General features: G+C 41.6%; 10 protein-coding genes and 1 long non-coding RNA gene across 12 annotated transcripts; 6 read left to right on the top strand and 5 right to left on the bottom strand.

Moving 5' to 3' along the window:
- Nucleotides 1-425: 425 nt before the first annotated feature.
- On the top strand, nt 426-3261 carry LOC137893225 (homeobox protein orthopedia B-like). 2 transcript variants are annotated; one of them, XM_068738675.1, is made up of 3 exons: nt 426-501; nt 774-1174; nt 2758-3261. In XM_068738675.1, exons 1-3 carry the CDS (start codon nt 426-428, stop codon nt 3259-3261), a joined length of 981 nt encoding a protein of 326 aa, XP_068594776.1. The 2 variants fall into 2 exon arrangements, with proteins under 2 accessions (XP_068594776.1, XP_068594777.1); XM_068738676.1 differs by having other exon boundaries at nt 426-462.
- Nucleotides 3262-13917: 10656 nt separating this feature from the next.
- Nucleotides 13918-18694, top strand: LOC137892947 (corticotropin-releasing factor-binding protein-like). The gene is made up of 7 exons (XM_068738363.1): nt 13918-13998; nt 14120-14207; nt 14523-14680; nt 15625-15835; nt 16492-16646; nt 17944-18064; nt 18540-18694. Exons 1-7 carry the CDS (start codon nt 13918-13920, stop codon nt 18692-18694), a joined length of 969 nt encoding a protein of 322 aa, XP_068594464.1.
- Nucleotides 18695-23423: 4729 nt separating this feature from the next.
- LOC137917890 (uncharacterized) lies at nt 23424-24208 on the bottom strand. The gene is made up of 3 exons (XR_011106680.1): nt 24118-24208; nt 23922-24023; nt 23424-23623 (listed from the first exon to the last, which is right to left on the bottom strand). It is a non-coding gene; the product is annotated as an uncharacterized lncRNA (long non-coding RNA).
- A 1847-nt stretch (nt 24209-26055) lies between these two features.
- Nucleotides 26056-30324, bottom strand: LOC137892997 (creatine kinase U-type, mitochondrial-like). The gene is made up of 10 exons (XM_068738423.1): nt 30259-30324; nt 29279-29447; nt 28861-29059; nt 28690-28785; nt 28387-28608; nt 28182-28267; nt 27627-27750; nt 27284-27418; nt 27030-27155; nt 26056-26263 (listed from the first exon to the last, which is right to left on the bottom strand). Exons 2-10 carry the CDS (start codon nt 29419-29421, stop codon nt 26147-26149), a joined length of 1248 nt encoding a protein of 415 aa, XP_068594524.1. The 5' UTR covers nt 29422-29447; nt 30259-30324; the 3' UTR covers nt 26056-26146.
- A 5379-nt stretch (nt 30325-35703) lies between these two features.
- Nucleotides 35704-60794, bottom strand: rasgrf2b (Ras protein-specific guanine nucleotide-releasing factor 2b). Its single transcript, XM_068761022.1, has 29 exons — nt 60519-60794; nt 52024-52130; nt 51196-51343; nt 49744-49833; nt 49466-49602; nt 48772-48888; nt 48561-48640; nt 47889-48082; nt 47688-47797; nt 47483-47601; nt 46866-47026; nt 46705-46771; nt 46108-46244; nt 45639-45721; nt 44996-45244; nt 43957-44049; nt 42557-43032; nt 41365-41490; nt 41129-41218; nt 40874-40980; nt 40257-40369; nt 40067-40127; nt 39482-39585; nt 38897-38981; nt 38612-38809; nt 36442-36521; nt 36222-36339; nt 36077-36145; nt 35704-35796 (listed from the first exon to the last, which is right to left on the bottom strand). The coding sequence occupies exons 1-29, from the start codon at nt 60792-60794 to the stop codon at nt 35704-35706; spliced, it is 3888 nt and encodes a 1295-aa protein (XP_068617123.1).
- A 1338-nt stretch (nt 60795-62132) lies between these two features.
- On the bottom strand, nt 62133-93340 carry msh3 (mutS homolog 3 (E. coli)). The gene is made up of 24 exons (XM_068760833.1): nt 92756-93340; nt 92297-92435; nt 91956-92194; nt 91272-91499; nt 91010-91126; nt 90802-90919; nt 90576-90715; nt 89397-89563; nt 86728-86837; nt 86469-86583; nt 86091-86175; nt 85428-85537; nt 83871-84003; nt 81903-82090; nt 80803-80971; nt 80534-80598; nt 79641-79757; nt 79311-79418; nt 78204-78318; nt 76932-77089; nt 70225-70411; nt 63692-63824; nt 63396-63564; nt 62133-62432 (listed from the first exon to the last, which is right to left on the bottom strand). The coding sequence occupies exons 1-24, from the start codon at nt 93338-93340 to the stop codon at nt 62351-62353; spliced, it is 3777 nt and encodes a 1258-aa protein (XP_068616934.1). The 3' UTR covers nt 62133-62350.
- Nucleotides 93341-96078: 2738 nt separating this feature from the next.
- On the top strand, nt 96079-99083 carry LOC137918088 (uncharacterized). Its single transcript, XM_068760834.1, has 7 exons — nt 96079-96130; nt 97097-97204; nt 97299-97456; nt 97978-98039; nt 98466-98563; nt 98675-98785; nt 98935-99083. Exons 1-7 carry the CDS (start codon nt 96085-96087, stop codon nt 99081-99083), a joined length of 732 nt encoding a protein of 243 aa, XP_068616935.1. The 5' UTR covers nt 96079-96084.
- Nucleotides 99084-101591: 2508 nt separating this feature from the next.
- On the bottom strand, nt 101592-105562 carry LOC137893274 (myogenesis-regulating glycosidase-like). The gene is made up of 5 exons (XM_068738728.1): nt 105285-105562; nt 104254-104785; nt 103189-103993; nt 102289-102407; nt 101592-101939 (listed from the first exon to the last, which is right to left on the bottom strand). Exons 1-5 carry the CDS (start codon nt 105560-105562, stop codon nt 101592-101594), a joined length of 2082 nt encoding a protein of 693 aa, XP_068594829.1.
- Nucleotides 105563-108242: 2680 nt separating this feature from the next.
- LOC137893369 (izumo sperm-egg fusion protein 1) lies at nt 108243-111187 on the top strand. The gene is made up of 9 exons (XM_068738827.1): nt 108243-108450; nt 108680-108754; nt 108883-108966; nt 109080-109100; nt 109244-109333; nt 109534-109661; nt 109893-110043; nt 110477-110645; nt 111080-111187. The coding sequence occupies exons 1-9, from the start codon at nt 108243-108245 to the stop codon at nt 111156-111158; spliced, it is 1005 nt and encodes a 334-aa protein (XP_068594928.1). The 3' UTR covers nt 111159-111187.
- A 2623-nt stretch (nt 111188-113810) lies between these two features.
- dusp2 (dual specificity phosphatase 2) lies at nt 113811-115462 on the top strand. The gene is made up of 4 exons (XM_068738607.1): nt 113811-114195; nt 114419-114537; nt 114641-114860; nt 115245-115462. The coding sequence occupies exons 1-4, from the start codon at nt 113811-113813 to the stop codon at nt 115460-115462; spliced, it is 942 nt and encodes a 313-aa protein (XP_068594708.1).
- Nucleotides 115463-122673: 7211 nt separating this feature from the next.
- adra2b (adrenoceptor alpha 2B) lies at nt 122674-124257 on the top strand. Its single transcript, XM_068738388.1, has one exon. The coding sequence runs from the start codon at nt 122674-122676 to the stop codon at nt 124255-124257; it is 1584 nt and encodes a 527-aa protein (XP_068594489.1).
- The last annotated feature ends 19124 nt before the right edge of the window (nt 124258-143381 follow it).

Here is a 143381-nt window from a genome sequence, read left to right on the forward strand (position 1 = left end):
TGCAGGCTATATGAGATTAAACAAACACATCAAGGCGTTTAACGCAGAATAATTTAAGCATGAAAAGATAATAAATCAGAGGACGGATTGAATTGAATTGCAGTGTTTTGTGCACGTATGGAGTGCATGCATGCGTGCGTGTATGTGTGTGTTTAAAAAACAGAGATGAAGAAGAGAAAGGAGGGGGAGTCACGTTGCTGACATTTCCAAGCTCCCGCTCTGATTGGCTCTTGTTTGAGGAAGCTCACCGGTTCTTCCAGCTAATAAGCGCCGCCCCGTCGCTCTAAAGGAGATAATAATGCAGGGGAGCTCCTTTTTTAACCACAAACAGAATTTTCGTTCATTTAGGCGATATATACTTTTTTAAATTGACTCAAAGTTGCAGTATTTTTTTTCTTTCGCATTTCGCCCTGGAGCGGTATGCGATGCTTTCTCACGCCGACCTCCTGGATGCTCGGCTCGGTGAGTTATCGTCACTAAACTCCGGCTCTAAACTCCAGTGTAAGATTCCAACTTCTTGTTCAACCTTGTGAAGTGATAGTCAGAAATGTGTCGTTAATTATGTTAACAGCGAAGTGCTTCATTGTTTAAAATCTCACAGTATTTCGGCATGAACGAGAGATGACCTGCACGTGTTTTATTTCCCATTGAATTGATGTTATGTTCTTTAAATAAACGTACTTCTTAAGAAGCTATAGCGTGTCATGTAACTCTCATACAAGAGCTTCAAGATGATCATTTATTCAAAGCCGCTCTCCTCCTCACCCGCCCAGGGATGAAGGATGCTGCAGAGCTTCTCGGTCACCGGGAGGCTCTCAAGTGCCGTTTGGGCGGTGGTGTTCCAGACCAGGGGCATCTGGGAGACATGGCCCCTGGCTCGGATTCTGTAGAAGGAACCACTCTTCTGCCGGGAGAAGATATCACCACAGTGGGATCCCACTCTGCCAGCATGCCGGTGAACGGCAAGGAGCAGGAGAAGCAGCAGCAGCAGCAGCAGCCGCCGCAGAGCTCCAGCCAGACCTCCAACCAGCAGAAACAGAAGCGGCACAGGACGCGCTTCACGCCGGCACAGCTGAACGAGCTGGAGCGCAGCTTCGCCAAAACGCACTACCCCGACATCTTCATGAGGGAGGAGCTGGCGCTGAGGGTCGGCCTGACTGAGTCCAGAGTTCAGGTAAACGAGTGCGCGTTTTGGATGCGTTTCAGGGGACAGATATTTGCTATATATTATGATGGGTTGGTCTCGCAGGGATTTCAACGTCAAAATACAGTAACGTGTCAAATGTAAACCCGTCTAGATATTTAAATAACTTTAGTTTATTCAGGACTATTACATATGTAATAATGAAAAATGTAGTTCACTTGTCTCTGATCATTTTCATTTACCCTAACATGTTTACAGATATTTATCACTGGTTCTCTTCTCTTTTGAAATCGCCTAATTTGTTTAGATTTATCCCAATAGAGCGCTATTTTTGTTTTAAAGGAAGGCGTGCGAGACGGAGTCGGTACAAATCCGTGTATCTGTCCATGGTGCTGAAATATTTCACACCGGCAAATAGAGACAGAAACAGTTCTCATAAAGACAAACATGGTGTGATGGGTTTTCAGAACATAATGTAGAATTAAAGTTGTAGTGACATTCCCCGAAAATGTTTAAGTAATAAAAAAAATATATATATTTTCTTATATAACGCACACGCGCGCGCACAAATGCTGGTTATCAACTCATTTCAGGCTTATTTCTAACAGTTGAACGGGTTATTAACCATTGATGCGAAATTCATGCAAATGATCCCACTGAAAGCGATATTATTATCATTAGTCATCTTAATAATCAATCTTTAAGTTGCGGGGTTCCCTCCGCCAGAGAGGTCGGCCCGCGTTTCCTGTTGGTCAACATGAATGCGGGCCGTGCGGGTGCGTCCTCCGCGACGTCTTAATAGGACTCCAGAATATATTGTACGTTTTTAATGGAATGAGAAATCGCATTTTCTTTCTCTGGAGTTATGGCTTTGGGCGACGTTTCACGCACGGCCGAGCGGAATGAGGACGAGATTTCACTTTTAATACGTCGCCATCCACTCGTGGCCTCTCGCGCACGTTAATCACACCCGAATATAACGAAATGTTCACGAAGGGACACGCGTGCGTTTCTGTGTTTTCAGCTGTGCACGTGATGTTGGTGTGTTTGTGATTTCTGGGGCTGCATGTGAATATTCTAGATTTGTACACAGTAATGTGGTTCATTTGTTTTTATTACCATAAACTATTTATGGTAATTTCCATATAATCCTCTTGTAAATAAGATCTTAGAAGGATAATTCATTCAGCCTATTGCTACGAAACATTAAATAAAAACAACTGTTGACTTGCATTTTTATGCCTCGTGAACTGTCGTGTGTTATTTACCTCTGGCATTTGAAACACTGGATACTGTGTTTACGGCAGCTGAGTAGTATTTAAAAAATATACGCTGTACCAGTGCAATTAATGAATTAGACCTGCTGTTATACAGAACCGCCATCCCCTTGCCCTGGATTCTGATAGATTCTGAACGTCAGAAACAGTCTTGCTGTTGACCTCTATTTAGGTTCAAATAACCACGCAGTGTGTGGATGTCACATTTTTGATATTTTAATGTCCCATTGAAGCGAATATCCATTGTTAGAGCCCTAAAGTGTGTGAATGTGGCCCCATTTTGGTCGTGATGGTATTGTGATGACTCTAGCGGCTCACTATTCCGTCTCTCTGCAGGTTTGGTTCCAGAACAGACGTGCAAAGTGGAAGAAAAGGAAGAAGACTACCAACGTTTTCCGCTCCCCGGGAACTCTGCTCCCAACACACGGGCTGCCACAATTCTCTGCCGCGGCTGCAATGGAGAACAGCCTGTGCTCCTTCCACGCCAACGATTCTCGCTGGGCAACGGGGATGCCGGGGGTCTCTCAGCTGCAGCTCCCGCCGGCTCTTCATGGTCGCCAGCCGGGAATGCAGTCTCTGTCTCAATGCAGTCTTGGTCCGGGCCCACCACCAAATTCCATGGGTCTCTCCAACGGCCTTTCCCCCAACAGCTCCGGCCTGCAGTCCCACCTCTACCAGTCGCATTTCCCCGGAATGTCGGCCTCCCTCTCCGGCCCCACGAACGTATCGGGCTCCCCGCAGCTGTGTAGTTCCCCGGACAATGAAATGTGGAGAGGGACAAGCATCGCGTCACTGCGGCGCAAAGCGCTGGAGCACACAGTTTCAATGAGTTTTACTTAGTAATGCTCCACCACACCCCTGACCTCCACCTATCCCTCAACCAGTCACAATCTGTGGCTCATTTTCTCATTTTATTTTAATTATTTATTGATTTAGATCAAAACGAGAGCGCGAACAAGTTAATCAGGCATGAATTGTGAGAATAAGGAGAATCATCTGACAACTAAAAGGAAAGACATCACTGATGGACAAATGGAAGAAAAATACCTTTGCTAGGGTTGGGGTTATTTATCTTGTGAACTGAAAAGGATTTGATCAGCTATTGATGATGAATAATATTGTATTGATCTTTAGACTATTGGCCCTTATTAATGGGAGCCAAGCAATCGTTGTATTTACGTTTCCACTGAGTGTGTTTTTACGCACACATGTTGTTGTGTTCAGGTGAAGTTGTGTTATTTATAAGATTGGGTATACATTTTTGATAAGAGCCTACTGAACACGCACCGTGGGCTGCGCGTATTGAACTGGGTCTCAGGCATGCACTGTACAATGTGGCTTTAAATGCTTGGATAATTTAAGACCACTCTGACAGGAGGTGTTCTTTTGTTCAGCGACCCCAGTCTCTTCTGCATGAGACGGAAACAGAAAAGCTAAAGGAGAAAAAAAAACACTTTCAGTACCACTCTGTTCTCGGATGTTTTGGGTGGATAAAAAATTCTTGCTGTAGACGCTGGTCTTTTTTGTGACATGTTTTACCTTACTGTATGTGCTATTAAGTTGAGGCATTTCTTCAATGTTTGATCTTACATCGAAATGCACCACATTGACGGGTTTGTACCAATTTAAAATGAAGAAACAAATAAAAGTAATTTTCAAGAATGTCAAAACAAAAATGATTCATGTCTCAGTAAATTTTGTATACATTTCTATAGGGAACAGGCCTGACCAGACCAGAGGTTGCGTGCATTTGAGTTGCTTTATTTTCAGCAGCAATGGGAGATGATAGATTAAACTGGCATACATTATAATTATTGAACAAAGGGCTTTCTGCTAAACTGGTCTGGGTGACAGGGTTAAAGGGTTTATAACGGGAGACTGGGCCCATGGTGGCAGACAGTAGCGGTAAAGATGTCAGCGCTGCGATGTGACGGTCACTGCTCTTATCCATGACGGTCATCCCACTGGGCAGACTGGGTGGACTTTATCTCAACCAGAGTTGCCACTGGTCTGTGTTATACTACGGCCCAGATTTTACAGTTTTTATCGTGAGGCTGATTCGGCTGCTATCCCAATCTTATTGAAGAGAACTACATGATCGATTAGTGCTGCGAGGCTCAATTTGTTAGAACACCCAAGAGGGGCAGGGCTATCATATAAATATAGGCTACCAGGGGAGAAGAAGCTGCCAGTCCTCAGGGGGGATGTTAGAGAAACATTATCAAATTCCACCACAGTGAAGCCAATTTATAAAACTACTATTGTGTGATAGGGATCAACTCATATCAGGTTCGTGCTTTAATCTGTCGGCATTCTTATATCTGCTGGTTAAGCTTCAAGTGAAGTTAACTCACGTTATAGCACAACTCATTACAAAAGTCTTCTTAATGCACTCTCCAAAATGATCAGGTCCAGACCAGAGACCCCGTTGGCAAGCATTTTGTATCAGTAGCAAACAAAAACTGGGTGTATATATATCGTATTTGTTGGAGCGTAAATTATGGAATCATCTTTTGTTGCCTGTAAGTCTGAAGTTGTACGTCTGTGAGGTCATTATCGTGCAACAATACAGGAAATAACAGTTAGCTAGATTAATTTAAATCACAGCTTTAATCATGCCTTAACTTTCTACAAATCAAAACAGTTGATTGACAGCGTTCATTGGCTTGCTTCATCCATTTCATGCAGTATAAGCAGCTGTTTTATGAAGTCTCCCCCCTTATCAATCAGGTCAGCAATTAAATAAATAAGTAGCATGCAAAACAAATCAAGATAGCTGAAATCTTTCCAGGCAAATTATATAGAAGGGATGAAAAAAATAACGTTTTCTATTTCATTTCTAGTTTGGTGACAAACCACCAAATAATACACATATCAATTATTATTATTTTAAACTAATTGCTTAACATTCCCCTCTGAGCTATTTGGGCTGACACAATGACATGCTGAAGTTTGTAAAATGCCAAATAGTTTCAGAATTTTTGGTCATTATGCCCATTCAGCTGTTTGCTGTATTACATGTATTTCTTAGCAAAAACAGATAAGCTGTATAAATTTGGCCTTTACACCTTTCCATCATTTTGCATTTATAAATTTTTTTCTCATCAGTTGCACAGCAGTTCTGTAATAAGCAAACCTCTCGCCTGGTTTGCTTTACTTAAGGTTCATATTATCTCAATGTGAGATTTACTGTTTAGAAACTCCGTTTGGTAGGAGTAAATAATATATTTCCATTATGAAAGTGAGGCAACCGCACTGTCTGTGTCAAAGATTGTAAGTGCCATCTTAAGCCTGAAATCACAGCAGCTCAAATTAATCAGCGCGTTAACCCCATCTCGTTGTCAGCGCTGAGGCCAATTTACGGTCACGGGATGGTAATTGATGTGATATGGCATTACCATAAGCAGTCCCACTGCCTGTAAACTTATAATTGGAGTTTCAGTAACAATGCGAAGGGGGTCAAACAAAGGATTAATCATAATTAACAAAAGTATACTACTTTCTATTACTTTTTGTTATATTTAACACTACCCTTTATGAACCCACATTTGTTTGCCGTAATTTTCAGAATAATTGAAATTATCAACCAGACAGAACCCTTAAAAATAATTATTTGTGCATGTGTGTGTGTGTGTGTGTTATTCATAATTTGCCTGAAGGAAATAGACTAGTAAAGTTTTCCAACACACTTTGTCAAAGCTGTTTGCAAGTATACAGAACCACTCTACGATTGCATTTCTGCATCTACTGAATGATGCAGTGACACCATGTTTAATATTTGTCAGATTTGAAATTAGTCTTTTTACAAAAAACAACAACAGAAGGAAAGCTTTTGATGTTCTTCTTGGCCAATTTACTCAAATCGAGTGCTAGTAAATTTATATGGAGACAAATCAGAGTCTAAGCAATTATTTGTTTCCATTGGCATATCAGTCATTGTAAACCCGGCAGTCGAGGATAAACTCAAATATTTGTGGAATAAACCTGACTACACGCAAACAATTTAATTAATTTTAAAATTAATGGATATTTTTTGGAAAACAGAAAGCACAATATCATGATGGTCACTGCACTGCTTATCTGTCTTTACACCGAGCCTTCAACACTTCATCGTGTCTTTTTATAAATATTTGCAGATATCCCACCTTCCAATGCAGTCACAGATATTACATGGCAAAGATTGCTCTGACGTTACCAGCTAAACCGAGTGCTGCTCCACCCATCCAGTCTGGAGCTGTGTGGTGGTGTTAACCTGAGCGCGTGTGTTGTTCTGCTAAATCTAGCTCTACGTGTGGCTCAGCCCACCAGATCCAGCCGTGTGCTGACTGCTGTGTCCTGGGCTGCAGTAACAGATGTGAAATCACATTACCCAAACGCTGCAATTAGTCTCACTCGCTCACGGGTTAATGAGTTTGTGGAAATGTGCGACCCATTCCTCATTAGGCAATTTCTCATGCAGTGATGAGAGAGGGAGAGAGATGTGGGTAAAGCAACTCAGTGGAAATGCCACATAGTCCACTGCAATGCATACTGTAAAGCAGGATGCAACTGATGGGGGACACAACATCTGGACAGATGGGGGTGGGGGGCATTTATCCCCTCATCATTGATCAGAGAGACTTTCCTGCTGTCCGCCTTGCCTTGTATACGTGATCTGGTATTGACTATTTATAAGAGTCCAATATCAGAGGTTTAGTGGAGCACATTCTCTTGCCTGCTAGGGTCACATCAGTCTGTCTCATTATGGACAGCCTGCGAGGCCAGAAAGTCTCTGTGTGAAAAGACAGCCCGGGGCGAAGCTCTGTCGAGACACAATGGGCGACAACAAAAGAACTAATTAGCAATCAATTACCGACGTGTTTCTGTCCTGCACCTTTTATCTGGTTAGAGTGAAGAGCAGGTTACCATTCAACATGTCCCAATCACACACACACACACACACACACACCTCCTGCTGCTGTGTGTGTGCTTCTTGGTGAATTTCGTTTATTACGGGAGGGAGGTGGTAACCCAGTGATACACAGTTAAAGCTGTAGGATATGTGACCCAACGCCTGTGTGGCATCCAGCTCAGCCCTACAGAGGAGGCTGAACTTTGTGTCTGCACCCGAGAGTCTCATCAGTGGTTTGTTGCATACTATTCTGCATGGTCTTTGCTGTCACTTCTTGTAGTTGCCTTCAAACATTACATTTAACCTGCGACTTCACAAAAAAAAACAATAAAACACAGAGATAAAGTAGAATTAGCATTCACCTAAATTGCGGCTTTGGCTTGCTCATTTCAGCAGCTCCCTCTCAGTACATACACACACACACACACACACACACACACACACACACACAGTGACATCTGGGAGAAATGTGTGCCGTGAGGAGGTGGAGAGTGGCTCTCATGATAACAACTCTGCATCTCAACAACCTGCATCTATCATCATCAACGAGAACATCTGCTCTGAGCCTCAGCCTTAAATCTCTTTCTACCTCCCAAACCCTTTCATCCCCCTCTACACCCACTCCCCCTTGCTTAATTTCACGTTTTCTTTTTTGCCTCAGTTCTGTCCATCCTGTTCACACGTGAAGTCTCATTAGCTTCTTTTTTTTCCCTTCAAGCCGGTCCACTCATTTCAGTTTGACTCTCATCCAAATGCTCCCATCAGCAGAATCAGTGTGGATGTGTTTTTGTTTCAACCATCCTTAAAATCAATATTTAATGATGATGTTATCAACGCTGTTATGTGTAATTTAGCCAGAGTGTCAGTATGAATGAGGAACTGTCAGCTTTATGGCATCAAGCATTTATTTTCTGTTAATGGCTTCTCCTGGTGGTAAACCAAAACCCAGCGGACATCTGATGGATTTGTCTGTTTCTTTCTGTTCATGCATGCATTCACAGCCATGAAAACATGCATACATGCACTATGTCACGCGTACAGGCACACACTCACTATAGGACTTGTTGATTGTGTAGCAGAGTAAAATGTTGTAAGTTTCTTACTTAGGCAACAATGAATGAGGCATTGAATGTGGCTGCATAGCATCCTATTGGTCGGATTATAAAATAGAATAAATCCAAACAAATATTTCAATCAGAGCACATTGGCAAATTGTGAAAATTTCCAGATACCATGACAATTAATTCACCTCTTCAGCTCTGGGAGCCAGGATTTGAGAAACACAATAATTATCATAGTTTTCTCAGTCATATTTCTCCCAATAACAAGCCATTTTTAATCCAATTAGGAGTACTAACGTGAGCGGCATAATACCATAGCCCTTGGGACAGATGAAGGAATATGCAGGACATTTATCCCGACAGTCAATATTGGATTTCTCACTAAGCAGCTGTGCCTGCTCTCGCTGACATTCTCCACCTCTGCACAGTGATCTGTCCTGATTAAACAGGCTTTTCTACTTTATCAACATTCATTACATGACCTGGTCATGCATGCATCCAAGAATAGCAAAGCTGCATGCTTCATGTTGGAGTTTTTCCCAGCGCACTTTAATCTTTAAATTCTACTGCTAAATGAACGGTGTTTTATGACTGCTCTCTCTCTCTCTACCCCCCAGACTTTGTTGAACGTGACTGCAGGTGTTACTGCCTTGTTGAGACCTATTTTTGCATATAAAAGTTGTGCTACTTAATTTCCTCCTTTCAATCCTCTGATTGTAATTAGATTTTAAGCATGAAAAAGGAATTTATTGATATTTATTTTTTCATTCACTTCACTTGTCTCTGCAAAGATACAGAAAATGACTTGGCATGTAATGCTTCAGGATAAGAAAGCAGCACGATGCTAACAGAAGCCAAACATTGCCATCTCCTGGTGGCTGTTGAAAGAGTCACAGGTCTGTGCTAAAATGTGTTTTATTCATTCACTCAAATTACTAAATTATTTTTCTTGAATCTCGACAGCTGGTCAATGGATTTGATCTCATCTTGGTATCACTTAATGAAATATGTCTCCTAACTCTACAGAGAGTCACACAATTATTGCTCTATCAAAGCAGAGCTGTAATAAATGCAGAAAATGCATGAAAAAGGAGGCTGCTCTGTAAGGTGATTCCAGTCGATACATTTATGCAGTGCACTGAATCATTGTCATTGAAAGCATTGATTATGCAGACTAATCAATGCATATTAGGGTTGGTAAGACTGGGCAGACCACAGTGGAGGCTGAATGATAAAGGAACATAGCTGTTGTGTCCACCGCCCACCTGCCATGAGAAGACGCGTTTCAACGAGCAGGAAAGCTTCAGGGTACGGCAAGCAAGATTCAGAACTGTTCAAAGGGAAACATTTGGCATTTGGCCGGCGTTCAAAGACATATAGCACACAAGGGCAAAATGTACTCCTGTGCGGATATGCCAAGTTAGGAGTAAAATGCGCCATTACATGCATCAGCACAACTGAAAATTTGAAGAGGCAAAACAAATGTTTGCTTTTAAAAATGAGTCCCATCCTTATATTTTGTGCGATGTCTGAATGGAGACATCCAATAAACAAAAAGGCAAGTCTGAAGTCTTTTTTCTTCTTCTGTCTTTTGGTACAGGTATACACCAAATTCTTAAAGGAGGCTTCTCCTGCACCAAAGCCTGAGCCCAAAGAAGTCACGGAAACCTGACAGCTCTATAACATACTGACCAAGACGGGATTCAAGATGTGACACACAGAGTGAGACAGGAGACTGTAGCTGCACACAGGTGATTGAAGCTTTGATGGCTTATAACTGGAGCTGGTCGCCTCTTTATAAAGAAAGATTTTCAAAATATGAGCAGAATAACTGTCTGAGATATGGAAGCTCCTGAGACATGCCAGTGTGGCCTTGAGAATAAAACCGCTCAGATACACTGTCAGGAAGTCTAATTAACTCTAATTAACCAGTGCATGACAGCAGACAAACGTGTCATGGACTGATTGAACTGCCTTTCAGGACAGGATGGTCAATAATATCCGTTTATAACTTTATTTAACTTCAACTTTGTCTTGTGTTTTTCGACATCAATCAGGGTTTTGGATTAAATTTGAAAAAACAAAAAAGCGTTCTCCCGATGCACCGGTGGTTCTTCCTATAGTACAATGCAATAAGAGTGCACATTTTAAACAACATGTTTTCATTCTTAATGATTAAGCAAATCAAGACCTGCCCTAAACATTTATCAGTTATTGATATTGGACAGAGTGGAACCAAACATACCTAAACAAATCAAATGATATATTTTGAAGGCACTATTATTTGTTGCCTTCTACAGCATCTATATGGCCCATGAAAGCGCCCATATAATTTATCCTGACTCCTAATGCATTACACTACAAACTACGAACAGTAAACACAAATCCCTCAAACAAGCTGACATCAGATGGGAGTCACCAGGCCCCCCCCCCCAAAGAACGCCATTGGAAGGTAATTAAAAGAAAAGTGTGTTATCCATCGCTCCTCATTAGAACACTTTGAATTAACCACATCCAGGGGAGAGAAATGGGGAGGAGGGGACAAGGGACAAAATCCATGCCGGCTTTGAGGCAATCTCTCTCTGTCAGGTCGGTCCAAATGGGGAGGGTCAGTTCATTACAGCCCCAACAGGAGATGAATGGGCCGGTCAGCTAGTGAGGCTGGACCGCTGTTCTGTCAGACACATCCACGCAAGAAGCGAGTGTGCATAGGTGGGTTTGTGCGAAGGGAGTCAACTGTCTATGATCAACAGAACACTTAGCGACATGTGCTCTCTTTGCCAGGGAGCAGGTGTGCAGACGGAGGTTGCACACTGGGAACCAAGGCAGGGCTAAGAAGCCAATAAATAGGCTCAGCAGTCATTATGATTTAACTTTAACCACATGGAGGGGCGAAGGTCGCATCTGGTCAGCTGAGGGAACCTTCACAGATATAAAGAGCGCTCCTTCAAAAATTCTGGACTGTGTCTAAAAAATTGTGATCGGCAGAATTTACTCTGAATTATGCATGCCAACATCATACATTGCAACAAAGCTCATACGTTAAAGGTCCAATATTATGAAAAACTCACTTTTCCTATGTTTCTGCACTATTTTGGTAGGTTTGGGTCATTATCAACCCAAAAACAGCTAAATATACCATCCAGTCAATCCTTCATAGTTTGCATAGTTCTGTAATCAAGTACAAAAACGCTTCTGGAAGAAATCTCTCTGTGACGTCACAGTACAAAAACGTGCACAACATAAGTGTGCATATGCATGCACATTCATTGTGTGCACGCATGCAGCTGCGCACGTTTCTCTCGTTTTCAGAGGCTTTTCTGAGAGACCCGTTTGAGACAAGAAAAGAGGGACGCTGTCCTGCAGCATCTGTTTGCTATTTTGACCAAAGACTGTCACATATGTTTCATATAAGTGTCTGGGAACTGCGTTAACTTGTGGAAAAAGGGGTATAATATGGGATCTTTAAATAATGAAAGATTTTCATCTTTTTGCCAACAGATGGCGGTATAGTCATTTGTGGGTTTGTGGCAGAGCAGGCACTGCTACTTGGATTTCCTTCATTAATTTGCCAACCGCTTATTCCATCATCGGGTCGCGGGCCAAGCTGGAGCCAATCCCAGCAGTCAATGGGCGAGAGGCGGGGTACACCCTGGACAAGCCGCCAGTTCATCGCAGGGCAACACAGAGACAGACAATCAGCCACACACACACACACACACACCTACGGGCAATTTAGTGTCACCAATCAGCCTAAGCTGCATGTTTTTAGTGGTGAGAGGAAGCCGGAGAACCCAGAGAGAACCCACACAGACACGGGGAGAACATGCAAACTCCTCACAGAATGAAAAAAACACATCTCATTACATTAAATTGATATATCTGATTATCATTTAGAGTTGCATATTTGACTGTGGTGTGACATGTTCCCTAAAATCAATTGATTCACTTAAATATAATTTACATTTAATTTCAACAATTATTGTATGTGTGTGTGTGTGTGTGTGTGTGTCACAGCACCATCAGAGATAGCTTTTGTAAGAAACTGGCATGGGCAAATACTTGCAGTCCATGCCGGCTCATTTAACACTCACACAGCCCACCTACACGCACATAGCCATCTTGTATTTAGCTGATATTTTCTTTTCCTTTGCTGCCATTCACATTAGCAAAACTCAGTTTGCAGTGAGACCCTTGCTGACCGGTTACGACATCCCTTAAACAAACAGCTCTTTGTTTTCCCAGATCACTGCCTTATAATGAAGGTAATGCACGTTGAATAGGTCATTAACGCTGTAGGCCTGAAGGCTGAGGGGCTGTTAGATTAAATGTTATTCATTTAGTTCATCACTGTTGTGTATTTCTTTCTGTGTGACATCACAGACCTTCATCAATGTCAGTTAGATAATTAAGGCCCATAGTTTCACACGCAGCTACTGGTTCCATCAGAACAGGGCAGGGTGATCATCATCTCTTATACCCAACTACGCCTGCGGTTGACCTTTCACAATGGCAGCGTGGACACTCACGATTAGTCTCATCTAAATGAATTTGCTATGTCATTGCCAGATCACAGGGTTTCCCTCTCCCTCTGTCTCACCCCCTATATGCAGTTGTTGTTATGTTGTAAGATGATGCTGCCTTAATTTAATATTTGGATGCTTTGGTTGTTTGGTTATAGGTTTAATTTGAAGAATAAAAAAGTCGCTGAGAATCACTGATCAAACTAATAAGCACACTTCCACATAGACTTAAAACAGCAAAATCTTGGGTTTAAATATGTGTAGAAGGTTCTCCAGAGAGATAATCTTACTGCTTATCTCTCTGGTTCTGGCCATGTAGAGGCCATGAGTCACTAACACTGCAGCAGAGTGTATCAGCAGAGACAGATGACAGTCTACAAGTTATCCGGGTGATCCATGTCTCTGAGACATCACATTCACACCAAATGGGGTGAGACAAACAATAAGTGCTGTGAAGTATGATTTTAGTCCAGAATTGGAGCTGTCAGGGTCTCCATATGTTCAGTGCCCACTGATCGGTCACTGGCTTCCCATCATGAGAACCCTAAACCATTTTGTTAAGAATTCTCAGTTGAGTCTGACGCCGTTGGAAATTGAACTTATGTTACTACAGGTATGTACCACAGTTGTACATTCTTTTGTGAAATGATTTATAGGATGTAAAATAATTTGCACATCTGATAATGTTTATTTTTCCTCTTAATTTAAATGTAGTCATCGTGTCTGATTCACTGCACAATGATGCAGTATTTTTCAAGTTTTCATTATGACTTTTAATTAAATGTCTTCTTTAATGCAGTTATTCTTAGCTCCTGCGCAGCAAATCAAGCGTGAGTGCCTTAATCCCAGTGAGAGTGATTTTCACACATGAGTAAAACAACTACAAGTCAACACAGCTCAGTGTTTTCAGCGATGCAGCCCGCCCGTCTCTCTGTCCTGCTATAAAAGCTTCCACCCCTCAGTCAGCAGCATTATTTCCCCTGTTCTTCTGGAAACACTTCACTGAGAGACGCACTTCAGCATGTTAGTGTCGCTGCGCATTCAGCTGTTTCTCTTTCTGATCGCCCTCTCATCAAGGACGGGGCTCAGCCGCTACATCGAGGTGAGACTTTTGATTATTAGCCAGTAATCACAGTTAAAGGTTGATCTATAAAGTTTGGGTGAAAACAGCTGGAAGGGAAAATTTGACCAAAAAATACATACATCTTCTGGCTTTCATGCAGGACGATGAAAATTCAGATGGACTATATTCACTGCTCAGTTTGGACCAGAAAAGGGAATCAGGGGATTTCATTTTCCGTCGTCCTCTCAGTAAGTATAACTGTAACAAGCAATCTATTGTTTAATGAGTGAAAGTACATGAAGTGATTCATTTATGGCATTAAGCTGTGAGATGTTTGTTTAAATTCAGGCATCCAGCCAGAAGACTTTTTGATAATGAGTTATTTAATCACTTAATCAACCCTATGTCTTTATTGTAATATTACACCTTTTAATATTTGTGGGATATAAATTAACCACCCAGAAATGTACAAAGCACAATATAAGAAATTAACACTTAACCCATCAATTCATGCTTCTAAACAACCTAAATAATGAGTGTGTGTGTGTCTGTGTGGTTTTTAGGATGCTTGGACATGCTGGCCACTGATGGCTACTTCACCTTTGTGGCATCTCAGCCGCAGCTGGGCTGTGCTACATTCATCATCGCTGAGCCCAATGAGGTCATCAGTCTGGAGCTGTCTGATGTCAGCATTGACTGCAGCGCTGGAGACTTCATCAAGGTTGGCTAAATAAGATCCACATGTCCTCAAACCCTCCACCAGCGGAAGACAGGGCAATAAAGGCTTTGCTGTTCAAATATTACATTCTATTTCTACCAGAAGAGACCGTTTTTAAGTAAAATATGACTGTTAATGACAGTGGTGGGGCATGAGAAGGAGCTTGCCATTGGAAAAACCTCTGTCCTGAGCAGCAGCAAGATGTATCTGGATGGTGGTGATGGTCGATGAGCCTGCTGAGACTAATAAAATACTGGAGTTGATGAATCTGTAGACACTGGGCAGTGACAGGGAGAAGGGAAAAGGAGGATCAGAGAAAATTATATTTATGAAAGACATATTGTGAAATTCATTTAAAAACAATACCTACTAATCAACAGGACAACACTTTAAATTTTAGTTACAGTGAAATACTGTATTTTTACAGTATAGTAATAGCAACCACATCTGCCAGCAGATTACTGTATTTTGGTCAAGAAGATCAACAGGATGCGAAAACTGAGTGTTTGCCACATCCATAGGCCAAAGCAGAAAAAAAGACATGGAAAACAGAAAAACAGGTTAAATTTAGGATAATAAAAAGCCACAGCTAATATGACCTGCACAGATTAGTCATTTATTTTACAGATTACAGAATTAATTATTGGATGCTGAATTATACAGTAGTTGTAATCTCATCACAGCAGTGTAGCTGGTGTTGCAAACTACGCTAACACACAACGTAGAATAATGTTATCTTTAATGTTTTAATTAGCTAAATGATTGTTTGTTCAATGAAAGACTTCCATCACGTCTGATAGAAAACACGAGTTCCTGAGAGACATGCATATTGATTAACTCATTGCTATACAGTATTTACTGATCTATTTATTTTGCAGCCTGTCTCTTCACTTGAGGATAATGGAAAAGGTATGTTGAGGATTGCGTGATTTATTTTCATTTTACAGATGTTTGATGGCTGGGTTCTGAAGGGAGAGAAGTTCCCCAGCAGGCAGGACCATCAGCTGCCTCTCCATGAGCGCTACACAGACTACTGCTCCTCCACATCACCAGGAGACACCAGTCGCTCCTCCCAGAATGTCGCCATGATCTTCTTCCGTATTCACAACCCTGACAGCGGCTTCACCCTCGCTGTGAACAAGCTGCACAACCCCTTCCGTGAGTACTGCTGCATATCCTTGAAGCTATTTGAGATCTTAAATGTCCAACATTCAAAATAAATGAAGAAATAAACCTTTTTTGTATTAAATTAAAAATCTAAATAAGGACCAAGGCCACCTAAATCAGATTCACACATTTAAATATTTATGCTTATGAAAATCGGGGATCCTTGCTTCTGTGACGTCCATGTGTGTTCTTCCTGGTTCTTTGCGCTTGGTCAAGCATTAATCAAGGCCGAGAGCGACAGCGAGAGATTGAATTGAAGGAGAGAGATGCACCTGTTCTCAAGATGCTTGACAACACTGTGTCAAGCAAACTAACAATCACTGTCAGGATGTCAGACAAAGACAGACGCAGAAACAGCACCGACACGAAAAGTGTGTGGAGCGACATGTTCTGACCTCTGTTGCTGCCTGTCTACTCTAACATACTGTTATCAATTCAAATGTCATTATTCTTTTCATGTTAGTCATCATAGCATAGCTAGAATTGGATTTCCATGCACTGTCCTAATTGTGCCCCCTCCCTGCAGTCAGCCTTGATTATTGTATGTCCAATTTGTGGCATGAGGTGTCAATAATGAGTTTATCTGGTGATGGGGAACTGTTAATTTGAACCCCCCCCCTGCATGTGTGTGTGTGTGTGTGTTAAAGCCTGTAACATCATATCTCAGAGTCCAGAGGGAAGCTTCACTATGGTAATGCCACATGAGCGGAGGAACTGCAGCTTCTCCATCATCTACCCCGTGGAGATCCGTCTGACAGAACTCAGTCTGGGACAAGCCAAAAGCAATGAGCTCAGCCCACATGTAAAGACACACACACCTACACACACACACACACACACACACACACACACACACACACGGTGATGCTGAATGTCATTACATACTGTTTTCATCTAACATGTTTTTATATACTCAGAGCTAATCTAATCTTATGATCCTCTTTGTTTTTACAGCTTGACATTATTTCATTTAGTTGCGTAAAACTTTTAGCTCGCCATTGCGATTCATCAGCCTCTAATCCAAGTTAATCCAATTTATCACAGCATGAATGAACCCACGAACTACAATCAGAGAGGAATCTCTTGTTTCAGTCGCCAGTTTCTTGGCCTCTAGTCTGAACAACTATAATGGTTTGTTACTCAGAGGTCTGGAAACGGGCTGTTTCAATATAGACCAACTGCAAGGTACAAAGGCTGACTGTTATGTGTGCATATGCCACAGTTAGAACAACTCAACAATTAGATTTGACTGGGTCGGATCATAAATAGGGAGCTGCCTACCTACACTGATGATGCTGGTGATAGAACCATTTGTGTGGCTAATATATTAACCAGGATTACATGATTATCTCTTTACGTTCTGGATGAGGGTAAAAATGAAACATTTGAAGCAACTCTTCCTGGTCACATTTCCAACATTTCCTGAAAATGTTATCAAGATCCGTCCAGAACATTTTGAGTTATCTTGCTAACGGTCGGACGGAAGGATAAACGCCGGCGATCACAGCAAAGGTAATGACTCCAATTAAATGCACTAAGCGCCTATCAATGACTGTGTGAAAGCAACGTGAGACTGTGAAAGGAGTCTCGACCCCCCCATGTTGGTTCGCTCTCACTGGTGTTATTTTCAGCTGCAGCAGGCTGTCAACAACTGTTTGCAGCCTGCTCGCATCGCACAGGGCAGAGACAGTGTTGGCAACCTGTCGGTAAACATAGAGGAGAAATCACCGGGCGAAGATATTTGAAATAGAAATAGAAATCTACATTAAAAGGTGAACAAAAAGAAAGTAAATAGTTTCAAATATGAAAATGTAAACAATGCTTCATGATCAAAGCTCCTCTCCAAAACCTTTCATTAATAAATCATTAATTAAATGTTTCTAATCCATTTTTATACCTTATTAAGTATTTATTGTCCTGTGTAGTTTTGCTTTGGTACATTTCAGATAATTATATAGCTTACAGGTTGCCCCCCTTCTATAAAGGTTCACTGCCTCCACAGTGAACCTTTCAGAAAGCACTTTTTCAAATGTAGATGTGATGACCGACCCGTTTGCTTTACCTGCATCACAGTTTTTGCATCTCGTTTCTTTTTGCAGAGGCAAGTGTGGAGTGGATGTTCGGGATCAGGGGACTACGTGGAGTTGCTCGGGGGCAATGGGGTGGATACCTCTAAGATGTTCCCTGTAGCTGACCTTTGTTTCTCCGTCAATGGCCTTGGTGAGTCTCAACCCCTCAGCAAGAGCAGTATGGAACTCTGCAGAAATCTGCAAAGCATTATCGCAGGAACTAAAAGCACGTTTTCCTCACTACTTTCAAACGGTGCTTGGCAGACATGTCTGATGAGCATGACAATGAGCGATAGGTAGTCTCTGATAAGCCTGTTAAAGATTGTTAATAATTCCAAGACACATCTCAAGTGATTTGAGTGCAAGTCTTAAATGGATTAAGAGAAGGCTCGGGTGCTAAACTCAAGTGTCTCCTCAGGATCAGGATGAATGCAGATAGTATTCTACAATGGGATATTCAACAATGCAAAAAACACATTTCCATATATCCTAGAAAATTGACCATGAATATTTATGATTTTGTTAAACACACAACATGGATGTGCACACATCTTGCACTCTACTCTGGTTGAGATGCTCTGTTTTTGCTCCAGTGTTCAGCAGCTGTTTTTCTCTCTGCCCTTCAGCCCAGATAAAGATGGGCTGTGATAACTCTGTGGTGAGGTTGGTGTCCAGTGGGAACTATATCAACCGTGTTTCCTTCCAGTACCAACTACTCGAACATGGAGAGCTTCCAAAGACCCAGGGGAACAGCCTGAATAATTTCTGCAGTGTGAAATGAGATCTCACAAACACACACTCACACACACACACACACCCACACCCACAATCATTCATCTGTCTTTGTAAATAAGATGACAGCTGATGTTTAAATACATATTAATTATGATTTACTGTCCTTCATGCTTTCATTTTAGCATATTTATTTATGGTATTATTTGAAAAAAACATTTGTGGATGATGGTGGTTTGAATTCTTTCTGTTTTTAGCCCTTTAGTCTATTTGTTGGTAAAACTATTAATGTCAAGCCATTTGTTGCTCTATGTTTATTACTGTTTTGGGAAATGTTACATTTCTGTTAAATTTGTATTGCCTTGATAACTTAAAAATAAATATGCATGATAAAGCGCATTTCTAATGTTATGCTTTTGTGATTTTTTATTTTTTTTGCCTTATAAAATGCAACTGTGTGTTTACATTGTCTTTCTGTTTACTAGCATGCTTATGCAGGATCCAAGCAGTTTGCCCACAACCACATTACTACTATTTTTTTTTTTATAATCAAAAACATACGACTACCGGTAGTCCAGCACGAGCTGCACTTTATAATGTTATTTTGTGGAACTTGGTTTTGAATGACTATTTCTCAGGCAGAAGGTTTGTTTTCTTGGAAAATTATCACGTTTTTCATACCCATGAGTTGCTCTGGTTTGAATGGGAAAGTTAATGACAGAGCAGAGATCTTGAAATTGGTAGGAGACCAAATTCTTGCCTTATTGGTCATGGTACTTTCACCACTTTTGGCCCAGACTGAAAGGACTACACAACATTTGGGTGGATAACATGATAGCCTCAGATGAAAAGAAAAGAGAGAGAGGGGAGATGATATGCAGGGTCGTGAGTTGGAATAAATATGTGCCATAGTGTCGCCATTAATACATGGAATGAACCCAACGAGGCTGGCTACCAGGATGACCAGAACCTCCATGTAGGTCTACACTAATTATTACCCCCGCCAAGGAAGTTATGTTTTTGCCCTTTTTGTCGGCTCTGGATGAAATTTTCAGGAATTGTTGGGAATTTTAACAGGAACAGATTATTTTTTGATCCAGAATAGATCCTGGATTCTGGATCACTTCGAAATATTTGGTAACATTGCAGTCAATGGAGCTTCAAAATGTGTTCCTCAATATCTCGGTTGATTATTGGCTGATGTTTATGGAATTTAACACAGTCATGTAGGGTGGGGGAGGGGGGATCTCTACCACCAAATTTTATCTGGATCGGATACAGAATGATGTTAGAAAAAATATTAAATTTTAACATTTTAATAAACCCATTTATGGATTCAAAAATCAGTTAAAAATACACATCAACTCTGATTCAATTTTACTTTTCATGGTTTGTGTATAAAGATACTAAGAACAATTTATAACCTTTTGATGATGATCCAGAGGGGAATGAGCAGCTTGGCGGAGGTCAGTGATCCATATTGTGATTTGCCCCAAAGATTATTGACCTACATTGATTTTATCTATATTTTTAGATTCCTTAACCATGAAAATAAACCTTTAGCAATTGGATTCACATTGATATTGTTATTAGTTTCGAAGTTATTCACATGAAGTACACTTTCAGTAATGATGGATTCTTCTGGATCTAGATCCATAGCTTTTCAAGATACAACAAATGTTAGAAATCTCTATCTCTGTTATTAAATGCATAGTAGAAAAGAAATGCAAGTGTACCCCCCATTTTTTGAAAAATCACAATAACATCCATAATCCGGATCTGATTCAGATGAAATTTGGTGGTGAGATAGAAATCTCCTCCCTACAGGATTGAGTCAAATTCCATAAACATCAATCAATAATCAACCGAGAAATTGAGGAACAAATTATAAAGTTCCATTTACATGTTAAGGAAAATTGCAATGTGATCTAAAATCCATGATCTCTTCTGGATCATCACCAGAATTTAATCACCTGTTCCTGGAAACATTCCAAACATTCCCTGAAAACTTCATCAAGATCCGTCTATAACGCTTTGAGTCATCTTGCTAACAGACGGACAAACAGACAGGCAGAACAACGCCGGCATAAACATAAGTGTGCAGATGTAATCCAGTGTGTTAAAAATGTGTAATTTGCTGCATTTCTCAAGCACATATTTTTTCTCTTTTTTTTTGTAATCCAATCTGTTCCAGACACAATCCCTAAAATAGCTTTCATAGTGGTTGATCATTGCTCTGAATCCTAATTAAAAAGAGAATGCTCATAATAAAGAGTATGAGTTGTTTGCTTGTGACTTCTCTCCTCCCTGAATGTTTTCCTATTTTACTGTAGAGTTGTGGATTCATGGTTTGAATCAATGTGCAGCTCTTAATGGGATTATCCCACAAGCCTCAGTGCCCTTATTCTCCTTGGCGTCCCTCTAACTGGCTCATTTTTGATCTTCTCTTTACGTGGAATTAATCTCAAACCTGCTCAACCATGATGATTTAATTAACCAGCGGATGTCTTTTTTCGCTCGATGTGCTGCAATTTTCAGTTTTCATTAGAGAATGAAATGAACTTTGGATGCCTTCAAAAGGGATAAAGTCTGATTATGTGTTGCTAGCAACAGGAATGCTAGTCTTGAAAACAATAGTGTATTTATAGTGGCTGATGATGGTTTACTGGAAAAGAGTTTGTCCCTTTATGGTCAAAAAGGGGTCACAAGTTCTTGTAGGTGAGAGCAGAAAGAGACATACTCCCTTTAATTATCTCGGGTCAACAGTGCAGAGTGATGGAGAATGTGGAAAGTGAAGAATCGTGTGCAGACAGGCTGGAACGGGTGGAGGAAAGTATCAGGTGTGCTCTGTGATAGGAGTGTCAGCGAGGATGAAGGGAAAGTTTAGAAGACAGTGGTGAGGCCAGCCATGATGGACGGCTTAGAGACAGTGTCTCTGAGGAAAAGACAGGAGCCGGAGCTAGAAGTGGAGGAGATGAATATTCTCCTTGAGAGAGACCAGGTTGGATAGGATTAGAATGAGGCAATATGAGGGAGAGTGAAGATTAGACGTTTTGGAGACAATGTCAGAGAGACCAGACTTTGATGGTTTGGACATGTCCAGAGGAGAGACAGGGACTATATCGGTAGAAGGATGCTGAGGATGGAACTGCCAGGGAACAGAGCTAGAGGACGACCCAGGAGAAGATACATGGACGTAGTGAGGGAGGACATGAGAGTGGCTGGTGTTGGGGAGGACGATGCAAAGGACAGGGTGAAGTGGATACAGCTGATTTGCTGTGGTGACCTCTCAGGGGACAAGCTTCAAGCTGCTTCTGTGTTCAGCCAGCATTCAGCCAATAGTATCACAGGAAGTGATGTCATACTGCACGCATTGCCATCTATGTCTGTGGTAGAGAGGTCTCACTTTGTGCCACAGCGTAACTCCAGATCTGACAAAAAAAAAGTAACGACAATAACGATCCATATATATCCGAGTCTTGATCGGGAGCTAACGTCTGATTCCGATCCAGTCTGCAATCTCGTGATTGGGCCCGATTTCCGATTCCAAGATCGGACCGGGACGTCAATACTCACAACAGTCTTTCTCAACACTTGTTCTACTCATTTCAGCTCAGTCTGTAATGTTAGTGACTGTTTCAAGAATTGTTGACATTTATCAGTCATCGAAAGTACACGACTGATTATACGGTCAAATTCAATGTTATTTATAGTTTGATCCCATCATGAAGCAAAAATAACATGGCCTCAGGGGTTTATCTGTATGAGCAGTCAGAACAATCAGCTTGTTGATTCTTGGACCTGACAACTTGGTTCATGTTGAAAGGTTGAGAAGACAGGCAGCAAATAAACCCTTGTAGTATGTATATATTATCGTATTATTATTTATTATACATGCATGAAAGGAAGAGAAATATGTCAACCTCATTTAACAGCGAGACAAATACTTATCTTATTTATACATTGTTAATTCATTGCTTTGCATTTGTAGAGATCAATCAACCTCTAAGTTAACATCTGCAGCTTACCCCATCATTAATTACATAAGCCTTTTGCACACATTGCCTGAATGTGACTTCTTTATACACATAGTTCTGCAGTACTCCATACGCCCAGTTTGTAAAGTTTTATACGAGCAATAAGGATATGAAATATCTTCTCACATTTATCAGTTTGATACTGTTTTGTTATCTCACACATGATTCAATAAGATAAATTTACACTAACTGAAGGGGATCATAAATAATGCACAATAGTTATTTTATGTGTGAATATGAGTTATATGATTTTGGTACTCATATTTGTTGTCATTATATTTGAAAGAGTCTAGTTGATCAAACATTTGTTGATGACCAGTCCTAATCTCATTGTGTTCCTAATCTCATTGTGTAACCACTGAGCAAGGACAATAAAGGCTTTCTATTCTATTCGATTCGATTCGTACTCTTTCTTATCCTGCCCTCTACTGCCTGATGTTATTAACTGCACACATGACCTGTATTTCCCCCAAAAGCGTAAATCCATCTTTTCCTGGTTATAGAAATGAAGTTTACCTGTATAAATATAATATTTGTATATGTTTTTTTTTTTATGAAAAAAATGATTCGATTTTAGGAACAACAAATTTTTAATTTGAATAGATGCTGAACATAAATGTAGGGGGGGTAAATTCTAATAGCTCCTGTAAAGACCTCCAAATATAATGTATATCAAAACTTAACTCTGCCTCAAAAGATTGACACTAAGCTTCACCCAGTTTTTTTTTTTTTTTGGACCATCAAAGCACCGGATGAGATTATTCAAAAGCTTCAAAGGAAAATAGTAATTACAGCTACAGGGGCCAGAATGAGAGGGACAAACAGTCCAGTGTGTTTTGCTCCATTACACAGGTCTCCAGAACAGCATCGAACACCATTAGAGTAAATGTTATTACACACGTCACTTCTCATGCATTCTTTGGTGATCATGTTTTCAGCAACTGCAACAGAGAGACAAAGAGAAGAATGAAACGTTACGAGCGTGATTATGACATATTGATGTACTTTTAGCTCCGGCATCCAACACATCATAAGTTAATTAAGGAGGTTCTATAAGTTAACTCATCACCCTCGGTGACAAGCCGAGCCTAAAAACTAAGCTCTGCTGCTGTAATAAATATTTCAAAAATCACATAATAAATTCATTGAAAATTATGTTTATAATGACATATATGTAATAACGAAACATATATATTGTATTTGTATTGGCTTTGTATTGTGCTAGTGAACTGAACTTACCAATAGAGGTTGAGCAGCGGTCAAAATGGTGAGGGCAATTCCATATCTGAGTGCAGGTGCCGGGGTTCACCCCCCAGCAGGTGAAACACTTCAACCCACACACTGAAGACAAAGGAGGATGCAGAATATTCACATGGACCAAGAACAAGTCCACTTCTGTGCATTCCATCATGATGAAATGTTTTATTAATCTTACCTCCTGGCAGCAAGGTACAGATGAACAACAAAGATACACACAGCCTCATCTTAACTCTTCCCTCGGTAGCGCGCTGAGAACAGATCACTTGCCACAACGCTGATATCAAATGGGCATTTTCCCCACTTCCTTGTCTGTTTTATAGCCTCAGAACATCAGTTTACTGGCACAAAATTAATCTTTGGACTGTTCTGATTATATGGGGAGTGTCTACCCGGAATTCTAATCTTTAATGTTAATCATCTATTATACATGACTGTAGTCGCACCATTTTAATCCATCTTTCAAAGGAATTCCAGCACCAATAAGAGTTTACTTAACCTGTGTTGAAACTCCATGGAGTATTTATCCGCTCATTGTTCCACGCAAACACTTGACTGAAGCTGCCACACCTGGAGACATCATTGTGTTGCTGACGTGCATTCATGCTGCTGACACAGTGAAAACAGTTTAGCGCTATAATTGGTTATGTGTAAAATATGTCCTGCCTTTTATTCTAGCCTGAGAATCCAGTTTAGTGTTCATCTTATGAATTCGAGCTTCCTTCCCTGTAATTGTAGCGTTAATTATTCACGCTCACACAGGTTCCAAGCTCTTTACGCACATCTCTAATAGTATTAATAGATCTACGTCATTAATCCACCGCTAGAAACGGATGGGCGGCTCAGATAGACTCTACGCAACAGGATTTAAAAGGACCCATCACCCAGATAATTATAGCAGTAATTGCTTGTGCCCGGATGCCTTTATTTATGAAGTACAACCTCATCACCCAAGCATATAAAATTAGATGAATCTAGCAATGTTATAGTGCTAAGTGGCCACCTCTTTGTGACCTGTCTGGTGTCTGCCAGTAATCGGCTTGGCCTGTTACTACTGAGCTAAAGTCTTTGCTGGAAGCAGGTGAGGTCTGGACATTTGGGAGCTAATGGAAGTGGCATGCTGTCCGACAGAGCTTCATCTTATTAAGCATGGCAGTCTGCCAGGGGCTGAGAACAACCTCTCTGTCTGACTGACAGAAGCGAGGGGTGAAGCCTGAGTCAGTCTCAGGTGGTTTCTTTTCCGTGTGACCTAATTTAGCTGTTTCATTATCTTGTTCCGTATCTGTTTACTGGTCAATTTAGTGATAGGCAACTCTTTCCCGTCAAATGTTCTGGAGTTGTTGTGTTTCCTGATATTTCCAAGTGCTTTTACAGTTATTAAATAGGATTTGGTATTTTTATTCACAAGCAGAAATGGAAGTATCGTCCACTTCAGTGAAATTAGTCAAACCATAGAAGACTGTAACAGAACACAATTACGCAAGTTGAAGCCTTTATATATAGAAATTCTTCTGTGACCAGTATGTTTTACAACAATAAGGCTGTGAAGGTCTTGACAGACTTTGCTTTTGCCCACCATGAGATGTTTCTGGGGTGACACCTTGCCAACGAGGCAGATTTTTATAGGCCATCAGTTGAGACTAAATTTCCACTGACAAGATGCAGGACTGCTTTCGATTGACTGATAGATTTCAGCCGGTGTCTTGGCTTTCTATGCCTTTTTGCCCCTCCATTTCTTCATGTGCTGAATACCTTTATACATCTCTCAATATGTTGTATTACATATAACATAATTTATGGACATCTATGGGCTGTTACTGACAGGGTGAAAATATTATATCAAGAGCACCTTATGCCACATGTAATAGAAAAAAGAAAAGTTCCTGCAATATTTAGCAGACATTGAAAAGCATTCCACATATTTCTTTATGTGGTAACTGCAACTGTAAAATGGAATAGAAACTCTGAGATGCAGTGGAATATAAAAAGAAAGCTGCACTTATAGTAACTACTGCTCTAAAGTAAATGAATGTTGTTGCTCCTCTCAGCAAATACCTGCCAATAACTCAACGCAATTCATCAAGAAGCTTTATTAAAATATGGAATTTATGTACATGTCAGTTATAGCAGTTCTGTACATGACATAAATATATTGTAAGATCTAGATTTCAGCCACCAGCGTTGTTGACGCCCATCAGAGCTGATGTTCACTTCCTGAAGTGAGAGATGGGGGCGGGGATCTTGATGTCTTGTCCCTTTTCCAACCTCTTCTCACTTTCAATCAGGTAGTTTACTCCATCGATGACTAACTGTACCAGCTCCACCTGTGGATACATGGCATGTCAACGTGATCATTTTGTGCATTGTTGCATTGCTTTTGGATCATATGCTCCTATAATTAGCTGCATCGGAGGATTTCCAGTAAATGTCACAGTTTTATTGATGTTATAACTTCGGTGATTAATTACTTCTGAAGATCAAAGGTGTGCAGCAGCTTTTCTTGAAATACAGTAGTATTCTCTATTCTAGTTTATATTATGATCCAGGTAATGAGGAAACATGTCCTAACTCGTGCCTGAGTAGTTTAACAACGGCCACATTTATTAAGCTGGCATATAGGTGAGAATCAACCCCCTCTGTCTGTGTACATAAAGTTAAGATTCAGCTTGTCTCTCTGTTGCATGTTGTCTACTAATTGGTTGGGGCTGGAATTCAGACATGTTCAGACTTCTATGCATCCTTTCAGGCTGGACCTTCTCTGCTTGGGTGTAATTGGTCGACTCCATCCACAGCCATAACCCTGACCTTAATCATCCGTAACCTTTAACAGGAGGCCTTGTTGGGGGCCTTTATCTCAGCCCGAGTGTGGAACATGAATGGCTCAGCCCAGGAAAGAGAAGTCTTTTAACCTCAGAAGGCACATCCCTGCCCGGATTACAGATTAAAGAACAGCAGGGGGTTTGGTTATTCACAGCCCACACCTGTCGAGATGTCTGCCTCCTCCGTCTGACTCGGCCACTTTTCTTTTTTTTTGCCTGCTGCTCCTTTCTGCTTTTACCTCAGAGGTCACCTCCTTCTTAAAGTTTTTACCTCTGACTTGCCCAGGCGGTCGAGATTGGAGATGTCAACGATATCACCAGTGGAATCCGTGTCGACGCCTCCTGTGCCTCTCTTTTGTAGCCTCAAGTTTTCCAGGAGCTTTTTGAAGCGAGGATCCTGAATCATAATGTCACATACAATAAATATATATTTTAAAGCATGGCAACTGATGATGATGATGAATATATTTATTAGATAGAACTAAGGGGAAGGAGCTGTCACTGCTGGTGCTTTTAATGCATTACCCTGCTGAGGTTTGGCAGGCGAATGTGCACCCCGGCCCTGAGCCCAGTGCCGAGGTTCGAGGGACAGGTGAGGATGTAGCCCAGATGCTCGTTCCACATGAACTCCCAGCCTCTCTCCTGAATCAGATGCTCCACCTGAACACACAAAGACAATTGTATCAAACAACTGCTTACATTTTAGCAGTTATGGATCCTTTATTTTGGATGTAACATTTTGTTCAGTATCATCAGTTTTGATTTAATCACTTAAGATAAAATTATGGACACAATCAGTCTATTGGGAAACTACTGAACTTGTTTTAAATAACTGGTAAATGGCGGTATACTAAAATGATGTGGATACCTGATTCAGACCTCTGCAGAACCTTTCAAACACTCTCTTCATGTTTCCTCCTTTCTCCATGGATATGATCCTTGTGTGGTCCTCCTCATTGATCCAGATTAAAAAGTTCTTCTCGTTGTTGTGCCTGAGACCATCAACACCGCTTACCGGTAATTCAACTCAATACAGGGTAATGATCATGTTAATGCAGCTCTGACACAGTTAAATCATTTTGAAAGTAAATCTTGGTCAAATATGGGAAGAGGAGGAGATTGGAACAACACTATTTCGTTAGTAACTCGTTAGAGTTATGGCCAAAAAGGAAGAAGAGTGCATCAGAAAAGAGGTTTGCATTTGTTTGAACAGTGTGAAAGGGATTATTAAATGATTAATTCATCCAAACAAAGATATAGTGACCTTTAGGCTTTAGTCTGGAGGAGTTTCGTGTGTTAACACACAATAAACCTTTTGGAAGAATTTGAATTACTACAAAACGTATGAAAAACTGACTGACTTGTAATTTAAAGTGAGTCTAATTGATGGCATTATTCCACATATAATTTCTTGTGGCCTTACCAGATCCCACGAGCATCAGGCCAGTCTCTGGCCATCCCAGCAGCCGTGAGCAGAGGTGACACGGGTTTATCAAAGAGGAAGTGGTCCTGATTGGCCAGTAAATAGACAAAAGAGAGAAAAGGGGGTCAGATCCAAATATCTTTACGAAAGTACAATAATGATTACTGAATAGAGTTTGGGTTTGGGAAGGGGATTATGCACTAACATCAATCAGCACTTGTTGCTCTTTGTCAGACATCTCTCCCAGGCTGTAGTGACGACCGGCCAGGTCTCCCTTCAAGCCGGACAGAGCCATCACAACCACACGCTCTACCTCACGGCGCTCCGACCGCGTACAGGCGGGAGGAAGACTCAGACCACGGATGCTACGGCCAGTGCGGATGCGAGTCGACAACACGTACTGCTCATCGAACATTCCTGAGGTGATCTGAGGGAGAGTGTTAGTGTGTGAAAGAGTGGACGGCTGGACAAAGTGCCGCTCACAAGACTAAGGAGGTAGGAGTGAAACCTTGGAAGCATCCAGGTCTGTGGGGTGCTTCATCACCCGAGGGTCATACCCGTTGTGTCTATCCTTGATCACAGGGTTAAAGAGCTCAGCAAACACCTGTTGGGAAAGATCAAACACGTTTTAATGATTTAAGAACCACATGCACATAAAACTCAATGCAAACATTCCAACCTCATAGCTCTCCTCGTCTCCAGCCACCATCCCCACAGTCTTGATGAAGGGGTGTCCAGGGTTGTCCACCCCGGTCTGGATGCATTGGTCCAAGGTCCAGTTGTTGGGGGTTGTCTTGTCCCTCAGCTGTGCGTAAATGCTTGGCGTCAGGGCCTTCGCCATGCAGTTGCTGTGCTTCCTCAGATCAGGGAAATCTGCACTGTAAAAAAAATAAAATGTCAGCATATGTGTTGGATTAACGACTTTCAGTTTGAGTAGCACTGCTGGTTTAGTCTATTGTAAAATGTACACATTGTACATCACTCTTAATCAATATGTACTTTGGTTAGGTTCCTTGCAATTTTGCCATACATGAAAACACATTTCAAAGGTGCTTTTGCAAGGACATTCAATGTCATTTGTAGACATTGACATGTACCTGGATGGGTAGAGCCTCTTCCTCTCGACTGCAGCAGTGCTGTCACTGAGGAAATATCCCGTTGCCAGAGCCCCAGCTCCAAGGCTGGCCAACATCACTGCTGCTTTACGACCAGAGATCAAATGGGTGAAATGGATCGCCATGGTTAAGTAATCTGGATCTTTACCTGCTGAGACGTCAAAGGACAAAATAATACGTTTTATTTATCAAATGCAAGTCAGACATAAAGTGCAAACGTACAGTTACATTTTTTCTTTTTTAAACAAACAACCAAATGAACACCCACCCACCCCCCAATATAGTAGACTAGAGATAAACAAGTATGAACAATACTCGTACACGTGATAATAATAACAGTGGTAATCTCAAAAGCAAACAAACAAGGATAAAAAACAAAAACAAAAAACTGAAAAAATAAATAAAAAAAATACATTATACATACATTCACACAAGTGTCAGTATCTGATTATGTAAACAAGACGACTCCGAATAGCTGCCTATGTTAAGCCCTTAAACAAAGGGAATAGTCGTGAGAAAGAGTGAAATAAAGCGCGACACAGCTTTGTCGTTCACTGTTTCTTTTGAATCTTTACATCAACATCATAACACATACAGAACTCACTGGTAATTAATTAACATTGCATCAGCATTACCTGCTTTCATACATTATCCTACTCAAATCATTCCATTAAGCATCATATACAATATACATTTAACCCATTGCTTACGGCCACACAGACAATTAAATAATAAATTATTATTTATCTTATCTTGCAGTATTAATGACGGTAGCTAGCTTACATGGTGAATCAAATGGCGGGAACAGTGTAATATGGGCGCGGTCTAAAGCGTTTACATCGTCTCCCGTCATAAGTACATTTTCAGCAATTCTAACAAAACGAAATGTATAATTACTTTCAGTGAACATCCCCATAACACAGAGTAAACTACTGCCAACGTGCTTTGTGTACATTCGTTACCTTAAACAAAGGGAATAGTCGTGAGAAAGAGTGAAATAAAGCGCGACACAGCTTTGTCGTTCACTGTTTCTTTTGAATCAGGAAGAGAGCGCGCGCCTCCCCCTACCTAGACCCTGAGGCATTTCTAACCGATTACCGAACAATCGATCTATCTAATGTTTTGACTGCGCAGTCTCCCTCGACCTAAACCCTGAGGCATTACCAACAGATCACTGAACAATTGATCCAATGCCCCGACTCCGCGTCCGTCCCCTCAGTCAGCTGACTGCAGAACCCCGCCCAACGCTGAAAAACATAAACAACCACAACAACATAAAACACTTCCAACCATATACCTGAGAGTCAGAACAGACATCCCGCCAGGACATTATTGTTTTTGTTTCGGTGACATAATCACCGGTCACACCTACTCCTTGGTCAGTCAAGCAGATTTGTTGTGCCACAGTGTCTGAATAATTCTTGAAAGAGGGGCAGTTATCTGCCACTGGCAGACTAGCACAGGAGGGCAGGTTCAGACAAGACCACATACAAGGGCCCTACAGAGAAACCTCCCCAGCCGGCAGTTTATGACAAAAAGGAGAGGCCACACATAGTCTCCATATTTACAAAAGATTTAATGAAATTATTCAACTCTGCGTATCAGTGTGCGTGCAGCGTTGAATGTGTGTGGATGCGTGTGTTGATCAGTTAAAGTTTAACTGATGTTTAACCTGTTAAACACATGTTCTGAGATGGGATGAGGGGGTGTGTCCCCGTCCAGCTGGGGCTGCGGAGAGAGAGAGAGAGAGAGCGAGAGAGAGAGAGAGCGGAACAGAACTGCAGAGATATGCCAGCGATGGAGGAAAAGCTGGGCTTCATTTGACAGCTTATGTTCTCCAGAACGTTACAGAACACTCGTTCACATCCAATGGACTCTGTCAGGCCCAGTCCGCCGCGGTTCTGCTCGAATCGGTCCCGCAATTTGACCATGAATACGCGCGGTCGCTGCTCGTGTTTGGAGGCTTCTCGGTAAATTCTTCATGTCGCAATATCCCGTCCGAGTCCAGACATCGTCAGAAGTTGAGAAAAGAAGGCAGGAAAAGCAGAAAACACGGGTTCTTGCTTGATGTCCAGACATCCAGACAGCCAGCGCTTCCGTGTATACAAGCCCGTCTCGAACGAGCGGATCAGCTGATGAGTGCGCTGAATCACTCACTGGTCTCCTATCGGCTGGAGGCCGTATTACACATGGCCTCATTCTGCAGTATTTTAATGCCGCTGAGCACAAGAACACGTGACGCACTAATTGTATTATTAAAAATAAAAAAATCATAAAATATACAATATAATATCACTGATGTTATATTATATATTATATGATTTTTATATTATTTTTAATAATACAAATACATGATTTTTATATGATTTTATATGATGACAGGTGAGGCTGTGCCTCACCTGCCTCCACTGACTGCACGTCACTGACTGTCCTCCCCAGCCTTCTTAGCCGCTCTTGCTGCCTTGGACATTTCGCTAACGTGCTCAAGGTTCTAATGTTATCAATTCTAATCTCGCTGGATTGAAATACTGAGGGAAAAGTAGTAATTTAAAATTATTGCTGCGGGACAGAGACAACGCTGCCTTCACATGCTCACCAAACCGGAAGTCCCAGTCATTAATCTTAATTAGATTGTTGTTCAATCACTTGCAGTGAAAGAAATACTTATTTCAGGATCTCCTACCTTTATTCTTTTTAGTTTGTTTGTTTGTTTTTAAAACAAAACCAGTGGAAGCCAATCTCGATCGCTGCTGTCACAGGGAAAGTGTCTAACATATGAATGCTGGAAAACACAGACAGAAAACAGCTGCAAGACCAAGAACTGGGAGGCACGGAAGGAGAGCTCGTCACTCACCTGAGGTCTGTTTGAAGAGTGTGTTTGTACGTTCCACAGCTCAGTCCAGAGAGGCTCAAACAGGAGAGTGAGAGCAGATGGAGGAAGAGAGATGGGGGGGGGTAGGCGGGGAGCAATATAACGACAGGCTGAGGATTAGCCTCTGAATGGGCAACGGGCAGAAAATCCGCTTTCTACTGTCAGTCATCATGTCTGGTCACCTCCACACACACACACATCATATCATCATAAAAATAGTCATATAAAACATTTCAGTGTCCAAAGTCGAGTGACTCATATTTCAGCCACAGAGTACTCTGTATTACACAAATTTGTTTATGTCTAGCTACAAGTATCACACTTGAATATACAAACTTATTTTCTTTAGCACAGCATCCTGGGCATCTTAGAAACAAAAATATTGAGTTTAAATTTCTATTGAGCATTTTTTTCATAGGCCCAAATAGTCTGCTCCAATTGTGACTCAAGGTCACTTTATCTCTCTACAGTATCATCAGCCCTATTCAGTGCCAAGAGAGATAAATGTTTACAGTCTGTTACTGGCACCTTTTATCAGCACTAAAACTGAGCGCACATCCCACACCACTGAATACTTGGCATATTGTATTGACAATATTTTGCACAATGACTAAATAACCTTGCAAAGCCTTTCACACCAAGTCTGGAACTCACTTGGTTTTCAAAAGTCTTCCAGCATCCTAGAATATATGAATGAATTAGAACTCTGAGTTAAGTTAGATCAAGACCCATCCTCAGATTGTTTTTCATCAAGATCCATCCAGCATTTTTTCCGTAATCCTGCAAACAAACAAACAAATAAAACAAGAAAACACTGTCAAAACATAACCTTCTTGCCGGAGTTAATAATTGATCACAGGTAAAGTCCACAAGACTTTAGTGGTGATAAAAGAGGCAATGCATTCCTGAACACAGGGTGGCAGGAAAGCCTCTGTTACATGGTTCGTTATTGTGGAGGCTTTGGTGTCATTTACAGCAACACTGTCAAGACAGAGGGTGTCGGCAGCATTTAATCAAGTGATTAGTGAGCGAAGAATCAAGGGGATGGCTAACAAACAGTTGCATGGAGGACTCAGTTTACAAATGTCTTGTCTGTAACCCTACTTTATGACCTTATAATGTTATAACTACTCTTACTAATGTGTAATATACAGATTAAATAGACTTGTCACATATCTATTATCATGAACAAATACAAATACTCACTTAGGTCTGCATTTCATTCCTTTAGGGAATTTGGACAGAGAAAGTGAGGGGTAGACATGCAGCTAAGAACCGTGAGCTGGAATTTCACTTCCATACATTAGACTTCGACTTCAGCAGCATATCAAATGTCTGCAAAACTAAACAGTGCTGCAACTGTGAACTGACCTCAGACATATCTACCGTGTTTTACTGTGAGATTGTGCTCCAGAGCTGGAAGAGGAATCAAACCTTGAGATACACAATATTAATGAAATTACCACACTGTTCAAGGAGCACATAAGGCATGTTCAATTTATTTCCCATGCATACACATGTGAAAAATGCAACAAACACACAAAGGAAATATTACAATACAAAACCTGCATGTTAAATAGACAGCCAGGAATACAGATGCAGTGCAAAGTACAGGTTTTTCAAAAGCAAAGCCTAAAACCATTTCCTCCGTTTAATCTGGAACTCAACGGTTTTATGAGGAATGTTCTGCATAATTTTCACAACTGCTACTGCATAACAACAGTTTGTTTTTCAGATGGCCTAGCCACAAGATTATGCATGACTTTGTGAGGTACACTAAGAGATACATGTGCCAGATTAGAGTGCCAAAATACGTGTAATTGCCGATGGCTACAGAGACAATATCGACACAGGAAAGTAGAGGGAGAAGGTACAGAAAGCCTCCAGTCAGACATGCACAACATGCAGCTGCTGTGTGCATGCAAGACATCTATGTTTTATCATATCAGCAATACAGAAAACTATGTCTGGTCATTCAAATGCTACATTTCTTTTTTTAACTATCAACATACTTTAAGTGCAACATTAATTTCTTGCAGTAAAATAAAATCTGGAATGTAAAACTAGGGTTCAACATAACAACAAAATAAATAAACAACAAAATTATTAATAATAATAATAATAATAATAATAATAGAATAATTGCATGACAAATATTTGTTTATTAACCATATGAAAAGTCTGGAGTCACTATACAAAAATAATAAATAGCATATTAAATAACAATCACATTGTCACTCAAGCAAAGCTACATCTCAAAGTGCAAAAACAGTCCCAGCCTACATCCAAGTTACACACTGCGACCTGACAAAACAAGGTCTGACGTAAAAGCGAGGAATTCAAACTACACACAAAAACGCCACAAAAGCTTCGGGTCAATAGAAGATAAAACAATCTCCAAACACTAGAGGGCAATATTGGCTAATGATTAGATACTGCCAAGACACTAACGTACTACTGTTTAGTCTACATCTCGATTCTCTCACAACATTTCGAGTGATACTACAATTTTCAGAAGATATGTTCGAAATTCTAAGTAGGATTTAACGATTTGTATATAAAAGTTAATGTATTTAAATTGGCAATTGTGTGAAAAATTATCTATACTTAGTGAAAGGCACTGATGTTTTTAGTTTTCTATCGTTCATGCTTACAATTTTTCAAATCATTCTAATTTCTTTAGGCAGTCTTTAAAAAGTCGAACACTTCAATATTTGTTTCATCTATCAAAAGCAAAATAAGACATTTTGTCAAAATATATTAACATTTCTATTTGAAATGATCTTCATTTGTTCCATGTCAAGATCAAACTGTAATTTGAAGGGTTAAAGTCATTTTGGAGTTTGCAGCCCACTGAGGAGCAATAGCGGCTCAGAGAGTCGTCCTGAATAAGACTGAGGCATGCTTAGCTAGGGTCAGGGGACAGACAGAGCCATCGAAGCGTTTACATCCCAAGCAGAACTCATGCAAGGTTTCTGCAGCGACCACTGTGACAGAAACATTTTTCAGGGCTCTTGCTCCAAGACGTGGCACAGAAATGCACAGGCAACAGAAAACAGATGACGGCACAGAGACACAAGCTCAGACATCTCTCTGTCACACTATCTGTATATGCTACATCTCTGTTGAGTCCACTTCTACCACTTCATTTTCTCCCCATGCTCTAAGTCTTTCCTGCACTCTCAGGTTGGCCAAAGCAAAGAGAGCTAAAAGGCTCATGACATTCTCAGATGAGGAATGATGAGCAGACACGTGATGAGCAGTCAATCCTTCAGAGCAATTACGTAATGCAATCAAAACATTTTCCTCATGTTTGCTGTTAAGCTCAAACACCTCAAAATCTGCCTTACACTCCTTACGCCTCTTGTAAGACTCTCATGCTATGTCATTCCTCCCTTTAGTCGCAATCGCTCTTATTTTCATTTCCATCTGGCTCTGAAAACCCTTCTCTTGATTGATGAGATTACATGGGCATGTTGCCCTTTCGTGGGCAGGTAGGTTTGGGTTTGGCAGGTTTTCGCTGGCCACAAGTAACTCAGGCTGGAAGCCTGGGCTCGATCTTTAGCGAGAGATCATAGAGTGTGTCTTCGTCCATGGTCAGAGTCTTATCCAGAAGGTACTGGGTCACCTGGTCAGAAAACATAAAAGGGGCAAAAGCTGTTTCTGGCTTTCTATTGTTATTTTCAATCAAAGGGCAAGAAGTTTGACATTTTTAGCAATTAGACGACTAATAAACTAATCACACATGTCTTTTTTCTAACCGTGGTTCACTGTTGGGTATAGTTATTACCTGAGAGGGTTAAAACAATGCTAAATGATTATTTATAAACTGCGTGTCTTGTTGCAGAGCTCAAATTTTGTCAATTAGAAGACACCTGGAACAAACAACATGTTGGACAGAAAGGTACCTTGGCTTGATGCTCTATTCTGTATGGAGTCTGCTGGAACTGCCGGATCTCTCTGATGATGTGTGAAATCTGGAATCAAGATGCTATTTAAGGTACAGGAAATGGTTTGCATTGCACTTTTTGCATTTGTGTTGCATGTGCCTACCATCCTCATTTTGGAGAAATTAACAAGCCCGTCCTCGGTAAAATTAGGCGTCCCTTCTTCAATAAAGGCCAGATCTGTTAGATACATTCCCAGGTATGGTACACATGGAGGATTGCAGCTGGAGAAAGAAATGTTTAGCTTGAAATGAAAATGTGTGACAAAGAATCAAAGTCTAATATGTATAGTATATTCATTTCACTTGATAACACTGAAGACTCACTTCTTCAGGGTCTCCCTCAGATTTTTAAACCTCCCCTCAGAAGACACGGTCTTCTGCAGTTTGTCCATCAAGGCTTTAGCCTGGAAATAAATTGTACACATTCAAAGTCATTTAAAGACATTACGTGTGTAAATGAGAAGGTCCCAGGGGGGAACAATGAGGTTACAAGGAATAGACGTAAAGAAGGTCAGTGCGGAGTGATGGAGAGAATGCGGAAAGGAAGTGAAGAATCATGTGCAGACAGGCTGGAACGGGTGGAGGAAAGTATCAGATGTGCTCTGTGATAGGAGAGTATCAGCGAGGATGAAAGGAAAGGTCTAAGAGACAGTGGTGAGGCCAGCCATGATGGACGGCTTAGAGACAGTTTCTCTGAGGAAAAGACAGGAGGCGGAGCTAGAAGGGGCGGAGATGCAGATGCTGAGGTTCTCCTTGGGAGTGCCCAGGTTGGGTAGGATTGGAAATGAGACAACAAGATGGACAGTGAAGGGTAGATGTTTTGAGTCAAGGTCAGAGAGACCAGACTTTGATGGTTAGGACATGTCCAGAGGAGAGACGGGGACTATATCGGTAGAAGGATGCTGAGGATGGAACTGCCAGGGAACAGGGCTAGAGGACGACCCAGGAGAAGATACATGGACGTAGTGAGGGAGGACATGAGAGTGGCTGGTGTTGGGGAGGACGATGCAAAGAACAGGGTGAAGTGGAGAAGGCTGATTTGCTGGGGAGACTCCTCAGGGGACAAACCAAAAGAAAAAGAAGAAGAACACTAAAAACAACACAAGCAAGCAAGACAGACTAACAAACGACAGAGCCACTTAATCTTTAAATGATCACTAATGAAATGGCTAATCAAATTTGGTGTAGCCGTGAATGGGCATCTTGGCTTGGTGGAGACAGACTGCCTGGTTATTGAATGATTATGGCCATAATCTATTCAGTGTTGATCAGAATTAAGATGAGAGTAGATAAAAAAACATTGTGACATGAAAGGGGCAAAATAATTGATCCTTCTTCATTAGGTCATTTTTATACACTTACAGGGGACATATTATGACAAAAATCACTTTTCCCATGTTTCGATGCTCATATTTTGGTGATTTGGGGTCATTGCAACCCAAAAACTGCTAAATTAAACCATTCAGTCAATCCTACGTAGTTTGCGTAGTTCTGTAATCAAGTATTGAAACATGTCTGTCAGAAATCTTGTTGTTTGTGACATAACAAGAGAGGCACGTTCAAGAGATGTGTGGGCTCCGCACGTCCACACTCTACCTGCTGCTCGTGCATGACTCGCCCCATATTTGCACGGCACTAGAGAGAAGAGCATCATGTGAGGGACACACAAGCGCTGCTAAGTTGTTGGCTGCACTGAACAACACAGATATTTACACCAGCTACCAGCTTCAGAGGACAGAAGAATAGAGTGGATAAAGTTTATTTTTGGTGGTTATGTTTCGCCGATAATTGACCAAAACGTTTTAGTGTGTGCTAAACACTTCGAGCCTGACTGCTTTAAGAACATCGGCCGATATAACGCTGGACGAGCTACGAAACCTTTTCTCAAAGGAGGAGCACTACCAACTGTCAGGGACAGAAGTGGAGACGAGGCAGCAAGTATTTTCATGTTATTTGTTCTCTCTGGTCGTGAGGCTGCTTAGCTGTGTGTAACTTCATGTTGTAACTTACTTTCTAGCTGCTGCAGGACGAGTAGAAACCACAGAGGGTCTCTTAGTTCAGGCCTGTAAGATATTTGTCTCTGTGTGACAAGAATGTGGATTAGGGAGAAGTGTAAAATAAAACTTTCATGATTCAAAACATGTTTATTACGTCCTGTGATTATTTGCGGATTACTGCTCCCCCGCCCCCCTGGTATTTTTCCGTTGTCGTTCAGTGATAAAGCGTAAAGCATGGTAGCGTGCAGCTGTGGGCGTGCCCGCTATGAGTTAAATTTTGTTTCATTTTTAGAGCTGTTTGAGACAGAAAAGAGGGACGCTGTCCTGCAGCATCTGTTTGCTATTTTGACCAGACTGTCACAGATATTTCATATCAGTGTTTGGGAACTGCATTAACTTGTGGAAAAAGGGATATAATATGTCCCCTTTAAAGTAGGCCTTTACGATTTGATATACAGAGAAGAGTGATTGTTATCATTAATAATTACTGATTTCACCTGTTTGCTGACTTTGCCCCAGGTTTTCTTCAGACGGTAGATGGCACTGCGATTGAGTGCAGACGTGATCTCCAGAACCCCGTTGTAGTTGTTCAGACAACGGCAGATATCGGCCACGGTGACCCATTTCTCTATGGAGCTGGCCCTGGAGCCCACATCGGTATGGGTCATAATCTGTGACGCCACCAGGTTACTCATCTTCAAGCAACACAAAATAAAATTCTAAAATGCCACAGTTGGACCAAGAAGCAAAGATGTTAAAAGACAGCTAAAAGGCATGTTTACGTTATTGAAGTGTTGACTGGTTTTCATGATGTAGGGCGTTCTTTCGGTCTTATCGATCTTCATCCATCCCTGACCCAAGAATTCTCTTGGAGAAGACAAAAACACTTATATCACAAACACTAAAAGGGGCACTCCGCTGCAAACCGCTCCAGTGATGTGAGTTGGGGGTCAGTGTTCGACGAGACCAGTAGGACCTGGTCATCTGCAAAAAGCAGAGCTGGAATCCTAAGGCAACTGAACCCGACACCCTCTGCCACTGGGCGATTCTGTCCATTAAAGTATGAACAGAACCGGTGACAAGAGGCCGCCCTGGCGGATTCCAACCGCAACTGGAAACAAGTCTGACTTGCTGTCGGCAATGCAACCCAGACTCTAGTCTAGGTCAATGTAAATTCTGAATCAAGTAAAGCCCTAGAAGAGAGTTCAAGTGTTATCACCCGTCCCTGGGATCCATCTCAAAGAATGCCTTCCTTCAGGGCTGCTGCTGGAAACTGTGATTAACTGCTCTCATAATAACAGCACCCATAAATGTCATTCGATTTTGTTTTATCACAGTGTGAAAGCATTGTATTATTGATCACTGACTCATAAGGGATGCTCCTGAAGACGATGTGATCCAGCAGAGTGACCTGCTCAGCCAACTCCATCGCCGACAGAGACTCAAAACACTCTGCTTTTGGGCAGTCCGCCTAATGGACACACAGCAAACAAATAAATGCATCATTGTCCCAGTAAAAATAACTAGAAGATATCTAGTAAATATATATGAATATATTTTGGGTCTCATCCAGGACAAGGCGATTTTAGCTAGTATGAATGGAAGACGGAGCAGTGTCACATCTTACTTCTATTTGTGAGTCACTATTAAGCCATGACAAAACTGAATCCTGATTATTTTCATCTCAGGGAACTCATGTATTGATGTATAAGTACTTCAGTGGCATGAGCTTCATAAAACCCGTTCAATTCCACAGAGAACCACATAAACATTCAAACTAAAGTTAAATGCTGTATCACTCAGCCACTACAATAACAACAGAAGGTTTCTGCACCCTGCAGTATATTAACTCACACGGCTGAATAAAAACAAGTTCATAATAAAATCATTAGCAGATGATTGCAATGAGAGAAAAAAAGAAGCTTTCAGACAATTTTATGCCGTTTTCTCACCATCTGCAAGATGTCCTCTATTCTCAGCTGGGTGTCATCGGGCTCATCTTGAGAAAGAGCGCTGGAGCAAAATGAAACAGAACAGAGTAGAATACTAGGAAAAAAAAGATGGTAACGCAATACAAAGTGAATAAAAACATAGTTTATATTGTAACCATTGTTCTCTGAGTGGCGGAACCATCTGTATCACCTAAGTATGTTGGCAGTAGCTTTTCTCTCCTGAGGAAGAAGATCTGGATCTCTGATCACCTCCTCCAGGAGACAGACCACCGACATCTTCAGCTCACAGTTCATCTCAAAGTCCTAAACACCAACGAACTACGATTAACTTCTCTACAAAAAAGATGAGACCTCTAAGTGTGTTTAAGACAATGATAAATGTCCCATCCATCCACTCATCCATCCAGGAAATTCTGAAAATCAATTTAATTCTTCATAAAAGGTCAATTTTAACAAGCTCTTTATTCTTTGGCCTCTCAAAGGACAATGTGAGTGGGTGTATGCATGTGTTTATGATTGTGTGTTTGTGTTAATGAGCTGACTAAAGCTGGCCTGTCATCACAACTTTGTACCTTACTAAACAAAAAACAAAAATGCATAAAGCAGATCGATGATGCAGTCAAACATGGGGGGGGGGGGGGGGTGTCAGGCAATTACTGTGATGCTCAGTTTATTAAAGGCAGCAATGGTCGTTTAGCAGAAGGTGGACTGCAACAGGCTGAACTGCTCATCCATTGATGAGCATATGAGCCTACATGTGTAGCAGAGAGCCTTAATGAGGACAGACAGTGGTGGGTGGAGGCAGACCTGAGAGTGTTTGGAGACCCAGTGACGCAGCACGTTGAGAACTCTGTTAGTTGCAGCTCTGCGGATGATGAAATCTTTATCACAAGTTCTTTCAGAGTTTGTAAACACTAGAAGAGACAACAAAGCAAGAAGAGAGAAGACAGATTGATTTTTATTTTATTTTAAATAGAGGATTAGAGATTTGCTGCATTTAGCAACAAAAGAGCAACCAGTCAGTGTCTGAAATGTATGACGTGTGTGTGTGTGGGTGTGTACCTGGTGGTGAACCATGTCCTGCTGCTGCTGTTGCAATAGCAAAGGCTGAAGCAGGAGAGACGGCGCAGCGTGAATTTTCCCCAGACTGGACTGCAGACACACAAACACACATAATTGTAATCACTGAGAAGAGGGGCAACAAATGGAAGAAAGATAAAGCATTGTCCAACGCCAGGGCCTCCTGCTACGCAATGACGGCCCAATTAAGACTCATAAAAACACACACAACTTGCTACCTCCAGGCTGTCTGTAGCGGAGGTGTCGAGGCGTGGAAGGGGAGCGACACGGAGACACATCGCCTGCTTCACTGCTCTGAGGAGACTCGGGGATGATTTTGTCCTGTGACACCGACTCCAGGACAGCTAGAAAGAAGGAGAGGAGGAAGAGAAGAAAATCAATTATGAGGAGGAGGAGGAGGAAGGAGGACTTACAGGTTCACAAGCATGCAGAAATTACTCAGTAGAACTAGTGGATCACATTGTAGTATTTGATCCTGGCATATTTTGTGTTTTTATAAGTTTGTGTGCAAATAAATGTGAAGTGTCCATGAATTGTGTGAAAGCACTGGTAATGGACATCCATGAGTGCATACGTTGACTTCCTTTACTTTAGCGTTAGCGCCTATTTTAGCATTAACTCAGGGATTCTGATTTGGGTATGTCTGTTAGGGATAAAGTCTCTAACATTGTGATATTAATTTTCAAACGCACCGTCTCTACGCTGATCCTGGATATGAGGTCATCAGTGATGTAACCAATGACTACATCCGTGTTGATGGTCTCGTCCTGAATCATTCTCTATCACATTCACTGTATTATCTGCAGATATGTATGACTTTGTGTGCAAACATATTTCAAATTTGGATTTGCACGCAAGTAGTTTCTATGAAAGAGACAATAAGTGAAATTCTGAGCTATTATAAATACGACAGCTCAACCTGAAGTTATCTTCAGGAATACAATTTACAAACAGGAGAAGGAAAAGACAAAACCCTCTGAATGTTGCGCACTTACTACTGCTCGCCCTGGAACTATTAAAGTTTGAAACCATTCTTCAAATGGATATTCCTTCATTTTATGTTTATGGTTATGTGTGTGTGTGTGGGGGGGGGGGGGCTGCAATATATAAGTTTATAAATAAATATACAGAGAGAGAGAGAGAATGCTGCAGAGGAGGTGAGTTGTTTGATGCTTGAGTTTGAATGACTCTTGTCTCCTTGTGGGCAGTTAGTCGCTGCCTGTTTGACGCCACTCTAAGGATCTATGCATTTATGATGTGATGCACACGGATGGAAGAAGACAATACGGCATCAGTTCTTCTATTCTCAGAGAACACTTATTTGAAGAGTGACCTCCAGCTCTTTATAAGCAGTAAATCACCAGTAAATCTGCAAGTCACAGTTCAGTCAGAGAATTTCGAGCTTAGCACCTCTGCGGATGCTCCGTCTCAGTTTGCCACAAAAAGGGTCGTTCTTGGGCACATCTTCCCCATCTGCAGCCGAACAGGGACTCAGGTCCGGGGATGAGGGAATGGCAGGAACTTGGTCCTGCGGCGACTTGCAATTGTTAGCTGTAGGAGAGGTGGAAGAAGGAGTGGGAGGAGAAGTGGCGGTGGGAGTGGGGGTTTGGGGAGTGTGTGCAGATGTGGGGCTACTGGTTGCAGACTGGGGACTGTTACAGTTGATGCCAGAGATCAACAATGGACTGGTCAGGTCAAGGCCTACCGCCCTGGCAGTGATGGGGGAGTGGAGGGACAGCTTGCGTGTTCGGACCGGGGAGGAGGTGTGGGACGGAATGGACAAAGGAGGTGGAGACGAGAACTTGCGGCAGAGACGAGGAGATTTGTCATTCATGTGTTCACCACCTCTGTTGTTCTGATTGGTGGCAAAGAACAGCTCCAAGGACCTGGAAGAGCAAAAGTCCATTACACTATAAACAACAACAACAACAACAACAAAAAACAACCATTGAGACTGTCTGAAGGTCTGAAAGGTTGATATCAGGATATATCCTGATATCAACCTCCAGTCTGGCCTTAAACATGTTCAGTTTTATTAGTCAACACTCTTAAACATGGGAGAAAATTGTGCTGTTTTTTATCTGCGCATTTCTCTGTTGTCGTGGGTGAGCTTTATTATTATTGAACTGGTGTGTTGTCTTGCACTAAAAACATTTTTTCTAACTGACGTACATTTCAGTAAACAAGAACATAAATACTCTTTAAGCTGAAAATAACGTAATGTAAATTTCTGATTTGAGTGGCTGACTGTCTCTAAAACACGGAATCATTGTCAACAAAACTGTATTCACTTCACAGTTTAGGGAATAAAACGTCTTTAAAAAGACATTTTAACGCCTCATTTACTGGACAATGAAAGTGCAGATGCTTTAATCTGTTAGAATATTGGTTATGAATTTCATGATGGCATTAAAATGCTCAGTCAAGTATGCAGTGCAACAGAAAGAGAGGATAAATCATGCATCGATAAGCAGGGCTATCATTTAGCTACTCAAGCCTGATCTCCAGCAGGAAATGGAAGGCAAAGTGCACCCGAGATCAAAGGAAGGAAATACTCGAAAATCTTAGTGTTGAGAAACTTTACAGCAAGCAGCGGTAAACGCAGCAACAAGAAGCAGAAGATGCTTAAAAGGAGCCATTGTGATTTGCTGTTGTTTATTCACACAAATGGATGATTAGCAGGTGGATTAAAATGTCCAAGTAGGAAGCCATGCATCAATAAGGCATTAGAGCAAGACCGGAATGCAGACAGATCAGACTGGAAAGGATGGAAAGAGTAAGAAGCAGGGGAGCGAGAGAGAAAATGTTACTTGGATTGATCCCTGGCTATCTTCTTGATCTTCAGACTGTAGTCAGGACAAATGGATGACAAGGACAGACGGTCAAATGAGTAGTACTGTGTCCTGTAGTTGGAGGGGGCATGAGGAGACAGGGTGGTGGATGACACAAAACAATGATTAGAGTGATGGCTGGAATGAGATATGAAAATACAGCCCGGAGATGTGATGGAGATAGAACATGGTTGGAGGGGAGATGACGGAGAGCTGATGAATGAATCTCTCAGCAGAGGAAAGGTGCATCCTGAGGAGGAGGAGACGGGGGGGACGGGGGGGCGCAGAGAGTTGTGTTTTTAAATGGGTAAATATTAAATGGACCCGGGGGTTACGTCTTAGAGCTATCAAAACAATCGATCGCTTGTAATATAACATGACAAAAATATAGAGCCTTCACAGTTAAAAGCTAAAAAAGCAACATTAAACCAAAGAAGGAATATAAACACACAATTATGATGCAGCCAGAGAATCCAAAAAAGAAGAGAGAGAGAGAGAGAGAGATCATGAAGTTTCTAATCTAACACGGCATGTTCTTATGGCTGTGCCAAAAACCTTGTGGAAACATCCCCAACAACCTTCCCACAAGGGCCGCGACCTTGTGGACAGACATTCCACACAGATCGCTTCTTCTTCTTCTAATTTGTGGACAGACCTGAAACTGTCAGAACTCGTTGCTTTGGGGGAAATCAGATTTTTTTTTAAAGGGAACATGTTCAATGAGACTGCTTCTAAATGTATTTATTTATTTTTATTTGACCTTTATTTATCCGGGTAAAATGTTTGAGATCAAGTTCTCATTTAAACACGTGTCCTGGCCAAGGAGGCCCCGACAGAAGGACATCCAACAAACCAAAAGTAAGTAGTAGGTGAAGTAGAACCAGGTCATATTTGAAGAAGGGATTTTACACTTGACGATTATTTCATGTGGTTAAATAAAAGATATAAATCACATAGTAAAAGAATTAAACATAAAAGAGAAAAGTGTGTTTGTTTGAATGCATGCTTGCTGTGTTACCTGATTGGTATGGAGGAGAAGGGTTTCTTGTAGATGTCGGCCAGTTTGTCCATGACCACGGAAGCTGTGGTGAAAATCCTGTATGTGTGCAGGAAGGTGTTGAGGAAGTCAATGGAGAGGAAGCGCAGGTCAGTTAGCCTCTCAAGTAGCCGCTCAACGCTGGCATAGCGGATCTGGGGGACCTTGCAGGAGTTGAGCGTCTTGCTGAAGCAAATGTCAACATCATCTTTATGGAGACGCACATCGGATCTGATGGATATACACGTACACACATACACACACACACGTAAACGAGCATGGGTGACTGCTGGGCTGTTAAGCAAGGAAAAAGATTATGAAAGTAGCAAAAGATAAAGAAAAAAGCCAAGTAAAGGAGAAAAAGTGAAAAGAAAATCCATGTAATTCAAAGAGGAAGTTATAAACCAGAGTGAATACCAAATGATAATCTTGAGTGGATTTCAGCAACAGCATAAACAAAACTAAAAGGGAAAATAAAAGAATAATACAGAAGGTACGGTACAATTTACTGTACATCAACACAAGGGTACCATTGTCACCCATGTATGCTCCATCATAAATGTATGTTTCGCAGCACTGGCATGAAGACATGGGTATTCCTCTTCACAATCACAAACATACTTACTTGATCATGTGAGGGACGGTGACTTTAGAGTTCTCCTCAAACACACTGGTCATCAGGCCATTACAGCGGATGTTATCTATACACTTCAGAGACAGACAGCAAGGGGGGTGAGGCAGCTAGTGACACAACAGCGTGAAAACAAAAGCAGACTACAACTACTTAAAAAAAAAGAGAAATAATTAATTTCTAAACCTTTTTTTTTTTTTTTTACAACTGTGTCTCTATCCTCTTAAATTTAAAACAATCAGAATTTTAGAATGTGTGGTTGAGAGGCATCTTAAAACTGAAATGCATTTTTTTTTTTCTTAAAAATGGATCCAGGCTCACAGACTTCAGCTGTGGTGGGGCAGCTTGCTGACATGACCTCTGGGGAACTGCACCCTGTCTGTGTTTACTCCTCACTTGGCACTCACAGCGCCCAGCGGGAGCCTGCTCTCGCTGTTTGTCTGGGCGTGTTCTTGTGCGTTACCTGGCTAATATCGCTGGTCCATGCGGCCTTCTCCTGTCGCGATGGTGCCAGCAGCACAACAGTGAACGGAGGCGAGTCTGCTGGCTCCACCACAAGCTTGAAGTCAAGCTGGTTGAATACCTGACCACCTGATTTGGCTGTGAAACAGAAGGATCAGAGATCTTGATATAGCACAGCGGTACTTTTATGGTGATGTAAAAATAATTTACATAAAGAAACATACGCAAGACAAAGACAGCTATTTAAATGGACCTATTGTCTTCATTTTACACAGCTTAGAGGCTTATATAAAAATATGTGTGTAGAAGACGAGTCTGCACATGTGTATGATTGTCTCAACGCCTGTTAATTTAACCGTACGGGGGTTGATATATACCAAACGGCTCCTCAGAAAAATAGGGCCTGTAAGGTCAAATGCTCTAATCCCGACATTAAAAGTCGGGAGCATCTGATATTTGAAGGGAAGTAATTTCTGGACATTTATCGCCTGGCACCTAATTAACCTTTATGAGAGCCGAGATGCCTGAAAGAGCCAGTAAGAGCTGCCTGTGTGTCGGCCTGAGCGGTAACACTGCTTTATTGATGTCGTGAACTTACCCTCGTCATCACTGGCGTCCGGTTCCTCTATGAGTGTGCAGTCAATCAGTGACAAGACTCCGCCTTGCTGGGAGAGTTAAATTATAGTATCTTAATAAGACTTCACTTCCAAGAAGTCCCTTTCAGATGTACCCAAACTACTGTGGTTAAGATGCACTCACCTTGAGAAGGTGCAGTTTTCCCCCAGAGCTCCGTGTGCATACAAGAAAGTGTTTGGTGAAGAGGAAGCACTGCCTCTCACCTTCCTTCTTGAGAGAGAGAGAACCCAGGCGAACCTTACTGAGCTTCCCTCGCTCCACGGATGGGAGCTGGATCAGAGAGCCTGAGGAGCGGAAAAAGGGTTACATTACGTTTCGTTAAGCTGACACTAAAACGAGGCCTGTGTTTACTGAGCAAATATACGTGTGTATATTTGCTAAACATTTCTGAGCATTTATCTGTGCTTCGGTGTGTGCGTGTGTTCATGTGCGTGTTTGTTTGCGTGCGCCTGGCAGACATAAAGACATCTAAAAAAATGTAGAAGGAGATCGGACTCCTCTAACTTGCAGCTCGAGCATCACAGTCAGCTCCTCTGTGCAATTATTTAGCAGATACGCACACACAATTAGAAAGTAGCCTTTAACCTGGTCTGTGTGGACTGTAAATCAGTGTTTTTATTTAAATGACCCTTCTTCTTCTTCTGGTTTGTCCTGCAGGACTCGCCAAGGAAATTCAACCTTCTCCACTTCACCCTGTCCTTTGCGTCGTCCTCCTCAACGCCAGCCACTAAATGACTTACCCTGCCTGACGAAGGTCTGGCTGGTGTCCAGCAGGATGTCACAGCCCTCCACTATCATCCTCTCTATGGCCAGGTTCTTCCGGATGTTCTCCGTGTCACTCACTTCGTCATGCATGACTCTGAGACCACATACATGAACAAACTATTAGTACAGCTTACATTATCAGGATGGATCATTATGGTTCAACCAACAAACAAACTGCACCTTGACAGCTCTTCTAATTTGGACTTGGCAAATTCAAGACTCTTGCGCTCCACATGCTCGTGAGGTGTGTGTGCCAGTAACTCGTGCAAGGTGATGATGTAGCGAGGAATCTTGTTTCAGAAAAGAGTAATGAGGAACAAGACTGTACTTTCATTAGGGTATAGTTGTGGAAAAGTGCGCATGCCGGTGACCATGATCTACCTGGAACATAGGGTACGTGAGGAAGGTCTCGAGCATCCTCCCCTCACAGGCGGCGTTAAATTCATACTGTTTCAACAGCTTGTCAAAGTCTCGGTTCTGCTTGCAGTTGGCGAGAACCTGCAGGCTATACTGATGGTTCCGGACAAACTCCTGATAGATGTTCAGCATGGGCAGCAGAATGTCAAACAGGTCAGCTAGAGACAAAAGCACACACATGTGTATTGCTGTCTTGTACTTTATTCAGATCAAACGTGACTTTCTTCCTTATTAATGTGACAGCATGAACAATCAACTCTGCAGCCTGCTCTATTCATTATTAACAAACATTTGGTGTAATTCTTGATTGGGACAATATTAATGGCGAAAATAATGGAAATGTAATTTAGTTTACTGGGATGAATTCATTAAAATAAACAGAGATAAAGGTGACTTTTGGCTGTTTTCTTTTTCAACATGTCCAAAATAATTAGTCGCTCTGTCTTTCATCACTCCGTCTCCTAGGTGATGCTTATCAGTCAAGGGGGCTTCTGTTTGAAGAGATGATGTGTTTTGGATGGCTTCTGTTCTGGGTAGTCATTGTCTGCTGAGACAATGAGCCAGCTTGTTGCAGACTGTGATAGGAAAATGAGTGTGTGTGTGTGTGGGGGGGGGGGTTGTCAAGTAACAACTTACCCAGCACCAGGGTTGGCCAGTTTGCTATCCTGGCTTTCAAGCCTTGATGGAAAATCTCATGTAGGAACATGATGGTTTCACTGAAGACACAGTGAGACAACAAAAATGATACATTTTCATCCTCAATATCTGTCTCTGCTTGGACCATCAAAAACAATGGACAGAACGTGATGCTTAGCCAAATGCCAATAGTTTTAACAGACATGCACACCTGTTGAGGAAGATGCTGCTGACATCATCATGGCTGATGGGGGGCTTCTTAGAGCTGGCAGCCATCCTCAGAGGCCGGAGGAAACAGTTAACCAGGATGTAGAGTTGGTGGACATACCTGTCGTCACACACACAAAGACAAAATCACAAATTATAATGTCTGGGATTGACTTTAATCAATGTTTAGACCTGTGACGTACCGTCTGGAAGACCCTTGGCAATATTATAGAAATTCAGACTTATTGTACAAACACATACAGGACATGAGAAAATATGCTTCGTGGAGATATAAATAATGTCTGCTGTTTTTGTAATAACTAACAAACACTCACTCAGTTATTCTTGTAATATTAATGTTTAGGTTTTAGTCATATATTACTTATTTTTAATATTTTCCTTTTGAAGACAGGCTGTTTCCAAGGATTCAAGTGTGTTTGAAATAAATTTAAGTCAATCCAATTTGCTAAAAGGGAAGGCTGTTGCCAATTTCATCCAGCACTTCGCAGCGTACCTGTCCATAAATTTGGCTACACTTCCTGTTCCAATCTCATACAACTCAGAATAATGAAATGATCACACTTACCTCCTGCTACATGGCATAACAAAAATGTCTGTCTAATCTCCATTAAGAGTACCATTTCCTATGCTCTATTCTACAGTATGTGAGATTAGCACCATGCACCGTATTTACATACTCTGTCTCTGCCTCCACCATATTGAAGACTATCTGGTTTCTTTTCCTCATGCTCTCAGCATGCGGAGAGCAGATGTAGTCCTGAACGATGATCTTCCACTTCCTCCGACAGAGCCACCCCCGCATGAAGCTCTGCACCTGAAGAGACACGAGCGCAACGCCTCAGATACAACTGAGCATGCAGCACATACGGCGTATATAATATGCCCGTTCTCCACTCGATAAAGGTTCCTTGGTGGATACCAGGGAAATAGAAAACAAAGAGAACCATCTATTTACCTTTTTGATCTTTTTGATATCTGGGTCTTCATTCTCATGGTTGATATGGTAAGGACGCATTCTCTCCTTTGTTTTGTTCAGAGCTACAATCTTAAAAGAAATTCAGTCACAAAGAATTTTCACAAACTGAGTGCCTGCACAAAATACATTTTAAATTGCATTAGAATCACTTTCAACATTTCTGGTATTTTGAGTCATAATAAAAATAATAATAATCCTCTGTTTATAAGCTGCGGTAATGTCATCTCAACCTGAGGCATGTATGAGATAAACCACAATGAGAATAAACCCAAATTAAACACGCTATTAGGCCAACTAAAGCGCCTTGTTCCTCTTTTCTTCTCTTTCCCCAGATGGAGAGAATGGAGAAAGATGAAACCAAAGCCATTTCTAGCCACGCACTTTCATCTTCATTTTCTCATTCACTAACGCTGTCATGTAAATGGTAGCAGAGCGGAGCCAGTCTGCCAACTGCTGACGATTACAGTGGCTAGCTGGTTAATTATTCATAAAGACAAAGCAAAACACACAAAAACAAATAAGCAAAGAAGAGTTTTAATGAGATCGATCACCAGGATCACACTGGCACTCCCAGTTTAATCCTTTTCTCGTGAGAGGCCTGATCACACAGGCAGATGTTTCCCAATATAAAAAGTCTTCTTTAGCATTTTCATTCTCAACAGGGGTCGATGCATCCTGCCAATGAGATATAATCAGTGTTAGCAAGGAACGCGCCGCTGAAAGGAAGAAAATGTAGCAACAAGATGCTCTTTCTTCCTAAAGATAAGAAAGTATAGAAGCAGAGTGTTTATTCATTATTGATACTTATGAGTCGAGAATGTGAAATGACAAGTGGGTGGGTTTGAGACGCAATCAGCTAAACGTTTCCTCTGGGGTGAACAGCTGCACAGACCAAAATTTAATTTTCACCAAAGTCTAAAGTGCTTTGCTGTAATCTATTTGGCATTTAAGAGACATTTTATGAAGAGCTAGATGTGTCGCTTCTCGCTCTGAAATTTAGATTCTTGGATGGATTTTCTTTGCTTTGAGAGGTAAAAAATAAAAGCTGCGACTGTACTTCTACAGTAGTATCACATGAGAAGATTAGCTAAAGGCATTTCTAAATCGTTTCTGGACATTTGGAAGCAATCCTTGGACTATATCTCTGTTGAAAGGGTTAATCTCCTGTCTAAGAGATTTTCTGTTTTAGCTTGGAAATCCTCTTGATGGATTACCGTTACTAGACACTCTCACTTGGACTAAGGCTCAATCAAACCTGGGATTTCTGAGAGCTGCTACTGGAATATCTGGGAATAACAATTCAAGAAAATGCCTGAAAGCCTTGTTTTAAACAAACGAAGGAATTCATCAACAACGATACATCCTGTCACAATGCTCAGTGCTGGCGATCAGGTGTATAGACATGCTTGTGGGCACACATAAATGCTGTACCTCTGCTTTTAGCCTCTCAATTTCTGTGTCCTGATCCTCTAGCTGGGTGCGCAGCTGATTGGCAGCCACCTTCTCAGTCTCCACTATCTGTACCAGGTGGATGTATTTCTGCATCAGCACCTCGCGTTCTATGATGATGTCAGAGTAACTGAAAATAAAGAGAAGATCAGAGGTACATACGGAGGTACTGTATAAGTACGATGAGACTGGGAAGACAATGTTTCCTCAGAAATACAACCGAGCAGCTGCCTGCTGATACCCTCCTGTTTGTCAGGGCAAACCTATTGCCACTGTGACAATGGGCTCGTCAATGAATGCTTCTGTTAGATCCTTTTCAGGGCTTCAGCGGTAGGATACGTTGTTTTACAGCAGGCAGCTCAAACTTTCAAACTTGGATGTCTGAGTTTTCTGGACAAAGCCAATAAGCATGAAGCAAAAATAATATATATTACGTTTCATGGCCATTTATGCATTTCAATGTCCTTACACAAATACTTTAGATTTCCTATGAGTGTGGATTTTCCATCATAATTGTGAAAAAAATTGAAAAGACACTTCTTTGATGTGCCACTGCTTCATATTTGCTGATCAAGTGGTTAAGATGGCAGATGTTAATGCCTGTGATGCCAGTTTGCACCCTGTAGTTAATGTTTTTATTTCATGAATTGCTGCTTCAAAACTTCATGCATGCGTTTCATATGCCTTTTGGAAGTTTTCTCAAGTCAAATCTTGCATCCGCCGAGGATGAAATGCATGAAAAAATAAAATGGACCTGCTATACAGCAAACCTGCTACACTAACAGTTCTGATGCAATGCTGTGTGTGTACCTCGCCTGCTGGATGACGTCTACCCATTCATCACACTCACTCTCCTCGTCTGTCCGCAGCTCCAAAGGCTTCTGTCCGTCATGTCCAAACACGATGAGGAAGTAGTGCTGTGCAGACAAAGTCAGAGAAAAGTTCTTTTTATTCTGGAAGCTGAGAACCAAACACATCTACCGGTACAACATTCCTCGTCCATTATGACAACAGCTTCCCTTTTATAGGATGTGCTTTAGCTGCGCCTTTGAGGTGCTAGCCAAAACCAATCAAACACACGGAACTTCTGTTGCCCAGATTCCTCAAATTTAAGCTCCAAACATGTTCCCTGAAGGATGAAGGGCATGCAGACATTGAGACAGCCTGGCTGATAGCGGCTGGCTCCACACACTCAATGAAATATACCATCCTGTCTGAGCCTCCATCACCATCAATTACCCCACTCTGTAGCCTCTATGTCTCTGGTTCTTTTGAGGAATGCTTCCCCAACAAACACCAGGCATTTTGTGAAGTGATAGAGGCTTTTACTCAAATGGTCGTGTCCTGGGGCAGTGGGTTACCAGAAGAGCTGCTATTTTAGTCAGGGAAAACAGAGACGAGAGAGTTCTGCATGTGCTTTCTCCTTTCTTCATCCAATCCCTCCTTACCTCTCCTCTCTCTATTTCTCTCTCTTGCCCTGCACATCTCTGCATTTCACCTATCATCCCACTCCACCCCCTCTGTCCTGTCCAACCGGCATCTTCACCACTCTCAAAACCCACTCCTCCTCCTCCTCCTCCATCCCCACATCTCTTTACAGGTTTGTCTCTTTATGTCTCTCTCACTAAAGATGCAGTGAACCAAACTGAGGCCAGAGGAGAGATGTTTAGCCCGCAGGAGGATGGACGGGCTTCAGCCCCTGCTCTGGAGACAGCTTGGAGACAATCACCAAGATTATTGGAATACACACACACACCAACACACACACTCCTCCATCTCCATCCTTCTATCCCTGCATTTAATGTATCTGTCTTTAAGAGACACTGACTGACTGGATTTTATTACCCCAACAATAATCTGTACTCTAACAGTCTTTGACAGGGAGAACGAGAGACAGCGAAGGCTTGAGAGACGGAGCAGTTGCATAATATTTCTTAACCGATAGCTCTAAGTTATGTCACCACCTAACAAGATAGAATTTCCATGGAAACACAAAATCTGATGTTCATGCTGTGTTTGGCTCTTCACACTGCCTGCTCTGTTCATTTAATGCTTTCATCGATTCATCTCACAATTCCATACATGAGACGGGAGGAGCATGAAGTCAAACAGGAACAGACAGCGAGTTCTACATGGATAAACTGAGACTGTTATTTCTACACGTTTGAAATAACCCAGTAGGCTATATGAGGTACAAATTATAATTTTACATATGCTAGGGCTTACAATTCATCTGCCTTTATAACCTCCATAATAAGAAACAAGCAAACATTTTCGCACTGCGCTGGCACTGATTCATTTGGTTTGTATTGCTGATGCATGCAGTATTCTAACTATTATAGAACTATTTTATATTTGCTTAGTTAATTAATGCATCATACTTTATAATGTGGTCATACGTCTTATATGAGACAAAAATATAAACGTTTGTTAAAAGGAGTAAATATAATAATAATACCATTAGCATTGGAATAGATTATAATAAAATACATATACAGTATCTGATTAAAATAAAATAAAAAAAGAGTACAAGTATCACAAAATGGTACTTTAACAGGGTATATAACACCCGGTGAAGGAGATGTGTTTAAATGCATAGCACCATGGCAACAAAGTTATTGAAGTTTTATTTTTTTTCTACCCCTCCGGAGTACTACTACTACTGTTTGATGGACTGCAGCAGTGACCCAACTCTCCTGAGGCAATGATAAAAGCTTAATGGTATTCCATCCTTTATACATTTTGCATCATGCTGGACCTCGTGGTAAGGCATTCACAATAAATCACGATGGATTACACACGTAACGGTGCCGTTTCCTCATTAGTGAAAGAGGAATATTCTCAACCTGACAGTACCATTCAGGACTACCGGCTCGCTCTCCCTTCAAATCGTCTGAAACGCAGCCTCCATCCCCCCAGGGCCTTCACTGCACTGTGGGAAATCTCATTTAAACAGACAGAGAGGAAAAGCTCAAGAAAACAAGTGCTTCAGTATTTCTTTACTCTTCGGGTCATTTACAATCCAACTCTCACCTGAAACCGTTTTCCTTAATATGAAGACAAACTATGATAGAAAATCACAACAGTATAAGACTGAACTAGAAACAGGTAATGAAGGGAAGAACATTTTGCAATCAAGAAGAAATCATTCAGTCATTTGTAAAAGTCAGCAGTAAGAACAGAGTCCAGGTTTATGTTTCAGGATTGGTTGCAATAAAACAAGCTCTATATGATAGAATTCCATCCATTTATTAGTTGTCTGGCTGAATATCCATAGATTAACCTCAATGACCAGAAAACAAAGATCGTTTTAATTTCCAGTATTGTATTTTCACGTAACTTTCAATAATTTCTGGGTAAATCTTTAAATCTAATAACAGCCACCGTTAAAATTACAGATTTTTCTGGCCTCTGCTGCCTCCGTTATGTAAAACGCAGTTTATTTGGGAGCAGTATAAATACACACGTGTTTGTAATGCTGGCTGTGTGAGCACTGTGAGGAGTGGGTGTGTGATGTGTAGGCTTAATATATACTGTGTTGGTGTTGAGTGGTAGGAGGGGTGGCTGGAAGGCACCCATCACACGTACAGTAGCTTGTTTGATAATGGGATTTGTAAATAATATTTTCATTTTGCTTTAGAATTTTGTTTTGGCAAAAAGGTTGTCTTCCTCCTTGTTGTTTGTATTGGCTCCAATACACCTAATGTTTATTTGATATGAATATAAAAAAAATATATAGTTAATTAAGGTGACAGAAGGGTCACACATTCTCCCCCAGGATTTGAAGGCTCAAGGGAAAACATTTAAGTCTGTGGGAAGGATCAAAATAAAAAAGAATAGTCACACACTTTAAAGCCAGCATCTAGTTACCTTAGCTTATCTACCTTGTAATACTTTTACAGTTCACGTGTCATCTCAAGACAAATTAAAATATCAAGCAGTTATAAAAGAAACACAAACCGGCATGTTTAAATTTTAATTTGAAATTAGCTTTAACAATTAGTAATTAGTTGGTTAGTCATGGATTTTGTTAGTAGTATCCAAAATTAAGTTAGTTGATTCTATGAGCTTCTATTCTACTTTTTAAAACAGACTAACTCTACTTATCTTACAAGAAGGCAAAAAAAATACAATTCCCCTAACAATTTGAGACGTCATTTAGACAGTACAAATGTAATAGTAGCCTATTGGCCCATGGATATTATATTATATTATGGCAATAAAGCAGCTATACATGAGGTTAACATTTCCTTATTTGTCTGTAACGGTAAACATTAAACTTTGTATATTTCAGTCCCTGTAAAAATTCAATTCAATTTCAAAAACCTTCATTTCACTACAGAGCACAGGGACAGATTTCTAAATTGCTAAAGAGCTTTCACTGTGAAGAGATTCAACATTAATCGCATGTCCCTCTTGTCTTACATTTTCCCACAAATTCCTGTCTTACATGTCCCTTAAACGTAACTCTTGTCTTACATGTCCCTTAAATGTTGAAGAAAGTGTGTGGAACTGCTGGAAACCAAATTTCCCTCCGAGGGACAAAACAATAAAAGTGAAGTGAAGTGAAGTGAAGTAATCCAACTGCAGCAACAACAATGGCAGTACTTTACATAACAAATGAATTTGTCTACCGATGCACCGGCTGATGTGACACACACTGAAGCAACATCCCACCATCCTGCTGTTTTACTCATTGTCTTACATGCTGTTTACTTCCTCCAGTCTGACTGTCTCTCTTTTCTTTCAAATAAAACACAATCGTCATGGATCCACCACTTCAGAAGACTTTCCACTGACTTCCATGGATTTCCTGCGTTAAGCCTCGTCCTATAAGCCCCAAATCAAAGTGTTCAGCCAAAAATGCGTGTCAGTTACCTAATGCGTGTCATCCCCACAATACGACTCTACAAATAGAACTACTTTATCAGAAGTATACGTCCACGTAAGCTTTTCGCATGTACACACAGCTCCCTTCCTCCACCTTCTATTCAAAAACATAAAAAAAGGCTCACCAGTAAACAGCCAGACAACATGTTGCTATTATTATCAAGCTTTTTTGCTATCTTGCACATTTGTTGCTCTGTCAACCCATCTGTGATTCCTTGTGGAATAATGGTCTCAGTGCAAATGGATTTCAGCGCTTAGATCCAATCCATTATTGTTTTTGTATTGTTAACCTTGAATATTTCATTAATTAGACTTTTTTTAACAATGTGTGTGTGTCTAGTCTCTACCATGATGTGATCAGCCTTGTGTAGCGCAAAGTAAAGACTGGAAGCTGTGGGGGGGGAAAGCTGTCTCTCCACAAAGTTCGTGCATCCTCCTCCAAGACCTGCAAGGCTCAATCATTTATCCGTGTTCCTGGTACTTCTCTGCAGCTGGTCGCAGACAGTAGTGACAACACTCTGGGGAAGTCACTGCTCCCAGCTGTGATTTGTAAATTAATAGCACAGCACGTGACTTTACAGACACTGTAAAACTTTGCTGAAATAACATAATGAAGTCCGAACAGCATTCTGTTGCATGATCTGCTGAGTGACATAAGTCAGTATTGTTATATGCCCCTTCCAAAGGGAACATAAGGGGTCGCTCTCATTCATCCGTCTTCCCAGTCACCTCTTTGAGCATCCGTACATAACGACGTTGATGGGAGTCGGGGCTTTTCTTTGAGATTTTCTGCTTAGAAAGAAGAAAGAAGGAAAGTTCCCTTTATTAATCTCACGTAAATAATGATAATTAAAGATAAAAATTAAATCCTTTGGTTTGATCAGCAAACTTCGAGGGGAATCTTTCTTTTCTCAGCGTGATGTCTCATTGGCAGGTGCACCAGTGAATGAGGAAGATGTATCCATGTAAATTGTTAAATTATAGCATCAGCCATCTGTATTTTCCAGGATGATACAGCTAAATATGCTAGCCTGTCTAGCTATATGTCAGCTGTGTTATTGCTGTGAGTCCATACTTCATACATCTACTGGTGTAGGCAAATGCTCGCTGGGAGTCAGGAGGAATCAGCGATATACATGACTAAATGTTCCTTTGAAGACGCTCCAGCAGATTAGTGATGGATGATCTGTGCTGCCGAATTACATTCCCTGTCAGATGTCTCCTGCAGTGATGCTGCTGTCATCGTCTGCTTGGATGATCATTTACAGCTCCTCCCATCTCAACTCAGCACTTCTCTGCAACACTCCTTTGTAGCTGTCATTGGATTTTCCTTTTTATTTACATGCAATTACTACAAGATAGACATTGGCTTTGGCTTCGTAGCAAGTTGAATTCTCATTCACAAAGGCAGCAGAAAGATTATGTGAGTGCTGAAAAAGGGTCCTGAGCTGATGTCAGTGTTGGATATCCAGGGAGATTATTATATTAAAAAAAAAGATTATCCAAACCTATTAGAAAAGCCAGGATGGTGGATAGAACCAAGTCGCTTGCTTGAGCTTTCTGGGAGTGGCATTATAGATTTAACAAAGAATCAAAAAGAGAATATCTTAATGGTTTCATTCTTCCAGCTGAACTGATGCATGTTCTCCATTTTTTACACCAACGTGACTGAATTAGAGAAGCAGGCTTTGCATTTATCATGTAGACAAATTAGCATGTAGTTTTTAACATGGGCTGTTTAAAGTGCTTCACAATTAGCTTTTTTTCCCTTTTTAGTACGTATACAACAACACATTGATGTGGTTCCATGTCTTCTCCAAGGGCATTAGAGCAAGAGAAGCTGGGGATCAAAACCCTAACCACCAACCCTTGGATTCAACATGCTGTACCTCCCTCTGTTCTCCTGATGCCGCTTTGTAATTGTTGCTCGCAGCCATGCAGTTGGCATGCCAAATCCTCTCAGCTTCTCCCATTTATACTGTAGTCTAGGAAATCAAGGGAGAACAACGATCTGGCTCTTTTCCCTGCAAGAGGGTCCACTAAACATTCTTCCTGAATCTGTGCAGAGCACCAGAAAGAGAATAGAAATCCCTTTGATGAGCCCCCCTCTGATTCCAGCTGATTTGTGCAGACATTTCTGCAGGAAAATGTATTCTACTTTAGGCTCTGTAGCTGCTTTGAATTTTGGATCCCATCAATGACACAAATAGATCATGTTCTCGATTCATGAAGCCTTTTATGGTGCCAACTGGCTTGTTTTCACGGCGAGGCAAAAATCTTTCAAGAAAGCAACATGCAGGCCTTTGAATAGCTCAGCACAATTTGACACGTGCAGTGAAGTGAAAACAGACCGCACTGTGCGTGACAGTCATAGCGCCGTGTTCGTGGACTTAAATGAACTGTGCATCTCTCAAGGATCGATAACCAACCCATTTAAGCTGTTACAAATGGCGAAATTCTGTAGCCTGTTAGTCAAATACATGCATTCATATGAGCAATTCAGGTCTGCAGTCACTGTGGAAACCGTTCAGACTAAATGCTCTAAATAATATTTGAAGGGTCTCTGCCTCTCTGCGAGTAGAAGGCGAAAGCGAGGCAGTAGATGTGTGTTATTTGTGTGGCTGCATTGTGGCTCACTGTGGGGGTGTGATGCTGCAGGTTGCTGGCAGACTCGCTCTTCTGCACAGAAAAGCAGCGTAGAGCAAAACAGAAAGATGGAGGGCCTTCTCTCCGTTTATTACATCAATTCCTCAAAAAAAGGATAAAACTCAGTCTGTCCGAACTCTGAAATGTTGTATTGCACACACACACACGTGCACACGCACTCACACGCACACACACCTTCATGAGTCAAACAATAGACAAAATGCGCTCTGTATTTGGTTTATTCCCTGTTTTACATGACTATGTAGTTAAATAGTAGATGATGGCACAAGGTTTCAGTTGAGGGCAGATCCGAAATAGCCCTAATTAAAATCACAGCTGTAGTGCGAGAGTGAGACAGATGGAGACAGCGAGACAGGCAGTGTGAGTGCGTAAAAAAGGAGGAAAAAAAGATAATACCAGTAATCGCCGAGCAGCATCAGATGAGACAGGTTTCAATGTCAGCTCTAAAAGTCATTTTGCCTCATTTGATCATATTTAACGAAAGATAAGGAGAATCATTGTATTTAACTTGACATATGGCATCATTAAAGACAGACTACCCTGCCCTGTCTTTTCTATAACCTTTCCAAATTTGCATACATCTGGAATGAGCCGTCTTTACACATACTGTACCATTTAAATAGACAGATGTTTGTATAGACAGGAGTCAATGGAGATCAGTGACGATGTTTGGTTGCTATTTTTTTTTTATCTTCTATACAATTAATTCTGCAATTCATGACTCTTAAGAACATGCCCAAAACTGCAAAATGTCAATGCTTTCCAATGAGCCCTTCCCCTACATTTTAATGGGCACAATGCCTGTGCACACACACACACACATATACGCTTGAGGCCAGATGAAAACTGGTTGGAGACAGAAATCAGTCTGTTTTCTCGGATTACTTTCATGAAGCGGAGGGAATTTTATTTCTTTTTTTCTAATTACAAGGACCGATTGCTTGAAGAAAAAAAAACTGGGATTCATGTGACCAGTGCATCTGCGTTTGATTTTTTTCTCAATGAAACGCATGTGCAAATTGTAATTCAGATGTTTCCTAGCAACAAGATCAACCTGACTGTTGGAGCGACCGCACTGAGCAACTTCCAGGAGCTCAGTCACCGAGCTATTTCCTCAAGCCTTCCCTGCATTTAAAGTCGTGAAGCTCAAAGCTTTTGCAACCGCAGTTAATCTGTTGTTACATATAAAGTCTAACATACATGCGCATTACTTCATAGCGCAGGGGCTTCAAGTCACAAAGCATCCCCTACTGCAAGCATGAAACAGAAAACATCTAGAATAATACAACTGCTACTGTCATTCAAAAATGGCACCCTGGGGGTAATCAAATGTAAAGGATTTAGATGAAGCGGTAGCATTCGTGGGGTTAAATACAACAACCTGTTGCTTGTCTGCATGTCACACTGAAAGTACTAGATTCGCACTCAACAGGTGGATAATATATGCCTGCAGTAAATCCTGTTGAGAGAGGGAGAAAGGGAGGGGGCTTCAGGATATCTGGGCACATGAGAGGCACTGCTGTGGCCTGGTTTTGGTTTTTAATGGAAGAAACGATGCTTTGGAACTCCTTTCTGTCTGAACCTGTTGTGTCGTTATGTGTTTAAAAGATACAGTAAAAACACATCATAAATCCCAATCATCTGTAAAAGTAGTGGAATAACAGTAAATATGCGGATAGAAATATTGGTTAATGGTCACGTTACTCTTCAGCACTGTGGGTTTTGGTACACCTCTTTAAACCTCTCACCTGTTTGTCGAGCGCTTCTCTGCCAGTGTTGGACATCTTGGGCGCCGGAGCGCGCTCGCAGGTGCATCCTTCCAACAGGTAAATCCCGGCCGGTCGCGCGCTTTGCTCGTTCTCGAAGTAGAACAGCACATTCTGGTAAAGGGCGAAGAACTTCTCGTGCCAGCGGCTGTTCTCCGCCGTCTTCTTGCTCAGGTATCCGCGCTTCGTCCCTTCTTTACGCGCGACAGCCGAAAGGAAGAGCGCGTGCCCTTCGTTGTAGCGGACGCTCTTCTGCATTCTGTCGAGCGTTCTGAAAGGAAGTGGCTCAGTCGGAGCTCTCACCGCAAGCCCATGGTCGCCGGGGTCTGCGCGTAAACTTTCCCACTGGCTGACGCGCAGCTCTCCTGTGCTGTGGCGCACGGAAAAGTTGCTCCGCGGATGGGAGCGCTTCTTCAGAGAAACTCAATAGTCAATGTGTCCCACACGTACTAGAATAAATCCATGCCTCTCACTTCTAGAAACAAACAAGCACAACAAGCACCTGTCGCTCACAAAGGGTAGAACCCTCAAGTAGACAGGCAGTGTCAGAATCACATACCCGATCAACTCTAATCGGCTTTGACAGTGGACCAATCTCTCTCTCTCTCTCTCTCTCTCTCTATCTCGCTCGAGATGCGCACTGATCTCGGAGTTTGCGGATTTAAAGGCGGAGCGTGAGTTGCATGTGTCTCAGAGATAGAGATGCAGATCTATAGTAGTGTTAGTCCACTGTGTATGAAAATAAGACTAAACCCACCAAAACCTTTCTTGTTCTTTCCAACCTAGAAGAATGATGGATGAGATTGATTTCTAGAAGAATGATGGATGAGATTGATTTCTAGAAGAATGATGGATGAGATTGATTTCTGTTTGCAAGTTTTTGTGAGGTCAACTGCAGAACAAAATCTATTGAGCCTCAAAATGGAACAGTTAAATCTGAGCGGGTCAATTTAGGGCAACAGTGATTCTCAAATAGTGGGGGTGAAATGCCAGTTGGGGGGCATGTGACCCCAGGGGAACAGCTTGTTTTTCATTGCCATACTAGAATAAAGCCTAGTTGCACACCCGCTACAGCAGGTGGCATAGTGTAGTGGTCACTGTAGTGGAATCAATTTTATAAAAACACAAATGTATTCGTTTTTGCTTTGCAGGCTAAAATGTTGTGTATGTTGTGCTCCTGAGGTAATATTGCTGATCAATTTATTTATTTTATTTAAGTTTATTTTTCACTATCAAATGGCTCAATTAGTTGGTTGAAATTTCTTTGTAACTTAAAGATTCTTGGATTTAAGCCAAATTGATGCACTTTAAATCTTTTTTTGCTTTAAAACGTTAATAAAGTTATTCTTTGTTTTAAGCATATCTATGTCTTTTTTCTTAGTTTTCCTTCATGTTAATAAGGATATTTGTACAAATTCTATAGACAAATTATACTATTTATGATCGTGGCGGAGGGTGAGGGGGCTTAAGACAAACTAACACAAAACAATTTAGAAGTACTGGCTTAAAACTTGTCACCACACTGTGTGTGATGTTGGTCCCAAACATGGACAGACCAAGTGCAATAAAAAAAAGACAAAGTCTCTGGTACTGTTATATCCATGTTTACTTCTTGAATTGCTTCAGTTCAGTTTATAATGCATAAAACTGACAACTTTATTATTTTATTTATTTTATCACAAAAATACAGACACATATTTATTCTGGTAGACAAAATATTGATCAGTCTGTATTAAGTGATTTACGACAATTCTGTGCAGCAAATGATGGTGATAAAGAGATCCTGAGATGCTTTTGCATGATTTTGAGAGGATTCAGGAACGTGCTTGAAGCCACTCCATCAGAGTCGATCTGTCCGAGATGCTACAGAGATCTGACAGAAGTTTCTTACTCTTCCTGGAAAAATAGGGACAAAGACACAAATATTGCTTAAACAACGTATGGCATATACAATTAGTATAAATCTTTAGTCTGACTTGTGTGGAGTCTGAGTAAATTTTACTCCGACACACAGCTGTGTCAGAGTACAATAAAACCCCTGCTATTAATCTCTTGTGCGCAGCGCAGCTTCACTGTGACTTAATATTGTGTGTCAGCCCTGCTTCATATAGGAGGGATTACATTCTTAGAGTTAGGTGACATTTCATATGGTGACTTCACTTTAGGAGAAGCCACACAACATTCAACTCCCAGAAGGCTGTCTGTTACAGACTGTAAAAAAAAAACCTGTTGTCTTTATAATCTGCTAGAGCAAATCACACATTCACTTTTCCTACTTTTAATTGACTGCAGTCTCAAAATCATTGAAATACTGTACCTGAACGGCATCGCTCATAAAAGCTTAGGCCCACTTTGGTGATGGTGTGTGACCGGACCGCACTTAACATAATGATTCTTTTATACATAATTTATTCAGTTATTGAAAAAAAAGCATGTCCGGTTGCAAAAGTGCACCACATACAACGGCACTAAAAGGAAACTCACCACCTCAGAGTACTTTACAAAGCCTCTGATTTCAACTGACAGCCACGAGTAGGAAATGAATGCATCCATTTGAACATTGGTGCATTTTCTGGTTCGGATGTGTTTGCACAAGAATGAACTCAAGTTAATTTCGGTGTAAAGTCTTTCGCCACTTTGTGCTGAACAATGTTCACGCATCTTTTTAAAAGAATGGGAAGACGGGAGATATTCCTGCAGGGTTTAGTATTCAACTTGCAGAAAGCTGAAGGACATTAAGAAACACATTTCAATGTAAAAAATCAAAGCAGCAAAGGAATGGAGATCATAACATTTAGTCCTTAAATGACTCAAAGCCAAACACTGTGGATCCTAAACACATCGTGCAAACTAAATTACCTCCTGGCGTTGACCGTGCACTCCAGCTCTCGGGCTTTGCATGCAGCTGTGTGTAGTATAGAATCAGGTATGTCAGCCAAACGGGCGACATTTAGACCGTAGCTCCGCCCAGCAGCTCCTTCTGTTAACTGGTAGAGGAACGTGATGAACTCGGGCTGAGCCTCGCCATCTGTCAACATCAAAGTGATAATGACCCAGAAGTTACTGAAGTGATTTTACACAAAACCTGCAGGAGCAACACCCACAGTATTTTCATATGCACACACACACACACACACACAAAAAAGCGCACATACCTTCCGCGTCAGTGGCGATGTCAGGCTCATTGAGAAGGAAAGCCATGTGGTAGTTGGACACATGCTCAGGATACACCCGCTCCAAGTCACACAGAGGGGGGTAATGGGTGACAAACAGCGTGAGGGCTTTCACCTACGACAGGGGCAGAGTGAATACGGGTTACATTCTAGCACACAGGACCCCTGGAACCCCTTTAGCCTTTAATACCTCAAGTCAAATTGTTACGGATTGGGAATTATACGAACAGTGTCAGGCGTCAATGGAAACTGTGCAATCATTGAACTCACAAAACAGCATCACTGTGAGCAGGAATGCCATCCCTGCAGCCGGGTACCGCAAACGAAGAGGACTAGAATTACCGCCTCACACACCGCCTAAAATATGATCACACTCACTCTGACACACAACAGCTACTTCAGTCGATCCTGTCCACCTACACTGGCAGGTCAAATCCAACAGCGTGTGGCAGATGGAGGCCACAGGCCAGATAATGGTCGGATTAGACACTAATGGCAGCTCATTACCAGACCCCCCCCCCCAGGGGACCAACGGCCAGAACTGCCCTGCAGTGCTTGAAGATCTGATACAATTAACAGTCAATAACAATAAAATCAATAAGCGGCAATTTGACTAATCATTACCATTGTCAAAAAAAAAAGTCCAAACAATTAGCTCATTCAAAGATCCATTACAACCGGATGCCACAGTTGATGTGAATGAAAATGTAATTTAAAGACATTCTTTAAAGTTGTGGAACCTTACGCTTGTTTGTCCTAAACCTTGTAAATGTTTGGTGACTTGAATCCAACACAACATTGAGGCCTTCATTTGGAGGTTCTGTTTCATCCATAATTACTCTTCTGTTTAAATCTCCATCCACTCCTGAGATAAAGTGTCTGCACAGCTTTTAAAAGCTTCACTGTGATCATGAGGCAGCTACTGACGGTCTATCTGCCGTTTCGTGATGCATATAAAGTTTGGCAAAGGTTCTCCATTGATTAATAGACATCAAGTGCAGCATGAGAGAATAAACAGGAATCCAAATAATGAGCTAAAACAACTAGAACCTTAAACACTCAGACGAGTCTTGTGGAACAGAATTCACTAGAGGTTTAACCACATCAAACATCACCCACTTATTTGAACCATTATTCATTCAAATATATTAATGAGCATCAGCTTCAAGTTAACTGATGATTTTCAGGGAAGCAATCAATGCAAAAGTAGCGTGATCTCAGATTTTAAATCTGCCAGCCTTCCAAGATGATTTATTTTTAATGAAAAAAGAAAAGAAAAGAAAAGACAGACGTAGGAAACGCTTGACAGACATGGCAATCAGAATATACACGATGGGTTCTCCTTTTCTTTAAATTCAAGAATAACAACAACATAATGTTAAACATGTATTTAATTAATATAATTTTAACTTGGTGCAGTAGAGTAATTTGTTTTTAACTTCACAGAGGTGCAATGCAGCAACAGGAAATGCATAAAACGGCTGGAATTTGTGTTGGATAAAGCAAACATGTGGGTAAAAATGTTAGTAAAAATAAGGCAAACCTGTTTATTATATGCTTTTACTTTAACAAATACAAATGAAAAAAGTAACAATGTCACAGTATTGTATGCATTGTCTGTGTGCAGGTTACAATTTAGTGCCCGGATACGTTATCAACCAGGAACAGTCTTTCACACTGTGCGGCATCGATGCTGATCCATTCATCACCTGCCTTATTAACACAGCTGCATTGCAGCGGCCGCCATCAGTGCCTATTGTGTTTACTTTGAACAACAATATGAGCTGTGATCAATAACAGAGCAGCCTCAGCCTCTGGTGCGACATCTAACATGCTGTATGCTTCTGGCAGCGCTTTGTATAGAATGGACTAACATGGTGAAAAAGCAAGCGAAGAAAAAACAAAAACATTTGGGCTTCATTTTCTACTTAAAAAGGCTTCAGGTTTGAGCAGGACACACAAACACATCATCAAACAGTCACGCTCACCTCGAGTTCATTCCGATGTGAGGTTCAGCTGTTGCTACTGTACTTCTGCTACCATCACAGAGGAGGAAATAATCTAGGTTGGATTTGTCATCTGACCAAAGAAGATAGCATTTTTTTGAGCCTCCTCTTCAGAGGGGATGCAAGTCCAACAGCTTCATGAAATTTAGATCTGAACTCATTTGCAGTCACATAAAGTAGAGTGAATAAAGAACATTTAACATAACAGTTCACACACAATAGTGACTTTAGTCAACAATTGTTTTTCATTATTGCTCAGTGTTGCAGTGTGAACATTTGCTATTATTGCTATATTATATATGCTAAGTTATTTTGTACTTTAATGGGAGAGAAATATTCCTTTAAGTTGTTATTGCTTGTATTATATGTCATTTTCAAATTGTTCTGGGGTCCCAGCCCACATGTCATGCACTATATATTGCGTATGAGCACCATGTAGGTGCAGAGCTTTGTGCGTCAGTAACAGATCAGTGATGATGAAAACTCACTCAGTGTGCAGCCAAACGTGAGCTTTAGTGAGCTCTAGTTCAGCTGTGAGTTCAAGGGTAAAGTCGGGGCCAAAGCTACCTGCTGATTTGGTATACTTTTACAATGCCAGTGCCATCACCCGAAAGTCTGGGAGTAACGGCCAAAGACGAGGATAAGAAGGAAAAAGGAATTAAATTACGTGGACACATACTGAAGCAACTAAATGCATAAAACCCAGCAACTTCTTATTTTAGTGAGCCGCTCTCCTCCGCATTTCTGTTTGTCTCTTTCTGCTCAAGGTCGTCTCTTTAAATGAGTGGCCTTACGAAACCCATCAACATTCTTAACTGCCGCTCAGGTGAGTGCCGGAGATAGGGAAAGGTGAGTCACCATGACAACCGAGTCAAAGGAGGAGTCGACTGACTTTTGACGTGAACCGTTGAGTCGAGTGAGGATGTGGCAGAAGAGGCGGAGGATGAGGAGAAGGAAGAGGAGTGGGCTTGAAAGACTGCAGGTCTGTCTGCGCTGAGGAAGAATAACGTCTCCCTTTTCCTTTAACAGCAAGGCTTTTCAAACTAATCAATGGCGTTATACAGCAAGTACTTGGAGAGCTACCTCCTCATGCCAAAAGCAGCTCCCTGCTGCATTAGCTGCTACGTGCACATTTTCATTCTATGGTTTCCAGCAGAATTACATAACCCCGAGATTCTGTCCAAAGATTAATGCGGAACAGGCAAAACATGAAACCTGGAAACGGTTTTTCAAACATAAATGTTTATTCGTCTATATTTAAACAGGGGTAACCCGGGGCAAATTGGAGCTTCTACTTAAAATCAAGGTCTTAAAGGTAAACAAATACCAGAATACCAGCTTTCATTGATTGGATATAGCATCTAAGCTCCGATTATCCAGCGGGTGGTAGTAGAGTAAGATTGTTTAACGGTTTAACTCCACAAAGCTATTGTCGGTCTCTGTTGTTGGGCCTACTGTGCCAATTCAGGATTCGCCGTTGTGTAGTTAGTTACCGTAACCGTAACGGATGGTCATGTGCTTAGCCACGATAGCTGGTGGGGGGGGGGGGTTGCAAAGGTCAAAGATTTAATATGAGCTTCATAAGGTCAGCACGGATCATCTGATGTGATAAAGCCTTCCCACAAAAGCTGCAGCCTGAAGCGCACAAAGGACAGCATTGCATCAGGGCTACTTGTTGATATCGCTGTACAGGAATGGGCTCCATCTGTCTGCCAGGCCATCATGTTTCCTTTCTGGAGCACAACTCAAAAACTAGTTTATGTTCTTTCCCACAAAAAAAAACCTTCTGCACACACCAACAAAGTACAAAAGTGGTGGCTTTTCCTATGTGGGGATATTTGTCCTTTTGCATGGCAAAAAGTTGAACTCTGAAGGGGAAGGCTGTCTTATCCCGAGCAATGGCTATAAATAGAAACATTGAGTTTCTCCCTTCTTTATCAGATGGCGGATTTGGGAGATGGGCTGAGAGGGGGCTCATCACAGTGAATCAACTGTTTGAAGGAAATGTATTTAAAACTTTTGCCCAACTAGGAAGTAAATTTGATTTGCCATCAAGTGATTTGTACATGTACCTGCAGATAAGAAGTTATATCACAAAACATTCTGACTGGGAAGATATTGTAAGAGAACCAACAAACATAGAGAAACATTTTATAAATCTGGTGGAAAAGGGTGGAGTAATGAAAAAACAAGTGTCATTGATTTACCAACAGCTGCTGATTGATACCATGGACAATACTCAACATATTAAACAACAATGGGAATTGGAGTTAAATGTCACATTAGACGAGGTTTGGCAAAGTATTTGTTCTGGCTGTCACAGGGGGGTGGGTAGTCAGGTTTGGAAAGAATTTGATTGGAAGATGAAAATGAGATTCTTCACAACACCTTTAAAATCTTTCCTCATCAAATGTAGCACAACTGACAAATGCTGGAGAAACTGTGGACTTGTGGGAGACCAAACACACATCTTTTGGGACTGTCCTATTATTCTTAATTTCTGGGAAAAGGTTCAATTTACATTGAGAACAGTAATTAAAATCAATCTTTCGATGGACCCTTTGGTTTTCTTGCTGGACATTTTCCCAGACAGTTTATCCCAGGATCAAAAATTTACACTCCATCTCTTGCTAATGACTGCAAGGAAAATTTTAACAATCTGCTGGATGAAACCTGAACCACCTACAATAGCACAATGGTTACAAAAAATAAGACAAGTATACTCTATTGAACAATTGACTGCACAATTACGGTTACAAACACCTGTCTTTGAAAGAAAATGGGATTTAATTAAGAATTTTCTCAATGTCACAAATCAGCCTTCATTTTAAGTTATTGCAATGGTAATTCATTTATGTTGTGTAATGCCCGGTCTCAGAACGCTGTTTGTAGTAGCATTTTTTTTTTTGTTTGTTTGTTTGTTTTTTGTTATTTATTTATTTATTTATTTTTAAATTTATTATTATTATTATTATTATTATTTGTACTTGTTGTTTCGTTTTGTTTGTTTTTTCTGTGAATAAAGTTCAAAAAAAAAAAAAAAAAAAAAAGTTGAACTCAGGTTCATCCTGCAAGCGTGATTTTAGATTATAGTTTCTGGGACACAACTCAAAAAATGTACTTTTCTTTTTATGAAACTTTACATTTCCCATGTGCAGTCTTAGGCAAGAAAATGAGGTAAACTCTTTCCATTATATTTTTGGGCAATTATTCTTTGTTTTATTTTGTAGAGGCAATGTGTGTGACAAAAGTCCATTAATGTTAAGAAGGGGTGCATCTCAAGGTCGAACTGGCTGGGAGAAAATGTGGGGGTCACTGGTCAGTTGAAGGAGGCAGGCGGCTTTCAGGTAAATGGCTTTCAGGCAGCAAACAGAGGTGGAAAACATGTGAAAAGCGATCCATACCCAAACAATCAGTACCCCGCACACTGACAATGCATGACATTTTTCCTTATTTCACATGTAATTGAAAACATCTTTGACATAAAGTGTGATAAATTATGTTTGCACTTTTGTTTCTGCATGACGGTGTCCTAAAGAGAATTCAACCTTTGATGGCTCATAATAATACTAATATTATTTTTATGTATTTACAATTACCCAGAAAGATTTGAGCCACGTGTGACCGATACAGATGTGGTCAGACACTAAAGCTAATCAAACATGCTGATTGTACATCCATGGGGGTACAATGACTAACATCACCTCTCTCATTCTGTCAGGGTACCACTGATGTGGCCTGTCAAAAACAACACACAACATTGCATAACACGAGAAGGGCTCCTGACTGCCAGTTTGCATAATCCCATCTGAACCCTCGCTCTCTCTCTCTCTCTCTCTCACACACACACACACACACACACACACACACAAACACTGCGAGTCTCTCACTCTCAAAGGAACAACGACTCCTACTCAGAGCTGGGAAGCCACACACACCTCCATGTTGGTCTCTTCTATTCATCAAACCTCTGCACCAGATCCTGTATTGCGTCTGGCCTCAACTGCTGGCTAAACTTGGACCTCTGTGCTTTCCATAAAGAGGATTTAAAGACAGCTGACGAGGTTAAACAGGAAACATATCATTAATAAATGTGGACACATTATGGCTATATACAATGCAAATGTGGGAAACGGACAATCTGCCATCAACATATTAGGACTGAACAAACAGGTATCGAGGCATCTGTATTTTCCATTGCAGCTCAACAGTATTTTAACATTGTAGTATAAAACTGGTCCCTGTGGCCTGCCGAGTGCACATGCACATGCATGATCGCACATTGACATACAAATACGCTATATCTGTTAGCTAAAGGCCTTGACTCCATTGGTTTGCCTTTAAGCATTGCTGGATTCAGCAAAGAAAATATATTTACGGTTTATGATGGCATCGATTTCAGCATCAAGCAAGACTGAAAGTCTCATCAGTGCCTCCCTTCTCTTTAAATAGTCAAATCTCTTTTATTCCCATCTTATCAATAGATGATGTCGATTCACGTAGACTCACCTCTCTGATGAAGTACTCCAGGGTGGCATAAGCGATGGCAATGCCATCATGTGTGCTTGTCCCCCGCCCCAGTTCGTCAAGGATAACCAAAGAGCGTTCCGTTGCGTGGGAAATGATATCAGACGCTTCCGTCAGCTCCTCCATGAACGTGCTGCACCCTTTGTAAATGTTGTCTGAGGCTCCCATCCTGGCATCCAATCAGAAAATAGGAAAGGGGTCAGATATTGAAAACATTAAGATGAAATCAAATTGATGAATATTTTTTTGAGACAACAACATTTAGATCATTGGCATACTACAAGCAGTAGTACTACAAGCAGTAGTATGCCAATGAACATATTTAAGAACAAATTCAGATCGAGAATGAGTCTCAAAATGCGTCACTCTTAAAGGTTGAAGCCATTGAAATCATCAACTAACTGGAGTTATTCTTCAATTTTTCTGAAACCACCCACAGACAGACAAATGGAGCGTTTCAAGTCCAGTAAACCTGCTGAGTCTCTTCCCGCAGCAGAATGACTTCGCAACGAAAGACAAAGACAGCAGAAAGGAAAAAGGTTTGGTGTGAAGTACTTGATGGAACAGAAGAAAATGAAGCATGTCAGTGTGGAGGAGTTACGGCTGACCGAGTCTCATTTTATCCCGTCATTGTACGTCTGTCATCAGAGTCTAAAACTCTCGGCCTTACTATACTAGCTTGGCTCCCCTTTCTTCCTCAACACCAAACCGCTCAGCAGACATGCTGGTCGTCATAGTTTGAAGCCCCCTCTCAACATTCCATTTTAACGTTGCCTGGGGCCTTCTTATCCTTCCCCTCTGAAGAGTCAAAGGGACTGTCTGCACTATTTGGAGGCTTACATCCTTGCTCGGTGGCCCTTCTCGTCCTTGGAAGGATTTTTTTTCCATACAAGCACTCTCTACTCGTAAACGTCCATTGCTATTGATGGTTAACCTTGAATCTGTCCTGCTGGGGCGCATAACCCCCCCCCCCCCCCCCCCTCACACACACACCCGCCTTCGGGCTTCCCTGGGGGGTATATACTTACTTCCTTTGTTCCGTAGCTTGGTTTGAATTACTGATCTGGAAGTAAAGCCAAAACTTTAGGCATTTACAATTTGGTCACGCTCAATGAGAAGGGCAGGATCCAGCACAGACCAAAGCGCTGAGATACAGGATGAGTGTTTTCTTTGACTATTTGCTTTAATGATGAAAGAAGCAGCTTCATGCTTTCTTTAATATTTCCTTTCGCACCACAGTTCTGACACAGAATCAAATATTTAAAAATTAAAAGTTGTTATTATGAGCTTCACACAAGACAAAAGAAAGCTCTCCAGAGCAAAGAGAATAAAATTTGTTTCTGAAAAAAATATTAATAATAAATAACAATAAAGACCGTCTCCAATGGGCAGAAGCACCCATTTTAATGTATCTTTATTCATTTGCTGGAATTGTATTTGTATTTTTCTGACCCGACCTACCCACCCATCATTAGTGGTCACATGACCTTCAAAACCATTCCCAATTCATGAGAATGTGGAGGCTGCATGCTAATCGAGTTCTGTGTCTTAAACATATAAGCATTAAACCCATGACTGAGGGAGTCATGGGTTTAATGCACATCCAAGTCAATATAGATTTATCGATTACAAAGATATAATTTCAAAATGATGGCTATCTTTTTAAAGAGCTCCTCTGATGTTCTTAAACAGACAACGCAATGACTCATCTTATAAAAACACAACTCTGTCTGGATCACAGGTAGTCCAATCTATTCTGCTTGGCAGGAAGGAGTGGCAGAGTCGCACAAAAGAGTGTTGTTCACACACCCTTTCTGTCCACCATGAAAGGATGCACAGCAGAAGTACAGCTACGTTCAACCAGCTGGGTGTCCTGCTGCTCGCCTCTCTCTCGCCAAGCAAAACGTTTCTGAAAATATAATTTAGCGTCATCCCGCTGCTCTGCAGAAAGAGAGATTGCTCACTCATCGAATGTCATTTCGATGTACCGTACTTGCACTGTGCTGTCCATGACAAAGTGCATTCCGATTCCCTTCCATAAAGTGACTGGGTAAATGTCCTTCTGGGTTTTATACCCTTCTCTTTCGCTCAGCTTTCTCAAGAAAAGTCGAAATCGTAAGATCCGAGACACGGGTGCTATTTTCATATTTGACGATTATTTCGTTCTGTAATTCAACAGTTGTTCTCGCTGGATAAGAGCTTGAAAGTATAAATGTTAAAAAAGATGCACACGAAGCGAAATATTAGCATCATCTTTCTCCTATTGCAGGTTGACTTAAACTGAACCTACTCGGGTAGACTCCGCCTTCGCTAGCGAGTCTTCGGTTCACCTCGGCTCCACTCAAACTCCTAAAATCTGTTCAACCTCCGACGCATTTTAAACTCCATTTTTTTGGGGTCGAAAACGAGTTGTTCAACTACCGAGAACCGAGGTTCCACTGTCTAGACACATTTTAAGTTGTTTCTGTATAAATAATAGCTGTTATTTTTTAGAATTACCAAATTTGCAGGACTTATTGGCTCAATATGATGGATGCTTCATAGAAGCTCAATCTATTTTCTTGACTTTTATTGCTTAAACTACGTTTTATTTCTATGATTTTAGTAACTACCTTTGAATCATATTTACAATTATTTTTTTAAGTTCTATGCTGAATGTACAGTATTTCTTTGCCATTGCACAGTACATTCAATTTCCCTGGTGTATGAATTGTGCTATACAAATAAACTTGCCTTGCCTAATTCATTGTTTTTGTGGCATACTGGGTGCTTGGGGCTGTATCTGATTTGCAGTATCAGTTATTTTTTGATAGTGTGTTTTCCCTTTGTTGCCCCTCTAAAGATGAGTGATTTCAAATGTATGTTTATTTTTTCTCTCCTCATCTTACATGGACATCAGAGGTTCTAACCCTAACACTTTCATTTAAAGGAAATTCAAATAAATCCTGTCCAGACTGGACTTATCGATGTAGTTTTTCCGATTGCATCCAGCCATTGTAAACGGTGTACTGTCGAGATACTACTGAATACTAAAGGTCCAAAACATCTGATGTTTCACATAACACAACACCCACTAAGGTGACGATGAGAGTGTTTCACTGCTAAAAAACTAGCTCCCCTCTCCAAGCGTCTTGTCCACTTTTCTGACCCCCCTCCCATTACCTCAAAAAATAACTGCATATTCTTGGAAGGCATGGGCTTGTGTAAGACCTTTGTAAAATGGGATATAATCACTATAAATGACTGGCAGTCAAGTTCAAAACACAGTTTTAAAACCTGCTTCTATTGCTGTTTCCATAACAACGGGTGTGCTCTACAACCTTCAGGACTCAATACAAATGCTAAAATACACACAGTGGCATCTTTCATCCACCAGGAAGCATAAACACACACACACACACACACAGAGTTCTATATGTAATGAAATATGTGAAAGAACATACCGGGACTCAGAATCGTGCATGAGAAAATGATGCAACACAGTCGAATGGGCAGGAAAATAAAACCAACACTGTGAGATGATTTAACACCTGAAACTATATCCAGATTAGTCACTTTATTCACATTGATGATCAATCATCCAGATCACTGAATATCCCAACACCATTTCATTACCCTTAACCCTCAAAGTAATACATGCGAGTAAATCTCACTAGTCTCTTTCTCACCCACAAAATAAACATCACACACACAAACACACAAGATGAAGCAACGTTCAAAGCTGTGTCTGTTGTGTTTGACACAGCGTTGGGAATTGATTGAAGCCTTATTATGAACAGATTTACTTCAGGATGTAACATTCAGTAGCAAAGAAAGACTGAGACTGGCATAAACACTTAAGCAAAACAAACTGCAGTGTTTAATTGATGCTGTTTTTAAATCTAACTTTACACCCACTTAATTTACGATAACCCTTAATAATTTCTAACATGAAAAATGTATTTATATTCTAAGCATTTGTATTAAATAGCAAGGAAGCAAATACAGTATTAAGTAATGAAGTACAAAACCAAACAGCAAAGCCTTAACATTTTTACTTTATCATTAGTTTAAAGTATTGCTTTAGTCTTGTTTTCAATTTATAGGATGACAAAACATGTGATCTGCAAGTTTTATGTTTAGATTTGTACATATATCCACTTAAATCTACCGAATAGTCCTGACCCCAAATACTTAAGACCTCTACTCACAAAGGCCGGCCAGAAATCCCCTCATCACACTAAAATCTAAAAAGCTAAAACCAGAACTATCTGCAGCTGCTTGCCTCAAGGATGAAGTACACACACACTATCTGCTGACAACTCTCTGACTCCCACTGGGTTAATGCATAAGAACCTTCTTAAACCCACAAAAAAAGACAATTACAAGCATCTGCAAGTCATTAGGTCTAATCCCACAGTGCAGCAGAGGCAGAACGACTGAGAATACACTTTATATCGTCTTTTGTTCCACGCTAATATAGTCAGGCCTGGAAGCAACATGTACATCTTACTGCTACTCTCATCATAATGAGAATAATCATATCCCCAGAGAAAAAAAGATTGTCTCCAACAGAGCCTTGCTGCCTGCGGGTTCCTCAGAGAAACATGTCGTACCGAACCATCACGGAACAATACAGCCCAGCATTATGAAACAATTCCGTTCATCTCCTCCATCATCATCTTAGAAACAAACTTGAGAATGTCAAACAACTGTTAGTGGGGAAAAGGAAGTTTTTCTTTTGTCTACAGGTCGTCTCTCCTGTTAACGTAATTCATGCAAGTGTCCCTGCGAATCATTTGATTTTGTTCGTGCCGCTCTCAAGTAATTCACGCGAATCCGTGTATATTCACCCTCTCATCTGGACACAAGAGCAACAAACCACAGGAGGAGCAGCAGAATGAAGCCAACATTACTTTCTATCACACGACTGCTGCTCTGTATTAGTTGCAGCTCATCCTCCTCCTGACGTCGGAGCGGACAGGCCTCTCATGACGCAGCATGAGGTGAATATTGATGTTGTGTTCCGGGACCTTTGCGTTAGCTTATGTTGCGATATTGAGGTATGATGTGATGAAGGGGTTTAAACAAAGCACACAACAAGCGACTGTCACAAATCTATGACATTAAAACGGTTTAAATCAATGATTGATCCAGTATTCCAACTGGGATGTCAAGGCGTTCACCATGTTCTCACACTGCCGCTCCTTCTGCAGTAGAGTGTTCTTCGGACCAGCCATCTCCTGGTGGAGAGATAATTTCTCCTCCCTCCACTGGTTAGTTTCAGACTCCTGCACCTTCTTCTTTGTGGCCTGCCTCAACTCCTCCAAGCACTTCATTAGAGATAGGCTCTCCTCCTGCCAGTTCAACCAGCTGGTTTGAAACTGAAGCTCAGCCTCTTCCAGAGCAACCTTCAGAGTCTCCATCTCCTCCTTCTGCTCCTCCAGCTGAGCCTCATAGGAGGCGCGCTCTTGCTGCAGATCTCCCTGCAGACCTTTGCTGAGGGCCAGCTGGGCGTGGAGGTCAGCGCTGCAGAAAGTCTGCTGCTCCAGGCTGGTCTGAACGTTCCTCAGACCCTCTGTGAGGGTTTCCAGATGGAACTTCTGACCCTCCACCTCCTCTGTGTTCTCCTGCTTGGTCTAAGTCAGCAGGGCTTTCGGACCACAGATCTCCTGCTCTGACTCCTCTTTCTCTGTGTCCAGGGTAGAGGTGACTTCCAGGCCCTTCAGCACCTCTGAGAAGGTTGGTCCTCTTGGCCGAGCCAACTGGGCTTTCAGCTCACTGACCTCCCTCCTCCGTTCTCTCCTTCTCCTGGAGCCAGGAAGTGACACGTATCTGCTGCTCAACCGGAAAATTATTTGATGGTCATTGTGATCACATCTTTGCCTGTGTTGTTGCTAGGATACCAATTTGTACGAGAATTACTTCATTTTCATTCGACATACTAATTTGTTTCGATGCTTGATTTTAGTATCACCTCAAGAATAATAATGCTGAATGAGTAGCGGTAAGATAAAAGCTACTACTGGTCACTGCAACATCAAGGTGTTCCTATTCGCTCAGCTGTTTTTGATGTCAGCCATGCTGTTCTCCTGTCTTTCACCATTTAGCTGCCATCTATTGATTTATGTTTGTATTTATAGATTTTCTTACGCCCGGCTCAGAGCCGCAACAAAAGATGGGAGACAACAGGCCGGGTGAATTACGTTATATATTGGTTCTCTTAGACCAGCCCGGGCCTCAATAAAGAAATAAGCATGTGACGGCAGTCGCTCACATTAAATCCTACCAACAATGTGTCATCAGCAACGATGTGCTAATTCTTAAACAACAAAAGCACCACAACTGTTTGTTGATTGGACGATGTACATCATTTGGGCATGTTTCAAAAACATTTAAACGCTGAACACATGTCAAAGGTGACTTTATATTCATTTGCCTATGGTTCTTTTATTCAAAGAGAGAGAGAGAGAGCTGCAACACTTTGTTTCAGAACTGAATAAGTTACATCACCTGAATTAATCAATTAAGTGGGCGGGCCTTTTGTAGCTGCTGTCATGTTGGGATTTGCATAAAGTGCCTTCATACTGAAGTCAGTATTCGTCAGTGTAAAAACATGTGGCCATAGCTTTACAGTAAATGCATTGTAATTCCATCTTAATTAAACTTAGGGATTGCACATGTAGATCTCAGTAGGATCGTGTTCATACCTGGTGTAAACGCCGTCCAGCATGCCCAGACGGGCCTCAGAGGCCGGGACGTAAGAGCCAATCTGAGCCATGACACAGATCAGGGCCACCTGGCGAATGTACGAGCTTTTCCCCCCCATATTAGGGCCAGTGATTATCATGGTTCTCCTACCATCACCCTGAGAGAGAGAGAGAGAGAGAGAGCGAGGGCAGAGGAGAGCAGATCGCTGTTGCAATTTGTTTCAGAACTGAAGAAGTGAACATGCGAGCCATCTGTTTTGTTGAAAGCGCTCTGAATGTGCCAGTTTGGGTGTCTGTGGGCTCCAACACTCAACACAGTGTGGCATAAAGCGCAGCTCAAGTGTCAATGCCAGTTTCCAAACAATGCAGATGTCATTGTCATGAGAGCACATCAGAGTGTTGTTCTTGAAATGGGGTGTGATCAGAAGTAGTGCTTGAGGCAGCAGAAAGTGGACCAACAGAAGCCTGTTCTCAAGTCAGTGCTGCAGTATTTTTACCCTCGCCGAAGAGGAGGCGAGGGTATTGCAATTGGGTGCGTTTGTCTGTCCGAGCGCATAACTCAAAAACTAGTAACCCAATCAACTTGAAATATTTACACAAGCAAGGTTCTGTCCGTGGCTCGGTCCTCCCCGAGAATGGCGTTGATCCAGATCTGGATCCAGATTCTAGAATTATTTTTACATCTGGAATCGTGCCTCTGCTGTAAACTGCCACTTTAAGAGGGAGGGACACGAATGGCATGATGGGAAAAAGAGTCCAGAAGGAGTCTTGTAGTATGTTCCGGAGCAGCAAGCTAGAGCAGGTTTGGCCCCTCTGATCCAGAAGCCCTGTTTGCTGTCTCACAAGATCGAATAGTCTATTGGAGGCGAGGTCTGCAATCTCTGATTGTCGTTTTCTAGTTCCTGCTGTTTAGCAGATGCATCAGAAGGACAGACGTGCACACAGATATGGAATGGATCCTAAATACGCCCCCTTTGCACCTTACCCCACACACTGGGGGCAGCAGAAGCTCAGTACATAAGGGCTTGGCTTGGGAAACTTCTGAGCAAGGGCCCGAACCCCAGAATTTGTTCCCTGGGCGCTGCTACGTGGCTCGCCCTCCACTCGACCATCTCCTCATGAATTTGTGTGTAAAAAATTGTATGTCAGTACAAAAATAATTTCCCAATGCAGGATTAATAAAGGAAACATACTTTTTGATTCTGCGTCAATGCCTCTGTACCATATTGTGTGTGTGTGTGTGTGTGTGTGTGTGTGTGTGTGTGTGTGTACCTGCAGCTCAGTGATGTTTGGCACATATTGGTTGTGCTCTCCCATCAGTAGGTCGATGGCAGGATGCCTGCCGTCCCTGATAACAATCTGACACTGATTTTCACACATTTCTGGCCTGAACGCACAAAACACAAACTAAACATGTGAAGACATGAGTTATCTTTCCCAAGTACATTACTGCCGCCCCAGAAACATACGAAAAGTTTATTCTAATAGCTCAAACCCATGTAGGTAAGGCACAGATCAGAAATACCTCTGCAGGGAGAAAAACAAAGCATATACGGAAAAACAACACCCCATCTACAAAAAATTGGACATTCCAAAAGGACAACAATCCAAACCCAGGCTTGGTTTAAGAAGAAGATCGGGAATCCTCTGGAGTCGCTGTCACTGTTGGCTAACTTGGATCTCAAGGAAAATCTCAGATGGTATTTGAAAACAGTTGCCGGACACAAACCCAGGAATATTACAGAATTAGAGGCATTTTAGACTCCTGAGGAAAGCTAAGGTGTCTGTCTTTGCATCTTGTAAGTCTCAGCAGGTTAAGAAATTGAATAATTCTGAGACCGCAGCAGTCGCTGCAGGTAACATGTTTTGTTATACTTTGGAAAAGCATTTGTAATTTCTGTTGTACTGACCTACTATAACCCTGCTGTGATTTGGTTATGGCAAACAGCGGGTCATTTGTATATGTTATCAATTAAACAAATACAAGGCGGTCGAAGACTTCTACTTACAACTGTATATGCAGTACAGCGTGAAAAGTGAGCACAATGAATCAACAGACGGGATGAATTCAGTCTCAAAATATCGCAAAACAGAAGTACTGCAGCAAAAAGACGTGGATGGATGTGACGTTAACACAAAACTGCTATAAATAGATCATCATGTGTGCTAATTTGTGCGTGTGCCTGTTGTGTGACCATGTGAGTGAGATGTTAGCATTTTGGTTGAGCATTCTGGTGAGCCTGCTGCACACACCCACATACAGCCTGTCTGAGACTATAGGACATGACACTGGGCACCTACACAGACCACCCCCCCCACACACGCACACACACACACACACACACATCAATATTTCAGGTCTTTACGAGTGGTCATCACCTGCAATAGTTCCCTTGTTTAGCCACCTCAGCCAATGAAAATAGACAGTCTATGGTTGCTAGGTGACTAATAGCCCTTTTCATGGTGTGGTAGTGCTCCCCAAACTGACTTCAGAGAGAGAGAGGGAGACAGAGAAAAAGAGGAGGCATTTTCAACTGTAAATTATGGTAAGTGTATTCTGCGTTGTGAGCGGACCGAGGGTGTACTTGATTAAAACAGAACAATTCTGCCATGCATCCTCCTGCATGCATTTTTCTATTTGACTTTATAATCACATTAGATGTGCATGTGCCACCTTTGTGTGTGTGTGTGTGTGTGTGTGTACCATACTCGAGAAAACTGGTCCACTCCTTCTGACAGTCCTGCAGCAGCTGCTCTCGGAGCTGCTGCAGCTTCTTGTAGCGCTCCACCAGGAAAGGAGAGTGAAACCTGCTGACTGTCTTGGTGCTGCAGAAAAAAAAGTGCACAAGGACGTGAGGCTGAGGAAGAAAAGAACATGCAAAGCGAGCAAAGGAATGAGACAGCCATTTATTTTAGTGCACAGTCACTGTGACGAATACAACACACAGAGGATCAACAAGTGCTGAGACGCCAGACACCAATCGATTTAACTCGTAGCCCCTTAAATAAAATCAAGTATCACAGGATGTATGCAGTATGTCAAAGGTGTTTCTTTTTTTTTATTCCTCTTCAATTTTGATAACATCTAAAGTCCAGATGATCGACAGTTATCTGGTTATTTTTAAAAGAATATCAAAGACTCAATAACTGCCCGAACTAAATAGAGTTTTGTGTTCGTATTTTTTTTACCTGCCAAGCATTTATGACGATCAGGAGGTTTATATTGCATCTTCTTTGAATGGAAACTACTGGCCTCCAATATTGTGACGGTTTAAACACATTCTACAATGAAGTGTAGTGTAATGTGAAAATAATAGACCTGGTGGGGGTGAAAACACCATGAGTAGAAGTTCAGAGGCAGCTAGTCTGCAGAGCACTTTATTTTCAACAGCTCATAGTGTTCATCAAATATCCAATGACACTTCAAGAAAGCATGTCAGATGGCGTACGTGCAACAGTTTTAGGTCATGCGGCAAAATCTGAAAAGACACATTTTGTGGCGCAGAAAAGTGTTGGAGACGTGGCTGTGAGTGGTCATCATTCAGAAGTGTGTGCGTGTGTGTGTGTGCGCGTGTGTGTGTGTTTGGTCACTGTAAGCGCACCTGCTGATTTTGACCCAGTCAGGTGGAACAGTGGATGACTTGGAGTTCCTCACCTCAATCAAAAACTGAGGGCAGAGGAGTACGGTTTTAAGAAAAGACAGCGGCAGACAAAAGAACATGTCACCTTTGATTCAAACTGACACAAACACAGTGATCCGAAATCCCACACAGACATCAGATCATCACCGTGACTCAGTCATCGACCCAAACCAAGCCTTCAATCTCCTCCCACACGTCTCCCCCTCTCGAACACACAGAAGAACAAGCACCTCCAGTCCAGAGACGGATGTGTAGTCCAGAGCCGGCGCCTTCAGCGTCAGTCGGATCTCTTTGCGATGAGAAAGAATGTCGTTGACAGCGGCGTGGATTTGTTCCGACCGTTTCTGCAGTACCGGGAAGCTGGAGAGGTCCGAGAACAGTTCCGTCTTATTTCCTGACCTATAAAAACATTTAGAAAATGTCATCAAAGTGTGCCAGCTGCTGGCAATGTATGCCTGTGGACGTCCAAGCAGCATTCAAGGCTAATCTTTACCACATTCCGTGCCAGATGTTGATGTAAATTAAATGAAGTGACAGTCGACATGCAGCATTTCCCACGAAACATTTCACATCTTAGGCGTAATTCTGTGGTATTGTCATTGTGTTTGCAGTTGGATACAAGCCCCTCTGTATTTTAAAGGAAATCACTTTTCCCATGTACATTTCTGTGGTATCAAGCAAATATTGATGAAACAAAAATAAAATCACTGATCTGTGCCTCCTATAAGCAATGAAAATTACCTAAAACAACTCTGATAATTGAGTAAATATTTAAAGTTATTTATTTGGCTGAAATGCAATTAGCTCTTAAAACATGCAGGGATTTCTGTTACGTTTCACCGCACACACAAGTCTCAGGTGGTCTGGAGCACAATGAGGAACTCTGGTGGGAATTTTTCTTAATGAAAATTTGTAAAGAATCAATTAAATACCAATAATAAATTAATCCATAACAGCAGCAAACTTTAATTGCAGCTCTGGAATACAAAGCTATCACAGACGATTTAGTAATACGTACTTAATTTACTTTTGTTGTAATGAATGAGAACTCAACTTTTGAGAAGAACACGAATTATTGAAATATCTGCTCAAATCTATTGCAGGATATTTGTCTAGTTTTGTTTAGGAAACATTCTTCCCTTATTTATGGATGATAATCTAAGGATAATGTTGACCTAATAACTTGCATTAATAGTTCTGGAGATACTACACATCTAAATCAACAATCGCGTAGGGTTGTTTGCACCGCACTGCAAACCACATTCAAATACATTTCCGTCTCTCTGCTCAGGCAATACGATCAAAAGTACCACCTCTCATCAAAACTCACTTTGCCGCTTTTTCATTGAGCACCTTGAGGAAGCTGCGGGCCGGAGCCAGAAGGTCAGGCGTGTCCAACAAGAGGCTTCGGAGCAGTAATGAGCCGACATGTGACTCGATGGCAGGGAACAAGGCCTGCAGCTCCACCGCCAAGCGACAGAGACTGCTAGTGATGAGGTAAAACTCCTGCGTGGAAGACTGGAACACACATAAAGATTTATACATGACATTTAAAAATATATTCTGAAGCGTAAACTGTGGTTCTGGTGTGGTTGGTGTAATTTATCAGGGAGCCTGCTACTGATCAGAAAGCAATGCACAGACAACAGTCCAAAAAAAGTACTTTCAAAAATGGGTGTTGATACTAATGATAAGCGTAGTGGACATTTGTTTTAATACAGATACAGCAGATCTACATCTTGAAACTCAGCAAACAAAAGAAAAACATTCTGCATATAAAATAAGAGCAATTAAAATAAAAGAAATAAATACTAGAGAAATGATCTACCCATGATTTATGATGATTCATTAATAAATAAAAGTGGCTCCAATATAAAAACCATTGCAAGATGAAGAAAAATAGAAAATAACTGTTAAAACAAAACAATTGAATATTCATAGATTTTTCTTTTATGTGTATCCCTAGTCCGTTGTGTGTTCATGTGCTTCAGATGTATTGTGTTCGACTCTGTAAACCTGCAAGATTAGATCACTAGATCTCATCTCTGTTTACGACGGCTGGGCTTAAAGAGCAACAATTTATTACAGCCAACGCTCTGACAGACACCAACAATTAGCGCCAGCACAACACCGAAGTCTGCACAGCACGGCGGGCAGAAAACAGCATCCCTACAGAAAGGGAAGAAGACGCCGGATTTATTCGGAGCGTCTATCTCTGATACAGCACAGGCTCCCTTCACTCTGTGATAAGAAACACAACTGTCTATGATCTAACACTAAAGACGTCACTGATCAATTTGTGATTATTGTGACAGATTTGAAAATACAACTATGATAATTAAAGATTAAGTAAAGTTACAGATGAATCAATGTGGAAATAACCCCGAAGACCGTTTCTATTGGCTTTGCTGTGCTATTAGTGATGTCACAGTGTGGTAGCATCTCATGAAAGGTTAATGAGAGCCACAGTCACAAAGGTCTAATGTGTCAGTCCCATACAGCAGGTTTTTAATGGTCCGCCTCCCCATGTCTGCAGCCCCAGTGATGCCCCCCCCCCCTCCCATCATGTCAAAACCACGGCCACAGAGAAACAGGCCATTACACAGAGGCCCATTCATCTCCCGAGGGGCAAAGTGACAATTAAGGCCAGTGTGTGTGTGTGTGTGTGTGTGTGTGAGATCATTCTTTTAAACAATATATGACGGAGCCCAAACACCGATCATTAAACAAAACATGAAACTGGAATGAGAGTGCCTCTCATCTCATGAAACAGACTCCACACAGACACGATAAAACCTCCTGACATTTCAAAGGGCCTGATGGGAAATGAGGTTGTGTCAAGGAGTCAGGTACGGCCAATGAGGCAGGAATGCTGCATGTTATTAATCAAGAGGCACGCCAGGAAGCACAAGAGAACTTAAAAAAAACTACTGTCGCGGTTCTCATTTTTTACTCTTGAAAGCCAAAAGGAAGCGAGTTCATCCACTTTTTTTTCTTACATTTCATCCAGCGGACAAATTGGACACTTTCTTCAATTGCACATAAACTCTGTGAAATCTTCCTGAGACTTAGAGGAATGAAATGGACGCACGAGCCAAAAAAATGAAGCCATGAGATTATTGGCCAGAATGTATTTAGAAGGAACTGCCGGGCCTTGATAGAGGTGCATGTTGTATCGAGTGTCCTTCTAATTGTAGTGTGTCATTACTCCATAGAAACCAACATTAAAACCTCTACAAAGACAAACTTTGTGAAAACAGATGTGACACGAGATGTGTCTGGTTTTGTTTCTTCTTACCTTTTTGTTGTATATGCTGCAGATGCCTCTGTCCAGGTCGGGCAAACGGGCCAGCAGAGATCTGATGGAGTTTAAAGTGGGAGAGTGCGACTCCAAAATCTCCTGAACGGCATCCTGCCTCTCTAAGATAGGTCTGTGTGTTCATGGGAGAAAAGGATTAATGAACAATTATCTACATTGAGTTGATTCGCTTCCATTCATAGTACTTTTAACGTATCGCCAAGGTAACGGTAGAGTATACAAGTATACGGTACAAAGGAAATGAACTTTTCTTCTTTAAAGCTAAAGAGCACAGATGAGATAACCGAGCAGTAGGAATGATAGCATCATGTCAACATTAAAAACCGCAATGGGGATCATCCAATCAAATGACAGAAAGAAACGTGGGCATCCTCAGGTCAAGCTGAAAGGCCGACTTCCTCTAAACAGTCACAGAGTATCTCGTCTGACTTGTGGAACGTGGCCTGAGGCAAACGGCTATTCCATGAGCAACTGGGGAAAATGCTTTAGTTATGTCATAAAATGGAGATCACACTCACACAGGAGTGATGATGTCATGGACTGATACAGCGTGTATCTTGGAATTAATACGGCTGGGTGTAATCTGGGTTTTAGTCATGCTGAAATTCGGTAGAGGATAATCTGAGAGTGCCAAATCCACAGCTATAATCCCTGCACTGTGGGAGGTTAACGGCAAATCACACACACACAGAAAATACCCAATCAATGTTAGAGGCAGTAAAATTACACTCCAGAGAACTACTATAATATTAAAAGTGAAGAAGCTGAAGTGCTATGATTCAGATTCAGCATGTTTATTTATTCTTAGGTGTTTTCACACGGCAGGATTTCTAAAAACAGGAGTAACTTCTCCCATGGGTGAGAACTATGTTGACATAATGCCTGTATTTTTATAAAATAGTTGCCACTTTACTGTTTATTTACACTTTATTTATAAGTGTCAGACGTCTTTTTGTTGTTCTGTGCTTGTGCTTTACTAATACTAATAATCTAATCTAATACTATGGCTCTATCCTACACCCTCCGTCACAATGCAGTTAATTTAGATGTTATAACACAGAAGCAGAGATTACTTTCAAAACAATCAGCAATGAAGCTTTTGTGTCAGTCCCAAAAGAGAAAATGATTGACTAATTCTATTTAAAAACTGCAGTGACTAAAATCTTTAAATAGAATTGAACTGTCAGAATATTAAAAAAAAGAAGAAAAAAAATAATAATTTCTTCTGAAACTGGTTTTCAAATTTTTCACCATGTCAGGGAACACTAAATAAACAATTACACTTCAGCTCTCTGTTCCATTTGAACGCCAAACAATGACAACAAATTCTAACGCAGAGGTGAAGTCAAGACAACATTATTTATATCGCATCAAATTACAACATAAATTATATGGAGGCACTTTCCAAGAACAGCAGACCGTCTCTAAAGACACAGCTGTGCCTCGCGAACCAACACTTGGTGTTGGTATTTACAGCGGGACGATGAAACAGCAAATTAAAACCAGTCAGGATTCACCAGAGGGTTCTGGACTCACTGTGCGTCTGTGAGGGGCCGGCTCACCCACTTCCTCATGAGTCTCCTCCCAAACGGAGTCCGAGTGTGGTCCAACACCCACAGCAGACTGCCCTTCAAACCGCCATCCGTCTGTGGCCAAATGTGCATGCAGACAGCGGATGGAGACAAAACTTCATTCAAAGCAGCCAAAAGTCAGGGAAACTGAGAAGGGCACCGATGATGGCTCCTTTCAATTAAATAAAACCCTGACACAAATTAAATTCATTAACCTAAACTAGAGTAACTTCCTGTTGGTACAGACTAAAAACAGAATCCCTCTCCCTAAAGGCATGAAACATTTCACATAAAATGATAAAGTCTGTAAGCATGAGATTCTCTGAGGCTGTGCAGTACGCTGACATGCACCCAATGGAAATGTTAATCTGCAGAAGTACTTCATCTCATCCATTACTAAAGTGACAACTAAATGTTCTGCTGAGGATCTACTGCACTTTTGGCTTGTCCCGTGAGCAAATCAACCTTCTCCACTTCACCCTGTCCTTTGCATCATCCTTCAGTTAGCAAATGAACTCAGCCAGAAGATGAAAGCAGACTGGTGCAAGGTAAGCCCCGAGACAGACACAGACCCTTCATTATGTCCATCAGGCTGCCCAGCCGAGTCGTGCCGTTAGTCGAGGTTTACCTGATTGTTGAGGATTTCCAGATTCCTTAGGGTCGGAGCCCCGAGGATCATACCCGCCGATGCGCAGGAGAGACGCTGGAATGAGCTGCAAGACACAGAAAGAGCTAGCAAAAAAAAAAACTAGCATTGCATTTGGGTTGAAAATGTGAAAAAGAGAATGAAGAAAGTTAAAACAATAAGAAAGATGTTTTATTATACATTCATGTGATCTATTGTTTAGTTCAACCGAAAGTCCAAAACCCAGAGATTCAGTTGGAATCACTCGTGCAATCAATACTTTTGCCTAAACAAATCCATTATCGTCCATTTTCAGTCAATCGACTACTCGATAACTGAAGCAATTGCCCCTAGCTGTACGTTTACTTGAACATACTGCACCTGTGGCTCTTGAGAGCCCTCTCCAAGTTGAACTCTTGGAGGTACTGAATGAGCGGCCCCAGACAGCAGATCGCCGGGCTCTCCAAGGACACAACGCTCGACAGAGGGCGAGAACCTGGAGGAAACAGACACGCGAACGACGCCACGCTTTCACAGTCACGAAGCACAGATGTCTCAGACGCAGCTTGATGTCTGCCTCTTCTCAGTGAAAGTGTATGTTTATCTGCGAGGAGTGAGGCGAACAGCGGCGCAGACGCACCATCGTCCTCAGTTTGGCAGTAGAACTTGGTGACGGTGTTCATTGCAGAAGGAAACTCGAACTGAGAGCCGTCCCTCTTCTCGATTCTCACTCGGTCATCCGCCTGGGTGCTGCGGCAGAACGACATGACAGCGTTGATTCGGGGGGGTTCGTGGGAGCAGGGAGGATGCAGAAAGAAGGAAACGTGGAACGGGATGTCTTCCTGTCTGTGAGAAGACCAGACATGTGCTGCAGGCCCCAGTCAGCCCCATGAACAAAACGAGCTGTTGTGCTTTGACACCTCACTTTTCCCTCAGAATTGCTACTTTCAAGGACTCCTTTGCTTTTCTGTGCTCTGCTGTTTCCAGGGCAACCAAGGTAAACAGGTGGCTGTGGACACAGGGCTAGAGCATCTTCTTTTTTCTGTTTTCTACCGTAATGTATAGATGTGCACAAGCCCAGCAACCAACATAAGATTCATCATGTTTCATTGCAGTCACTGGTTAGACTGGGAGCAAAGCTTGTATGGAAGTGATCAATAGGCTGCGTATTGTGCCAGCACGCAAACTGCAACCATTAATCATTTAACCAGCGAATGCAGTCGCATTATGACATCATAAGAGCAGCACACTTGCTGGCATTGACCCATCTGAGCATCATTACCTGATTTTAGGAACTCTCTGTCTGGTCAAAGTTTAGTTGGCAGAGTAATATTCTTGATTTGTGCATGTATAATTTGGAGTATTAAAAATCAATCTTGTGATATAACAACCCTTGGCTGTCTTGTTTCTTGGTGTAGATCCAGATTTAGGTTATAAGGTTCAATCGAGCATGTTAGCATTTTTAACATTTGTCAGATGGCCATGAACAAAAATGAAAGTGCTGAGGTTAATGGGAAATCCTTTAGTTTTGTATGTATTTGATCATAAACAAAGTACTGAAGTCATCAATTCAATTAACCTAATGGTGCATTCACCTGCGCTGTATTAAGGTGGTAGTAAATGAGAGAATGTTTCTTTCTTAATTTTCACTTTGTCACTAAAGATGCAACACTCCCTTTTGGAATTTTCCTCCAAATGCGAGAGCACGCCGATGAAGGTGATCGATCAAAAGTAGGGATGGCTAAAGGTTCCATATGCAAAAAATGTGACAGAAATCAGTGGCTAACGTGCACACCACTGCAGGATGAACACAAAGCTCTGAGGGTAGCCATTTCTTTCCACACACACACCCATAATATATGCAAATAACGTCTTCCTGTGTGTGTGTGTGTGTGTGTATCCATCTTGACAGGGCTGATCGCTTACTTTGTACTCAATATGTAATTTTCAAGAGTTTCAGTCATCAACTTTAAAGAGTAAAGCAAGAATGTCTATATGGCAGCAGCAGCCAGTAAGACTTTCAGTAGTTCTGATCTTTACTCCTTTGATCCCGACTCACGACTCGAGGCTGTGGATGAGTAAAGAAACTAATACTGCACACAGATTCTACCAAACTCCCAGGGACTCATTACCAGCCGCTCCATGGACACACATTAATGCTGTTGCCAAGGGGGCCTCTCTCATCAGCCCACCCCTGAGACCTGTCAAACAAACGTCAGTGCCGACAAATAAAATAAAAATAAAAAAGCCTTTATACTATGAACGCTCACCTGGGAGGCTTTGCTTCAGTATTTTTAATAAGGTTAGAAAAACATGACTGTAATATCCGTAACACCTATTTCAGGATCATTTCAAAAGCCCCAGTCCAATTAATCAAGATCGACAAAATAATCCCCTCAAAATATATCTTGGGAGGTCATCAGCGGTGATCTATAAAGGGCCTGGCACAGCCAAGGATCATTTAAATGTTCTGTCTGAGCTGATTAGGAAAAGCTGCTCTGCAGAGGCTGCGAATTGAGAGTCCCATCTCTGATGAGCACAATGCGAGAGAGCAGCACTGTTCAAACACAATAACCGGAGTGGCCTTTACAGACTGTCTCTGCAATGCAACTCAACAAAGAACAGCTAAAAAAAGGAAGCGGAAGACTGAAAGAAATGAATGAATACAAATGGACCATATTTGCACAGAGAAAGGAAAGAAAAAAGGTCAGTGGAAAGAAGGAAAAAGTGGAAATGAGAAATGAGATCCCTCAAGAAGTTCAAGGCAAAATAGGCAGCAAGTAGAAGACACCCCTCTCGTTTATTTGACCATCCTCTTCTAATCAAATCACCCCCCGCCCCCCCCCTCTCTCTCTCTCTCATTTCGTTTTCACAGCATAATGGAATCACAGGCAGCCTCTTGAGCGGCACGTTCCCACTGGTGTGAACATAGTGAGCGAGACTGTCACTAAAGACGAGCCGCATGGGAGGCGACTCTTTTCTGGAACGCTCCGGTTCAACCGTTCACTGTGTCCGTAACAATGGATGAACCGTTTCACTCCGGTTCTTCTGGTGGCTCGTGCAGCAGCTTGAACGCTCAAATGGAAGTCTGCTTTTAGGTGATGGCTCCCTGTTGCTAAGCTCATTACTGGGACTCCTGACTAACACCTATAAATATGTCTACGGTGTAGCCTGGACTCGAGTATGTCTCATCCAGGCAGAACCCAGGGAGTTCTACTGTCCACCTGTTGGATTACATCTCGACCATTGGCCACACGTCACAAAGAAAATGAGGACAGACTGCCCCCTAGTGTCCAAACAGAAAACTACCTGGCACAGGCGATGCTCTGGAGGAGTCTGTGGGTTTGTTCCGAGAGGTCAGAAGAGATCAGGATCTCCACAGGGTTTATTTTCAGGACGCGTCCCTCCAGCTCAGAGCGAGACGGGCCATCAGGGAAGCAGTCCACTAATACATCTCCTGTGCTGGGCTGAACAGCCTACATACACAAACACATCAATGAATATGCATAATCATTTACTGTGGTTGGAAATGCATCTGTCAGGAATGTTTTGTTTGTCGATGGTGATGTTGTTTAAATGGAATATTCACGTCATTCAAGTCATTTCATTTAACAAAATACCTTGTCAATGGGCTAAAGCTAACACAAGACAGGAAATATCAGCCCTAACTTTGACACGGGACCAACACTAACTTTGATTTAACAGCTGTAGCATCAGTTATATTCTTCCTTAGTAGACAGGATGATGACATTTTGGGATACTATTAAGAATGAAAATCATGCTTAATTTAATATTATGAAAAAAATGCATTATTTTGGCAAAAACATTTCAGAATACTTTGTGCTCTATATGGAACCACAAGCAGTCCAGCTTTCTTCCCAGTGAGTTTTAATGGCCTCTGCCAGCCAGAGTTAGAGGAGATTATGAGACAGCATACATTTGTTTGTACTTGTGCAGATTCTGGATCAGTTGTTTGTTTGTTTTTCTTCCACATTATAAGATAAGGCTTCTTTTTTTTTTACATTTTGCCAATATCATGAAAAATAATACCGGTAATTAGCTAATCAAAATACCAGATAAGGGTATTTGATGATATGTCTGTGAAAGGTAAAACGTATCATCTAGAAAAAGATATTCATCAATTCATCTTACGTAATTTCAGACGTTAGGTTTAAGTTTCCATTGTCAAGGAATGTATTGTTTCGTATTATCTATTTGATGATGTCGTGATGACGGCTTCACCATAATGGTGCGATGATAAGCAATTGAAGATCTATTCATGGAGACACAATCTGTACCATGATGAGAATTGCTACAGGGTTTTGTTTTGGCATTGCCTTTAAGTCAACGCTACGGTGGATCGAATTGATTGTCCATAAGACAAACGCTTGATCTGGAATATGAAACAAAATAATAGTTGACTGGCCGTGAGGCTGTCTTTGATCAGTCTAAAGATCACATGAACGTTTTGGTTCTCATCCGACTCACCAACAGCCCTACAGTGAGCTGCTTCTTCAGTCTGTCCCAGTTTTCACTGATACACAGCAGGAAGCAGTCAGAAGGATCAGACACCACGTCACCACGGGCCCTCTCCTCTGCAGCCTCCGTTCTGCAGACCGGGTTCACATCTATAACAAAATAGTCAAGGGCAATGATAGAGAGATTTTTTTTTTAAAGCAACACAAGGACACAGATATTCAGTCTATCAGGATACCCTCTCCCACGAGAGTGGACTTGGTGTAAAGAGCAGTGAGCTGACGAGTGAACAGAGCATTCCTGTTGGTCCCCGAGGCCTTGATCGCAGACGTCTCTGTCTGCTTGACCACACCAACCTGGACATGAAAGACAAGAACACGGAGATAAGAAAAAAAAGTGTCGTCCTAAACGCTAAATACAAACACTGCGGAGGATACACGTCATACCTTGTGTCCATGAGACACCAGTCGTCTGACGTGAACAAACAGACGGTGCGTGGGAATGCTGCACGTCATGAAGTTATGATCCAGGTGACAGATGATATTGAGCTCTTTGGCAGCAATCTGGTCACACACAAAAATGAAACACGGTTTCACAATAATATCAGGTGTCCATTTGATCAGATTTGTAACATGGACATGACTTTCAGACAGCAGCGTAGATCTGAGACTGTCGGGACGGTTTATTTCCATCCTTTTCTGTTCGCACCTCTGCATCCTCCCCAAAGAACCTGTACTTGTAGCCGCACTCCACAGCCAGCAGTGCATCCTTATGCTGCTGCTTTAGCCCGACGACCTGCCGTTCCAAGGGAGTGTACGCACTCTTTATGCGTCTACAGGGGGCGCTAGAGTCTGGCAGGAGATTCGGCCCTTCAACCTTTTCTCCTCCTTCCCCTTGTTCTCCTCCAGTCTTGGTAACCTGGGACAAACCGAATCCCTGCGAAAGAGTAATAGCATTCAGTTTGAATAGTTCCCCCAAACAAAGGATCCATTAGTCTCGTTTGTGTTGAATATTCATCTTATTACACTATTTAAAATGTGTGTGTGTTTCACAGTTCATGGAGGCAATCTTTCTAAACTACCTCAAACATTTTAGAACACAACACCGCAATGGATTTATCTACACGTTATTATCAGGTGACACACTGACCCGGTTTAGTTAGTCTATTGTCTTTTACAATACTTACGGTAAATGTATTTAAATTTCCACATCCTCATGTCGTGCTTGATGTCAATAAGAATAGAAAGAACAAAGAAGCTCAATAGCTTCTCAGTCATACGTTGGCTGCCTTGCTCATGAACATTATGGGAAGGCAAATATTTGGAGCAACTGGTTGCTTAAATCATTCTCTGACAGCAGTGGTGCGAACCAGTCAGCATTTTTCCTGCGCACCTGTGTTTTCGGAGCGCGTCCTGAATCCTTCTTTCCTTTGACTTCCTCCTCTTCATCCTCACACCCCTCCTCCACCTGCTGGACCCTGCCTTCGTTGTTGTTAGACGTAAAGTCCCGAGGGGGCGTGGCCTCATCAGTGCCACCATGCCTGACATGCGACTTGGCCAAGGAGGCGAAGCCTTTCAGCTTCTCCAAGGTGGAGGAGCAGAGCTTGCCTGCTCCCCGGCTCAACGTGATCTCTGAAGGAGAGATACAGTTAAAGAATGATTAGATTTGAACTCAGACAAAAAAAATCCAGACGTAAACATTTTATTTTACACCGTTGATCTGGACAGACTCACCTTTATTGATCAGACAGGATACAGGGCGACAGTCCAAATCCTCGACCTGCTGGTTTTGTGGTGAAAGCTTGGCTCGTTTTTTTGGCAACACAATGTCATCATCAACATCATCATCATCATCATCAGAGGAAACATCATGCTGCAGGACAAACGCAGTTGAGTTAGTACCGTAACTTAGAGCAAGTTCGATTAACTCTAGAAGGAGACACAGAACTCCTCCAATAGTCATAGTGTTGATGGACATGCTGTGGATCTGTAGTTATTTTAATACAAATACACTTTATACTTTCAATAAAATAAACACAATGGGAATTGAAACAATTTGTATAGAACTGCATAGAAAAAAATGCAACAGAGTTATTTAAACTGCCTGTTTAAACGTACATTAATTTTACTTTTACATGGAATGTGTATGTGCGTGTGCGTGTGCGTGTGCGTGTGCGTGCGCGTTCACCCCACCTTGACTCTTGAAGGCGGGCGGACCCCACGCTGAGTGTCCGGGACCCCACGCTGAGTGTTCGGGACCCCTCGCTGAGTGTCCGGGACCCCACGCTGAGTGTCCGGGACCCCACGCTGAGTGTCCGGGACCCCACGCTGAGTGTTCGGGACCCCACGCTGAGTGTCCGGGACCCCACGCTGAGTGTTCGGGACCCCACGCTGAGTGTCCGGGACCCCACGCTGAGTGTTCGGGACCCCACGCTGAGTGTCCGGGACCCCACGCTGAGTGTCCGGGACCCCACGCTGAGTGTTCGGGACCCCACGCTGAGTGTTCGGGACCCCACGCTGAGTGTCCGGGACCCCACGCTGAGTGTCCGGGACCCCACGCTGAGTGTCCGGGGCCCCACGCTGAGTGTCCGGGGCCCCACGCTGAGTGTCCGGGACCCCACGCTGAGTGTCCGGGACCCCACGCTGAGTGTCCGGGACCCCACGCTGAGTGTTCGGGACCCCACGCTGAGTGTTCGGGGTGCTGCTGCTGCTCCGTCCTCTGAAGTAGCGACTAATGGAGGTCTGAGTTGCGCGTGTTTTTCTCACGGACTTTGGCATGGTTTAATTTCCACGACGACTCATGTAAAATGTATCATGATAAGAAATAAACGAAGCATTCATTGTCATGCGGAGCTACACAACCCTGGCAGCGGCTTCTCAAACCATATCGGCGCATGTTTCGACGTCACGCCGTCGCGTAAAAGACGTAATACGCTCTGGCCAATCGGAACGTGATGCGGTTTTCCGGCTACATCTTTCAGAAGTGAACCTTTTTTTCATTAAAACTTTTACGTTGACAATAGGATCGTAACCCCTTCCTTTTTTTTTCTTGCTTTCTCTCACGATTCCAGAATTATTATTTTCTTTTTTTTATCCTCTTGCTTCTGCCGTCATTTTTTTTAAATGTTATGAGATTTGAAATATGTATTTTCAAAGTTAAATAGAAGCGAGCCATCGTGATGTGAATATGGTAATCAATTTTTTTTGGTGCAACTGGTATTACACAAATTACAGAACCAGTGTGTGTGTGTGTGTGCGGGTGTGTGTGTGTGTGTGTCCTCCTCAACCTCTGAATGATGTCATTTTGGAACAGATAATTTGCAAACCCCACGAGTCGTTGAACACCTTTGGCATCTGTAGGATTGGGCATGTCGACTGGCCATGGAAAAGAACTTCAGACATTTTGAATTGCAGCTTTTTTAGCCCTAGCCTTAGCTTAACTTCCCTGCAAAGATTTTGCAGCGCAAGAAGTTTGGCATCATGGTCAGATTCTGCTTCCACACCCGTTTCACCGCAACCCACCACCAGAATGTCATCCGCAATGGGCTCGATGCCGCCTAGACCCGCCAGTAGCTCGTGCTGTTTTCTTTGATACACCTCAGGTGCAACAGACACGCCAAAGGGCACTTTCAGCCAGCGCTTTCTTCCCCATGGGGTCCAAAAAGTAGTCATGAAGCTGCTTTCTGTATCTAATTTGCATTGCAAAAAGGCATCTCTGGCATCAACCAATGTGAAATCCCTTGCTTTGGGCAGCTTGTATAGCACATCCTCCAGAGTCGGCATTATGTAGTGAGAACGCCGCAGGGCCTTGTTCAGAAATTTAGGATCAAGATGTATTTTTAGTTTGTTAGGTTTGCTCACGATGACCATGTTACTGATCCAGTCTGTTGGATCTGAAATGGATGCAATGTGCCCCTCTGCCTCATACTTGTCAAGCTGGGCCATAACTGCAGATTTCAGAGCACAGTCTATTGTGAAATGCCGTGGTGGCAGCACAGTGTCCATGCTAAGCGCATCATCCGGTATCATAAAATGTATGAAGCCCAGACGTTCACAGGTGTCACCGGACAAGAGAGGCAACTGTCCTTTTAAAACAACTTCAAACAAGAGCTTGTGCCTCTTTCCTCAAACCGTGCATTCTGTATCAAATATTCCAAGTGACTTAGTCATCTCTCCTGAGTACAGTCTGAGGCTGGCATTGCTTTCGCTAAGTTTTACCTTAATTGGGTGCGAGCTTCTTCTGATCTTTGAGCATCATTATGCGCCAGGTGGCTCCAGAGTCTAACTGGCACCTCTGTGATTTGTTGTTAAGCTTTAATGTGACAAACCATTTCCTTCCTTTTGTCTGCTCCACTGCACTGACTGACTCAATCATGTACACATTTGACTCATCACTGCTCTGACATCTATTGACTCGCTCTCTTCTTGTTTGCAAATCCAAACAAGTATCTTTCATAGATTGTTTCTTACCGGCTTGAAGTACCTCTCCAGGGCATTCAGAATTGCTGTGGGATCCTCTCCCTGCTCCACTGAGAGGTTGAGGTTGTGACGGTACACATGCCTGCATTCACTGCCCATAACACTACGGAGTGTTGCAGCCTGTATCTTCTTATCTTTCTCCGCTATTCATGTTAAAGGACCAAAATCCAGAGAAAATAATCCTAAAATTATTGTACAATATTCAAGGTGGCACAAACAAGAACTTTTAATAAGCTAATCAGACATCTTTTAAAAAAATCAGGGAACATGCCTCATTGATTTCAGTTTCCATGACAACACAGATGTTTGGCTTGCCTTGTATAGTCTGCTGAGAAGCATTTCACCTGAACCTGCAAACGATGTCAGATCCACGGATGGTGATCAAGACAAGGTGGGAAAAGGCAGCAATTCTCTAAACTGGACAAATTGTCTTGTTCTACTCAAATTCATTCATAGAAGAATTGTCTAAAGTACTTGGTGATGATGATGATGAATATATTTATTAGATAGAATGTTAGAGTACATAGAATGTTAAAGTACAAGTACAGTCACACAGTAGCATGTATTACAGTACAAATAAAGTCAAACATCCTGTCTAAGAGGAGCATTTCAAAAAAGCCCTTGCGGTCTTGTTTCCGTTGAAAGTCCTTCGTACATAAATCATCCACAATTAACAATACAAATTTAACAATACAAATAAAAATAAACCAATATTCGATAACTCAACCGATGCAACGCATCACTAGAAAAACAAAAACAAAATGATTTTACACCGCCAATGCAAACTAACAATTAATCTAAAATAAATTACACCACTGATGCAAAATGACAAAACTGTTTCTTCAGAAACAGGAAATGAGCAAAAGGGAAGAGGTTAAAAACAGTTTCGTGCTAACATTATTCAGGTCACTTTGAGGAAGGCGTTGAAAGAAAATGCAAGTCAATGCAAATCATTGCAAATGCAAATCAAGTCTGAGGAGAAACCTAAGGAGTTGAACTAAAAGAGGAAGAACTCTCCATTCCTGTTTTTTCCTCAATTCACGATGCAGCTTTATGGAGCTCTGATCCTCTTTATGACTCTTTGTACCGGTAAGAACAGCTTTTCAGTTCGGACTTTATGCTTTGTTTGAAAATTATATTTAAAGAAAATAAACACATCTTAAACAAAAGGAAAGTGTTGATTCGGAGGCAGAAGTTTGTTATAAAATCTGTAAAGCAGCAATGTCAAAAGGTTTAAGAGGTATTATGGGAAATGTGGTTCTGTGCTGGATAAAAATACTGACATCACTTAAAAGGGTGAATCTACAACCTGCAGCTGTTAGCTTAGCATGGACGTTGGAAACAGAATGTAGCCATGCGTGTTTATTTAACCCATGCTATAAATAAATAAATAAAGTTAAAGTGTAAAGATTACATGGCGATACTTATGGGCCAAACTGTTTCTTGCTCTGAAATCATGCCTTCCTGGAGTCTTCACATGTGAACAAATAAACATGTAAACATCAAACAGGCAGAATAAGTATAGTTCTCACAAAAAAAAAGAAGTTCTAAACAGTTCAGTTGGCTTAACAGGGCAGTATTTTGGACCAGAACTAAACTTGCCTTCTAAAAAAGGAACAAGCATGCCTCAGAAGTAATAAGAGGATTATGCATGCTATTCAGATAATCTCAAAAGTGTGAGATGTTGTCTTGATTTAAGACAAATTAAGAATAGGAGCACCTTTTACAACCGTCCAATCTGTTAAAAGTTGTTGTTGTTTTTCTTGTTCAGGGAACACTTTTAGGTATTTGTTTGGAAATTCTTTTCAGGGTAGATCTCTGAGCTCTGTCACGACGTCGATGACTGGCTGATCTTCACACACACCTTCTCCAGATGTGGCTTACTCCACACTATAGCGTCTCTCTCAATGCAGTCATTCTCACTAGAATAAGCAATAGTGCTCCTGTGCTCTGCTTGTTGCTCATTAAGCTTCAATCCAAACTGTCTTGCTCTTTATCAGAAGTTAGTTGCAGCACGGAGCACCTTGAACCACCATGTTTTATGTCGCTGCACAGCCTCTGGACTGAGATGCTACACATGCACTGCCACTGACCCTAAATCCTGCACAGACACCAAATCTTGTGCCGTTATCTTCGACCGCTGCTTCTCCTGGAGAGTAGAAGGTATTTTATATATATATATATATATAAATCATTTCAAGAGTTAATACTCATTGATTAATTTATACAAATATTTCTTGATGGGTTTATTTATCAGGATTTCCAGGTTATGAGGTGGTTACCAAGGGCTGCCAAACCAGCCTGGCGTGTGCTGGCACCATGACTTGCTGTGAAGGGGACTTGTGCAACAGTGCCTTACCCAGTGCTCCCAGTTTGATCCTCCTGCTGGTATCATCAGCCATCATCACCATTTTTCTCTGAGATTCTGTAATTCTGTTATTTCTGTTGATTCACAACTGAAGAAAAATAAACCGCATATACCTTCACATTATGACACAATAAAATGTGACCGACAAACACAGGAAGGAGCCCGATTACTAAATCTGGATCAAGTGACTGTCTGGTTGTCTAAGTGTCTTTTCATTGGTTGATATTCTAATCTGCTGCTCTTCATCCTTCCTGTATTTTACTAACAGAAATATCCTAATTGTGAAGACATTTTTGTTCAGTTTAGATTTCTCCTCCACTCTGAAGAAGATGAAAACTCAAATTCAAGCTCCACACAATCTGTCAAGCACACACAGCAATTAATTATTTTTTTTAACATTAAAAGTTATAGTAAACATGTTTTCAAAGCGCTGAACATTTTTGATGGTTAAATTCTAATAGCGTTTGACTTTATACACATTAAAGCAAATATTCATTAAAAATATCATTATCAAAATAAAGACACAAAAAAATCTAAATTCCAAAACCCTTTTGTCTTATTTTTTTAGACAGCAGTTCCACAGTGTGAAAGCAAAGGGAACAATCTCAGCACAAGTTCAGAGACTCTGACGTAAGACTGGACTGGTTATTTTTAGCAGATTCTTGTCAGTGTCAGCTTAAAACATTTCTCAACTGCTTCCTGTTTGCAAGGTTAAATTATGAACCCCATCTTTAAATCCACCGAGTAAGTTAAAAACTATATTTACTAAAAGGTTTACATGTTCCAATCATTTCCAGATTTCTTATTTTGAAGATGTCTTTATTTTAGGTTGCATTTGAACACAGCAATACTTTTATTGAGGGCAAGTTAACGACATTAAATAGACATCTCTCATAAAGGTATAACCTTCACAAAATGACATATTTTTCTCTCTAAGGGAGTGTTCATGATTATTACCAGGCCATATCCCGGTCTCCGTGACTGTTATGGATTATTGCAACTGGGAGGAGGCCTTTTATGAGGAAATAAGAGAGGCTGAGCCGTTTTACATTTAAGAGATAATTTGGCTTTGGAAAAGTTCACATCTCTCAACTCTTTATTCTTGACAATGAAGCTCTATGGTGTTCTGGTTCTGCTAGTCACGCTGTCTGCAGGTAAGAATAGCTTGTGCTTCAGTGTAACATTTTTATAAAAAAAAAAAAGATCTCATTATCAAGATGTGGAAGACATTGTTGATCAGGAAGACCCTCCGTATTTTTGCATAGCTGGCTGTTTGATGTGCTACCAATGTCTCCTGGCCACTGACCCCAGTCAATGCACACAAAATGTAACTTGCCATGTGGCAGCAGACCGTTGTGCCACAATTGAATTCAATGGTAAGTGGGTTTTCCCATTTATTTAGCAGTTCCGGCTATTGAGTACTTCAAACAGATTACCTGTTGATCCGAACTGATATATTTGTGATTTGAATGTTTGGTGGATTTTGGTGTTGTTGAAATGAAGCTTTCATCATCGTATCTTGCAGGTTTCATCATAAAGGGCTGCAACATTAGTCCTTTTTGTCATAATGACATACGCTGCTGCAAAGGTGATTTGTGCAACAGTGCCGTAACCACTGGATCCAATGTCCTGCTCCTGCTCGTCTCCTCGGTCATCACCGCAGGGTTTCTGTGAGGCGCGTCAGAAGTGTGCATTTTCATGAGAAGCTGTTCAATAAAACCATAACATGCTCAACCACTGAAGTGTTCACTTATTTAATATTATATATATATATATATATATACAAGTAGTTTTGTTATGAAGCCCTTATTGGAAAGCCGAAACACTTAAAAACAGATAATTATGAACACATTTGTTCCATGATTACTTGTTATGAATGTAACCGGATGATTGGGGTTAATTGGGCAGGCAGGTGTGGGAGGGAGCACCTGTGGCCCATTTACCACTGATTGGGGGGGGGCGTATATAGGCGCTTCCCCTCCCTCGTTCCAGCGTCCTCGTTTGTGTTTTCCCCGTCTCGGAGGCAGGTTGGCCAATTAGACTGTCACTGCATTGTCTCTTCTTTTCTTTTGTTTTTAGAGTGTAAATAAATGTTTTGAATTCCTAATGCCGTGCTGGTCGTCACTGTGAGCGGGCCTGTGCGTAAGTGCCGTCGGGAAACCCGCTGGAGCGAGCTGGGCACCAAAAGGAAAAAAGAGATCTTTAGGTTGAAAGTCCTAAAGTGGCGTTGTTGGCAAACCATCGTCTAGCCCCGTATGCCCAACGCTACCCGGCCAATCCTGCCGACAACGCCAAAATGTAGCGTCGGGCATGTGGGGCTAAACGGTCCGACCTTTGCCGACAACGCCACTTTAGGACTTGCACCTAAAGATATAGTTTTAATTTGTTCCGTTGGTCCCAAACTCGTTTTAGCGGGTTTCCCCACCCACAGGTCCCGTTACATATAGTTTAATTTTACTCATACTTTAGTTACTTAAAAACGTTTAATTCCAGTAATGTACTTTTAATACTGAAGTGCATCTAAAGTTATACTAAAGTACTAGTGATTTACTTTGACTGTTACTCAGACCTGACTTTGGGTGAATGGAGGAAATTGTGATTAACTCTTGTAAGGATTATATGGTTAATGATTCCTGCGACAACAATCTCTGGACACTTTTAGCGTAACCTTTCGTACTTCTGTCAATATTAACGGGACGAAAAACCTCTCACTTTTCAACAGTAATACAAAATAGAAATCATGTTATCAATCATTCTTACACTTAGAGACATGTACAGTAAACGATTGTATCTGTCGTGTGCTTTTCTGCTCAGAGTCCATCATCTAATCAACTGTTGAAGATTGCTATCATATCTATAAAACGCTATCATAGCCACGGGCTGGTCAGAGAGATAGCGACTCCATTTCAACAGTCAAATGTTATATTATGATCCAACAGTTGTAGTATCAGCAATGCTCGGAACAACCAACATCATCAAGTTACAGTAAGAGTTTTCCTTTTTGCAACAAAACAAATGCAACACAGCAATGGGAAATAAACTCTCCAGTCCCATGATGAGAATTAAATATATATTATATATAATCTATTTCAAGTGAGGCATTTAAACGATTTAAGCAATAGTGTGCTTTAACCTCGTGCCATCAGTCACTGTGGGAGAATAAATGTTTACTCAGAAGACAGGTGCCTCATTTTAAAATAAAACTTAGCTCCCTCTATGGGAGCGTGCAAAACATCAAGCATATCGCTGTATGCGGGGAGGATTGTTTTATCACTGCACTGATTCTCAGTTCTGTGGATGGCATAGCTGAATACAGCTGATAAGGCAAATAAAGCAATAAGGAAGTCACAAGGCATTCGACACTTAACTGTGGCTACTACTACCTTTTTTGCAGGCAAACCCAACTGTATAAATTAACTCATGTACTTCTTGCAATGCATCAAAGAAAGTAATCTTGACAAGTAAATGCTTAAATCAATCCTGAGCTGTGAATTTAACTTGCGCAGACAAATAAATATCAAGCAATAGATGGATTTTGGCACTGAACTGGCAGAACGGTGTTACATTTAACACAAAAACATGTCTGTCATGACAAATCTGCCACATTTAACACGGAATCACAGGAAATTACTTTACATACAATCACATACTTCCTTATTAAATACGAAGTACAGGAGAATCAAACGGTTACATGTTCGTTTGAACATAAGTAGTAGGGAAGGCAGTAATTTGTCACAATACAGTAGTTACCACGTTGGTATGAAGTGAACGCATGCCGTCTGTCTACCTGCAAAATCCTTTCCAGTGTCCAACTCTGTCAAGCAATAACAAAATCTCCAGTCACACCTTATCATATCACATAGTGAATTCACATTGAGGATCAAAATGGCTGTGCTAAAAATGCAATCATTTGAGCAATATGGTCAGAAACCTAAATGTGTTTGGAAGACTGATGTGATACAATCAGAGATCACTTCTACTACTACTGTGGAAGGCACCTGAGGATGAGGATGGAAAAACAGAGTACAAGCTTCATTCCATGTTTTAGGAGGTTATAATCTGCAGGCACGTGTTCATATAATGAGCTTAAACATTACCACAGTCACATTCTGCTGTGGCAGCAAATCCCTTGTTGTCGTCTGATGTCGATTGCCTTTGCACAATTGTGTCTCTTTAGGGTTTTCAGTGAACCCATGTAAAGAAAGCTATTTCATCCAGGTCTACAGGGTAGTCAGTGATGTACATAGGCCCTTTGTCAAAATACTCCCCCTTGTAGCTTCTCCATCGTCCAGCAGGGAGGTAGATGTCCCTCTCCTGCTTTCCCGGCTCCAACACCGGAGCCACCATCAGGTCATTCCCGATCAGGAACTGAGAGTCGATCTTAAAAGCTGCCTCATCGTCAGTGGCGATCCACCACAGGGGCCGTATTATTGGGTCGCCTGTACTGAGAACCTCTCCGGCTAGTTCAAGAACCCTCGGGGCCACCAGACTCTCATGGAGCTCCGTAAACTTCTGTGCTATCTGGACCACCTGCAGATGAATGCAGATAAGGTGTCAGCAACACACGATAGCAAACACAGGCTCACTGAGACATTTCCATTTCACTTGTGGAAAATAACACAAGGTAGCAAAAATAATAATAATAAAAATAAAAACAACTTTGGAATAAATAATCGATAGAATTATGCTTCCCATAGAACCCACTTGTGTTCAGATTGAATCTCCTTTTAACAGTTGATCATCTTTGCTATGATCATCACATTAAACGAGTCTCTGCAGAAACCACTGTACGACTGCACACAATACCGTAACTGCATTATTCACACTCATTTAAATTCATCTGTGCCGTCCAACTGTAAAATCTGTTTCGGTGGCTCACCTCATTGTCGTAGGCCCATGGCGGTATGGAGAACTGCATGGCAGGCATGAAGGCAGACAGCTCCAACCACCTGATGTACAGCTCTCGGTCAGGCAGACCATCCTCCCCCTCCGAAACACCTACAGTACAACACAGGCGTCACACTCACTCTGCAGCCATATGGAGTATATCGGGCTTTCAAATGGAAAAGGGATCATGATGAAATTAGCAGCAATATCTTGTACCATTTGGCCTCGACTTGTGTTAAACAAATGTGGTTTGGATTTTTTGAAAGTGACTTTTTTTTCCTGGATTTATACCAATATTTACAAAATGATTTTTCTTTTCTGGAAAACACATAATAAAATGAATGGCAAAGTTAAATCTAAAAACAAAGTGTTCAACATGGATACTAAAAAGACTAAATCTTAAATGTAAAGGTTAATCCAATGGTCTCAGCTGAACGTGCTTGGGAAGCAACATGAAGGTGATTGACAGCGACGTGCACTAAATCATCTTGAAAAACATCTTATAGGTACACTACTGCCACCTACTGGACAGGAGCATGGACAGGAAATCTACCCCTGTCAGTTTTGGTATTTTCATGTTGTTTTGTCTTATTCATAGACTTCCTTCTCAGTCTCTGACTCTCTCATGCAACTAGCAAGCAAATGCAATGCATCCTTGGCTTGAGTAAAATTACAGATTTCTTGAAGCAATCAATTAGAATATTGCATTCTATCTGAATTTACTTTACAAGTAGAGTAATGACTTTGATCATTTAGATACCAAATGCCCTTTTTCATCATTTTTCCAAAAAGGAAATCTTTTGTTTGTTTGGAATGATATGTGTCAAAGAGATATTGTTAAATGTATCATTAGACACTTTACAGTTGATGCACATGTCATGCATTATCATACCTGTGGTGCGATTGGGATATGCATTCCCTCCTATTATGTCCGGCAAGACAAACTGGTAACCCAGAATGCTAATGGTCAGCACAGTGGGGATGATGGACTTGAGGCCAAGCTCATAACCCCACACAGAGTCTCTGTCAATGATCCTGAAGAAGCAGGAGATATTCTGGCTCTGATAACCCACCCTCAGCACTCCACGCTCACTGAATGGAATGGCCATCTCAGTGTAGCGGCGGGTGAATGTGGAAGGGTCAGACAGCGGAACCAGGGTGCTAAACTGAAGAGGCAGGTAGCTTATCTCGCCTGCATCAAACTTAAAAGACGTCACGTCGTAGCGGAGTTTCATCATGCGCAGGTGTGAGGAATACCATTCACAGGCTTCTGGGTTGGTAAAGTCCAAAATCCCCCCAATGCCGTTCCACCAGCGAACCAGGGCAGGCAGTTTGCCGCTGGGCTCCCGAACAAACAGTCCTCTCTCCACAGCAACGCCGAAATTAACGGAGTCATGGTTGATGAAAGGATGGGTCCAGAGTGTCACCTGGAAACCGTCTTCCCGGAGTTGTTCAAACATATCGGTCACATTTGGGAACTTCTGCGGATCAAAGTCAAACTCTCCATAGTCTGCAGTGTAGCAGTCATCCAGCTCCAGGTGGGAGCATGCAAAGCCGTGCTCGGTGATGTCAGCGGCGTAGCGCAGCAGCTTCTCCTGAGTCACTGCTGTTCGGTGGAGAGCCCACGTTGACCACAGAGGGTGTTTGAACACCTCAGGAGACGGAACCTTGATGGGCTTTTCAAAGAACCGACGCACCTAAGCAAAACACAGACATGCAGAGAGTTACTGCAGTTTCATGCTCAGCTACATTCACCAGCTACTAAGCTACAAAGTGGTATCGATTTTATCCTAAGACCCAGAATAGTTCCCAGAGTGTTCAACTATCCCTTCAAATACTAGCCTCTAGACTAGAGACTTTAGTTATGCAGACAATTCTAATCCCAAGTGACCATTATATTTATTTAGATGAATGTCAACATTCATATCCACCAAAACCAAACAGTGTGTAAACTCACCATGTACTTGTGAATAGAGGTAACGTCCGACCCCACACACACACTGTAGCTGAGCTCAGGTAAGGCCGGCTGATCCCGCGGTGGCCTGAACGGAGAGTCCTGGTATCGGGCCTGGAACCTGAGAGTCATGTCCTTCTCGGACCAACCCAGATGAAATGGCACGGAGTCATTAATCTTGATGGCCGTTGCGTTTGAAGATAGCCAATAGCGCTCCAACATCCCACCGAAAGCGTTGCGATTCACGTAGACATCGCTGGTGATGAAGGGCTGCGGTTCCTCTTCGCCTTGAATCCTGAGAGGCCAGTACTGTGTGGCTGTCTCTGCCCCTCCGTACCAGTGGGAGTCGTTGAAGGCCACGGCGTGCTCCACCAAATGCTTGTCTTGCAGCTCCTCCCAGCGAACGCGGTAGCACATCACCGTGTCCTTTGTTCGAACTGTCTGTACGAAGAAGTTGAGCTTTCCAGAATCTGACTGAGTGCACCTCAGAACGTCTCCCTCCTTTGAGCAGGAGTTCAGGTCCAGGATGCCAGACCTGAGACGGAGCAATGGCAGGTGGAGAAGATGTAAATGAACTCGTTCAACATGGCTCTAACTGAGACATTGGTTTAAGCAGGAAAACACATTTCTTAAAATACTGAATAAAATATCTTATATTCTGGATGTTGATCACTGGATAAGTGCAGGGATTGTGCTGTGGCTAATTCTGTTGATGTATGTGCTGCCGATAAAGGACCTAAATTAGTGTGTCTCGCCTAAGGCTGTAAACTTGTGTCATCCGGCTTTCCATTCATCGACCGACAGACAGTTTGTAACACACACACGCACACACACACACACACACACACACACACACACACACCAATAGGTTAATGGAATTGCCGATCCTTTCACTGTGAATTGGATATTTTTTTCTGCCGGATAGATCAACGTGAAAAAGTAATCTGTCCGTCAATACCTGATTTATTTATCACCATTCTTTTTTTTTTTTATAGACAATAATAAATAATAATGAAAACACGCCGTGAACCCACCTGAAGGCCACACTGAAGACGGCGGCCCCTGCCTGGTTACGAATGACGAAGCCACGCTTGTTGAGAGACAACAGCTCAGCTTTCAGCAGCTGTGCCTTTTCGAGGGCTGCCATGTAGCAGCACCAAGCGCCCACAGCAGAGAGCACCAGTATGAACCCCAGCGTGCTGGCCATCGCTAACGGCCGACCCTGATGGGACGACTTCTTCTTCAGTGGTAAGCCGTCAGCACCAGCGGCCGTCTGATGCTCCCCGGGAGCTGCTGGAACACTCTGGTACATGCCGTCGACCAGGTTCAGCGGGGAATGCAGGGAGGCAGCTTTGGAGATGGGGTGGCTGCACTTGTCCGTGTTCTTAAAGCTGCCGAGAATGTACCTTCTTCACAATGGCGGGCGCTGAAGCAGAAGAAAACCTGAAGTCTCCATTTTTGAGTGAGGCTTTATTTTCCCAAACCTGCAAGATAAAAAACACACAAACAAACACTTTGAGTCTCTTCAAATATGACACACGATATAACGACAGGTAGAGAAACTTGAAACTGCTGAAAATATCTTGTGCTCTGATAAAACTGTCGTTAAATACTGTCGCTTTGGAGCCCGTCACACTGCATTAAAGATTAAAAACCTTCATCTGTCATCATCTGTTTCTACTATAACCAAAAAAAAAACATGCATGCTACGGGGATTCTGTGCCAAAGTTTATAAAACTGAACATAGAGATATACTTACAAAACAAGTCTGTGCAGCTAGCGTGTTCAGGGTGGTAGTCGTTCTAATAAATCTACACGCTCCTGTACTCTGTGTACTTGCTGACAATAGCAGCATCGTTTAGCTGCAGAGTGTCGCCAGAGAGAGAGAGAGAGAGAGAGCTTTGCTGACTGGAAGCCATGGTGGTGCAGAGATCCAAGGACCAATGCCGGCATAAAAACAGGCTACGATCGTGTGCAGACACCAAGTCAGCACGGTTTAATTACATTCATCTATCAGCAAAGAGCGCCTTGTTATTTAAGAGCAGCAAAGCTACGGAACGGTGTTTAACCTCCCAACAGGTATCATTACAACCCAGCCCAACAAACTTACGCTATTCTGATGAAGGTTTGTGGCAAAGTAGCAGGGAGACAAGGAAACCCGTAAATGTAATTTTCAATGAGATCCTTGGGACAATTAAAAAAAATAAAAATAATGATAATGAAAAGGTGGTTCGATATGAGAAATCCTTTAAATCCTTGTAATTTAGTGGCCTAAGGTGGGTTTCCTTTAGTTGCTTTTCAGGACCAAATAATACATGTCATGCCATTTACGTCATGTTTTGTCATTTAAGATTTTTTTTTTTAATTGAAAGTCAAATTTGGACTTCCAGCTGCGTTCTGTGGCGAGCTGAACAAACATTAACAGGATTAACAATTAAGAACTCTTTAATGCCATATGTATATCAAACATCGGGCGAAGGGGCCTCCATGGGGGCGGGGGAGGTGCCTTGCTCAAGGGCGCCTGTGTTAATTTACAGTGAAAGCTTTCGTCGTCACGGTAGTACCGGGACGTTACAGTAACGATGGGAACCGTCGGCTACACCAGTGTTCACAAAGCCGGTTCAGAACTGTCGTGATCGTGTGTAAAAGCTTGTTGGCTCCGCCACTGGGAGAAAATATTATATTCTCTGTCGTTTAAACAACTATAAGAAGTAGTTAGCTTAGCTTAGCTTACCTCTGCATTACTCTTCCGGTAAACGTCAGAGTGCAGCAGCCAACAGCGCAGCTGCAGAGCAAAGGTCCCGCCCAGGTAGAAGCGGATTGGCCTACGCACCTGTCAGTCATAGACAGCGCCTTCCATTGGTGCCCTGACGTCTGCAGAGGCCACGCCCACAATAATAAATCTCGACCGCAAATAGAGATTGTTTTACATTTAACAAGATCCACTGTCACACAATATATCTTCCGGATTCCGATTAGATCAAATTGAACATAAGGGCGGGAATATTTTTATTTATTTTTAGATATTTTGTTTACAAGCAAACAAAGTCGCGCACTTAAACATAGACATTCTACGGAAACGGATAGCGCTGCCGAGCAACGGTGAATAGTTTGTGTCAGGTGAGAGCTGAAATAAGGTTTTCCATTTCCTGTGACGTGCTTCACCATTACCTTCACTTCTTCTTGATTTGTTTTTACTTAAGTGTGTGATTCAACTTGATCTGAATTTTCTTGGCTAATTTGCCAACCATTTAAAGTTAGTCTGTTTGTGTCTGTTTTATGTCCGCCCGCTGCCCACTGAGTCGATTAAAATATCAGATGTAGTTCTCTTTAATCAGTTCAGTAGTTGCATTAAACTACAAAATTATTATAATCATTGAGTATTTGTCCTTGACTTTGAAGGATGAACCAAATCAACGGCAGCAGGACTTTACAACTGCCCTGAACTCCTGTTGTGACTGTCTTCTACCACTGAGGGGCAGCAGCGAGCTGTCATAAAAAGAGGCTGCATTGTAGAACGTGGTCTTTAAGAATTCTTGTCTTCTTCAGCCATCAAGATATATATATGTATTTATTTATTTTACATGTTCCTGATTAGACGTTCTATTACTAATGTCTACAAATTAACAGAAGATAGCAACACTGCTCCAGTTTGACTTCCATCTGAGCAATGTACCGGGAGATGCACCAGTGTCCCACTACCCTATGGAACACAAAGGTCCATGGTTTACAAAGTGTTATTTGCCTCACGAGTATGATAGTGAGGGGAAAAAAACAACTACATAATATATAGCCTTGCCCCTAAACGCACAAGACCAAATGGGAAATGGAATTTCTACTGTGACGGTAGGAATAAGGGTGACCTGAATAACACTAGTATTCAGAAGTCACAATGAAATACTGAAATAGCAGCTGTTTGAGTGGTGATAATGGTCATTCTGAACGCTTTTTCAGATTCTGTATCGAAGCAACTGATGTGAAGGAGGCAGGGGATGGAGAGGATTCTGGTGCTGATGTTCCTGCTCTGCATTGTCCCTGCAGCCAAGGCTTGTCTGCAATGCGACCGGAGACTCAGAGTCCTCCACGAGGACTTTATCCTGTCTGCTCCCAGTGTGGCTGATCAGATTGCACTGAAAAAAATTAGTGACCATACCTATGTAACCTACAAAGACACCAGCCGGGAACGAAAGGGAGTCATTGGTGAGATGAAGACCTGGATTAGCGCAATGTATAAATATACCATGAATATACTGATTGAAATGTTGGCAGGCCAATAAGGTTGCTTTCTATTTTAGGATCTTGTGATTAAAGCGTTTAGTATTATGGCACTATATTTGCTTCTTGATAGAGAAATATGAATGACCTGCTTAAAATATAAAATGTTCCTGTCAGTGAAATATGCATGCACTAATGCGTGTTGCCCATTCAGATCCCACGACTTTGTACAGGGCCAGGACCGAGTATCAGAGTGAATTTGACAGGTTCTCAAAAACCCAGCACACTGGTGAGAAACGATAGCAACAATTCAAATTAAATGAATAAACAGTAACAGCTTTATAATTGAAAGATCGTTTGGATTTGCTGCAGCAACACAAATGAAAGTGTAATCAAAGCCTGCTCTCTCTTCCGAAGGATCTGTGGCGTTTCAAGCCGTTCAGATCATGGGGAAGGGGAGAGATATCTTAGAGAAACACTTGGACAACTTCACCCGTGATGGTAATGGACACGAATGAGTGAGTGCTCTGCACGGTCTGAGGCAGGGCACGTTGTGTCCGTCACTGCAGTGATAACATGCGTTCATGCTTGACCATTTGTTTTCTATTTCTCAGGATTGTGCCCCAACAAGTGTGGTAAGTTTGACCTCTTGGATGCGTCTATGTATGTTAATCCCTTAATTAGCACAATGTGTGCAAACTATGCATTCAGCACAAGGCTGTGTGTGTGTGTGTGTGTGTGTGTGTGTGTGTGTGTGTGTGTTTGGTATGTCTTTCAGGGCTTTTGAAACGAAGAGTAATAGATTGTTTCTCATGCCGTTACAAGATGTACATCTGTCCTTCTCCCACTGGCCAGCAGGACTGTGGAGGTATGTTATTATTTGATCGTGTGTGTGTGTGTGTGTGTGTGTGTGTGTGTGGACAGGGACTTCAGATACAATCACAAGTGTATGAATGCGTTCCTATAAGTCCGGCAAAGATGCGGCTTGCTCCACGTGCAAGGCTGACGGAGACGTAACCCTGATTTAAATGAATGAATCTCTTTTTCTTTCCACTCCTCCTCTTCCAGTGTTTGCCGTGCAGGCTGAAGAAGGAGGCCAAGCAGTGCTGAACTGTTTCCTCCCATGGCATCGTCTTCTGTTTGGGAAAAGAGACTATCACTACTCCTGGGCCGCTGGCGTGCCCGGGACTAAGAAGGTCTCTGTAACCACTGGAGCTTAACTCAAATAGAAAATCACTACTTTTTCACATATTCATCCTTCCAGTGTTTAGCTGTGCCGTATATATCATCACGAATATTCATTCATTCATTCATTTTCCAACCGCCTTGTCCGCCACCGGGCCGCCATCATCATGAATATATTTACTGTTTTCCAGTTGCTCCACCCCCTTTACATTCATTTATCACTTCCTGATTTGTGTGCACAGCTGAACGAGAGCAGCTTTAATGTCCTGGTGGTGACAGAAGACTCGTCGGTGGTCTTAAATCAGCTGCAAGCGGACGAGCAAGGAACGTACCGCTGCTCTCTGCAAGATCCGAATGGAGTCGTCTTCTACCAAGTCGCTTTCCTACTCACTGGTAGGCTATCGTAAATATGTCATCACATGAGAGACTGAAGAAAGGTCTGGAAAAAAAGATCAAATCACAGTTAGTGTTGTTCCTTTGAGCAGTTTCTACAGAAGAGAATGATGCTCAGACAGATGATGAGTTTTCAGACTCATTACTTTTCTTTGGGAGGAGGCCCTGGAACTTCAAAGAAACATTTTTGTTGCATCTTTAGAATTCAACTGAAAATATTTCTTCTTCTTTTTTTTATGGCTATCATTTTTCTTTGTGTGTTTGTGGTTTTGGATCTGCGGGCCAAATACAGGGTGTGTCATTTTCATTTCGAGGGTGGGTTTTTTCCCTCACTTCTCATAGCTGGGTGGGCTTCCTTGTGTCTTCTTTCATTTAAGATGTTTTACATGTTCCTGGTTAGACGTTCTATTATTTTCAATCTCCTTCTTCGCAGTCGACCTGTTGCCCGACCCAACCCCCCGACCTGTCATAACGCTGCCTCCCCTGCCCAGCGACAACAAGTACTCACCTTTTCGATCCATTGAGGGCCTCATGGTGCCGGCCATGTCTGTGGTTACTGCTCTGATTCTGGCAGCAAGTGTTGGGCTCACAGTCGTGTCGGGGTAAGAGACAATCGGTGGGTGGTGGGAACAAACTTGAGGAGCCATGACATTACCAGGAAGGCGATAGGCGAGAGAGGTTGAACTGAAAACTCATCCAAGGATGACAAACCATAGCGCAATAGAGAAGGCAGTAATCTGAAGAAACTCTAGGGAACACGCTGAATGTGCAAGAGTTTATACTAAACTGCAATGCTGGTTTAAAAAATGTTTTAATTTTGATTATGTTTATGTTTGTTGCATTTGGAGTAGACATCCACAGATTCCTATTCAAAAATCTTTCAAGATAATTCTATGCATTTATTCATCTGATTATACACAGTTTGAGCTGCTGTTAATTCCGCACACACACATTTACAAGTTGATTTACTACATTAATGATTTTAATTTCATGATGTAAACAAACATAATGATTATTGGCCTTGTCATCTTCACAGTTTGATGATAAATCGCAGGATGGCTGTGAAGGAGCAGAGAAACAGGGAGGCCGAAGCAAACGCACAAAACACCGTGTGAGGAAGATACTGTATTCTGAAATAAGGAGGTTGGTCTTTGTTAGGGTTGGACATTTTTCTCAATGACTAAATAAATTATACAACATGCTACCAAGTTATGTCTAGAAATTATTTAACCATCAAGAAGAAAAATGTCAACTATGAAACAAAGGATGTCTAGTTGTTTGTGATAAATGTGACGTTGAATCAATAGTGCGATCGTATAAAACAGAATTCTGTGATGTATTGCAACCACACACACACACACACTTCACATTATGCACCGGCTCATCAGCAGACATTGATCTGATCCCATCACAGACACGTTCGTTCCCCCTGAATGATGGGATCACCTCTTCACGTGGCCGTTCATGAGACGAGTCAGGGATGAGCTCGGTCTCCTGGATTACTCTTCTTCTACAATTAATATTCCAGCCATGAGCCATCCAGTTAATCCAGGATTATCTTCTCTCGTGTCTGTGTCGGTTTCTGTGTGTCTGCGAGCGAGTGTTTATTTCATTTAGAGAGACGTTCCCAGCTTCTTGATTACTTCTATTGTTTGTTTTTCTTCATTTCCGTCCTCCAACAGTAGCATTCATTTAAACCAGATTAACCCGGAGTCATCGAAAATGACACCGATTTGATAACATTGGAAATATTATGGAACATTTGAACCAAATGAAAATGAAAGCATGTCATTTGTTATTTACGAGTCAAGTCATCCAGGAAATGATAAATAATTTAAGACAAATCTCTTTGATATTTCATCCTGTTTTTCACTGTCGTTCCCAGCAGACATTTTGAATCACAGATTGAATCAGGTCAGGTTGTGAACAAAAGTGGTGATGATACAGTACGAGGGTGTGTCTGCGGATGATGAAGCCCGTATGGATGTTGACAGGATGTATTTTGTCATGCTGTTTCCTGTTGAGTCAAACGTTTAAAAAAAAATTAAAAAATATTGTTTTTAGACACCCACCATGAAGAGACACGTCACAATCCTCCAGCTCAGCAACCCTAATCATGCCACCCTGGCCTTGTGTGTGTGTGTGTGTGTGTGTGTGCGCTGAAGCTTGCAATTTTTGCCTCAGCATGACAAAGTGGGAGGGCTGCTGTGTCGCCATGCAGCTGGCATGCGGTGAGGGGGGACGATGAAGGGAAGTGGGAACATGAAAAAGTGAAGTCAGAGGTTTGAGTGGGAGCGAGACGTAGGAAGGCAGACATTTACGGTGGGTTAAGAGGAAATGAAGAAACAAATAATAACACAACGGCACATAAACTGCATTTTTCTGTGTTTAAAATGTGTGCCTTTTATACTTTTTAGTAAATATTCACAAATATATGAGCAATTAGTCATAAAAAAACCCATCAATCATTGATTCAGGTAGGTCCAGGTTGGTATCGAAAAAGAGAATTAATTCTCAATTGACTTACCTAGTTAAACAAAAGTTAAATAAAAAATAAAAATATATGCTTAATCAGGAATAATTGGGTATGTCGTCCACATTTGACTGATAATGAGCAATATTGTCATCGTATCTACTAAATAGAATACAATCTATGTTTCTGATTGTTCCCAACCTATAAATAACTAATAATATTGATCTCATGTAATGTCCATACAGTTTTTAATCCTATAAACCAAAGACATGTCCTGTTGTCCATCTGGAGGGATTTTCCTACTTTTCCAAACATTATAAAAATCTATTTGTAATTAACGCATAAAGGACTTGCCACTGAATTTCACACTAGATCTGGATTAAAAAGGTGACTCCATAATTGCTTTTAATTTCCTTTAGCAGAAGGATTGTTTTTTTCCATGTCCATGTCTCATTGGAACTGTGATGAGGCATTCATTTAATTTAAATAAAACTGTTGAACCTTGTCTGACTCATTACTCCCCAACAGGTGCAGCCTTCCATTTATTCATGTTTGAGTAACATTTTATAGACATACTCACTACAATGATGCTGTACAGGAGACACACTGAAGACAAGAGGCATGTCTCCACGTGACTTCCTTCTGTCTGACGTCACAGCCTCTCAGGCGTCAACAGAACATGTTTAATGTTTCACAGCAGAGGAGCAGCGACGTGGCAGCTCCGTCTTGATTTGATCCAAATACGCGGAACTAACTCATCTTGCGTTCTTTCCTCTTGAGGCTTCACTTTCAGCAAAGGGGTGTGTACGTTTGGGCTTGAACGCCACGCATTACGTCACTAAAACAACCAAACATGGGATAACCCCATGCGCGCAACAGGAAAGTCAGCTTTGACGTCATCGCCTAAACTCCCGGTTAGGTCAAATATGGTTGTTCCGTCTCTGACGTACTTTCCTTTTGTGGAATTGAGGGCGGAGACGCGTTGTCCCCCCCCCCCCCCCCCCCCCCCCCCGCACATCTGTTCCCGGTGAACAAGTAAAACTCTTAATCTTAAACTGATCCTGACAGACAAGACGGAGAATCCGACAACTCCAATACACTCTATATCTATTTGTAGTAGATTTTAAAATACTCTGAAGTAACAGTGACAGTTACACTTGAAATCCACAAAGAAATAAGCTTTAATTTATTTATTTTTTAGTGTTATTTTTCTTTTCTAAGAAGAAATCTAGAATTTCCTTTTTCTTTTCTTCCTTCCTTTCTTTTTTTTTTTGCATTTCTCCACCTTCCAGCCATGACTTCAAACAGCGAGCCGGTGGACATCACCGCCGATGAGCTGCACCACGCACTCCGGACCCACCGGGACCGGCCCGCCTCCGGCTGCGTGGTGCTGGACTGCAGGCCTTTCCTTGACTTTTCTCACGCCCATATTTGTGAGTCCCGAAACATTCACTGGAACTCAATGATGCGTCGTCGATCCAAGGGCACGGTGGTGGCGCTGGAGTCGCTCATCCCGGACAGGAGCCTGTTGGGCCGGCTGCGGCGCGCGGAGCTCTGCGCGGTGGTCGTGGTGGATGAGAGCAGCCGCTCCGTGGGTGACCTGCAGGCAGAGAGCGTGGGCCACATGCTGCTCACCGCCCTGCAAAACGAAGCTCAGACGCAGATCTGCTTTCTACGAGGTAAACAGGCATTTATTTAAAACGACAAATTATTGAAGGCAGCTGATTGCGTTCATTTTGGAGGTTTTGGACATAAGCTAAGTGTATAATTTTACGATAAAAATCTAATTAGACCTCAACAATAAGCTATTCAACTTATACATGAATACATGCAGAGTCTTTTTTTTTTCCTGCATAAGTACTTTTAGATAATTTATTAATTCGGGTTTTTTTTTCCATTCAGGTGGATTTGAGGCATTTTCAGCAGCCTGTCCAGAATTATGTTACAACTCTGCCAGTATCGACCTCTCAATTGAACCCGAGCCAAGAGTGACAGAACGGAGGACACCAGGATATGATCAGGTTAGTTAAAATTCGCTTTTATAACAGACATAGAGCGGTATGAAACATTAAAGTGAGCGTTCGTCAATGTAAAGTTCGTCTCTTGATTTTGTAATCTATACAGGATGGTCCGGTTGAGCTGTTACCCTTCCTGTTCTTGGGCAGTGCCATCCACTCCTCCTGCAGAGAAACGCTGGCAGCCGCGGGCATCACAGCTTTACTCAACGTTTCCTCCACATGCCCCAACTTCTATGAGGGGGAGTTTCAGTACCTGCGGCTCACGGTGGAGGACAGCCTAGCTGCGGACATCAGAGCCTGCTTTGCCCCTGCCATAGCCTTCATTGGTGAGCTTGTCCTCTAAACACCCAGCTCCCAACCTGTGTACAGTTAGTTAGTTAGTTAGAAAACACACAACAAATCAGTTTCAGCTTGATTAGTGAACTTACTGAATTATTATGTTTTTATTCTCTAAGCAGATTGCACACCGTGATCTAGTTTGCAGCCAGGACTTCTGGGCCGACTGCATAATCATCTCATTACAAAACAAATGGATAGTACTGCACAATCTGCAGAGGAGAAAAAACTGTAGTGTTTCTTTCTTTTCTGACATTTTATTATATCATTTAAAGGAGAAAACAACATTACATTTATAGGAGTTAAATTTGTTTGAATTTCTACGGTCGTCTCGAGTCATGATTACTGTACGTTATTCTCCGCTCTGCCTGCAGACTCGGTGAAGCAGTGCGGTGGTCGGGTGCTGGTGCACTGCCAGGCAGGTATTTCCCGCTCTGCCACCATCTGTCTGGCGTACCTCATGCACACACAGCGCGTCAAGCTGGAGGAAGCCTTCGACTTCGTGAAGCAACGGCGTAAAGTCATCTCCCCCAACTTGGCATTCATGGGACAGCTGCTGCAGTTTGAGACTGATGTTCTCTGTCAGGGATGAGGACCCAGGCACATTAAAAAAGGGACATTTAAATGGCTGTACCTTTCTATTCCAGTCCCCCTGTCTGCTGATGCCATTGTGCTGGAGTGGAAGCAGCTCATTCAGCTCACGTGTTCAAATCTACTCTTTGAAAGTCGTACATTTCAGAAGTTTATACTCTGTTCTTTCAGATGAAATGCTACGTGTGCAGCCTGAATCACAGGCATAGAAGACACGTGTAGCACTGATGCAACAAGCACACATTTGCAATATGAACTCAATTCCATGCTGTCAGCAATCAGGATTCTGAGCCAGCGAGTTAGAGCAGCTATGAGGTCATTTCTCAGACGGCGTTTACGTATGAGGATAATGGTGCCCGTTTGTCCAAATATGTGTGTGTGTGTGTGTGTGTGTTTGAATTATCTCCCTGATCTTTGGTAAGGGTTATCTTATTTTCATACTCAAAGTAATTCTTTCACATTTAAAAGTGCTGTAGCACTTATCTATTTATGAGACAATACTGTGTTAACTACTTAAAGAAATAACGGATGAATATCAAATCTTATGGCCTAATTTATAAAGATTCACTATCTGCACTTGGTGTTTAATATAAACTCAAACTGAGGGTGTTTTATTTGAAGGGTTTTTCATATTATTGCTCTCTATTAGAGCACTTTATACTTTTAATGTTTTAATTATATTGTCTTGATTCCTGCTTTTTCTACAAAAAATAAAAACATGCTGGAGACCAGACTGACTTCATTTGCTCTGATGCCCATGTGTCATATCATACATTTCACTTCTGGATTATCCAGTACTGCCCCTGCAGATAGACATGATGATCTCAGACCAGTTCCTGTCTTGTGGCCTTTTTGTAAAATGCATTATAAACACATAATTTCACTTTCTGACGTTGCTGCACTTGTTTCACCTCAGCAAAACCCAGAGGGTATTAAATTGCGTATTTTGGTGGATTATCCACAGAGAATGGACTTTTCAGTCTAAATTAACCTCTGACATGCATTTCAAATCCGCTTAAATCATGAGAACAGCTTCTTTTTTTTTGACTTTTAGAGGACCAATAAAGGAAATTTGTTGTTGGACAGTTTGGAAAATCCACATCGTTGACTGAGCTAGTATGCATGAAATCTAAAATCAATTATTCACACAAAAAGGTTTACCTTGCAAAATAAATCAATAATTTTGCACTATGCATTTTGATTTAATGCTGTTTGACTAAGTAATAACCCTCTGTGTGAAATGCAATAAACCAATACCATGATCTAATAGGCAGGAATTGCAAAGAAAACTATAAATAGTGAATTTAAGACCAACTGCCACAGCTGTCTCACCCCTGATGGGTAGTGCCACCCACACACTCATATCAGCCGTCCCTAAAATAGTCCACTTCCTCCTGTTCCAGAACCCATTGCTCAATGAGTACCAAAGTGTAGCCGATATGCTTGACTGCTTCCTTCCATGAGCCACAATTTTCCAGACAGAAGTCACAAATGTGCACCATTTTGTTCACTTCAGCTGGAACTCAGTGGCCCCATTATGAAAAAAAAGAGGTCACGTATCACGTGTGTTTGAGTTGTTGGCTCTTCCATCAAAGTCTTTATTTCCAATTTCAGTCTCTCAGAGGACGTCATTTAAATAAGTGATTTAAGTCACAACTGTTTGATATTTCACACACACACACACACACACACACACACACACACACACACACACACACACACAGACACACACAAAAGTAAAAGTGAGTTTGTGGAGCCAGATTAATCATGTACTGTACCTCTGTAGAAAGAAGGAGTAAACAGCCACAGCAGTAAAAGGCTGCTTACAAATTCTAGCTTAGCAAAATGACACATTAGACACTGCCCTCTAGTGACGACTTTTATAATCACAAGAGCTTGAGGCGGTTCAAAAGTCTCCAGCAGATGACGCCAGCAGACTGTTTACCAACTGTTAGAGCTTCTCTGCTGCCAATAACGCAGCAAAGATTCGTCCAGGTTTTATCCAGCTACGCTTCCTATTATATGATTTTTAAAACGTATCTATTTATCTCTGGAAGCAGACAGCCCCCCCCATGTCATTGAAATATCTGTCTCCTGCTCGCTGTACTCAGCTGCCTCTCTGTCCATGAATGTGTCAGGAAAGCAGACTGTTAATACAATACCTCCCAAATGGTGTGTGTGTGTGTGTGTGTGTGTGTGTGTGTTGCATTTATAAAAAGCAGATGGATCACACGTCTGCTCAGTGTGCTGATATGCAGTATTTTTTATTCACAGCTGAAGACTGTCACTCAAACAAGAAATCCCGGCTGGAGGAAACTGTGAATAGACACACATCCCACAATATGTGTGATATTGTTGGCTGGAGAATTACAATCTGGTGTTATTATTCACACTCGCGCTGGCCTGCAGGCTAACAGTTGTCATTATTCAAAACGGAGATAGGATAATTACTGCATGGTCTGCTGGGAGAGCTGAAGGTTGCACAAATCCTCACATACACCCCTGGTGCTACGCTAGGCTTTTAGGGACCCACATCAATGCATTGCAGTGGGAAAATATAAACAGAGAGAGGATCCGGGGGGGGGGGAAGCTCTGCTCGGTATGTTTTCTTCTAATTTAATTTTCACATTGTATTAGGAAATAGTCCTCTCCCATATTATCCCTTTAAAAATATTCAACCCAATATTCAGCCCATCACAACAACATCATCAACAACAACAAACACAGAAAACCAGAAGCTGAATCAAGTCACAGATTAAAAAAGTGTACATTGAGAGAATCTAAAAGGCCAGTGCTTTATTGATATTGACCAGAACTATGAGATTGAGCAGACTCCCACCATACATCCCATAATGCCAGCCATGCAGAGCAAGTCAAGTGATGATATAAATGCATAAGAACAGAGAGCCTGTGTTTTATGGCCCCGCCCCACCCTCACACAATAAGCAGAGGAGGAAAGTCACAAGCATCAAAGGTGTGATAGTTGAATACGAGGACCGGATATTATTTTATTCAACCACTTTTACTTGCAGCATTTCTATGTCCGTTTTGAATCAATCTAATAACTCAAAAAAAGGTTTAAGATGAAAGTATTCAAAGGGAAGGTACGAAGCTATGGCTGTTTATTTGGACCTGAACCATTTCATGACCAGACCATCATAACACTACCATGTCCTAACCTGCAGTTATCTGGCACTATAGTTGGTCTTTTAAGACAAATTATTTTCACTTCTTGAAATTTTTCTTTTTTGGGGGGGGGGGGCGTTAATACACGGAGAGACCCAGGGACATGTTAAAATAATCAAAGCTAGTGCCCTTTCCAGGCCAAGTGTAAACTTTCCATTCTGGATGTCAAGTGGGAATGACTGGGAAAACTGTGCAAGCTCCAGGGAGGCAGCATTTCCTCCAAGTGATGTGCATTATATGTGTACATGTTTTATCGCTCTTATGCAAAGACCACTTCAGATATGATGGTCTGTGAATTGAACAATGTTTGTTCTAAGTCTCCATAACCTTAGCAACAGTGACACACCTCTCCCCCCTAGAATGCGTTACCAAGAATAGTTCAAACATTGAGACGCAGACACTTGATTGGAGTGTTCTCGCTCTTGCACTAAAAGCTTCACCCTTTCTCTTTATATTTAGAATGTTTATTGTGGAGGGAAAACATACAAACCATTATTTGGCTGATAGCTTCAGGTCACGCAATCACACTGCAGGGCTTCCACTTGAATTTCCAAGGGCAGATTTCAGATCTTCTCTGTCATTAAAAGCTGCAATGTGTGGGAGACACACAACAAAAACAAGTAAACAGAACCCCCATGCACCCACACACCATTCATAAGATTGAATGTGTGTGTGTGTTTAAACTGGTAAATGTGTGCACATTGTGTGAGTTTATATCACACAGGCCACCTACGTAATTTTAAAAGCCACAGACTAAACCCTGTTACGATATAATTTATGACTCGGTAAAGTAGCCATGGGTTTCACCCCATAATTGAACCATTGGGCGCTTAATGTCAGATATGGGGAACAAAATATGAGGGATGTTGTCCATGTCTGTGCCTCTCGGGAGACAGAATGTGGCAGGGTGCAGAGGGTCCTAAAGGGAAGTGCCCATCAAAAGTTTAAGCACAAACAATCTAAACTTCTGAGGGAAACTATAAATGCATAAGCAGAGAAATGGAACGCTGTGTCCCTGTGCTGCACCTCATCTAATGAGCAGCGATGGAAGGTAACTGCATTTATCCTGTCAGCGTTGAAGAATGAGTGGCTGAGTATGATTACAGTATATATAATGACATTTATTTAATAAGAAAGTATATAATTTAAATGTATTTCATGAGGAAGTAACTCTTTTTTTTTAGAGCTTTCATTAAACCCGTCTCTTGTGTTTTCATCGAATGTGTCAGATTTATCGTTTTCCACTATCAAACCAAAAGAAAGTAGTTAATTTTAAGTGTTTGCCGTGAAGCTGTATGAGTTTTCTCACAACGTCTGAACACACCAAATTTAATTCTGAAGCTTGTTGCTTCTTAACTTTGGCCGTCTTATTGAACTTGTGTACGCCCTTGGAGTTCCTCAGTGAGACTACAGTTAATGTTTAATTATAAGTCATGCAGCACATTTAATAATAATAATTAGTAAATAATGGACTTACGGTGCATTCCCGCACTCCAACGTCCACAAGCCTTATTTCAGGTTTCAATGCAACCTCCACGGGAACATACCCCCTTAGGACGTTTACCCCAAGGTGGCCAGACCTGCATGGTGGCAATAGTCGACAACAACGACAGCATTGTTTCAGTTGTTCATTGTTCTCTCAGCCCTAGAATTGAAGGCCTTGCTCACAGTTCACTGTGTCACAGCGTGATGGCCATCGTCAACAGTGAAGCTGAAGAGGAATATTGGAAGAGAGGTTGTTTTTGTTTATGTTGTTCTGGGATGTGGTAAACCTTTCATGTGTAAACGCGGCCTTTCGTTCCCTTTCTTTACTGAATGAATCGCACCAGTCTGTTGTGTTCAAAGGTAAAACTGCAACACAACAGATATTATTTAATCCCTCTATTCATTTTTATTTTTATTATTATTTTTATTTTCTCTAATAAAAACAAGTTTTATCAGCTCAAGCCAGTGAGCATAAAGGCCATAATTAACAAGTGGAAGCTCTGAACTTAATGTTCACAAGAACTTGAGTTAATAAAAAGATGCAACATATTAGGACATAACGTTTATTAGGGAGTTATAATCAGTGAACACGGAACAGTCATTTTTGACCAGGAACTCCATGAAGAAACACGAGGATCAAATAAAATATAAAATATAATAAATGAGTTATTGCACTGAAAGATTTGATTGTCTCACAACTGATCACGAGTCCTTGTTGAACAAGTCCTTGGAATCTATTCGTGCATCACATGCAAAGTGGAATAAAGGATGTGAAGCACGGCAACAGCATCATTTTAGGTGGTACTTGGATTGCAAATAGTTGGTTTTGTCCCAACCAAAAATTAAAGATCAAACCTGTCTCTTAGATTATGAGAGGAGATTATCATGGCCTCTGAATCGCTGGTGATTTACCAGATTACTTGGATACTGATGTAAAGTCTAAAGGTGCAGAAATCGCGCAGGGATATTAACAATTTCTGGCCCGCTTCATCCTCTTGGGTAAATTAAAATGTGAGGAAGAGGGAGGGCGGGGCTACGGGGATGGAGAAAATCAGTATCCCATTACGCACACAGCTCCAATCTGAAATCACTGAGGGGGGAGAACAGTCGGGTCTTGGGAGGTACCGCACTTATTAGACTCAGACTCAGATGCTGCTGCGCCGTGAAGCAGCTTGAGATGTTCCGGCGGAGCGACTGAATCATAGAACTTTGATCGAGACAGAAGCGCCACAGACAGAGACGCGGCTCCGCTCACGCACAGACACGCACAGACTGAAGCGGATCCTCTCACGCACAGACACGCACAGACAGAGACGCGGCTCCGCTCACGCACAGGCACGCACAGACTGAAGCGGCTCCTCTCACGCACAGACACGCACAGACTGAAGCGGCTCCGCTCACGCACAGACAAGCACAGACTGAAGCGGCTCCTCTCACGCACTGACACGCACAGACTGAAGCGGCTCCTCTCACGCACGGACACGCACAGACTGAAGCGGCTCCTCTCACGCGCAGACTGAAGCGGCTCCTCTCACGCACGGACTGAAGCGGCTCCTCTCACGCACAGAATGAAGCGGCTCCTCTCACGCACGGACTGAAGCGGCTCCTCTCACGCACAGACTGAAGCGGCTCCTCTCACGCACAGAATGAAGCGGATCCTCTTACGCACAGACTGAAGCTGCTTCTCGCCGGGCGCATTTCGCCGCTGAGGAAACAGCTCGCTTTGACTGTCCCTGTTCGTGCGTAATGGAGAGCTGAAGGTTAAGTCGACTCTTATTTTTGTTCGATTACTCTGTCAAGAGTCAGACTATCATTTGCAGGGAAGTTCGTTACAGTGTAACTTGTAAGTGACTCTAATACGCGAAGTTTATTTCACTTTGTGTCACGCTTTGGGATACGCGCATCCGGAGACGAGACCGCGGCGCGCACAGAGCGCAGATAATGTGATCCAATCCGTTTTATATCGAGCGTCGCTTATCTGCAGTCAACCTCAAATGAGATAAGACTGGACTATAATTATAATATATAATATAATATATAATATATAAAATATAATAAATAAGACTTTCACATCTACAAGATTATAATTAAAAACCCGCTCACGAAAAACGGGTCAAAATTTGTGTCTCAAACACACATTTTACTTCTTCGGCCATTTAAGAAACTTGTGCAAAGGTGGACGCACAGTTTTCCTTAAACGTCCTCTCGACATTTGAGAGAAAGAGTCCTGTAAGATTTGAATTGAAACGCACCTCTTTGTGTCTTGACGCATTTACCCAGGAAGGGTTTTGTGTGACTAAAATGGATTTGGAAGAGCTGTCGTTCAGGATGCAAGTGAGCTAAAGAACGAAGACAAAACCAAAACAAGCGGAGGTAAATATCACAACTTGTTTTACTCATCATTATTTAAGAAGTAGATCTGTTGTTGTTTATAGCACGAGTCCGCCTCATGATACTGTGAAAACGATTCCTTACGCTCACCAAGTGAACCGCATTCTTAATTTTGTTTTAGTCTCTTTAGACTCCAGGACGTCTCGTCCCATGGTCTCGGTTTTGGACAGCGGCTGCTCCATGGGGCCGAGCGGCTGGAAGAACAACGCGAGCGGCTCCGGAGCCTCTGCCCCCTGCAACCAGAGCTTCCTAATGCTCGCTCCTTACTCCCCTGAAGCCACTGCAGCTTTTGCCACAGCCATAACCTTGATGGTGACGTTCACCATTGTGGGGAACTTCATGGTCATCGTCGCTGTCTTGACAAGCCGGTCGCTTCGGGGTCCACAGAACCTGTTCTTGGTTTCTCTGGCTGCTGCGGACATTTTGGTGGCTACGCTCATCATTCCCTTTTCACTGGCCAATGAACTGCTCGGCTACTGGTATTTTAAGTCTCTGTGGTGTGAGATCTACCTGGCGCTGGATGTGTTGTTCTGCACCTCCTCCATTGTGCACCTGTGCGCCATCTCGTTGGATCGCTACCTGTCCATTTCCAGGGTTACCTATGGGCGTCAGCGGACTCCCAGACGGATCAAAACTGCTATCTTGGTGGTGTGGCTCATCGCTGCCATCATTTCCTTTCCTCCCTTGCTCTCACTGACCAAAAGCAAAGGAGAGGATGAAGGGAATGAGCATGGACCCCAGTGCCATCTGAACGATGACAGCTGGTACATCCTTTACTCCACCATTGGCTCCTTCTTTGCTCCATGCCTCATCATGATCCTGGTCTATATAAGAATCTACCAAATTGCCAAGCAGAGGACGCGCTGCCCACCCGGTGAGCCCAGGAAGGATGGGATTGGCTCTGCAACACCAAGTCAGCCTCCGAGACACATGCAAGCCAATGGGAAAGATGAACAAAGTACCCTCCCTTCATCACACAAAATGTTGCTCAGACCACCCACCCCCACCCTCACCAACACCAACTCTTCTTCCTGTGACGAGTCTCAAAATGCACAGGATCCCATCTCTAAAAATCTCCTACAACCTCCACCCGCTTCTCCAGCCATGACCCCTGTCTCCCTAAATATCTCTCCCCGTGGCCCCCCAACCCCTTCCCCTGGGGCTGAGTCTTCTCCCGCGAAGTCTAAAGAGGAGAGGAAGAAGGCCAAGAGACAGGGAGGGAAAAAAGTTGATAATAATACTAGTGACAGCTCAAGCACAGAGAGCGATATGGAACACAGCCATCAAGAAGAAGGTCGAGGCAGCATCACCAGCATACCAGGATCACCGCCAGCTGGGGGTGTCCCATCCAGGGCTTCTGTCAAGCACTACAGGGGCATGATGGTCACCTCTAAGGGGGCTCGGCTGGTTCAAGGGAGGAAGTCCAACATCCCGAAAACCCCCGGAACAGAGAGGCGCAAAGCCATGGCCAACAGAGAGAAACGATTCACCTTTGTTCTGGCGGTGGTTATCGGCGTCTTCATGGTGTGTTGGTTCCCATTCTTCTTCTCCTACTCCCTGAAGGCAGTGTGTCCACAGACATGCGCCATCCCAGATTCACTCTTTACGTTTTTCTTCTGGATAGGTTACTGCAACTCCTCACTCAACCCAGTCATATACACAATCTTCAACAAAGACTTCAGGAAGGCCTTCAAAAAGATAGTGTGCCGAAGCACTAAGGGTACTTTGTTTTAGAATACAAATGCAATGTATAGAAGTCTGTTAAAAAACAAAAACAAAAAACAATCTTAAGTTCAAAATCTTAAGTGAACATTTTAAAGTATTTTCCTGGACAATCAAAGGGCTGTTTTAAAACATGTTAAACTCTGGAGATTCCAGGTTCAAAATTTAGAGTTTTTTTTGTTTGTTTATTTCAGCCATGCTTTACATAAACAGCTAATTTGGACTGGAAAATCACATTTTACAGAAGATCCACTCTTTACAGGTTGTGGTGTGGAAACAGAATAATAGAGGCAACAGTTTCGATGTCGATATTCAATAATGGTAGTCTGTAAACAAATGATAGTGAGTTATAAAGAACCAGTTGGGAATTCTATTTAGAATGAGGAGGCCAGGTTTTTGATGTAGTTTCATTGTCATGAAGGAACTCCAGGGCAAAGAAAGCAGGAGAAACGGAGGCTATAAAGCGGCCTTAGATCACAGCAAGCCATGGCTTGTGATTTATCAATACAGACCACAAGGGCAGTGGTGAGTTGATGCTTAAATTTTTCCCCTAGCTGCAGGGCAAGCATGTGTTTCCTTGACTTTTATTGAAATGTGCAACAAGTGTTTTTGTAATCCTAAATATGATAGCACAAACAAGGGCACCCTTTGAAACTGAACTTGTAGACATTCATGTGGAAAGTCCACATGTCAGGCACTGCGCTCTGTGGTTAAGTAGGACTCACAATGCTCAGGTTGTTAGTAATGTTGATCATCGCTTTCCACTTTCATGACATACCGAGTAAGAGGTCACACGAAGTTGTATTTTATTGAGATATCAAAGAAAGACCTGGTGACCTCCCTCATCCTCTAAGTTTGTCCTTTCCTGCTTTCAATTTCATCTGGACTATCACGTCGATGGAGCGGACTAAGTAACCCGTCAAACGTGTATTTTGGACATTTAAATATCAATCCTGACAACTGGTGTTATAACTGATTATAACCTCTGAAATGTCATTCAGAGGCTACCCAGAGGATCTAACGGGAGGGATATCTGCAGAAGACTGAAAATCCTAGACTCTCTCATTTTAAAACGTGAACATTATTTTCCTGAAACCCTGCTTGCTGACCTGCAGCAGTATTTTAACAGGCAGACATTTACAATGACTGCAAAGAACACACGAACAATGCAATCATGGATGTGTAATGTTACCCCTAATTACACCCACAAACTGTCTTGGCTGAGTCACATTTTTCTAGTGCTTCTCTCACGTCATCATTTGTGTGTGGCACTGTGTTTTGTCACTAAGAGGTAGGCGGATGTTTGGGATGTTTGTCTAACAAGAAGAATGAACCTCTGTCGCTTTCCTCAACAAACTAAATGAAAATGTGTCTGGAAGTGATCAGTGTACAGACTTATTGGCTTCATGGGACAAGGGCTGTCAGCAGCAACTCTTCAATTTACTAATTGCCCTGTTCTGCTGACCTGTGTGTGTGTGTGTGTGTGAGTGTGCATGTGTGTAGGTGGACCTAACCTTTGTGTGTCAGTGCCTCTTGTGGCTGTTATGTGCCACAGATCTACTGTAATATTGATTCACACAGAGACCAGATTTCTTCATGCCAGGCAGCGTTTGATTGTCATCTGAATGTTTACACTCGATGGGAATATTGCCATCTTGAGAAAGTCTTATTGACCTGAAGGTCAAAGTTCATTGGCGGTATTGCAAACAGGGCTTTTTAGTGTTCACCCTCAAGGCACCAAAGAGCCTTACAGGAAACCAGCTTGACTCAGTGATATCTGGCTCTGTGTTTCTTTCATGAATTATTACAATTGAAAAAAAAAACCATGTGTTATTTATTTCAAACTATTATATGTTTTCTGTTACCTATTTGTTGTTGAGTTACCGTGCTTTTTTCTGAAAGTGAAGCAAGGTGGAATTGATCTTTGAGCAAGGCAGTCACACAGGCGTTTAATATCTTGCATAAAAGCCATGCGCCTACTATGTGAGCCTCAGCTCTATTTGACCTTCGGAGATGCATTTGTTTCAACGGAACATGAACTTTGAGTTTTGTGCTGATGCAAAACCTTCAGTGCAACATTTGCCATCAACGCTCCATGTAGTTATAGTACAGCATAATGTTCACATACACATGGAGATTATTAATCAATGTACAATTCAACAAGCATACTGCAATAAGACAATATCGCTTTGCTAGTGCTGAAACCTTTCCTGAAACAGTAATCAAATAATAAAAGTCGATAATGCACTTTCATTTAGATGCTTTGCTGGCTTTGTTCAGGACATTAAGGCTACAATCTACACTAAACACAGCTGCGTGGAGATTCAAATGAAGAAACTGAAATGTTGAGAGTGAGAGCTCCGGGCACTTCATCTGAAATAGAAAATAACTAACAGCTAGCAGAGATGTAATTAGAACAAAAATATAGCCACAGATGTCTTGGATTCATATTGGGTTTTTGTTTTGTTTTTTACAATAAATGTGACTATCAATGCAGCACAGAGCTTCATATGCAGTGACACTGCTGCTTCGTTTATTTTACTAAACTATTAACTGTGGCTTAAAGGTGACAGATGTGGGAATCTGCATTCTGATCACCACCCTTTCCCCTGACGCTGCCTGGATCTTGTCTAACCATCTTCGGACCAAGCTGCAATCCTCTATTGCCCATCTGTCAACATCTCTTCAGTTTTGCAAATAAAATATAAATACTTGAAAAAGGATGAGTTCATTGGTTTATGTCGTATATTTCCACATCACTGGGAGTGAAAGAACAGGAAATATATTTTCCAGGAATAGAATTTGTAATACGTTTTTAGAAAATCTTTAAAAAATAAATAAAAAGAATCCATATTGAACTGAAGAACATAAAGTAATTTCTAGTCTACATGAAGAGCTCTGAATGATGAAACAACTTCAGGAAACAGCCTGGAACACTGTGGGCTGGTTGTACTTGAAGACGTCTTTGAAAATCTCTTATCGCAGTGGGACATGAGAAGTAGGGCACAGCAGAAGCGCGATAATGTTGCCTAGTGCCAAGATAAATATAAGAAGTCTCATTAAAGGAACTTAAGCATGTCGGCAGAAGCCACAAAAGCTGACACACACTCCCTCAATGTGTGCAGTTTGGTGATTCCTCAGCACTGAATCAAGCCTCACTGACCTGTATTTCAATTCAAATATACTTTTGTCAGGGCACAGACAGGGAGAACCCAAAAGCACGACAGGAGATGGGAATCCAGAAACGTAACTTTAATATGCACACGGGTGGTCTGCCCAAATCTGGCTTGTATCCTCATAGTTTCTTTCCCATATTTATGCAGAATTTGTGATTTGAGGTCAACAAATAACAGAAATCAACAATTAACTTGCATGTCCATGCTGTGGGGAGAGCTGCGTCCCTGAGCTCCATGCTGTCGAGCTTCATTTGGAACAAAAACTGAGGCCAGCAGTGGCTGTCATGGGCAGGGCTGGGCTCAAAACAAGAGTGAAGGAAAATGTATTAATCTGTTCAGCCAGTGTCAAAAGAGTGGAATATACTGGAACGATATCTGGTATGCGATTGGGTGACAGCCCACCTCCAACGCTACTCACTGGTGAATGGTGTGGCAGGGCCATGCCATGGTGCAAACAGGCGACAAACAACAGCCATTCATGTGTGTCTGCAGAACACATCCAAAGTCATGGTCTCAAACACATCATCTCAAAGCATGCAGTCATGGCCCTAACACACACAGAGAAAGTACAGCAAGCAGTAAACTCATTAGCCTCTTATTCACACCAACTTGTTTCTAGGGAAGATGAGCTCCTGTCCCAGGATAAAAGTGCCCTGAAACACAGAACATGCACACAAATACAGACAGACACACATTAACCTTCATATTTAACATTTCCGATGGATGGAGCATTCCACAGTATGAATATGTATGTATTTGTTTGTGTTCCAGCAATGAACACTTTCCATTTCCAATTTCCACCACGCTACAACACCAGACAGATTCCTCCACTCTGTAATTTGGCTGTTGAAAGCTCCCAAAAGGCAAGATGAAAAATGAAAAGCAGAATGCACACAGGCTCTCTCTTCATGTCGAAGGTGGAGGAATTGAAATGCTGTTTCCCTTTGCGAAATGTTGTGATACAAATTTCATTTTTAGAAGGCACAAGCAATTATGATTAGAATCACCATGGGACATTGTGGCGGTTTTAACTCTGTGTGTGTGTGTGTGTGTGTGTGTGCAATCTTGTGTGCAGCTCTAAACTGAGCTTTTGATTTTGAAATGAGAACATTTCTGGAAACGTTTTTGAAAAATTACTTCAAAGAGTTGGTTGAAGAGCTAGACCCTGGGTTGTACATGGAATTGTTTACTCTTTTTGCTGCTACTTGTTCTTTTCCTTGGGTTCAAAATATGCACAACCAAACAGAAATCAGAGGGTGCAAACCACCTGATAGTTATTCGACAAAAACAAAATTTCACCAATGGCGACTTTGTTCAGGATGTGATTTGGCACCAAACTGAATCTTCTCTGCGTCATTAAAGCCTGACTTTAGTTGCATGTTGGTGGTGCTGTTATTTGTTCTCTCACTGTTGTCCTCATCGGGGCATCGTCATCTAATTGTCCAAGTGTGTAGATATTTTTGCATATTTATTTATTGCCTGTGTGTTTACAGACATGTGCAATTAAACTCCTACAGGATTTAATTCATAGTGTATGGCTCTCTAATATCATGGCATGCAGTATCTTCTGTCATAAGCCCAACATTGTTCGACTGGAATTTTCTTTTGTCATGGAATTTTTATGAAAGAAGAATCTTTTATGCGTCTCAGTGCATTTGCGTTACAGCGACTGTCAGTTGGTCCCTTGAACAGCTGCATTAAACTGATTGAATTAAACTCGAATTTAATCCCATCCCACCAAAGATTCACTTATATCGTAAATCACCAAATTCAATCTGAGAACTCATGCTGCCGGGACAAATGACTGCAAATGATCTCGTTTGACTCGATTCTTAAATTATAACATAGTGGACTATATCAGAGAGGTATTATACTATATATGTATGTTTGCTACTGATTGCATTCATCTGTTTGATGAAGGATCACCTTGATGATAGTCTTCAAAAGGCACAGGTGTGCAAAAGTGTGCGAGTGCATGTTTGAATGAAATCTTTTCAACAATACAGTTAAATATTATTCACTACAGTGTGAAAGGCACACAAAAATAAGCCATGTACTGAAGTTTTCCAGTTGTTAAGGAAATGTCATTCTCTTGTGGCCTCATTCCTGAATTACGAGAAGGCCTCATGTCTCCTTTCCCTTTGGGCACAATTATTACCTCCGCGGAGGCACGATAACTCAAATAGTTATGGACGGATCTATATGAAATTTTCAGGGTTTGTTGGGAATGTTCCCAGGAACAGATGGTTACATTTTGGTGATGATCTAGAAGAGACCCTGGATTCTGAATCAATTTTGTTTTTGTTAACATTGCAGTCAATGGAGCTTCAAAATTTGTTCCTCAATATCTCGGTTGATTATTGGCCGATGTTTATGGAATTTGACACAGTCATGTAAGGTGGGGCGCTCTATCTCACCACCAAATGTAATCCAGATCAGATCCAGAATGAGGCCAGTAAAAAATATTTAATTCTAACATTTAAAACCCCATTTAAGGATTCAAAAATCTGTGAAAAATACACATCAACTCTGATTCACTTTTACTTTCCATGATTGGTGTATAAAGATTCCAAGAACAATTTAGAAACTTTTGATGATCCAGATCACCATGTGGCTGGTATAAATCTAATTATGAGGGGAATTAGCTGCTTGGCCGAGGTCTGCGCTCTGTGCTTTTCAAGTTGGATTATGATTTTAATGGTCGCACAACCTGTAGCATCATTGTGCCTTCTGGTGTTGATAAGGGAAATGATCGAGATGCTAAATTACAGCATTATTATCATCAGGAAAAGCAATATAGAGCCAACAGCTCTGATGAGAATTCAATTCACAACTGAATCATCTGATTGAAAAGGACAGGCGCAGCAATTGAAATGTCCATAAAAGCTGCAGTTGATGTGGTGGCAGATCAGCATATAATTACTGAGGCAATGTCTTTGGTTGTCTGAGATTTACAAATTATGGCAGCAGCTTTATTTATAATGGAAAGGTCAGGAGCTTCATTTAGACACATACACGGCCATAAGCTCACACGTCACACAGACAGACAAACTCAAGCCTTAAATATAGATGCACATGACCTACAATCATCTGCACAAACACACTTATGAGTGTCAGTGCACAAAAAGACACACACACACAGCTCAAAGTGGTTTTGACCTACAATAATCAATGCATACTTCTGTGTGTACGTGCATGCCTGCGTCCATGAGAGACAGAGAGAGAGAGAGAGAGACCTTTGGCAAAAGAAGCAGAACAGGATGTGCTGTTTTGGAGTGTCATGTCCTGTCTAAGCTATTCAGTAGTACAGTAGGTTTGCTAATAGACTTTGTGAGAAGTTTTCTGTAACAAATCATGTTCTGTCAACATGACAAGGCTCACTTAAATCAATATACAAGGCTATTCACGGATTCCACATCGTTGTCGCCTCCTTCACTCGCAGAGTAGTGTTAAATGTCTGCATTTGGTTGCTCTTTCCACGCATTTAATGTGCCGGTTTGGTCCAGTAGAATACTGACACTGCTTCTTAAAAATATGTACGTAATAAGGACAACAAAAATCATGGGTAAGAAAGTTTTATAAACTAACCAATACTAATCATAATCACATGTAGTTCAAGTCTCGAGAATGGAGACACAAACAGATATAGTTTAGAACAAACCGTTCAGTACTTCTGATTCTTTCTGAGGTCCACCAGCACTAATATATGAGAAAGGAACAAAACAACTTGAATCAATGACATGTCTTTGTATGCTTCCAAGAACCACTTGAACTGCAGTTTACACCCTTATTTTGCGAATTCTCTATATGTGACCTCTCTGGGATGAAGAAGCATTTCAAAAAAGCCCTTGCGGTCTTGTTTCCGTTGAAAGTCCTTTGTACATAAATCATCCACAATTAACAATACACATTTAACAATACCCATGCCCATGACCTGATTTATAGACTATAGATGGACATGAAGTTACAAGAGACTCAAAGAAAGCGTCGGTATGATTAAATCAGTTTTTGCAATACTGTCACCTTCTTCTTCTTCTTTTTTTTTTTTACCTCAGTTAAGGTGTTGAATAATGGCAAGAAAAGCGAATGATTTTAACAAACTTAACAAAAATTCGCAATTGACTTGTTTATACTTGTCTCAGTTTAACAAGTCTCTTATAATGTTAGTCTATTGATACAATGCTTTTTGCACATAATGCACACTTCATGGGTTACATTACAAGTTGTTCTTTTTCTGTAAAAGAAATCACACAAATTTTCTCAAGCCTTTACTGGATTTTTTTTTTACTCTAAATTCCATTTTTAAAAAGGTTTCTCTAAAGTCACAGTCACCAAATGATTATGTGTTTCTGCTCACGATTTAAGACAAATTAAATATAGCATCGTTTGATAAATGAGGTGGGTAACCTTAGCCCCCCGGCATCTTCCCACAGCCTCTCCTCTGTGCTTTGAAGTCCTAATAGCACCTGATTTCAGATGCTGTTAGGACTGTTATGTACCTCTCATCATTAGTGTGCATAAAGGGCTCCATGTGAAAAGTGATGGCTCGAGCCAGAAGAGCAACGGATAATTTGGCATGGAAGGATGTTGCTGATTGGCAGACAAATTTGTTAGATTGCTTATTAGGCATTATGGCCAATGAGTAATGAAATGAACAGTAATGAAATATGACACAGGACTAATGTAAATTCTAATCTATTGGTGTTTACGGCAGAGAGAATATGAGAATCTGTATTTACCTGCAAATGTATGTTTCTGAAAGCGTTGCACAGACATCACAGACCACAGTCACAATAGGTTTGCTTTAAGTCACGGACCAAGGCAGGCAAGAACCCAAACGCACGACAGTAGCAGGGAAATCCAGAAACAAAGCTTTATTGTTCGTTACCAGCAGCCAAATCCAGATAGGGGCAGCCCAGGCAGGCAATGAGGCAGTTCCAAATACCAGGCAGAGGTCACAAACCTGATAAATCAAATAGACAGGCAGACAGATCCCAAGGGGCAGGCAAAGAGACGGAATCAAGTAATCAGGCAGAGTCAACACACGGGAGGGAAATTTAGAACGTTTGAATGTAGGAAACATCTCTAAACATCTGGGAGGGGTGTGGTGTCTGAGCTGAGTATAGTGTCCGGGCTGATGAGAGATGGGTTGCAGGTGATGATAGGAGCACAGGTGACAGGAATGAACTGATTGCAGGAGGTGAATCTGAGAAGACAGGGGAAGTTAGTGTGGAAAGTAGCATCGGCGTTCTTATCTACAGCCGCAGACCAGCCGGCCGGCGAGATACCAATACCCGGAGTCATCTCCAGATAAGGTCACACAGGTGTGTTGTGGGAATAACCGGCTGAATCTGGTAACTATCATCAGTATTTTTGTGGCAATTTGGAGTCTTGTTAGAACAAATACGGCATGTATGAGACAAAGTCTTCTCTGTCTCGAGCAATTATCACAGTGGTGCATCCCGATTCACTTTGGAGAGGCTCATCATGTACCAATCTAGCTTTAGTGTTTGTTTACATGTGTGCCCCCTGTGAGATTTATGCGGGTGGATGCCTAATTATCTCAATATTCTGCCTGACTGAAAGTACACTAACTACTTTTGACATTGTGTATAGGGTGCAGATGAACACCCACATATAATAGATACCATTTAGAGTTATTCACAGTGTATATGCTAAGTCAGAGTGAGTCAGTCATGCATCTGCGATATGGAAATGGTTGAGAGGCACCTTAAAAATGCACTGCACTGCTGCCATACATTACTCATCCAGTGCCACCTGCACATATAGATTGTATACAATCTGGGAATGAAGCCAGTGACATCTCTTGTGTGAACTCGTGACACTTCCTATCCTCATTAGGAATCCAAACCAGATGCAATTCCAGATCCCAATAACAAAACTTAAACCAGGCAGCACTCGATAAATAAACCGTTGCCAATGCAGTTGAATTTCTCCATGAAACTCACTTCTTAACACAACTTGTAGTTATACTTCAGTCTGGAGCTCACCTCTAGGAGGCTGGTGCTTTCTCCTGAGGAATAGCTGACTCTAGCTTCCACACAGGATAAGATAAAACTTCATTTAACCCTTGGGAAAATGTATTGTCGATATACTGTATTGTCTAGATTCTCTAGAAAGCATATAAAGCATTTTTATTGAGACAAAGCACAGAGAGCAGCTCTCTCTCAATAAAAGTCAGTCTTGCTCACACAGCAGTCTTTATCAGTTTAATCTGGCCTAATAATCTAGTTTGATCAGTATATGAAGTTCATAGATAAAACTGAATAGTGATTATGGTTAAAGAGGAATATAATGTACATATATAGTATATATAACATATGTATATACAGTATATTATATGTATTATATTCCTTATATTATATAACCTTATATAAAGGTTATATAATATAATAAATGTATGTGTGTACATATATATTGGAAAGATAATTTTACATTTCCCAGTAGCTATTCATTCAATAAGTTTCAGTGCATTGAATGATTTTCACACGTTTTAATCTTTTCTTCTTGGCTTGTCTAATCAGGGGTCGCCACAGCAACTCAACTTTCTCCACTTCACCTTGTCCTTTATCCGAGCTTTGGACCGGCTCAAGGGAGAGGCTATCCGTGCTCCGTATGAGGCTGCATTACACATTTGAATCTTTTATAGCGTCATAATAAAAAAATATATGCTGTGACGTCACGCTGACCGTGGTGACGCATTTACGTTGACTTGGCGCTACCATCTGCGGCGATAGCGCAGCACGCGCGACAGGTGAAAGAAGATAGATGACGTCAGACGCTGGACGTTTCTAAAGAGCTCATGTAATTGGTAAGTAAAATTGTTTGATAATTAAGATGTTTAGATAAAATGTTTCACGTACTGAAGGCTTAGTTTGAAACTTTGAAGTATTCGGGTAGCCAACATTAATGTTAAAAATACGACAGTTAGCTTAAACGTAACTATTATTTAGCCCACGTGAGTGAGTGCTCGACTTCTGGCTGCTCGAGCTGCTGACTGCAGGTTCCCCTTTATTTTTATTTACTTTGCTTGTGACACGTTTATTGATTAGACCACGTGTCTTTGCTAATTGTAAGTTCCGGTGCTTAACAGAGCGTCGCACGGAACGCTAGCAGCTAACGCTAGCTCATCCTCATCCCGAGGCCTGTTCCATAAAGCCACCTTTTTTATAAAATAAACCTGTCTTATTCGGTTTAGACTTGTTTTCACATAATTCGGTTTCATAGAGCAAGTTCAACATAAACTCAGTTATTATAGTAGCCTGCACTAACCGTGTCCGAGGCAGGCTTTAAACCAGAGTTACTCTAATATATATATATATATATACACTGTATATATAAAATGTGTGTGTGTTTAATTACATGGTAGGAAAAAATAGACTAGAATATTTTGATACAACCATGTTAAGTCTTGGACCAAGTACATTTAATATTCAGAAAAGAGAATAATTAGGTAGCTGTGACTCACTAGTTCTCAGAATGTTGAAGGTGCATCGGCCAGTATTTAATTAGGATATATATATTTTTATAAACCATTTTGGTAATTGTTCTGTTTGTTCCTCCTGAGAGGTACGCCTGTAATTGTTTGCCTGCCTCCTGACTACGACTGCAAGCAGAGGAAGCCGGTGAGCTCCCTTTACCCTGTTCACCCCACTTTACATCGCTGTCTGTGTGAAGCTGCACTCCACTCCGTGTTTTCTTGTTGTTGTGCTTAGATTAAAGCGATTCATTTATGCAATATTTTACTTTAAGAGGTAGAAGTTATGTGGGAATTAAAAACTTGGAAGTCACATTTGTTGAATTGACTTATGAGATTTAAAAATCTACACTGACATTAGTGTTTATACCACATATGCCCACGATGTCTGCTATATAATGAACATTTTACTTTGAAACCTCAAATTGAATCACGAAACTGGACCAACTTGCTTGATCAGATAAAAACACTATCGGTGATTTTTGTGAGTTTGATTGGAGTGCGTGTTTGAAACTGGCTAAACAGTCACTTTCAGTCTTGTTCAGGCAAATTCTATTCTATATTCCATACATAAATAGAGAAATGTATTTATTTTATTTTATGAAACTGAGATGTTTATATTTTACTGTTAGTGTTGACCAGCGGTAAGGGGCTCTGACCTTGCTGGGTTATCCACACACTCGCACTGTCCATGCGGTTTTAGAAAATAGAAAATGAATCTGCAGAGCAGTGCAGCTTTAAAGGAAGGGGAGCTGCAACTTCAGCGTGCTGAATGAATAAAACAGTGTAGCAAAAAAAGAATTTGGGTCCTCTTTGTTGTAGCCAATTCAGATTAATCAAAAATTCACAGATTCATTTGTCTGTTTGTTGGTATTGTCGTCTTGTAAGTATACGGCACAGAAGATTCTGTTCTTCCTTAGGCAGTGGGTGTAGTCACACAAAAAACAGTGCTGTGTGTAATACAATGCAGGAAAGATTCCAGACTTTAAAACAGGCATCTGACATCAAAGGGCTTAATCAGTGTTTCACAAATGTTTTTGGCTCAAATTAAACTTTCTAACATTCGTTGAGAGGTTTAACTTTAGCATTGGATTTTGAGCAAGAATAATGTTGTTCTCATTTTGTCCTTAACTACAGCTTTACTTGAAATGGAGTTGTTTGTATCACTTTTGCATTCTTTTCCAACATCATCTGAAACACATTTGCATGCATGCCCCTGCAAATTTTCTCTTAGAAACTAATTCAGATCACTTTTTAGAGGAACAAAAGCGGCAGTATGTTCCCTCCAGTACCATCACAGCTGTGATATGGGTTTTTTGTTTCAATATTCCTGCTGGAGCATGCCGTTAGTGCACGAGCAGCTTCCTACGTCTACAAATTAACACTTGTGCTGTTTCTTTCTTTTTAAATGTCTCTTACTTCACCTTGCCGTCTCCGTTTTTAATTTAACTTTACCCTCCACTTTCTTTCCTTGATCAGATTGTTGCCTCTTTTCCTCACTCCTTCCTTCTATATGTTTCTGTGGAAGTTATCTCATCCCATCCTCTATAATCATGAGAACCACTTGGGAACTGAAATACATTGCTAGGATCTTCATGCATGTCACTGATAAATTGTTCTGCTTGATCTTGGAGAGCAGGATTGCTGTTAGAAACGTTCAACTGATTTGGTTTCGGGAGTAGCACATTTTTCATTATTTTTATGTAATTAAAAAGGAGTCTCGTGGGTCGGCTTTTCATTAAAAATCTTTACTCCAGAGCTGCCGGTTTATTTGCTGCATCCTTACTCTTGTTTGTTTGAGCCTGCTCACCATGCATGCTTTTTCTTTGTCATTGTTGCATTTAAATTTGATCGGTTTTCAGAATAGATTATTCATGTTGGGGGTTTCCTTGCAAATGTATTTGATTTCTATAAAGCTTCATGTTGGTGTAGAGGTGCGCTGATATCGTTTTCAGAAGGGATTAGATTATTAAGGATCAGCTAATGATGAGTACCATCTTGGATAATGGATAAAAGTGTAGTAATTTTGATATCTTTGCCTCATTAATTTGTTGGATAATAGAGCAGAGCTGCTATAGCTGTTGTTCAGGATTATTCTAACATTGGATGAGTTGGATTTTGACACGAGTAAAAATTGTCCATGAACTCAGTAGCAGTTCTGGGCAGGAGAGTGTAGTGGGCCTCCATCCTACAGAATTGACTTTGGAGGTTGTGCCAGGCCACGTGGAGGAGGATCAGATGTATAATCGAGAACAGTTCTGTTCCACTGTGTATACTTATACTTAGACTGCATGTGTGTCAACAGAGATAGATTCATTATGGTGTGAATTTAATGTTCTGCAAAGCTTCCATGCTTATGGTTGCACTGATAGCATAAGCATGGAAGCTTTGCAGAACATTAAATTCACAGAAGTTGGTTTCAGTCTGCACATGGGGTTGTGGTCGCTATCGGAGTTGGGTCACTCCCAAATTGCCTGAGATGGTAGCGATCAGGATTTCATTGAACATATATTCTGTGTACCACTCGCAGCAAGAGAACACTGAAAGAGGAGCGTTGCCTTTGTTAAACAGGGAAGGTAGGAGATGGTCTGACTCTTGATGAAGGCTGTGGCCTGTTCAAATGTGTACAAAAACATGCCTGTGTACAAAAGACAGTGGTGCATTTTCATATTCTTTCCCCATATTAAGCATTTTGAAGGTTAATCAGCATTATTCTGCCCTACAAATCTGTTCATGTTGACATAATTTTTTCATCAACGTTGCCCCCCCCCCCAAAAGAAAACACGTTTCTCAACCCTCCTTTGATCCTCTGAAATTTCACAGTACAGAAACATCCAGTCGGATGTTGGAAACTAAAATAGTTTCTCACAAAGCACTCGTCATACCTTCCAAATTGCAGCTGTCAAAAAGCAAAAATCTTGAGCAGTAATGCCAGTGAGAGTGATGACCTCAGTGAGAATTTAATGTCTCATCCTTCATATGAGAGAGAGAGGCAGGAAATCTGATAAGATTTAGTTTTTGCGCTTACTTGCTCTTCTCACTCTTTTCCTGATGTACTGTTGTGATTAAAATGGCTGTGAAATGTAATATCAGTAGTCCCATTTAGTTCAATTCCTCCCAGAAAGAGGCTGCAGGAGTGCAGGAGAAGTGTTTCATTTCAAATGGTAAATTGATGAATGTTCTTGGCATTTTTTATCCAAATAGTGTTTTTAAACATCTAATGGAGGAGGCAAGGTACAATAATAATAAACAACCCAAGGTATCTTTTTATATTGCATTTGGTGGCATTGTTTCTATCACATCCTTTTTGTGTTTCTATTAATTTATCAGCTATTATGAGGTCTAATGGGGGCAATATATTGTTCCTGTGCATCATATCCATTTTGTCCCTGAATGTCCTCTTAAGATTTTGATCACAATATTTAATGTTCCATTACATATCCATATGAATTGAAACGAGTAGTTTAACTGTAGTATTAATACGGTTCTTACTTATTCTGCAGAGAAACAAATAGGGAAAGAGGGTGTTGTGGAATAGGTAGTCGAATTCAAATGGAACCAATTTGCAGATTAATGTGTAGACACTGTGGAGAAGAGGAGCAGACGCAGCACAGATCTAGTATAGAGAGAGAGCAGTAATGAGAGAGTAGGACAAGACCGTGAGGTGGTAGTAAATCAGACCTTTAGGGGACTGAGAAATTGCAAGGCCTCAGAAGAGATATGGAGGAGTGTTGATTGATAGGCAATAAAGAGTCGGTTGTTTATCACCGGGTTAAGATGGTATTAAGGAGCTTTAGACTCTGGTGACTGACAAATATCACACAGAGACTGAAGAGGGATGGGAGATGATAGAGAACATAATTATGAGGTCGATGTTGGCTGTGGGGTGTAAAGCTAGATGTACACACTGCTGAAAATGTAAAAGAATTGGTATAAGCTTGCAAGCGAAATTAGAATGTCCAAAGAAATAAGTAGTTTCAAGTTGTTTTTGCACTTCCTTTTTATATATTGTAGAATTGTATTGAGCCATTTGTACTTCATAAAAATATTAACGTTGACTGTCGTGTCTGCTATATTCATTTAGATATAATGGTCATGCCTCGGCTTCCTCTGTCGTAGCAATTCTTCAGCCACAAAATAGTTTTGTCTTCTCGTGCTGACAGCAATAATATTTCTTTGTAGTATCCAGGCGCTGTAGTTTCGCTTCTGATTTCCTTGTGTGCTTTACTGTAAAATCAATTTGAGAATTGTGGCCGTATTTAAAAAATAAAAATAAAAATAAAAAAACACTTCTAGTGGGAATGTTTCTATCTCTGCAGCCACAGTTAAAAAGCACATATTTTGTTATGCCAGCTGATTTTTAACTAGCACATCTTAGTATATACTTCTCATATATCAGCAAAATGAGAACTGAGAGCCTGACATTTAAATATCTGTTGGATGCAACTAAATGCTGTCGTTAACGGGCACTTTCCTCTGACTGTCTTCGGCCTGGAGAGGTTGTCATGTGGCTACCAGTTTCTCAAATGTTTTGACCATGAGCCACAACATCCTGCAGTTGGTAGAAGTGTAGCCATACTGCCCATCATTCTCCTGGCAACCAGCTCGAATCCTTTTGCCTGTTACAGAGCCAGCAAGAGACTCTTTTCACTGCCTCCTCCAACCTGCTTGCTGCTTTCTTTCACCCCCCCCCCCCCCCCCCCCTTGCCATTTTGAGTGAGCTTCATCCACACATACTGTGCAGGGGGACACATGCAGCCAGCTTCAACCTTTTTCTGAAGTGTTGAACCAATTAATCCTTTTTGGCATGGTTTCCCTTCAAGTCCTCCCCCGTTTCATCTCTCCACAGAACTGTCAGTAGTACTGTCATGATGATTTCCTTTTCCTCAGCCCATATGAAGATGTCATACCTCGGGGATGTTTGCACTACCTTGGAAAATGTATTTTCTATGCCTGTGCTATCTGCAAGAGGCTTTTCTTGGTCATCTTGCAGGAGAGTGGCTCCCCTCTCCTTTAGCAATTAGATATATGGGGTTAGTCTCCATTGATTTGGACACTTTTGCTATCTTCTGCTGCTCCAGGGTGTCTGCCAATTACTTCCCTGGTAACTTGCACAGTGGTTCCTTCCTCTTCTGCAAAAGATGGATATTATAGATAGAGATAGATATTAGATATTGTTGAAATATATTTTACATTAAGTCAATGTTTTGCTGACGGTGATTGCCTTCGGAGGTCGACCATGGTTTGAAAATTGACCACTAAATGACTGGGCTTCCAGGTTAGCTTAACATTTAGAGAGCTAATTACTGGTCTTTATTGACAATGCTGTGTAGCAATAAATGCATTTTACAATATTGTGAAATGAAAGAAACATTGATTTTGTGCTGCATTAAACTCGATATAACATTATAGTTTAATTATTTTCAAGCTTCTCTCAAACAATAACAGTTGCTGAATGTTTAGCAAGTCCAGGTATTTTACTTGGAGGGTAATTATCCACTGCATAATATTAGTTTCTCATTCTATCGGCTCTATTATGTTTCTTGAGACTTGGCCTTATCTTTTGAGTCTGTTGCTCAGATCTTGTCGCAAAAAGACAATATGTTGAAAAGTAGACACACAGCTTTACTGTGTTGGCCTGTTACTGTAGATAAATCTTATCGGCAAACTGACTGTCAGGAGTGGGATTGGTTCCCTCATCTGTTTTCAATCCTCTGAGAGGTTTTATTGTTGAGTGTAGAGATCTAATTTTCTCCCCACAGAATAGTCATGTCATACCAGCCTAGTCTCTGACAGCAGCACTTCCACATGCATTCATTGAAGCCACAAATCTTTTGCTGCTGCGCAATAGAAAACTGTTAGGCAAGCGATATGGTGTAGATATTTGGGACAATCCCAAAGGCTTTGTTCTGTGCAGGGTTTCGACTGACCCATGCCCTATCCTTATCCTGCTGATACAAGAGCTGGGGAATGAGTTTACTCCCGCCTGATTTGTATTCACATGGAGCATAAAACTGTTAAAATAATTCCCCTAATTTGACTTCTAGTTTACTTATCCACTTACTTTTCTTTGTCCTGTTGGCAAGGAGCCTTCAGCAAATAATTTAAGGGTTATCTGAAAACTAAATGTGCCATTACATCACACCTAGTGAATTTGCTTTGAAGGCTAATCAAAAATCATTTGCAATCCTTTGAGTGTGTTCCATTATTTACACTTTGATGTTTAGATACACGTAGTTACATATTAATATAACTGTAGGCATGTAAATGGGCATTTAACTGGTGTGTACGAACGGATTAATCTTGTTTCCATTATTCCTTATCGGAAATATAGTTTCAGTTTTCAAACAAATTGATTTTCGAACAGTATCGTGAACGAATTATGTTCGACGACCAAGGCTCCCCCCGTATTTGTTTGCATGCCGTGTTGGCGAGTGTTAGCTTGCCGATTTGCTGATGTATGGCGAAAACCTGTGACTAAAATGTGGGAGCAAGGCAAGGACAGAAGTGGTACATACTCACAATTAAACATATCATTTTGTGTTTTGTTTTGCAGCCCGGTATCAAATGGTCTGGTGGTTGGGGACCTCTGCTTTAAATCATGAATTATTCTTTAAAGAGCAAAGTGAATGGGCACATTGACTGCTGAGTTATAGAGCGTGCCTGATAGATTTTCCTGCCTTTAATAATAACTGTCTTTCCGTTAGTTTCTATCATGTAGGCTTATTATATTGTTTGCCATGCCAAGTGTGGCATTTGTTGAGTGTACACATATGTTTCTGTCCTAGAGAATTTGACATGTCACAGAGAAGCCTTTCAGAGCATTGTGCCTGTAATTACATGGTGGATGGCAGCACATTTTCATTAGGCCATCAGTGTCACATTCCATTCATGTGACTGCCTAGTACTCATGATCTGTTTGACGTAAAGTGTAATGTACCCGGTCTAGGGCAATGGAGACGCCACGTGTTGTGATTCCGCACTCTTCCAACCCTCATTTACAGCCAGCTACACAGTATTACAGAAGACAGCAAGACTGTTTATTTCCACTTCAGAGTTGAGCAATGCCAAAAACAAACAAATATCACTTTTAACTAAGCTTCCCTAATTTCCTGAACATAAAAAGTTAAATGAAAGAGAATCTCCTGACCTGGGCCCCAATTAAAAAAGAGAAAACATCACTAAATGATTGTGGGCTTATCACTCCTACTAGCTGCTGGATGCTCTGATTTTGCAACACAAATACAAACATAACAAATCTTTCTCTGTAGCACACTATCACAAGACTACTAAAACCGAGTCACTTGACAAGCATTTATTCGCCATCTAACTCCTGGCATGGTTTGGGTGTGGCGAGGAGGAAGTACGGTCTGCGGCGGTTAAAAAGCGAAACAAAACACTGATCCAATGGACCGATCACAAGGCAGTAATCTTGAGGCAAACACTGAGAAGAGCTGACATACAAAGGTCAATAATTCATACACAATACATGACTGTGGGCCATAATTAGAGAAGCAGTATGGCTAATTGTCTGTCACTGTGTGATTTGTTCTGTTACCAGAGCAACTAAATTGAACAGGTTGTAAACATTTTCTGTCAAGTAACACTTAAACGACTGTGGACATCGTGATTTCAAATTGCACATAATCTTTGTCTTTGTTCATCTTATGTCAATTGACAGACCAGGACGTTCTTTAAGAGCAGTACAGATGTACTGCAGCAAGAGTATTTACATCTTTAAAGCTCACTAGAGCTTTAAAGCTCATTCATAGTGCATATTATTTTATAAAGCACAGGGGCTATGCTTCGATGTTGTTGATACGTGTAATCACAGTCTGACCTACTCTAATGGAAAGAGTCTGTGCCTCTCAGGAAGTCTGGCCTTTTGAAATGTCACAGTTGTTTCAGAGGGCAATCCTTTAAAAGAAGATTTAAGTCCTTTGTCTTCCTCTTGTCTTTTCACTCTTTTTTCTAGTCCATGTTCTCTCTTTTCTTGCACACTTGTTCTCATTGTTCATCATCTCTCTAGGGGTTCGTCCTGTTGCTTTGAAGGATTTCACAGCGATTCTGGCTCTGCAGGTCATAGAAGACTGAGTTGCACTGTGGGAGTTGAATGTGCTTTGTCACACCATAGTCGTCCATATTCATTTGTTTTGAGTGCGTGTAAACTGACTGTAATTTCTCTAACACAAATGAATTAAATCACTAAGTTTGACATCATTTCCTCCCATAATTCCGCAGCAGATGATTGGGCAGACATCCCTTGGTGTGTTGAACAGCAGATTTCATTTTAAGAATCTTCCAGATGGAAGTTGACATAAACGTTGTGTGAACATATTGTACTGATGAGCTGATTTTCTACTGAAGCAGAAACCAGTTTGAAATATCATATTTGATAGCACTCATAATATATGTGGCAACAACGAGCTAATGCTATCAACATGCTACAGATGGATCATGAG

The sequence above is a fragment of the Brachionichthys hirsutus genome, chromosome 4 (assembly GCF_040956055.1).
Source record: "Brachionichthys hirsutus isolate HB-005 chromosome 4, CSIRO-AGI_Bhir_v1, whole genome shotgun sequence".
NCBI classification, from domain to species: domain Eukaryota; kingdom Metazoa; phylum Chordata; class Actinopteri; order Lophiiformes; family Brachionichthyidae; genus Brachionichthys; species Brachionichthys hirsutus.

Coding starts and splice junctions, on each gene's coding strand:
- LOC137893225 (XM_068738675.1), top strand. CDS start 426: ATGCTTTCTCACGCCGACCTCCTGGATGCTCGGCTCGGTGAGTTATCG. Junction 502..773: donor CTCCGGCTCTAAACTCCAGT/GTAAGATTCCAA, acceptor TCACCCGCCCAG/GGATGAAGGATGCTGCAGAG. Junction 1,175..2,757: donor TGACTGAGTCCAGAGTTCAG/GTAAACGAGTGC, acceptor GTCTCTCTGCAG/GTTTGGTTCCAGAACAGACG.
- LOC137892947 (XM_068738363.1), top strand. CDS start 13,918: ATGTTAGTGTCGCTGCGCATTCAGCTGTTTCTCTTTCTGATCGCCCTC. Junction 13,999..14,119: donor GGCTCAGCCGCTACATCGAG/GTGAGACTTTTG, acceptor GCTTTCATGCAG/GACGATGAAAATTCAGATGG. Junction 15,836..16,491: donor CAAGCTGCACAACCCCTTCC/GTGAGTACTGCT, acceptor TGTGTGTTAAAG/CCTGTAACATCATATCTCAG.
- LOC137892997 (XM_068738423.1), bottom strand. CDS start 29,421: ATGGCGATCCATTTCACCCATTTGATCTCTGGTCGTAAAGCAGCAGTG. Junction 29,060..29,278: donor AAGAGGCTCTACCCATCCAG/GTACATGTCAAT, acceptor TTTTTTTTACAG/TGCAGATTTCCCTGATCTGA. Junction 28,786..28,860: donor GAGACGAGGAGAGCTATGAG/GTTGGAATGTTT, acceptor CTTTCCCAACAG/GTGTTTGCTGAGCTCTTTAA.
- rasgrf2b (XM_068761022.1), bottom strand. CDS start 60,794: ATGCAGAAGAGCGTCCGCTACAACGAAGGGCACGCGCTCTTCCTTTCG. Junction 52,131..60,518: donor GAGAAGCGCTCGACAAACAG/GTGAGAGGTTTA, acceptor TTGTCTGCACAG/CACTACTTCCTCATCGTGTT. Junction 36,146..36,221: donor ATTTCTCCAAAATGAGGATG/GTAGGCACATGC, acceptor TCTTGATTCCAG/ATTTCACACATCATCAGAGA.
- msh3 (XM_068760833.1), bottom strand. CDS start 93,340: ATGCCAAAGTCCGTGAGAAAAACACGCGCAACTCAGACCTCCATTAGT. Junction 85,538..86,090: donor TGGAAATCCTCAACAATCAG/GTAAACCTCGAC, acceptor ATTTGGCCACAG/ACGGATGGCGGTTTGAAGGG. Junction 80,599..80,802: donor CATCCGTCTCTGGACTGGAG/GTGCTTGTTCTT, acceptor CTCTGCCCTCAG/TTTTTGATTGAGGTGAGGAA.
- LOC137918088 (XM_068760834.1), top strand. CDS start 96,085: ATGCAGCTTTATGGAGCTCTGATCCTCTTTATGACTCTTTGTACCG. Junction 98,040..98,465: donor ACAAGTTCAGAGACTCTGAC/GTAAGACTGGAC, acceptor TTTACATTTAAG/AGATAATTTGGCTTTGGAAA. Junction 98,564..98,674: donor GCTAGTCACGCTGTCTGCAG/GTAAGAATAGCT, acceptor ATTTTTGCATAG/CTGGCTGTTTGATGTGCTAC.
- LOC137893274 (XM_068738728.1), bottom strand. CDS start 105,562: ATGTACCAGAGTGTTCCAGCAGCTCCCGGGGAGCATCAGACGGCCGCT. Junction 103,994..104,253: donor CCTCTATTCACAAGTACATG/GTGAGTTTACAC, acceptor TGTTTTGCTTAG/GTGCGTCGGTTCTTTGAAAA. Junction 101,940..102,288: donor CATGGGCCTACGACAATGAG/GTGAGCCACCGA, acceptor ATTCATCTGCAG/GTGGTCCAGATAGCACAGAA.
- LOC137893369 (XM_068738827.1), top strand. CDS start 108,243: ATGGAGAGGATTCTGGTGCTGATGTTCCTGCTCTGCATTGTCCCTGCA. Junction 108,451..108,679: donor GGAACGAAAGGGAGTCATTG/GTGAGATGAAGA, acceptor TTGCCCATTCAG/ATCCCACGACTTTGTACAGG. Junction 108,755..108,882: donor CTCAAAAACCCAGCACACTG/GTGAGAAACGAT, acceptor TCTCTTCCGAAG/GATCTGTGGCGTTTCAAGCC.
- dusp2 (XM_068738607.1), top strand. CDS start 113,811: ATGACTTCAAACAGCGAGCCGGTGGACATCACCGCCGATGAGCTGCAC. Junction 114,538..114,640: donor GGACACCAGGATATGATCAG/GTTAGTTAAAAT, acceptor TAATCTATACAG/GATGGTCCGGTTGAGCTGTT. Junction 114,861..115,244: donor CCCTGCCATAGCCTTCATTG/GTGAGCTTGTCC, acceptor CTCTGCCTGCAG/ACTCGGTGAAGCAGTGCGGT.
- adra2b (XM_068738388.1), top strand. CDS start 122,674: ATGGTCTCGGTTTTGGACAGCGGCTGCTCCATGGGGCCGAGCGGCTGG.